The 139023-nt window shown below is 55.1% G+C and overlaps 5 protein-coding genes across 16 annotated transcripts in view; all 5 read right to left on the bottom strand.

The window, feature by feature from the left end:
* Window positions 1-1410, bottom strand: part of CCDC194 (coiled-coil domain containing 194) — an 8098-nt gene extending 6688 nt beyond the window's left edge. For all 4 annotated transcript variants that reach the window (XM_030540521.1, XM_030540522.1, XM_030540524.1 and 1 more), the window contains exon 1: window positions 1-1410. This exon is cut by the window's left edge and continues 1038 nt beyond it. The gene's annotated coding sequence lies outside the window, so the exon portion shown is untranslated.
* An 11029-nt stretch (window positions 1411-12439) lies between these two features.
* LOC115638629 (golgin subfamily A member 1-like) lies at window positions 12440-20136 on the bottom strand. Of its 2 annotated transcripts, XM_030540469.1 has the most exons (4): window positions 17605-20136; window positions 15816-15912; window positions 15528-15609; window positions 12440-15317 (listed from the first exon to the last, which is right to left on the bottom strand). In XM_030540469.1, exons 1-4 carry the CDS (start codon window positions 17923-17925, stop codon window positions 15176-15178), a joined length of 642 nt encoding a protein of 213 aa, XP_030396329.1. In that variant the 5' UTR covers window positions 17926-20136; the 3' UTR covers window positions 12440-15175. The 2 variants fall into 2 exon arrangements, with proteins under 2 accessions (XP_030396329.1, XP_030396330.1); XM_030540470.1 differs by lacking the exon at window positions 15528-15609 and having other exon boundaries at window positions 15231-15317.
* Window positions 20137-54256: 34120 nt separating this feature from the next.
* On the bottom strand, window positions 54257-74637 carry CILP2 (cartilage intermediate layer protein 2). The gene is made up of 9 exons (XM_030540785.1): window positions 74565-74637; window positions 68921-69019; window positions 67351-67620; window positions 65112-65291; window positions 62118-62276; window positions 60162-60476; window positions 59583-59691; window positions 58535-58692; window positions 54257-57812 (listed from the first exon to the last, which is right to left on the bottom strand). The coding sequence occupies exons 1-9, from the start codon at window positions 74635-74637 to the stop codon at window positions 55420-55422; spliced, it is 3756 nt and encodes a 1251-aa protein (XP_030396645.1). The 3' UTR covers window positions 54257-55419.
* A 2403-nt stretch (window positions 74638-77040) lies between these two features.
* YJEFN3 (YjeF N-terminal domain containing 3) lies at window positions 77041-125011 on the bottom strand. Of its 8 annotated transcripts, none has more exons than XM_030540016.1 (9): window positions 124859-125011; window positions 124181-124307; window positions 122971-123191; window positions 120081-120531; window positions 105956-106064; window positions 89799-89909; window positions 86939-87052; window positions 83797-83947; window positions 77041-79684 (listed from the first exon to the last, which is right to left on the bottom strand). In XM_030540016.1, exons 5-9 carry the CDS (start codon window positions 105968-105970, stop codon window positions 79485-79487), a joined length of 591 nt encoding a protein of 196 aa, XP_030395876.1. In that variant the 5' UTR covers window positions 105971-106064; window positions 120081-120531; window positions 122971-123191; window positions 124181-124307; window positions 124859-125011; the 3' UTR covers window positions 77041-79484. The 8 variants fall into 8 exon arrangements, with proteins under 8 accessions (XP_030395876.1, XP_030395874.1, XP_030395868.1 ...); XM_030540014.1 differs by having other exon boundaries at window positions 120202-120531; XM_030540008.1 differs by lacking the exon at window positions 120081-120531.
* A 4944-nt stretch (window positions 125012-129955) lies between these two features.
* Window positions 129956-137207, bottom strand: NDUFA13 (NADH:ubiquinone oxidoreductase subunit A13). The gene is given in 7 exon segments (XM_030540017.1): window positions 129956-130205; window positions 134624-134693; window positions 135938-136009; window positions 136292-136370; window positions 137098-137112; window positions 137115-137159; window positions 137162-137207. Coding segments are annotated over 7 exon segments (432 nt in total). The 5' UTR covers window positions 137193-137207; the 3' UTR covers window positions 129956-130085.
* Between the last annotated feature and the right edge of the window lie 1816 nt (window positions 137208-139023).

Raw genomic sequence — 139023 nt, 5'->3', positions numbered from 1 at the left:
AAAAGCTGAGACCCCAGGCTGAGCCGGTGGGTCAGTCTGTGGTGCTGAGCAGGGCAGGAAGCGGCGGTTGCTCTCCTGTGGGGTGACTGCCTGTACAGTGACTTGTGGCTGAGAACCCCCATCTGTGCACCGCGACCCATCTTCATTCAGTAGTTTCTACAGCAATCCCATGTGCTCCTGAGAGGTGGAGGGGAGGGAGAGTCCAGCCTCAGTTCCTGGGTTCAGACTTTGCAACCCAAAGGATGGGAAAATAAACCACATTTTACACTGATCTCTTCCCTTCTAGGATCCCAACGCACTTCCCAGAGCAAAATTCAGCCACCTCTGGAGTGGAGAGCACCAACCAGTGGAGGCACCAGCTCTCCTGGCAGGCACGCATCACTGTATTGATAGAGAGGGAAACTGAGGTACAGAGCAGGGAACTGATTCACCCAAGGTCACACAATGACAGAGGTGGGAATAGAACCCAGGAGTCCTGTTTCTCCATTCCCTTGCTCTAACAGCTCCCTCCTACAGCCAAGAATAGAAACCCCGAGTACGGCTTCCCAAGCCCGTACGCTAAACACTGGGCGATCCTTCCTCTCCATTAAGGTTTCCTCCCTGCTGGATGTTGCAGGATTTGCAGGGGAGACTCAGCTCTGGTGCCTCCAGCCGGCACTCCCCAAATTCCTGGGTCATGCAGCCACCCAACAGCCAGACCCACTGGAACCAGCGAGCGGGTCAGACTGCCTCCTCCAACTTCGGGCTACTTTCTTTGTCTCTTTTCTGCTGGCCTCAGATGCAGAGCGCTCTGCATGGGGGGATCTTTTGTTACGTGGCAGGGGAAGAGTTTGAGTGTGGCTGGGGAGATGAATTGCAGCCGCTCGGCCCAACCCCTCCTGCCCACGAGCGCCGCCTGATTAAGGGAAACACGGATTTCAGTTGCAGACAAAACCCAGAGCTGCAATCTGGCCTGTTGGCCTCTGCCCTGGAAGGAGGCAGAATCAAGAGAGACTTTTCCTCCATGCGTGAGTCGGCTGGTGCCTCAGGAAGAGATCATTACAGCAGGCGCGAGGCCAGCTGGTTGGTGAAACATCCTCAACACTGCAGATACTAGCTTGGTGCCCTGGTCCAGCTATTCCTGTATCCTGCCTCTGGCACTGGCCCAGGCCTGGTGCTTTGTTTAGAGAAAGGGGGAAGGGTCCTTGGGGTGGTGCATCTTTCCTCCCTCCTGGTCCTTCAGAGTGAGGTGCGCCGCAGACAGTGGCAGATAACGATTTATCTCACTTGCATGCCAAGCAGGCAGAGAGCAGCGTCGCTCAGAGATCTGTGGGGCATCCTAGGGTGCAGAACAAGACTCAGACGGAGGCTGTGGCTCCAGAGGGCTGGTATTTCCCTTTCCACAGAAGGAGCTTCCATCCCTACCAACCTGTAGCTCCAAGACACTGTAGCTCCGAGACAGAGCAGGCCCCATGATGGCAAATCCAAATCAAAACTGACCCCTGTGCAGAATGGGAGTGGGACACATGGTGAATGGCAAAGCCTATTTATTCTGCAAATGTTCTCCCTGCCGAGGGCCAGTTTATTAGTCACTTAAATACCCGCCCCCTCCCCAAAAGCGTGAGAGCAGATGATGCTGTCGCTGGGTCCTAGACTGGGTGTGACTCACATGGAGGCCAGGGGCACCCCAAAACCGGTCACTCCAAATCAGTGGCCACCTCTGAAAAAATGTTGGCAGTCCACTGGTGTTTCCTACCAAGCAGGATGTCACAGGCCCAACTTGCTGCAACAGTCATCTGGAGCTTTGAGTGACATGTCTAAACTGTAGCACAGGATCGTCTCCATCCATGGACCCATCACTGCGTCCCCCTCGTCCGTCACAGCCCCCCTCCCTCAGTAAACAGTCCTCTGGCAGTCCTCCACATGCACGCCCAGGGAAGAGCCAGCTTGGAGTCGCACTGATCACTCAGAACAGATCACATGGAGAAGGCGTGTGTGCCAGCCACAGGATCCAGTGCTGCTTATTCCCTGGGAGATTCCAGCTCTCCCAGCTGGGGGACTCAGTCCTGAAACAGACCAATCAAATAAAGAGGTGTCAGGCTGGGTTCATGTTGCCAGTGAATCCCTGGGGCTCTGGCTATGCTGTCTGGCCCAGATCTACAAAAGTATTTAGGTTCCTGATTCCCACTGATTTCAGTGCCTGAATACTTGGGTGGCTCTGGCCTTTGTTCACACACAGCCTAATTCTCTTCATGGCAGTGTGACTGCACCAGTGTGCTGGCTGGGATCTGACTCCAGTGGAGCTAGGGATCTGGCCCCACTGACTCCAATGGAGGGATACCAGCGTGAATGGAGAATCAGCCTCCTCCGACTTCCAATGAAGCTGAGAACCGGGGCCTGTCTGTGTAAAGACAGCGATTCCTGGGCCCTGGGGTATCAATGCCCTCTGGGTTCCCCCCTCCCCAGGAGAGGCCAGAACCAACCCCAGCAGTTCTGTCAATGCAGGAGGTGCTGGAGCGCCGCTGCAGAGAGGACTCACCCCAGACTGAATGAAGGGCCAGAGAAGAGGCTGGCCAGCCCATAGTCTCAATGGCCCTGGGGTCAGGGCCTGGCTGAGCAGAGGGCACAGGAAGAACGGGTCAAGGATGCCCACAGCTCTGCCATCCTCCGAAAGCAGGCACTGGAATACAGGGCCCCTGAGGGCCTTAAATACCTGGGTGCTGACTCTGCTCCCTGCCTGGCGCCGTTCAGACAAGCAGCGCAGCGAAGGGGACTGTCAGCAGAGGCAGGAGGCTGGGCAGCCTGGCGCTGCCCACACTGGAGCGAAGTTCCTGGTGTCTTTCGAGCTGCTGCTGCAGCCAGCTGACCTCCCTGTGGTACTGATCCCTGCGGGAGGAGGAGGGGAAATGCAGAAGAGTGAAAAATAACCCTTCGATGGTCCTCGTACCCTGCCAGTGCATATCCCCTGCTCTGGGGATTTGGGTCATGGGGGGCAACTACTCATCCACTCCGGGAGCCCCCAGGGAAGGGTGACTCACCCTGACCTTTTGCATCCATTGTGCCATGTTTCCATGCTGGCCCCCTGGAAACGTTCATTCATGTCAAGACCCTCCCTCTCTACAGCATGCTGCCCAGAAGGGCAACAGGGTGAGCACAACCCTGGGAGCCAGGGACTGCAGGCGTTTAACCCCGAGGCCTGGTCCCAGTGGAAGGGCCCCCAAGGGAGAACTGCATTGCAGGGACCGCCCTTACTTTTGCTCCTGGAGATGCTGGGCTGTGTTTTTCCAGGCGCTAATTTCATCTGGAAAACAGGAGTGGGAGGGAAGCTGAGATCAGAACCGCCACAATGCTAGTCCCCCACTCCCCATCATCAGGGCCAGAATTAACCCTCTCCTCTCTCCACCCCTGCCAACCAAACACCAGATGGTGTTGTGCAGGGCTGAGGTGCAGCTCTGACCCCTAGCACTGGGGATGCCTGGGCACCTTGAGCCGCTCCCAATGCGTTGCTGACCCCCCCGCCGCCCACTTTGTTCTGTTGGATGGACTGGCCGCCACTTGCTTACCCTTTACCTGAATCTGCAGCATCAGTCATCAGGGACCTGTCCCTGCTGCCTGTATCACACTGCATCCTCCTCTCCTTTCCCATCAGCCACCCACTCCCCCCTTTATCATTCTCTGTTCCTAGGAGTTCTCCCACTGCCTGTGAAGCCCATCCAGTCTCCAGACCAGGCCCCTGGCCCAGGCGGTTTACCCTGGATGAGGCCTCCCATGAGGTCACCGGACAGGAGAGGGATGCGGTGAGGGACAGAACCAGGGGACTGTTTTTGCAGGGCTGCCCTGGGGGTGCCAGAGCTCAGACCTGTCCAGGTTGTGACCAGCACACAGCAGTGGCAAGTGTGTGCAATCCTTGGAGATGCTGGCACTGGGCGACATCCCAGGGAGGTCTCTGCCTGCCTTATCCCCCCAATGAGGCACCCCCTCCCTCAGGAAGCACTTCCCATGACCCCTCAGGCACCTGCAGAACTAGGAGCAGGCTCTGCCTGTGCAGAGGGGCTGAGAACAGCAGCTGTCTCACCTCGTAACCTGCCTTTTTCCACCTCTTGCTGGGCAATGTCGCTATTTAACCGGGTGACCTCCTGGGTCAGGTTAATGACATTCTTCTGCAGTACTTGCTGAAGGAGGAGAGAGAGAGAAGAAACACCTTAGATGTTCAGAGAGCCCTGCATCCTCAAAGCACTTTCCAAACTGCCTGGGACTCACTCAGCCCAGCACTGAGATGCAGCCACCTCTGGGGTGGGGCATGACATCTGTTCATCATTTGACACTGAACAATTCAGGACAGGAAGGGAAGAGGCACCTGTATCCAAGTGGAACAGGAGACAGGCATGACGTAGTCACCCCGGGTAGGTGTTGGTCAGGATCACGGAGTGAAGAGCAAGGCTCATCTCCATTTGCTCAACAGATACCCAGGACTGAAACAGAGGTGGGGCTGCGGGCCAGGACTGAGGGTGGCAGGGGGCTGGTGACAGGGAGCCTCAGGCTCGACTCGCAGGGGGCCATGCACTGGGATGGGGCGTTGGTGGCAGAACTGCGTGGCTGGGGCAGCTGCCCCACATACCGTGTGGTTCCTGCAAAAGTCCCAGCCCTCCTGCTTTTTCTGCAGTGTCCAGTTGGCCCTGGCCATCTCCTCCCGCAGCCCCGGCATGCCGCTGTGCAGCCACTGCTCCTTAGCCACAAAGTGGCCCAGCCCGGCCACCAGGATGAGGATGATGGCGAGTTCCGCGATGGCCACGGGGAGCCAGACCTTCCTGCTGCTCCAGGCGAGACCCCCAGGGTCACCCATCGGGGTCAGAGGTCCTAGCGGGCGCCACACGCTGCAAAGGAAAGGGGCAGTTTGTCCCTGTAGTGTTTCTGGTAACCTCCTCATTAGCATACCCCTCGTTAACATATGGCTTAATAGCACAGCCCAGATTAGCAGATCACCCGCTAGCAGAATTCATTACCACCAGTAATTAACATATTTAACACGGTGATTAGCAACCCCCTCATTAACATATTCACCGTTGTCGTTGCTTGTTCATCATTAGCATATCCCTCATTAACACGTCACCCCAGCTGGGCCCGAGCCCTCCCCGGCGCGCGCGGGGCTGGGGGCGAATTGGGGCAGTGCAGGGGCCGCAGAGCCGAGGGGATGGGGGCCGGACGCTGCGTCCCGGTCCCGGGCAGCCCAGCCGGGTGCATGGGGGGCTGCGTTAACCCCAGTCGGCCCCGCAGCACCTCCGGGCGTGGGGGGTCTTGGCCCCCCGGTCTCACCTCGGCCCGACGGGACGCGCCAGGCCCGGGAAATCCCAGCTGGTCGGTTTCGGGTCCGCCCCGCCCCCGCTTCGGTTTCATTTCTCTGCAGAAGCTGCTCGGGGAGGGGAGGGAGGCGGGACTGGCCGGTCCCGCTGGGACGTGCAGGCGGCGAACCCCTGGGGCCAGAGGGGGCGCTGCGGAGTTCATGGGGGACCCCCAAACCCTTGGGGACAGCGGGCCGGGCAGCTGGCTTCGGGCTTGCCCCCCCCCCATTGCCCCAGCGGCGCAGTGGCATGGGGCGCCCAGCTACCAGGAGCAGCAGCGAAGCCCCCTCTCCATAGGAGCAGCTGGGGTCCCATCTCTGCAGTGCTGGCAGTGGGTCCCCCCAGTATTCACCTGGGGGGTATCTGTGGGGGGGGGACAGGGGGTTCACTGCACATTTCTCTGGCTAGGTGCAGAATCCTGTGCTGAGCAGTGCAGGGTCCCCCTGTGGGCTGGGGGTTAGCACCCCGTTGACATACAAGGGGCCCTCTCAGAGCCATGGGCTCAGGCTGGCTGCAGACTCAGGCAGCAGCGCTACAGTGGTTACATTCGGGTCACGTTTTTAAACTTTTTTGGCCAACAGGAGGGCTAGAAACTGACCTTTTACATTGATTGATTTTCAAGGAAAACCCTGGCTCTGATGCCATCCCCTGGCTCCTGGGACAGGGCCCTAGGCATGGGCTTACAGGGCTTTCCCCTAAGCGCCCTATGCAGAGCCTGTCAGCCCAGCCCAGGAGCAGGGAGAGGGGTTTGCCCCGTGATCCAAATTTGCAGCAGAGTTACAAGCTGCCCCTTCCCTGCTCTCTGAAGACAGATCAGGTGTGGGACGGCCACGCACATGGCTCTGGGGCTGCTCACTCTGAGCCCTGGGTCTCTGATCGGGCAGGGCGTGGGAGGACAAATGACACCACAAACCTTTGGGGTTGGCAACATTTTATTAGAAAAATAGAAACCCTAAGGGAGCAGCAAATACCCCAGCTGGGGCTTGACCCTGCTCAGGGCAACCGTCGTCTGGAGCAATCTCCGGGTGAACTGGCTCCATCCTCCCTGCGCCCTTCACCCGCTGGATCTTCTTCACCATTTCCCCATCATCCTCCAGTGCTGGGCAGGCGCCAACGAGATCCGACCGCCAGGGCTGGGCTGGGCAAGCTAGTGACTTAGAATAGTTCCCGTGACCGTTTTGGGGTGGGGGCAAGCTGGCCGTGCTATGCAGTGTGGCGTGTTCCCATGGGGATTCTCCACTCTCCTGCAGCCTGGTCAGCCCTGAAACACAAATCCCGAGGGACAGAGAGAGAGTCCTGCATCCCCCCGTCACCGAACCACTGCACTGAGCTACCTAACGGCCGAGGGAGAGAGAAAGGGGAGATGGGGAGCGAGGGGCAGGGGACCGCAGAGAGAGAGCGGCTTTGTGTTTATAGCACGGGCTGCTACTCTGCAGCTCTAGGGTCAAGTCCTGGCTCTGCCCTGTGCTCCTGGGGTGACTCACTCATCTCCTCGGGCCTCCGCCCCCCACCCATCTGTAAAAGCTGGGTAAGGATCCTTCCTGTGCCTGGCTTGGCTGCTCACAGTGTGAGCTGGGCAGGGCTGTCTCTCCGTGCCTGGTACAGCTGGGCCCTGTAAGTGCTGCTGAGCTTGGGGAGGGGCTTGGCCTGGGATGGAGAGGTACAGGGAGGCTGCGCTGCAGGGCAGGAGGAAGCTCTCATGCCCATGGAGGCAGTGGCTGAAGGCAGGAGCTGCCTTGGGTGGAGGTGGAGGTGACAGAATGGGGCCCTGCAGCCTAAGCGCATGGGGGTGAGATAGCAGGAGGATGGGGAATTGAACCGAGTCCACATCCAGGCTCCTCAGTACCTGTACAAACCTGCTTCTCTCACAGGAACAGGATCCCAATGAGGGACAGAGCCAGCAGGCTCAGGTAGCCGGCCACAATGGGGATCTGGAGGCTGCTCCCACCAGAGCTCTGATTCTGCTGGCAATGGAGCTGCTGCTGTTCCAGCCGCCGGATGTCAGCTTGGAGTTTATCACTGGGAGAACAAGTGAAAGGGAAGGAGATGGTAGCAGAGAGCTCTGGGGGAGGGGCCCCCCACAGCGCAGCCCGATGGGGCAAGGATGGGCTGGTCTCACCTGTGCTGCTGAGCCTCCTGGAGCTGTTGTCTGAGCCTGTCTATTTCATCTGGAAAATGACAGACGGGACACAGAGGCAGTACCAGTCAGATAAGGCAGCGTGCTTCTCCCGCAGGGTGTGCCCCTTCCTTCAAACACGTCCCCCTCGACACCCCCACCCCTCCGTCGGTCTTATCGGGGACAGCTGCCTGCACTGTACCTCCTGCCTCTAGTTCTGATGAGCCAGGCCTCTGTGTCAATGGGGCTGAGGGTCTGAGGAGAAGTTTGGGGGCTGAGATAAACACAGGAACGGGCCCTGCCTATTCACCTCCCCTGTCCCTTTATCGGCCAAGAAGATTTTGGCCTTCTGCAGTTTATTATTATAATTTTTGGATTATGTCAGCGCCTGGGACCTATGTCCCCCTTGAACCCGGCCAAGCTTATTGTAACTGTCAGCAAACAGCATCTAGGGCACCCAGCAACCTAGGGGTGCAAGGCTCCATAGCCGATTAGCAACCCCACGAGCCAACCAGTCCCCTGGCCCCCACAAGGAGTGTGGAAGTAGGTCCCAACTCAGGGCAGCAGAAAATCCCCCACCTGGAGTGACCTGGCTCTGAGCAGGCTGGGCCCAGGTTATATTGACTCTCGAGGGTTTGTCCTGGTGCTGCTGCTCCTGGAATGTTACTTAGATCTGGCTGGAAGGAGTGGGCCCAGCACAGGGGGCTTCACACTTCCATGACCCTGGCCCTGGAAGCTCCACTCATGCACCCCAGAATGGCATCCCCTGCCTTAGACAGGACCTCTCCTGGCCATTAGCCAGGAGCTGCTCAGAGCGGTCGTCTCACCTTGTCCCCATCCTTGCTCAGTGTCTTGGCTTCCCAGCTGGGTGATTTCATCCTTCAGGGCAGTGATGTTGTTTTGCAGGACGTGCTGAGTGAGAAAACAAAAGAGAAGAATCAGCATCTCTGACAGCGATGCACACAGGAAAGTGCTTGCCCACTTGTGCTGTGCAGCCACCTCTGAGGCGGAAGGTGGCAGCTGTGCAGCAGCTCAGAAAAACACCACACGGCAGCTTAATGACCGTGGACACATACTCCTTGCCGTTCAGGGGAAGCGGAGTGGAGTTACTGGAGATGGATTCCTGCCCTTAGAGCAGGCCAAGGGGTGCTTGCATCAGACCTGAAAGCTGGCACCTCCAGCAATAACCATAGCCCAGCGCTGGGCACTGCTCTGTGTGGATTCACAAGGAATGGAGCCTCCTACTGCAGCACCAACCCCATGTCCTTCAGGCCTAGGGGAACAGGCCTCTCAGCTATTATCTGACAAGTGCATATTATTTTATCCTAGTTCAAGATTCCCCTTTCCCCAGCTCTCTCCCAGGGGGCTGCTAATGCCCAAATCACCCTTTCGTCCTCTCGTGGAGAACTGAACTCGACTCCAGTGGTGCTGGTGTAGGGGAGTGCACGTTAGAGCAGACGCACTGGACCTGCAGGACCTGTGGTTCTCCCGTTCTGGATCTCCAGGACCGCCTGGACCAATGATAGGAGATGCCCAGCTCCGATGCTCAGGAACGGAGGGTCAGGAACAGGCCATCAAACACGGACTGACTAGACCAGCCAGCTTTACTCTTCTAAAGGGACCCTCATCTTCATGTCTGTCTGTCCCACTCAATCCCATCTCTTCACTTACTCTTGGTTTCCCTCCTTCCCCCAGCTTCTCCCAGTTTAGTCACAGACTCAGTTTCTCTCTGTCTCTTGCAGGCTCCAAGTTCCCTCCCTGCCGCTGTCCCCCACCCCCACCCCTCCAGCTGTCACTTTCCCTTTCTCTGAGGGGAGAGACCATCTCCTCGCCACAGAACAAGACAGTCCATTCCCCAGGCCACCCTGCAAACCGCAGCTCCCCAGACGGTTGAGTCCCTGCACCATGTTTACACAGATATGTGCAGAGAAGAAAATTAATTTGATCAGTAACAAAAAGCCACCAGAGACCCAGCAGCCGCCTCTCACCCCTGCAAATCTTTCATCGGGGAGCAAATGAAATGAACTGCTTGGGACTCATCCCCAGCCCACCCCACAGAGCAGCGGGACAAATTCCTTGCTCAGGGAAGCTCTGGGGTGGACCAATGGGGCGATGCACATGACAGTGTGGGGAACAGCACTAGGGGCTGTGGGGAGGGACCCTGGAAAAAGCTGCTTGTGCTGGGGGATGGGTATTGACAAGCACAGGCACTGCCCCAACAAGACAAATCATTGCAGCATTTTGAAGAGCAGCCTGGAATGGTCCCCTGGCTAGAGCTGCCTGGGGCAGGGCCTGGCACTGGCACCTTTTCACAGCCCCCAGCACTGTGCCACCCTGATCCTGGACAGGGCCTCCTGGGCGCTACCATATACTTATATTAAACAGCAACAACATCCAAAGCACCCACCGTCAGGCTCCTGCAGGAGTCCCAGTGCCCACGCGTCTCCCAGAGGGACTGATTGGTGCCGGCCAGCTCCGACCGCAGCGCCATGACCTCTGCCCTCGCCCCGTCCCACTGCTGTTCCAGGGCCCCCTTCTCCTCCTCCAGATTGGTGAGTTTCCCCGTCAGAGTGGAGGTGTCGTTCTTCAGCTGCTCCTGGCACTGTCTCAGCTGGGTCGGGGCAAAGGAGATGTAGACCACGCAGGCAATCAGGGCGATGAACACTAGGGTGAGGGCAACTGACAGGAAAACGCAGCATTTTTTCCACTTCTTCCCCATGCTCGTGTTCTCCAAAAAGGGAAGGCAGGGAGGGGAAGTTAGCAGCCAGTGCTCATCCCAGGATGTGAATCTAGCTGAGCTGACAGCCCGGCAGCCTCGCCCTGCAGAAAGGAAGACTTTCTTTTGCCCTCTAGTGTTTTCTAGTGGTGCTCCTCATTAGCATATTGGACGTGTTCCCCAGAGTTCCTGTTCTGGGGGGAGATGGACTTCCTCAGGAACAGCCCTTTCCCGGAGATCATGTGGTTCGAGGGAGATGGGGAGTGCTGGGCTCGCACAGATTTTGGCTGTAGCCCCAGTGGTCTGCCCAGCTGCGATGTAACCGGGCTGCCTGGGAGATGCTGCAAGCCACCCTCATGGCTGGTAGTGCTCTGGGCTACCCTGCAGGAGACCTGGATTTGAGTCCCTGTCCCTCCCGTTCCCTGAGCTGCCAGCAGCACTCTGCCCGGCGGGACACCTAGCTCCGAGTCCATCCCCATTGCTCTGCTCTGCTGATGCCAGAGGTGCTGCTGGGTAGAGCTCCGCCACGCAGGGGGCACGGTTCTGATCCCTGGGCCACCACCACCGGCAGAACTCAGGAGTGCTGGCTCCAGGCTGGGTTGTGCCTCCTGTGCAGTGCAAGGCCCCTGGGCTGCTCTCTATACCCCTCCTCCCCAACACAATAAATAACCCCAGGTCATTCCTCTTTCTCTGCTGAGGCAGCGGCCAGCCAGCTCCTTGGGCCCTTCCCCCTCCAAAACTAGCCAGGCCCTTTCTCCAGACTGCGGGGGAAGAGGGGAAGAAGTTGCTCAGATCCACAGGTGGGGGCTGGGCTCCAGCTCGGGGGAGCGGGTGAGGAAGAAATGCTGGGTCCAGACCCGCTAGAACCACCCCTGGTTCTGGAGTGCCTGGTCTGTGGCTGCTGCGTAGCAGAGAACCCCACAGGCCCACTCGCCTGCTGGCCTGGCAGGAGCTGGGGGTGGCCAGGGGCATAGGGTAGATAATGGACTTTGCATTGATGATTATTATCATGTACAGCCCTCAGCGCAGTGGGGTCTTGGCCCATTGCTGGGGCTCTTTTAATAGGTACTGCCATGGGGTGGCTGCCCCTTTAAGGGTAGGGGACTGATCCAGCCTCCTGTGACTGATTGTTCACCCCTCCCCGGGGAGGGGGTGAGTGTTAAACAGCCATGGGAGCTGGACTTAAGAAGGAGTTAATGGGAGCATCTGGGCCCTATCAGACCCTCTCTGTTGCACTTGCGGGGCGGGGGGGTGTCAGGCCGGGTGGAGCTAGAAGGAGGAAGCTATGGGGTGCTGGGACAGACAGTACACTAGTGCTTTCTCTTGCCTGGGGGAAGTGAGACAGTCCCTGTGGCGGGCCCTGGGGAGAGACAGAGGGCTGGCACTGGCTGCAGAAGAGGGGTTCTCTTGTGGGGCTGAGAGAGGAGCAGAGGATGACAGTATAAGCTGGAACAGGCTCTGTCTTTAAACACGCTAGGGCAGCGATACTCAGCCCAAGGCTTGGGAGCCACCAGTGGCTCTTTAATGTGTCTCCTGCGGCTCTTTGTAGCACATGATATTAAACCACCGGGTGATTTAATTATTAACCAATCAGGTGGCTCTTACCATGCTGTTAACCAGGCTCCAGCCCACGAAGGGCCTTTGAAGGTCAGGCTCCTCACCTGAAGTTTGGATAGCACGGAAGTCAGAAGCATGGCTGATCGTCGTTGAGAAAATAATAATAGCTGGTCCGTCATTTTGCTGTGGGAGAATCATATACACGAAATATTTCCCCGTCGCACTGTTCAGATAGGACTAGTGAGCACTATAGGAAATGAAACACTGAATTCCCACCACGGTGGCCCTTTAGGGTAATGGTGTAGGCCAAAAGCCTAAGGGGAAGGTATTGTCTCAAGTCCAATTGTACTCCATGTTGCTTATTTTGCCAGCTTTGAATTAGTGAGAAGAAATCGTTCCTAACAGGGGAGCAGGTTTAGGGCTGTAATTGCTTTATTTGCTGGCTGGTGTGAGTGAAGAATGTCCGGTGATTAACTGAGCCAGGACAGCTGGGCCGGATGGTCCAGATGGGAGTAGAGGAGTCAAGAGGCACCAACTTTATTATCAATCACCCATAAGTCCCAAGGAGGAGATAAGGAGTTGAGCCAGAGGGACAGATAAGAAACAGCTGCGGATCCTCTCAGTAACAACTCAGAATAATGCTAAACAGAGCAACCTTGAACACCTCATGACTGACAGCTCCGCTGTGACACAGCAAGGTCCGTAGGGTTGTATGGGAACTTAGCGCTGTAAAAGAAGAGGATATTGCCATGGGACTTTGGGTTCGTTCTGCATCAGCCTTGGAGCTCAGCTCCACCTCCTTTGTGTGCCGAGCAACACTAAGGACTGGTAACTATGAGATCCAGCTGCAGAACCTTTTGCGGGGTGGGTGGGTGTGGGGGTGTGTGTACACATAAACTCTCAATAAACCCGGCATATTGCCTTATCGCCCTGAGGACTGAGTATAACTGCACTAGCAGATGCCCTTCCCCTTGGTGTCTTTCCTTCAGTTTGTTTTGAGGGAGCGCTGGGGAAGGCACTGGGGGGTTTCCCAGCCTTGGGAAATAGGGACAGAAGACCCAGCTGTGGTACGTTTTGTGTTCAAACCCTGACATTGGATCTCTGGTACCCCGAAGGGAGGAGACTGTGGCCAGCACGTAGCCGGGGGCTGAGGCACTAGGGGAACCAGACCACCACAGGGCTTGAATGCCCCTCAAAGGCCGTTCCTGCAATGCTGGCCAGTGAGATGCTCTTCTACCTAGAAGGCTATTAGCTAGAATAAGCTGTGCATTTTTAACAGTGAGGATAATTAACCACTGGAGCCATGTACCAGGGGTCGGGGTGGATTCCCCCTCACTCGCCATTTTTAAAGATTGGCTGATTTTCTAAAAGATCTTCTCTGGGAATGATCGGGGATAGTTCTCTTCCTCTTCCTCCCACAGCCCCGCTTACCCTTCCCACCTCCCTCCCATCTGTTCCCCTTCTGGACAAAGGGATGGTAGTTGGGCTGTGGTTGTCAAGAAGACTGGATGGTATTGGGGACAGCAGTGGATTTTCCATCTCTCAGTGTCGTCCAATCCAGACCAGCTGCCTTCCGGGAAGTTACATTAGTCAAACACATTATTGGACTCCATTCAGGGGAAGAGGGTGAAATTTAATGTCGGGGCTATGCAAGGGATCAAACTACATGACCTAATGATCCCTTCTGGCCTGAGGCTCTATGAAACTGTGGTCTGTGAATTAAAGCGCTGGGAGCTGGGAGCCAGGACTCCTGGGTTCCATTCCCAGCTTTGCCACTGGGTGCCCTGGGAGCGTCCCTTTCCCTCTGTCTGCTGCGGTTTCCCCACCTGTAGAATGGGGCTAATGGTTCTGATCACCCAGGGTGTGCTGCAAGGTTCGGTTCATCCATGTTGGATGGGTGCTTTGAGCTCATCAGCGGAAGGTGCTGGAGAAGGGCAATAAGTATTTACCTCAGACTCTCAGTAAGTGCAGGCAGGGGTCGCTGCATTGGTCACTGTCTCGTTATGTCCTGTCCATCCAGACCAATTGACTCAGGCTCTCTGCAGACTCAGGCAGTGTCACTGCATTGGTTACACCCGGGTCACCATGTGAGTTGTTCTTGGCATCCTTGAGGATTAAAAACTGACATATATATGGAAGTCCCAGGTCTGATGCCATCGCCTGCTCCCGGGGCAGGGCCCTAGGCCTGGGCCTACAGGGCTTTCCCCTAAGAGCACCCTGTGCAGAGCCCGTCACCCCAGCCCAGGAGCAGGGAGACGAGTTTGCCCCGTGATCCAAACTAGCAGCAAAGTTCGAGCTGCCCCTTCCCTGCTCTCTAAAGGCAGGTCAGGCGTGGGATGGCCACGAATACGGCTCCGGGGCTGCTCACTCTGAGCCCCAGGTCTCTGACCAGCAGGGTGTGGGAGGTTAAATGACACCACAAACCTTTGGGGTTGGCAAAATTGCATTAGAAAAACAGAAACCCTAAGGGAGCAGCAAATACCCCTGCTGCGGCTTGACTCTGCTCAGGGCAATTGTTGTCTGGGATAATCTGAGTCCAAGAAACCCCAGGGGCTCTGGCTCTGAGTGAAGCGGCTCCATCCTCCCTGCGCCCTTCACCGGCTGGATCTTCTTCACTGTTTTCCCATTGTCCTCCAGTGCTGGGCAGGAGCCAACGGGATCCTTCCGCCAGGGCTGGGCTGCGCAGGAACCCGTCTCCCTGCACGACCCAGGGAAGGGCCGAGGTCATAGCAAGCTAGTGGCTTAGACCTGAGGGTGAATTGGAGGGGAGTGAACTGGCTGCGCCGTGCACTGTGTTCCTGGGGGATTCTCCACTCTTCCACTGCCTGGTCAGCCCTGAAACACAAACCCCGAGGGATCGAAAGGGCACTGGGGACAGATGATGGAAATAAGCGGGGAGAGAGAGAGACAGTCCTGTGTCCCCATCCCCTGACCCAATGCATTGAGCTAAAGAACAGCAGAGGGGGGAGAGAAAGGAGATGTAGGCGAGGGAGGACTGGAGAGGAAGTGTGGCCTTAGGGTTACATGCTGGTGCTCAGGAGAGCTGAGTTCAAGTCTCCTGAGCGACGCATTAATGGCCTTGTGCTTCAGTTTCCCATCTATAAAAAGGAGATAATGATCTTTCTTTTTCTCCTGTGCTGCTATTTGGTCTGCGAGCTGTGTCTCTGGCCTGGCACAGCTGGGCCCTGACTTCAGCTGGGACCTGGCAGTGCTGCCATGCGCTGGGAGGAGACTTGGAATGAGACGGACTGTTCAGTGAAGCCAGGCGAGGCAGCAGGAACTGCACAGGAGACAGCTCTCTCGCCTGCTGTGGGGAGAGCATGTGGAGTGGTCAGAGATGAGCAGGCACAGAGAGAGGTGGCTGAGGTGACAGGACGAGACCCCTCTGCCCAAGAATCTGGGGGTCAGACAGCAGGAGGGATCTCTGGTCAAGCCAGGCTCCTCGATACCTGTAAAAAGCTGCTGCTCTTAAAGGAGAAGGGTCCCAAGGAGGGGCAGAGCCAGGCAGAGAGACACACTGTGACCCCTGAGGCTGTCCGTGCTGGAGCGCTGATTCCTCTGGCTTTGGAGCTCCATTTTCAGCCAATGGATGTTAGCTTTGAGCTGATCTCTGGGGGAACAAGCAAAAGAGAAATGCACATGGGCTTTGCTCCAAGCCCAGCCAAACAACTTGACATTCCCCTGGTCCCTGCTGGTGCTCACAGTGGGTTGTTGCAATTGTCTCTCAATAAAGGGTATTTAAACCAAAAAAAAGCCTCAGAGCTCGGTCGGGGGAGGGCCCCACCCCAGCCCCACGGGGTTGGGACTGGCAGGTCTCTACTTTTGCTTCTGGAATTCTTGCTGGGAATCCTGCAGCTGCTGGGACTGGCTGGAGAGCTGCTCTCTGAGCCTGCCATTTTCATCTGGAAAAGGAGATGAAGGGAAAGCAGCCAGGTGTCAGTGTGTTACCCAGCCTGCTTTTCACCCCAACATTCCCCATTCCCTAACACCATGCACCCCTCTCCATCTGCCTTCACCCCTAGATCCCACCCAGTCTGTCTCCATCCCCCTCTGACACTAGGGATCTCTGCCAAGCCATCCAGCCCCTATGGAATGAACAGCATCTCACCTTGTAAACCTTGTTCCTTGGCCTCCCGCTCAGAGTCTCTGGCTTCCAGCTGTGTGATTTTGTCGCTCAGGGCAGTGATGTTGTTCTGCAGCTTATGCTGAGCCGGAAGAGGAGGGAGAGAGAGGAAAAGGGACCATTATCACTCACTGTGCAAGCCACACAGAAAGCCCTTATCCACGTGTGAAACTGATCGTTTCTGGCCACTGTGTCCTTTAAGATTTAAGAACTCATTCCCTCACGTGTCATTTTCCTGCTTTTTCAACTCCCAACTGGTTTCTCAACTTTGAATGAACTATTCATTGAACTGAACTAGGGGCATAAACTGAACAGAAGAAAATATTTTCTCTGCATGTCCAGAAATTACTAGTTCAGCATTTCAACCATCTCTGGCTCCAGGGACTTCCACCAGTTCAGTGGGCAGCTTTCTTTAAAACCTGGCAGAAACCATTAACTGTTTGACTTTGTTTTATTTAGTGTAAAGGATTTTAACAGATTATAGTATGTTTAGGTCTCAAAACAGGATTTTAAATAGATTTATTTTTTAAAAGAAAACAGTGTTCAATTTACATTCTAAAAATATTGGATTTTTAAAAATATATATATCTTTTTAATCACCCATTTTTAGCCCCCTGGCAGCTCAGGGTGGTAGAGGGGAGTTAATGGAGATGCAATAGAGAAGGGGAGCTTCCCTGTGACCTGAGTCACAGCACGTGCAGCCGCACAACACCTGTGGGGTCACTGGCTCGATCTGGAGCTGCCTATGGAATCCCCAACCCCACGTCCACGCAGATACGGAGAATTCAGTGACATGATATTGGTCACATAGGCCGCTGGATGCCCCCAGGGTCCATGCAGCAGTCTTCCATCCCTGCAAGGCGGGGTTCAATTCCCCAGCGGGAGAAAGTGACATGAGCTTCTGGACTGGGGCCCCTGGCCCCAGCCCACCCCACCCCACAGAGCAACAGGACACATTCCTTGATTAGGAAACAGTCATGAACAGGGCCAGTGCAAGGATGTTTCGAGCCCTTGGCAAAACTTCCACTTGGCGCCCTCCTTGTGGCAGCTCCCAACCCCCCACCCTCTGCCCTGAGGCACCCCCCACCCCAGCTCACCCCTGCTCCGTGCACGAGCACCCTGAGCACGCCGTCGCTGCTTCACTTCTCCCACCTCCCAGGCTTGCGGTGCCAATCAGCTTAGGTGCCGCAATCCTGGAGGTGGGAGAAGTGAAGCAGTCACGATGTGCTCGGGGAGAAGGTGGGGCAGGGGTGAGCTGGGGCAGGGAGTTCCCCTGCGTGCAGCCCCCCCCCTTACTTGCTGCAGGCGGCCCTCCCCACACTCCCCTGCCACAGCTCCCTCCACCTAAATGCCGGCCGCCGCAGTTGCTGCCAAAGAAAATGGTGTCCCCCAAATCCCAGTGCCCTAGGCCACCACCTAGGTCGCCTAAATGGTTGCGCTGGCCCTGGTCATGAATGGGCCAATGGGAGGTGATGCCCGTCACTGTGTGGGGAGCCCAGGGCCGGATCAGGTGTCGGGGGGAGTGAGGGGCATAGCACCAGTGTCAGAGCCTGCGAAAGAAACTTCGTGTACTGGGCCCAGTGGGAGTATGGATTAGACAAGCACATTCACTCCCCCAACAGCAGCCTGGAAAGGTCCTTAGGCTGTGAACTTCCCAGGACAGGGCCCGGCACCTTTGTACAGCACCCAGCACTGCGCCCCCTGATCCTGGACTGGGGCTCCTGGGCGCTACCGTATACCAATATTAAACAGCAACAACATCCAAAGCACCCACCGTCAGGCTCCTGCAGAAGTCCCAGCGCCCGCGCGTCTCCCAAAGGGTCTGATTGGTGGCGGCCAGCTCTGACCGCAGCGCCGTGACATCTGCCCTCGCCCCATCCCGCTGCTTTTCCAGGGACCTCTTCTCCTCCTGCAGGTTGGCGAGTTTCTCATCCAGATCTGAGGTCTTCAGCTGCCCCTGGCACTCGACCACACAGCAGGGGAGAGTGATTAATATGGCAGCTAATATGAGGATGAAGGCACCTACCAGGCAGATGCAAAGTTTCTTCCGCTTGTTGCCCATTTGTTCGCTCCCTAAACAGATGGGCTTGGGCATGAACCCCACCAGCTCTCTCACCAGAGACTCAGAAGGGAGGAAGCTGAGCGACAAATGTTCCTCACAGTTTGTTCCTCTCCTGTCACTGTGTCTTTGGATGCAGCTGCTGCCCTTGTACCAACCCCACCGAGCTGCTCCCTGCAGAAGAGTTTCTCTGGCCCCCTAGTGTTCAGCGCTGTGCTCCTTCTTAGCTGGGAGGTACAGCTCCAGATTCCTCGGCTGGGGAGGATGGACTCCCCTTGGAACGGGGCTTTCCAGAAAATCACATGGTTTCCTGTTAAAGGCAGCTAGGGAGCGCTGAGGTCAGCGTTGGTTGGCTGAAGACCCAGTTCCCCATCTGTTGTTCTGATGGCCCTGTAGCCAGATGCTGCAGAAGCCGGTGAGGGCTGTTGGCTAGCGCTGTGATTAGCCCTGGGGGAGACCTGGGTTTGATTCCTGGTCCCACTTCTTTCCCCAGCTGCCAGCAGGTGGGCATGCTGCAGAAGCTGGCCATGGTGGCTAGCGCTCTGGGCTACCCCACAGGGCAGACTGGGGCTGGGCTTTGTGCCCCTGCATGCGGTGAGGCCCCTGGGCTGCTCTATGCTGCTCTATGCTCCAGCTGGATCCTTCCCCTGCATTGGCAGAGGCTGGGAACCCTGCAGCCCAGACAGCCTTGGGGCTTGGCACCGGGTTCCAGGCCCACTGTGCCATCCCCCTAGGCTGGTGCAGAGTAGACACCCTTTGCCCTGCTGTGGTCTGTGCTCCATTCTGTTAGGGGCGGGCAGCAGGGACAGAGAGAGGAGCCTTGCCCGGGGCAGCATGCGGGTATCTGGGACGTGCTGTGTAGGTGAGATGCCCTGGGGTGCTGGGGGGTGGTCTATGAGCTGAGTTCCCCTGGATAAAGGAGATGCTGCTGGAGTGGGGGGTGCAGCCCCCTGCTGAGCCGTGCCAGCCCCCTGGGCTCTGGGTCTTGGACTCCCGGGGCTGTGGGGGTTTCCTTTGAGCTACGTTTTATTCTATGCCCGTCCCCCTGTGTGATGATGAAATAGTGAGGCATTATCAATTAATAACCCGCTGCCCCCTCAAGCTGGTCACCAGCTGGGATAAATTCAACCCCTACCCAGGGAAGGGGCAGGTGAGGATCATCCCTGCTTCACTTGGTGGGGGGGAACTGAGGCACAGAGGGGCTGTGACTACCAGCCCACTGCAAACACGTTTCTTGCCCCAGGATGGGACCGTGGTCCCCCTCCCCACCAGCCCCAAAACCCCCAATCCACCCTCCCTCCCAGAGGCTGCATTCCCCACCCCCCCGTCAGCTTCCATCCGCTGGGGGTGGCCAGGGCTCATCAGTTTCGGTTTCCCCCCTGCTTGCCCCCCCTCGTTAGGTTTAGTTTCTCTGCGGAAGCTGTTTGCCAGAGGGGCTGAGAGGAGAGAGCCCGAGCGATGCGGAGGGACTAGGGGACTTGGAGCACGGAGCTGGTTGGCTCTTTTGTTAGTTACAGAATTTTTTCTTTCTTCCTTTCAATCCTCTCCCCCCAAAGACTCTCCAATATTCCCAGGGTCCCCCACAGCCAAACACAATAACTTCAGGCCATTCCTTCCCCCCCCGCTGAGCCAGCCCCTTCTTTGGACCCCTCCCCCCCAAACCCAAACCAGCCCCCCTGCTCCAGCCTGCTCAGATACACGGGTGGGGGTTGGACTTCAGCGCCGGGGAGCAGGTGAGGAAGAAATGCTAGTCCAGACCCACTAGACCCGCCCCTGTTCTGGAGCCCCCGGCCTTTGGCTGCTGCCTGGCAGAGAACCCCACAGGCCAACCCGCCTGCTGGCCTGGCAAGAGCTGGGGGTGTTTGGTAGATAATGGACTTTGCATTGATGTTTATTATCATGTAGAACCCCTAGCACAGCGGGGTCCTGGCCCATTGCTGGGGCTCTTTGGCTCGACCACTGGACAGCTAATAGCAGTACTGTCACGGGGTGTCTCCCCCTTTCAGGGGAGGGGGCTGATTGTTCACCCCTCTCCGACCCCCTGGGAAGGGACAGGCATGGGAGCTGGACCTAAGAAGGGGTTAATGAGAACACCAGAGCCCTGTCAGACCTACACTGCTGCACCTGGGGAAGGGGGTGTCAGGCAGGGTGGAGCTAGGAGGAGGAAGCTTAGGGGTGCTGGGGTCAGGGCCGGTGCAACCATGTAGGCAAACTAGGCGGGCGCCTAGTGGTTGGGGGCGCCTAAAAGCCCCCTCAGGCGAGGAGGTGGAAGTGAGCTGGGAGGGGGGGCGCGTGGGGAGGGCTGCCCGCAATAACGAGGGGGGGGCACATAGGAGGACTGCTCCCCGCCCCAGCTCATCTCCACTCAGCCTCCTCCGCTGAGCACACAGCCCAGCTCTGTCTCCTCCAATCAGCGCCGCAAGCCTGGGTGGGTTGGAGAATCAGAGCAGTGCCGGTGTGCTCTGGGGGGGCTGCCCAGGCAGGGTTAGCTGCCGTGGCAGCGGGGAAGGGGGGGAGTCTCCCCAGGCAGGGTTAGCTGCCACAGGGGGATGGGAGAGAGAGGGGTTAGCTGTCGCGGTGGGGGGGGGGGTAGCTGCTGTGGGGGGACTCCCCGGGTGGGGGGCTGAGTTAGCTGCCATGGGGGGGTGGGGTTAGCTAGGGGGGTGCAAGGTGGAAGTTTCACTAGGGCGCGAAACTTCTTGCACCGGCCCTGGCTGGGGTAGGGGGTACACTAGGGCTTGCCTCTTGCTCAGCGCAGCTGGCCGGGGCTCCAGGACGCCAGGCAGCCACTGCAGCAGTGTTAGGAGAGACAGACTGGCCCCAGCTGCAGGAGGGGCAGGTCTCTGTCCTGGGTCTTGGAGGAGCAGGGGGTGCAATATGAAGCTGGAGTGAGTTAAATCTTCAACCAACTGGGGGTTCACCGCCACGTGCTGGCAGAGCTGGCTGTGGTACGGTTTGTGTTCAAACCTGGACAGCAGAATCTGGTGCCCCGGAAGGGGTGAAACTGTGGCCAGGACGTGGCGTGGGCCCGAGTGACTAGAAGAACCAGCCCAGTCCTGGGCTGAAGGAGGTGGCTGAGGGGAAGGTCTGGCTCTGCACTTAGTTACAGAAGTGCCCAGCCACGCTGGGGAGTCTCTTTCTGCAAGTACCTACAGGCCTGTTGTATTAATTTAAATGGAATAAGTCCAGAGTGTTCCCCTGAGCGTGTCACTGTCCAGCATGAAGCAGTGTTACCGGCGTTAAGGTCCAGGGTTTGGCACACAGTGTCCCTAGCCCACTTAATACCCTGGCAAACACACTAAACTCCCGCTGAGGCTTGGAGGTTAATTGGTTAGTAGAATCCAGGAGAGCAAAAGAGCTAAAAGGAGTTCTCAAGCACAGCAAACCTGACTGATAGGAAATGAACTTCACCCAAACCTCTCAAAGTCCCTTCAAGAAAACAGGATCTCGGTTAGCAGCCGTTATTTTGCTGGACAGCCTTTCCTGGGGGGAAGGGATGGGACAGTCCTGTTGCTCAGCTTAGCGAAGTGAGCAATAGTCCATTTCCTGCCTTTGACAGGCGGACCCAGGAGAAGCGACAGGACCGTAAAGGCGGGGAAATGCAGCTTTGGTTGATGTTCTCAGGACCCCGGGCGACTGCGGGTGTATGCTCCAGGCTGGCAGGCCGGCCTCAGTCACAGTTGCCCTGGGCTCAGGCTTTTCTCCTGGTCGGGGAAGCCATTGGGCAGGTTTGGTCCTGCTCCTTTACCCGTCTCACTGGCAGGCAGAGCTGGCTGGGTCGTCTCGTCTCAGTGCTCCGCTGCCCTGTGGCTCGGCTGACCTGAGGATCAGATGAAAAGCCGAGAAAAACACGGGAAAGAAGTGAAATCGTGGGGCAGAAAGAAGCCCCCAAGGGAAGGGGAGGGAGAGCAGAATCCCACCTGTCTCCGGCTGGAGTCTCCGCTGGCACGACAGTGATGGCCAGGTGTCCCCGCTGCTGGGCCAAAGTCGGGGCTTCACGATGAGGTGCTAATGGTTGCGATCCATGGGCGAAGGACAGCGTCCCGGGCACAGTGGCCAGACGGCCCCCCACCGGTCCGGGAATCCTCAGTCGGGCTGCCTGTTCCTGCCCCCAACGTCCCTTTGTAAGGGCCCCCAAAAGAGGGGTGGGGGACAGATTAGTCCATCCTCTCTTTGTTTTATTCAGCAGTTAGGGCTAACTTCTGCCATGCCTAGCTTGGTTCATTGACTTCCGGTCCCACGTGTCTCCTCTTCACCAGGCATGATCCTGATGAGGTCCTTGAGTTCCAGCAGGAAGCCTCGTTGCTTAGGCTAATGCAGCTTTTCTGTATGGCCCTTTCCCCATCAGTGCCGGTTGTTCTATTCGCTGAGCCATCGCTTCCTTCCCGTCCCACAGCTGAACTCAGTTAGGGGCCAGTGATCCCGATAGGCCCGAGCCAAGATCAGTGCCCCTCTCGGGCAGGGTGCGGGATAGCCCCAGGGCCAGACGATCCCTGTCCGAAGGAGTCTGCAATGTAAACAAACAAGGTGGCTTCTCCCTTGGTCGAAACTCCGGGTCCCCGCTCCACTGGGCAGATCAGCTGAGTCACTGTGGGACATATGCTGGTGTGCTGCAGCTAGGGACTGTGGCTGGAGAGATCATCCCCACAGTTCATCCTGCTCTCTGCCACTTCCCCTTCCTCCCACCACCCCGCTTGCCCTTCGCTGCTCCCTCACATCTCTTCCCCTTCTGGACAAAGGTCGGTAGCTGAGGGGCAGCCATTAAGGAGACCAGACGGTACTGGGGACAGCGGTGGGTTTTCCATCTCTCAATGTCATCCAGTCCAGACCAGCTGCCTTCCTGGAAGCTGCATTAGTCAAACATGTTATTGGGCTCCATACAGGGGAAGTGGGTGACATTTAATGTCAGGGTCTATGCAGGAGATCGGACAAGATAAGCTCATGGTCCCTTCTGCCCTGAATCTCTATGAAATTGTGGTCTATGCTTTAAAACACTAGGAGCTGGGAGCCAGGACTCCTGGGTTCCATTCCCAGCTTTGCCACTGCGTGCCCTGGGGCACGTCCCTTTCCCTCTGTCTGCTGCGGTTCTCTCCCCCTCCCCTCCCCCCCATAGAATGGGGCTAATGGTTCTGATTACCCAGAGAATGCTGCGAGGTTCGGCTCACCTGTGTTGGATGGGTGCTTTGAGCTCCTCAGCTGGAGGGCGCTGGAGAAGGGAGCGATTGTTCTGCGTGTCCCCTAGTTGCAGGGGCACAGATTCCAGCAGGTCTGGGGATAGCCCCGGGTAGGTGCTGGGAATTGAAACACCAGGGTCCTTCTCTCATCCCTGAGTACCATCTGTTTCCTGTGAGAGGAGAGCAAAGCTGCAGGTGGGCTCGGTTCTGCAAAACAAAACCCCAGGGCTTGTAGCCCTGAGGATTAATCTGTTGGTATATATAAAATGTCTTTTTGAAAAATTTAAGTATGTCATAGGCTTATAGATTTATAGATTTGCAATAGCTGAACTGCAAGTTACCTACAGGTCAGACATCCTGTATGACGCTAAGGCAAACGTTGGGACCCTTACTCAGAAAAGTAATAATCAGACAAAATACCTACGCAGATGTCTTGAGACCTTTAACTGAACCAATAACAGTAAAGGGTGGAAAAAGGGATTTTTGCCCACAAATCTAACAAGTACACCACGAATGTGTACATAACTGTCATTCATACGCACACACGTTAGCCTATGAGGCAGGTGTACCCTAACATTTCCGTGGGGGAAAGATGAAATTTGGGCATAGGAGGAAGGATTTCCGAATAATGCTCTATAAAAGGTGAAACAAATCACCATTAGAGAGGTGATACATCCATCTATCTGTTCCTGTCTACTCTTCATCGCCTCCACCCCCATCTACGTATCGATGCTACCCATCTACGAAGGCTATTAACTATTAATAGGCCGTAGTATTATTTCTTTTCAAAACTGTAAATAAAAAGGAATCTAATTTCCCTTCTGCTTCATTCTTACCCTCTAAAACACCTAGTATATGTAGGGTTAAAACCAAAACGCATACAATAGCTTCCTCTATCAGAGGTGTGAAAAACACCGGAAGTGCTGGTGCACTACACAGAGTGAGCTTATAACAATATTATCATAAATCTCTCTCTTAAAGAACTATGATATTTTGTAACTTTGTAATCTTGAACTGTTTTAATATTTGCTTATTGTTTCATTGATTGTAATAAAAGGTCTTTATGACTATATCTGTCTCAGTGTAAGCTCCTGTCATATACCCCGAAGTTCCTTTTATAAACTCTGTGAAGCCTGATTCAGGATGAACTTTATCTTCTGATCAAATAGATTGGCGAGCCAAACCCATACTAATTAATATCCAATAATTATCATTAATATTGCTAATTAATTAAAATTAATTAAGCAAATAAAATTAAAATACGTGGGTAAATTACACCCACCCTACTAACCCACCCCAAATCAGGCTACAGGCTGGGTCAGGTCTAACACCGGACACCTTCAGGCTTTGGGGCAGAGAGGTGGGTGCCTGGGTTGGCTCCATCTCCACCCCCAGCCAGATGGCTTTGAAGGCAAGGAAAAGTTAGTGCAGAGTCTGGCGTCTGGGCCGTGCAGCGCTGCACGAGGCCACCAGAGGTCCGTGCAGGCCAGCGAGCGGAGTGGAGGGAGCAGGGCAGAGCCCCCAGCCGGGTGCAGAGTGGACGCTCCCCAGGCATTTCTTACCGCACTGGGGCGCGGGGTCATGGTGCCCCAGGAAGAGCTGTGTTCAGCCGCCCCAACAGGGGCTGCATGAGGAGGGAGGCTCAATGTTTGTGGCAACACCAGACCCTGTCCATGCTCCCTCCACCCCAGCTCTGCCTTGTCATGGAGTGTGGGGGAGTCCGGCCCTGCACCCCTCTTCCTGGGACTCACAGTGACTCTCAGCCAGCCAGTAAAACGGAAGGTTTATTGGACAACAGGGACGCAGGCTACAGCACAGCTTGGAGGCACAACCAGGACCCCTCAATCAACTCCTTCTGGGGGTTCAGGAAGCTTAGATCCGAGCTTGGGGCTCCCTGCGCTGCATCACCCAGCCCCAGCTCAAACTAAAAATCCCTCCCGCAGCTCTGGTCCTTCCCCTCTCCTCCTCCCTTTGTTCAGTCTCCCAGGCAGGTGTGAATTCTCCCAATCCCCTCCTGGCTCAGCTTACAGCACCGGTAGATTCCTTCTCATCCCCACTGTAACATTCCCAGGTCAAATCTGCCCTGCTCCCCGCTCCCTCACAACGGTGCTGTTCTGGGACACCCGCCACAGCCCTGCTGATGCCCCTCAATCCTGACCCACAACCCCCTGCTCTCCCAGGTCTGGGATCCCTCCCGCCAGCTCTGCTGATGCATCTGGAGCCTGGTCCGTGCAGCCCAGAGATTTCAAGAGGCAGGAGTAGCTGTACTGGCTCATCGGTGGGATGAATTGGGCCCATTGTTTCCGAGGGTCCCATTAGCTTTGCAGTGACAGGTGGTGACTGGCTGGGCGAGATGCTGGTTTCCCCTGTCCCACCGCCCCCTGACTCTGATCACGCAATAACCCCCCGAATCCTGCACGTTGTCGGTCTCACAGGAGGAGCCTCCAGGCCCTGCCTGAGACTGTCCCAGGCCATTTGCAGATGGAGCCTGCAGTGCTGTGAGGTGAGGAGGCCAGGAGTCCCCAGGGAGCTGCCCGGGTTAGCGAGCAGAGGATTCCCCTCCTCAGTCAATGTCCGGCTGCAATGAGCACGGGGAAGCCCAGATGCACCCTGGCCCTGCTGCTCCCTGCTCTCCCTGGGCAGCAGGCAGCGCACAGGACAGCGCCCCAGTGAGAGACTCCCGCTGAGTCCCCTGGTCTCCCCAGCCTTGTTGTAGTGTGAACCCTGCAAACACCGGCACATCAGTGACACACACGTAGACTCACACACACAGACACACACGCACACCCCTCAGACACACCGGCACAGACGTGCACACCCACGCACACAGTTGCATCAGCCCCCAGCAATCGGAACAGGAGTGTTATTCTCCTCCTGGTTATTTTGGTGGTAACTGGACACCAGGCTGGGCCGGGCCGGTCTGCCAGCCGGCCTGTGTTTGCTTTGGCAGCCCCAGTGGCTCCTGAGGAATCCGCTCGCACAGTGACTGCTGCATTTCAACAATGTGCCATGGTGGGAAAACGATGCGAGGCGAATGCGCAGCCGTCCCTGACCCCAGTGAGGAAGTGTACGTGGCCCCGGGAGAGACTCCCAGCTTTCCCCTCAGAAGCCTATGGAGTAAGGTCCCCGCCATGGCCCCATCCTATGGGATGAACGGGGTTTTCCAGCCCTCTGGAAACTCTAGGCTGATGGCTGCTTTGTAACATGCCTTACTCTCTGCGATGCACCAGCGTGGTGCTAGGGAGCGCTGTGCTGGGGCAGGGAGCTCAGTAGGGGGCGCTCTCCCCTTGCACGCCGGTTGACCCCAGTTCTCCAGGGTGGGGTGCTGTGTTGCAGGGGATCGGGGCAGGCGCTCAGTAGGGGGCGCTCTCCCCTTGCACACCAGTTGACCCCAGTTCTCCAGGGTGGGGTTGGGGCAGGGTGCTCAGCAGGGGGCGCTCTCCCCTTGCACGCCAGTTGACCCCAGTTCTCCAGGGTGGGGTATTGTGTTGCAGGGGATCAGGGCAGGCGCTCAGTAGGGGGCGCTCTCCCCTTGCACATCGGTTGACCCCAGTTCTTCAGGGTGGTGCTGTGTTACGGGTGTTGGGGCAGGGTGCTCAGCAGGGGGCGCTCTCCCCTTGCACGTCGGTTGACCACAGTTCTGCAGGATGGGGTGCTGTGTTGTAGGGGGTCGGGGCAGGCGCTCAGTAGGGGGCGCTCTCCCCTTGCACGCCGGTTGACCCCAGTTCTCCAGGGTGGGGTGCTGTGTTACGGGGGTTGGGGCAGGGTGCTCAGCAGGGGGCGCTCTCCCCTTGCACACCAGTTGACCCCATTTCTCCAGGGTGGGGTACTGTGTTGCAGGGGATCGGGGCAGGCACTCAGTAGGGGGCGCTCTCCTCTTGCACGCCTGTTGACCTCAGTTCTCCAGGGTGGGGTGCTGTGTTACGGGGGTTGGGGCAGGGTTCTCAGTAGGGCGCGCTCTCCCCTTGCACACCGGTTGACCCCAGTACTCCAGGGTGGGGTGCTGTGTTGCAGGGGATCAGGGCAGGCACTCAGTAGGGGGCACTCCCCCCTTGCACGCCGGTTGACCCCAGTTCTCCAGGGTGGGGTGCTGTGTTGCAGGGGGTCAGGGCAGGTGCTCAGCAGGGGGCGCTCTAAACAGATGGAAACAACCTGGTTATTAGAAACCTGAGCAGAATGGGAACTGACTCGCTCCAGCGCCCGTCCCCAGTTCCACTGGCAGCCCGTCCCGCTAGCCAGTTTGCCCCATCTCCCTTCATGGTTCTTGTCCCCACACTGTCTGGGGGGTGGGGGGGGCACGAAGAGGCCGCCCCAGGGTATTAGTTTTCATCATTGATGTATTAAACCTTTCCCTGCCATGTGTTTTTTCCACCATCAATGTTTGTAACACTGAACCAAATGTCAGCGTGTTGCTTGCAAAAATCTACCACTGAACAGCGACTTCACACAGCTTTGAAACTTGATTATGCAGAAGAAAAATGCTGCTTCGAACCATCTTAACTTATATGAAACAAACACAGAAGCAGTTTCCTTCCCTTGCCCAATTTTTTTTTAGACTTTCACTTTAGCTTTTCAGTGGTTGGTGTTTAACACAGCGCTGAGCTGTACAGCATTTGCTTGGTTTTTGTTTCTGCTGCCTGATTGCGCATGTCCAGTTCCAAACGGTTAACCGGTCAGTTCGTAACTCTGGGTTCGTACCTTGAAAGATCAGGAGGGGGGCAGATGCTCCAGGAATGGGGGTCGGAAAGTACCGGAGACAGACAGCTGCCAAAAGAAGGACGAACTGCCCTGCCTCCTGGTTTATATGAATTAGTATTGTTTGTAGCATGGGAGTGACCAGACGCACCCTGATTGTGAGCTCTCCAGGGCAGAGCCTTGTGCAGCGATGGGGGCCTGCTCTCGGCCGGGGGTGGGGGAGTCTCTGCAGCACCTGGCACAGTGTGGCCCTGATTTCAGTTGGGACCTCTAAGCACTACCATAATACAGATAATAACCACAGCCCAGCCACCAGCCCTCCCTGACTTAATCTGATAACAAATATTGACGGACGTGAGGTCAAATTTCCAAAAGCCCTTAAGAGACTGAGGAGCCTAAAATCCCATTTTCAAAAGTATCCTAGGTCTGAAGGGCCATATTGTCAAAGGGATTTAAGCACCTAAAGATGCCCAGCGGCACCTAGTGGGATCTGCAAAAGCAACTGAATCCACATTCCAAATCTGGCCCCTAGGAGCACAAATCACGGGGAGAGTCAATGGAACTTGGGTACCATGGAAAAGGTGATCCTCTGCTCCTCGGTGAAAATGGCCAGCAGCCGGTGAGGCTTGTGCTCTGGTCTCCCGTGGCAGCTGGGGAGAGGGCTGCTCACATGCTCACAGGGCTGCCCTCCAGGAAAAGGGGAGGTGCCACAGAAAGGTGTGCTGGTGATTTTCCCAGGGGCACTCGTCCCTCTGCATCAGTCTCTCATCGCTGTCCATGGGGCCAGGGCTTGGGAGGCCAGAGGGGCCTTTTGTACCAAGTCTCAAGCATTCAGATGTCCCAACGATGGGCTGCCCAGAAACTTGCTGATACCATCGGTGCTGGAACTAGGGGTGCTGGGGGTGCTGCCGTACCCCTTGGCTTGAATTAGATTCCATCATATACAGGATTACAGACAACCTCCATTCCCAAGGTGTTCACCACTCTGAGGTTCTACTGTATAGTGTTTATCCTCTCAGCAGCCCCATGAGGCAGGGCAGATGTTATCCCCATGGGAAACTGAGGCACAGAGTGGCTAAGTGGCTTGGCCAAGACTCCCAAGGAGTCTGTGGCAGGACAGGGAATTGATAAAGTGTCTCTGGCCAGCACCTCATAAATCTTATTAAGATCCCACTACAAGCCATTCGCTGAGAGAAACCCCTTTTTTTGCAAAATGGCCTGTTTCATATAGTCAGCCTCTGTCTTTCAAAAGGAAATTTTAAAAGGGGGCTGTTGGTTGGCAGGACAGGGGCAAAAGGGGGTTTTACCGTGAGGAATGCACTTTGAATCCTTCACGAGCCCATGGGGCTGCCAGAAACCATGTCACTTCGAAGGGTAAAATATCCAACTCTGTCTGAGGTCCAATGAGCCCAGCTGTAAAACAAACGGCTTTTTCTTTAATTGGCTATAAATAGCCAACATTCCTGTTCTCTGCTGGCAAGTGGTGCAGTCCGGAATTTCACTTAATGTTTGGTTCCGTTGTGGTGAAATTTAAACCACTTTTTTTTTCTGGTACGTGTGCTAACGTCCTCTTTTTCTCTTCTTTTAAAAAAAACAAACACATTTTCCTGCAGACAGTTTTTATTGCACAATGTAGCGGGTGGGGTGGGGGAACCCAACCAAAGTCAATAATAATTGTTCCATCCTCCAAAGTATTTCAAAATATTGTGGTTAGATGGGGTGGAGCGCTCTCATTTCGGAGTCACATATATACATTTTTTGAAACGGGGGGACTGGCCGGCATGGTGGGGACCAGGAATGAGAGACGAAGTCTCCTCACCAGTAGGTGGCGGTAGTTACATCTGGTAGGGAATGAAAGTGATCAGGTCTGAGAGTTTTGTCTACAGGCAGAGTTGAATCAGGGGTTTAAACCACTTCAGCTAAACCGCTGCTGAAGGCTGTTTGGATGAGCCTATTTCATTTTAAACCAGGCTCATTTCAGTTTAGTTGGAACTGAAATAAGCTGATTTCAAACTGAAATGAGGGTGCCCGCACAGGGGGGTTAAACCGATTTAACAAAACAAACTGGAGCAAGTTTGTGTGAACGCAAAGCTCGAATGTGCTCCCTGCAATGCATATACATGCATCCAATGAAATAGATTTTAGCCCACAAAAGCTTATGCTCAAATAAATTGGTTAGTCTCTAAGGTGCCACAAGGACTCTTGTTCGTTTTGCTGATACAGATGAACACGACAACCCCTCTGAAACTAATTAAATGGGTTTGATTCGCTATCACATCATGCAGTCATTTAAACCAGCACAGACTGAGTGTGAGACGTGACTGCAAATCTCACTGCATTTATTGGGTTTCTTAAAGCCCCTGCTCCCAGCTTTTATTTTGTGATGCCAGGTCAGCAGTGGAGATCAATCCTGGGACCTGTGGATCTTGAAGCATAAACCCCTGCAGCCTGAGTTGACATACCTACCTCTGACATCTGGGCTTGCTACAGGCTCAGCACCCTCTCCCCATGGCCCAGCCACCGTGGCTGTGGACAGAGCGCCACAGTGAGTGGGTCTGGCTTTCACTTTAACAAAGCAAAGTAAGTTTCTAGCCCCGGTGGTTGCAGAGAGAAGCTTGCAGGCGAGAGCCGCGTGCAACCCCAGGGAGTCAGAAAGAAGGCAGCCAGTCACAAGAGCCCCACGTTGATGATCATTTTTAAAAAATCTCATGAAGTTTGAACACTTGTGGTTGCAATCATGGTCCCATTCTGTTCTGCCAGGAGAGACTCTGCCCCCCTGTTGCTATGACAATAGTAACCATAGAACCAGCTGCCCTTGAGAGCTGCAAGATCTGACAACCAGCTACCGTGGGCAATGGGAACCGGGCAATGGGAACCAGCCAATGAAACAGGGTCGGATGAACCATGAGCTGCCTGCCAGCCTTGCTAGCTCTGATTCTTCAATCAAAATGCAGCGCTCATCTTTGGGTGCTATGGAACAGTCCCTTGATCTCAGCCCAAGTTACTATGCAATCAAATAGGATTGGTAGGGACAGGAGCCGTAATCAGCATTCCAAGCCCAGCTTCTCTAACTGCACTGTGGCTCTGCCATCTTACAACAAGCCTTGCACAAAGGAACAATTAACTTGTGGAACTTACTGCTGCAGGATGCTTTAAAGGAAAAGCTCAGCAAAGGATGAGGCTGAGAGAGTGACAGTAATTTCTACAGGGCCACAGACCACCGTGACTAGTATGAAGACTCCCAGTCTTCACGTTTCAGGTACTTGCAGGGTCAGGAAGAAATATCTCTTTGGTCTTTTGCTATGCAGTGGTCTGAGGGAAGGAAGGATGTTTGTGCATATATAGTGATGGGTTCTGAGCGAGCTGTTACTAAGAGATCTTGGGGGTCGCTCTGGATAGTTCTCTGCACAGCAGTGATCTGAAAAGCTATTAGGAAAGAGATGGAAAATAAGACAAAAAGTATCATAATGCCTCTGTATAAATCCCTGGGGCGCCTACCTTTTGATTATCGTGTCCAGTGCTGGTCGCCTCATCTCAAAAAGGACATAGTGGAACCCATTGGGGTGGTGACAACCTGGACCAGTTATGCTCCATTTCCTGAGCCACACGGGACCACACCCAGGGTCTCTCCTTTAACAAGCGCGGCTGGCAGGAAGGGCTGGAGGTTTCAGACCCGGGACGGGGAGGGGAGCTCCCTGATCCACATTTAGGCACCTAAAGAAGTGGGCTCGTTTGCAGCAGGGCTGAGCAGCCAGCTGCTCCCACCCAAGTCCCTGGCAGCACAGCCCCTTTGGAAACCAAGCTGCTGATTTATTTGCCCCTGTATGGACTTAGAGCATTTGAAACTAATGCAGGGAGATTTTCGGGGGTAGGGGAGGTGCTGGGCACTTCCTGGAAATTGGGCCCCTTTCAGGTGTCTTGATTTGGGCATCTCCCCATCGAGGGCCCCAAAATCACTGGTCTCCTTTGAAAATCTGGGTCCCAATTTTTAAAAAATCTTAGCCTGAGTCTCTGAGCTCCCTCCAAGCATCTCGGGGTGCAGTTATTTCCAGCTATCCTGAGACACGCTGGGACTCAAAGCAGGGTCTGTTTGATTCCTAGAGTCATTGGTTCCTGCATACCAGTTGGGTTTTTAAGCTGGAAAATGGATTTCTTCAGTAGAACATGTCAGCCACTGACTCCTCACTCGCCTCCTCACCCCCCACCACTGCATGCTAACTCACCTCCTCAGCCCCCCATCCCCCCCGGCTCCCCTACTTAGCTCCCGCCATTGCCCACCTGGCCACCACCACTGCCCGCCAGCTCACTTCCTCAGCCCCCCAAGTCCCCGGCTTGCCTCCTCACTCCCTGCCTCTTCAGCCCCCCTCCCTCACCCACCGTTTGCCTGCTCACCTCTCACGGGCCACACAGTGAGCCCACGCAGGCCACGTGTTGTGCAGGCCTAAACTAGACCAACCTCTCTCATAATAATAATTAATAATTAAGAACAGGTTGCATTAAAATGCTGCAGCGGCTTCCTGCCTGCAGTTAGCAATGGCCTGTGGTCTGAATTTCAGCAAGACACCATGTTATCGTGTGAAATGAAACCTTTTCTAAAAGGCCTCTTAAAAATAGCCCTTTCAGTAAACTTTTTATTGTTGTTATGCAATAAAATGAAGTGTGGCTGTGAAACTGAATCCCACCCCCATCCCCCCGCAAAATAATATTTACTGAACGTCTAGTTTTTTGAGTCAGATTTTCAACATCTGGAAATTTAAAAAATCCTCTGGTCAAATGGGTGGCTTGTCATTATAAGGGTGTTTTTTAAAGATTATTATTATTTATTATCTAAATATGGGGGATGATTTAGGATGGAGGGGTCCCAAAAATCAATTGGCAAATGGGAATGGATTTTTTTATAACCCGGCTCACGCAATAATATCCTTTGGGATGCTGCGATATTAAGACATAACTTGGTTTAAATGAATCTGAGGAATATATCTGAAAAGCAACCGGGAGTGGAATGTTCACTGAAAAGTCTTGCACCTAGAATTAGTCTTGATGTTTGGTTGAGTGAAACATTCAGGAAGAGTCTGGTAAACAGAATGATGTTTCATTTAAAGTCCTTCACTTTAAAAAAAAAAGTCATTATTTACCCTTGCTGCTGTGGTTGAGTCTGGTAGCTAAGAGACAGATTTCGAAAAGTCTTTAGGGGCCTAAATAGCTTTAAAAATCTGGCCCTAACCTGCTTGTGGCTGAGTGTTCTCGGTGCTGTACATGAAGTGAATGAATGGATGGAGCTCTGGACTGGGATTCAGGAGATCTAGGTTTTATTCCTGCCACAGACTTGCTGGGTGGCCCCACTCTGTGCCTTGGTTTCCCCACCTGCACGAGGGGGTTAATGATACTGACACCCTTTGTAAAGCACTTGGAGACCTAGGGATGGTAAGAGCGATGTGTGAGTATTGAATGGCTGCTCCAAAGAGTTTACAGTCTTAGTGGGTTGAATCAAATCATTGATGATCATAGTCAGCAACTCCCCAGAGTGATAGTAATGGCTGAGGAAAACCAGGCTCCCAGCTGGATTCTGGGTTGACTCGCTGATTGCCACCCCCCTCCACTTTCCACCTCTTCCAGCCCAACAAGGAGAGTCCATCATGCTCTTGCCTGGGCAGGGGTCATGCTGGGACCGTTCCACCTTCCTTAACCAGAAAAAGTGCTGCCCCTGCCCCGCTCCTCCGAACCAGGGTCTGGGGTCGGCTGGGGACATTGCTGGCCTCTGCAAGGTGCTTCGCACCTTGGGGCTGGCAGCTCACAGGCCCCTGGCTTGTGGGGATGGAGCTTTGAATCTAGTGAGAGGAGGGGGTGGGGCCTGCCCTTGGCTCCGCCCCCATCCAATCTCAAGGAGTGGAGAGAGGATCCAGACTCCACCCTTTTCTATCTTTTTCCATTTGTGGGGGTGGGAGGGGAAGTGTCTCAAAATACTTTTCAAACAGTAGAGAAGCAAGCCTCCCAGCCCTCTGTGGGGCCAGTTTCATTGTCCCTATGTTACATGGGAAACTGAGGCACAGAGAAGGAAAAAATGAACTAAGGTCGCTCAGCGAGAATGTGGCAGAGCTGGAGACAGAAGCCAGGAGTCGAGTGCTTTGCTTTAGCTATAATGGCACCCGCTCCCCTTTCTCCTCCCTGCTCTGGGGAGCTGCAGGTTCCCAGCAGGCCAGGCTGAGGGGCTGCGGGAGGGAACACAGGGTGCCTGAGATCTCAGCAACACAGTCCTTATTCCCGAAGTTACATGCAAACCTCAAAATCCTGTGTGAAATCCAGTCCAGGGACAGTCACGCACAACTCCAAACCACCGACACCAGCCACTGCCCTGCTTGCGTCTTCCCGCCCCCATCCCATGCCCACGCGGCCCATCACTGGTAAATGAGAAGCATCAAATCTGGATGGTATTTCAAGGCTGTTTGAATCCTTCCGGAGTCTGAGGGTAGCGTCAGATGTCACGCCCTCCTCCCAGCACACAGCAGCGCTGCTGGCGAGTCAGAATCTCCCCTGAGCTTTCTCGTTACCCCTCATCATTACCTGCATGGCCCCCATCACTGCAGTATCATAATCTGTAACTTGTTTATCCTCACAATAGCCCTCTGGGGCAGAGCAATGCTATTACCCCCATTGCACAGATGAGGAAACTGAGTCACTGAGAAGGGGTTTCTTCGCCCATAGGGCCAAAGTCATTAAAACCCCCTCCTGATGCTGGCTGAAGCCAAAAGCCACAGAGATTCCAACTCCCTGGCTGCCAGTTTCTGCTCTGGGTGGCCAGTTTCTTATCTCTGGCCTTCTTACCCTAGGGATTGGCCCAGAGGAGGCTTGTGAACTATGCCAGCCTTGTCTTGTGACATAGCCAGCTGGTGGAGGAGGAGAGGGGGGCTAATGCCATAAAACACAGAGCAATGCTAAAAATGAGAGTTCTTTTGTTTTGGCCAAGGAGCGAGAGGATCAGGTTTATGGAGTCGCTGGTCTCTCCGCTTGACAATGTTCTAGGAAGTGTTTGTTTTCCTCCTTAACTGTTTGTCCAGATCGAGCAAGGGGAGCGGGGCCAAGTTCCTTGGCCAGACGGAGTGGAATTTTGCAGCTGGACGCATCCGGGAGATCACTCGTAGCTGCGGGAGAGAATACACCGGATTGGGTGGCAACAGCTCTGAGGAAAAGGTCTCTACCCCTAAGAGTTTACAGTCTACACTTAGCCCAGTTTTCACAAGGCTTCACTCCCCTTTAGCACCTACATGTGCGGCTAGATCCTTACAAAGAGTCCAACACGTTGGGAGCTTAGCACATGGGAAAATCTGAGCTCTTCCTTTACGGGCCTCGCTGGGAGCTGAGCTCTTTTGAAACGTCTGGCCTAAGCACCTTGGAAAGGTGCCCCTGAGCTTTTTGGAAGATCTGGCCCACGACGTACAGCTGGGAGGATGGCATGGGATTCCCTGAAACATGGTGGCAGCATGTTCTTCCTTGCAGGGTAGACTCCGAGGCACCCCGATACAAGGACAGGCAAGGCTGAGGCTCTCGGGGTTCTGCAAGAGGAGTTTGGTGAGCAGTCAGTGCTGGAGGCAGGCAGAAGCAATGGGTGTTGGAGGAAGGGCAGGGAGGCTGACGAGGCCTGGGAGGCAAGAAGGGCTGCAGAAGAAGACCAGAGATGTAGCTCTTGGAAATAAGGCAGCTAAGCAGGGAAGCTGCCTGGCTCTGTCCCCCGCAATATTAGCTGGCAGCAGCACCGACGTGTCCAGCAGATGCAGCAGAAAGTCCAGGCAGGACATTGTGTCACTAAGCGGTGACATTGGTAACAGCCTGGGAATGTCCCTCCATATCTGGCCAGGACTTGGGCGAAGCCAAGCAGAGATCGGCCCCCCCGAGACTATCCCTCCGAGTTCTCTGCCTGCTGGGAAAGGCCATGGCTGGGTGCTGCATGGACGTGCTCCCCGAAGCTGGCTATCTGCTTCTTCCCTAGGCAGTGGTTTGCTGCCTGGTGTGCCCGGGGCCAGGCGCCTTGGCATGACATTGGGCTGGGTGGTCATTGTGATGTCACACACGGTGGCTGTGGTGGTGGTGGTGATGCCCCCTTCCCATGTGTCATAGTCTCACACAATGTGTTTAGGTGGAGATGTGTCGAACGAGGAAGGGTGTAGGGAGGGTGGAGGGCACACAGCTCTGGGCCCTGTCGTGGACTCAGAGACGCTGGCACAAGATGGGCACAGGCTGGAGCAGCGAAAGGAGTGGGGCACTATGGGAATTTAGAAGACACTTCTCCATGCAGAGCGTGGCATGTGAGCTCCCAACAACAGCAAGAGAAGGGGAGAGCGGGGAGCTTTCTGAGATGTCGGGGTGGGAAAACATTGCAGTACACAAACGCGAGACAGGTGGGTGGACAACAGGCAGCCCAGTCAAAAATCCCAACTCATAGAAATTTCATCTAAATTTGTCCATCTCAGCGACTCCAGATAGACCCTGCAAAACCCATCAGCTCGAGCAGTCATTGGCCTGGACGCTCGGCTTTCGTTGGGCATGGAAAGCCGTGGTTCCTTCTAGAGCCTCACCACAGGGCACAGAGCTGGGGATTCTTGGAGGAGAGGGTAGCTCATGGCTGGCAGAGATCTGCCCGTTAATAACAAGATTCATGAGAGGTTGGTAATGACTTTTGATCTGTAGACATTTTACAGAGCACAGCTAATAGTGTGCAGGGCAGGCTTCCTGCTACAGTCGACATCATGGTGATTGGAAACCCGGAGGGTTGTCCTGGGGGTATTTTCAATCAGCCTTAACTAGGCTTCACAATGGGAGCGGCTCTGCTGAGCACCAGGAGTACAAAATCCCCAAGAGGCTTCCTATAGGTCAGGGGGGTTCAGCCTGGGTGAAGTAAGCAGGTGTCAGTGGGTCTGTGCTGTTTGGTGGGAGTCCAGCTACATGGGACAGGGCAGCCTGGTACAGCTATGAGGTGCCCAGATGGAGAAGGTTGACGGCCCCCTGCCGTAGGTGACAGCAGGAGGGCATGGTGTTTTCTGGCAAGGAAATCTGCCTTCTATGGAGGGAGAGAGAGAATATGAATGAATGAATGGATCTTTGGCCTCCATTTGTCCTCACAAGAGGTAGGAGCCTGCTACCTCTTGCTCCTAGATGATACAGTCCTTTAGCTCAAGGGGTAGCTGCTTGTGTTATTAACTTCACAAGACCTGGGTTCAAATCCTACTGGAGAGAGATTGGTTATAGTAGTGCAAAGATGCTGGTGTCTGACCCAAATGGACTCAGGAAGGGCTATAAATTGCCCCAGCAAGTGACTCCCTGAACTGAACCTAAGAACCAGCTTGTGCTAGTGAGGACTCACGTGTGGTGCTGAGCCTGGCGCGAGCCAACCCCACTGCAGCAGGGGCTGCCAAGAAGTGCTGGGTGATTGGAAGCAGATTCTCCAGGGCTGGCACTCGCCCATGGATTCATTAATCTCCAACCAGAAATAAGCACCCTCCTTCCATGATCACAAAGAGGGGCAGATGCTCGGTGTAGCCGAGGAGCTTGTCAGCCCAGCTGGATTCTGCCATGTGGCTTGGCTGGTAGGGTTTTAAGAACAGTGCTGTTTGTTTAAGGCCTGGTGGATGGCTGGAAACGTGGCTCTGTGGTCCGGCTCCTTCCCATTGTTCAGTGGATGAGTTACATGAGGTTTTAGCCCCTAGCAAGAAGGAAAACAGGAGGCCTCACTGCAGAGCTTGGGCTGGAGTCTGCAACTTGAAAACGTCTGGATTTCCATTTCATCTCTTGCCCGGGCATGTTTTCCTTCTGCTCTAACTGCCGTTCGCTCGCCTGTGGTTTGGGCTGATGTTCCTAGTGGGGTCTTTAATTTTATTTAAACTCTGTTTTCCGTTATTAATGTTAAAAAAAAGAGTGGACACCTCCCCCTGCAGAGTTCCAGCTCAGTCATGCCTGCATGCTCTGTGGCCACGGGGGCTTGAACATGGTGCCCAGAGAGAACGGGGCTTTGTTCGGCTCGGCTCACCCAGCTACTTAGCTGGCCCCCAGACCCACAATAGCTGAGCACCTCGTGGGCTGCAGTGTGTTTATCATCCCTGCCCTGGAAGGCTGGGCAGGGCTACTCTCCCCTTTGCACAGATGGGCCTGTCCTGAAGCCAAGCGAGCCCGAGTGACTTACCAAGGTCACACGGGGACTCTGGGGCAGAGTGGGTGGTTGACCCAGGTCTCCCAAGCACCATCCTTGCTCCTGGGCCCAGCATGGGCTCTCCATGAGACACACACCTTCACCCTCCATCTCACTTGGCGGCCCTGGGGAGCACCTCAGCCTGGCTGCCTCTAGGCTGTGGGTACATAGAGCCCCAGGGAGCTCTGTCCCAGAAATCCCAGTGCAGACCCTGCAGAGCCAGGGCACAGGTCCCTCCGTTCAGGTCTCCGTTCGTCTCCGACCAGCACCGTTTCCCTTTTGCTTGTGGGCTCCCCAGTCGATGTGGCCATGAGCCCCGTCTTGCTGCTCCAGGCCAATTGGAAGGAGGAGTGGATGGGGGGTTCGAGGCTGCTGAAAGGAAAGACGAGGAGAAGCAGAGAATGGAGGGGGGGCTCTTTAGCCCACTCATATAAATCTGATGGGTTGGTGACAGGTCTCGTCAGGCTTCTTCTCCTCCTGCACCCCCGGGGACGGCCCTGCCCCCTGTGTCTGGGAGCTGCTGCTCTGACCTTTCGAGGGCTGGGTTCTGCCATGGTTCATGCTAGCTGTGCCCAGAAAGGCACAAGACCTTGGCTGGAAGGACCCTCCCAGCCCTGGGGCATCAGCACAGCTTTGCGCTGGGCCTGGCCATTGCATGTGTGAGCTCAGAGCGTCTCCTGCTTTCCTCCCCAGCCCAGTGCACCCCGGGTGTCACACTCTGGACCCCAGCGCCGACGCACCTGAGCACTGACAGAGCCCTAGCGATGGTGGGAAGGGGTGAGGCCCATCGTGTTCCCTGCATGATGGCAGCTTTTGGCCCTGATCCCAGCCCCCAGCCTAGGGGCTGTGGTCAGAATGCACTCTGCTCTGCTTCCCAGTGCCCATAGGGAGCCATGGGAACAGAGTGTAGTTAGAGCAGCCCTGAGGCTGCTCTAACTCACAGCACGAGCTAGGCAGAATGTGGGGAGCGCAAAGGTAGCTCAAGGCCCCCTTAACACTCCCCCTTCCCCCCTCAAGCACAGGGCTGGCGTAATTGAGGGTTTGTCTACACAGGGAAGTTAGTGGCCAGTAAGGAGGGTGTGACTGTAAAGTGCCCGACAACTTTCCACTAACTCGCTGTGTGGATGCTTGTACTGCACAGGGCACTCTCAGGCGGTTTAGCTTTGTACACTTCCAAATGCTCGGCTAATGCTCACAGAGGCATGCTTAGTGCACCCACACAGGGAGCTGGAACCGAGTAACCTGTGTGCACCAGCTCCATCCTGCTGCCTTTTCCCTGAGCAGACGAGCACTGAGAATTCAGCCTGCGGCAGGAGAGTGTCTCTGAGCTACTGCGGACACAGGGCTAAATGCATCCCCGGCTGGTGTCTGACTTCAGAGGAGTTATGCCAAGGATGAATCTGGCCCCAATGCAGAAGGGGAAGTGGTACCGGTAAAGCCCCCTGCAGGGAGGAGAGGTCTCAGGGGCATTGGCTTGCAGACTGGTGCCAAAACCAGGAATAGAACCCAGGAATCCTGAACCCCTCCCCATGAGTCCTGCAGTCAGGGCTAGCCATTCCCTCACTGCGCTAGAACCCCGGAGCCCTAATGGCCAGTCCCCCACTGGATTGGCACTCCTTCCCAGAGCTAGGAACAGAACCCAGGCCTCTGGACGCCCCGCCCCCAGGTTCCAGTCCCTGCCCCCACCCCCTGCTGTTTGGCAGGGGTGGATGAAGAAGGGTGCATTCGGATGAGGTGCAGGTATTGCAGTCACTCCCTGACAGACAGGACGGATTTCCCCCCCCCGCCCTCGCTCCAGGAAACCAACCGGGGGCTGAGCGTGTGCTCACGGAGATACGGGCTGTGGGGAGAGGCAGGGCTGAGGGGGCAAGTGGCGCTGGGTTCCACTGTCCCTGCCCCTGCCCCATGGAGCTGGCAGCTGCTCCCTGCAGCCAGCCCACACCCAGGGGCTCTGACAGAGGCCAGATCGCGTTAACCGCGTGGTGCCAACAAGGTGGCCTTGGTGGCATTTCAGGATGTGACTGGCGATTCGCGGCGATCATCTTGTTCATGTGCCTTGGGCTCCCACCACGTCTAATTGCCGAGCGGGAGGGCAGGGGAGAGCTGGTTTCTCTCTCTCTCTCTCTTTTTCCCTTTGCCCAATTTATTATTATTCTATTTTGGACTTGTTTGGCCATAACGAGAAGCAGCTGGGCCCACCCGAGCCTGCGTTTCTCATCAAAGTCTCCCTGGAGCAGCCCTGGACCGCGCTGGGTAAACAAAGCCAGGGAATCAGCCTCTCCAGCCAGGTCCGGACCGCCGCCGCAGCACAGCAAGGCCTCGGAAAGGCCGTCCCGGGCGCTGCCCCCGTTGGGCATGTCCCAACCGCGGCGGGTGGGGCCTCCCGCCGGCCTTGGGGAGCCGGGTCATCCTTCATTCCTTGGCCGCTGCGTAAGGCCTTGCCCCAAAGGGCAGCTTGTGGGTGTGATCCTGCCAGCCCTTGCGGGGAGGGATTCGGAGTGACCGCAGCCTGCAGGGGAGCTGTGTGCTGAAGGGTTTGGGCTGAAGGCTGCAGGCAGAGGGGATCTGCCCCAGGCCAACTCATGAGCTGTGCTGAGCCAGTGTCTGCAGAGAGTCTGTTCCCCCTGGGCCGAGCCGGGAGACGCACTGACCTGGAATCAGCTGGGACTCGTCTGTCTTTCTCTGTGTCTCCCCCACACCCTCTGGGACGGGGTTCTGGCTGTGAGCCCTGTATTGCCGATAGCGAGTCTCCCAGCAGACAGACGCTAGGACCCTGGTTCTGGACGCTCCCCCATTCAGCCTTTGCTGCTTAGCAGCACCCTATGGGGCACAACAAGCAGGGCCAGAGACAGGGGTGCAAGTCTGGCCCCCCTAAAGGTGGGGAGAGGCAAGTCACTGGGCTGTCCTTGTGGACTGGCTCCGGGGCAGCACTTCCAGAGGTCGGAGTGCAGAGGCATGGAGGGGTGAGAGTAGAAGACAGGAGGGAGGATGCACAAATCCCCCATGCTCAGACACCTCGACTTGATGCAAAGACACGGGCACCCCCTGGTCCCGGGAAAGCCCCCAACCACTCACAGGAGCAGGACGGGGGGGCGGGTTCCTGCAGCACAGAGGTGTGCTGGCTGCTAGCCAAATGCCTGCCATTGCATGTGCCTGAGGCAGGATCATCTAGTGGTTAGAGCCCTGGGTTCTGTTCCCAGCTCTGCCACAGAGTCCCTGTGTGGCCTTGGGTGAGTCATTTAGCCGCTCCGGAGCTCAGTTCTCCCTCCATAGAATGTGGGGAACACCCTGCCCTATGTTCCTGCAAGGAGAAATACATCCGTGAGTGTGAGGTGCTTTGCTTCTCTGGTAACAGGGCCAGAGATTGCTCCATTCAGCCCTGTGTGCCACGCCCTGCGGGGTCACATCAGACCCTGGGTTTGTCTAGCGCTGTGTCCTGACTGCAGTGGTGGCCAACAGCAGGGCTCCAGAGTGGGGTGGGGCGGGGGGGAAGCTTTTCCTTCCTGAACTGTGCAGCGATCAGCCAGGGCCTGAAGCAGGGGCTGGTTTGCCCTTCTCCCTGCTCATCCACCAGCATTGCTATTGGCCTGGTCATAATCCAGACCCGTCCGGAAACCAAGCTGACAATGACCTTCCACACTGCAGCCCTGGGCTGTTGGATTTCGTGGGAGGCTCATGAGGCCGGTGCAACCCAGAGAAGAGCAGGGCTGAGTGTGAAGAAGGATCCTCTCTGCAGGGACAAGCCCATTCACGTGTGAGACCCCCTGTGTGGGCAAGCAGCCTGTTTGCATCCTGCCAGCCAATAATTGTCTGTGTCCCAACTCTTCTGCCAGCCTAGCTCTGCCTCCACACCCATCTCTGCACCGCCCCAGCCTCCTCTCCCTGTGAAGCAACCAAAGCCGGGCCGATTAGCCATCGCCCAGCCAATATCCTCGGGGGTATCTCCGCTCCCTTCTGTAACGCGCCCATTGGATTTTCTTGAGCATCTGCTGTAGCTTGAGCGTCATCTTCCATCCCACTCTGCCTCAGACCCCTGCCCAGCTACCGCCCCGAGGTCTGGTCCGTGGCCCTCCAGTGCATGCGGAGGGACAATCTCCTTCAGCAGCATCTCTGGGGGCCAAGCAACCAGCCAGCGAGCTCTGAGCCGCCTGCTCGTGGTTTCTGGGAGCAATTACGTGGATTAGAGACAAAGCCGTCCCAGCTACTGGCTTGGAAGGCCAGCGGCGTGATCAGAGCGTGAGGTTTTGCATCTCCCGGAGAGCTGCAGCCACTGGGGCATTTATTTTCGTACTTGACGAGGATTCCTTAGCATGACATCAGTGCTCCAGCTTGCGGGTGGGATGCGTGTCAGGCCGGTTCCAACCAGCGACGGGAGAGCTTGGAGGGGTCTCATGGGCTTGGGGCAGCCGGGAGATCTGGACGCAGTCTCTGGGGTGCTGCTGGGACGCAGGGGGAACCATAAGCAATGCACGAGGGGCCGGACAATGACCCCAGCCCCCTCCTGGGACCCACTGGTCACTACTGCTCTGCCTTGGAACTGCAGGCAGAGCCAAGAGCTTTCTGGGCAAGGAGCTCAGATGTGTTATGTTCCCCCAACACCTCCGCCATAGGGGAGCATCTCCCCCATCCCGGGACATGCGGGGCTCCTGTGAGCCTTCAGGTGCCCTGGGGGGCCCAACGGGCTGGGCTCAGCTTCTCAGAGTTACTTCCGGCCTCACCATCCCCCACTGGCAAACAGCACCCAACCCTAAGGCCTCCGGCTGGACCGCTCAGCTCTGTGATTCACCCCGCAGAAGTTCTTGGGCTTCTCCTCCCTCTCCTCCAGCCACGTCTCTCCTTCTGCCTGCAGCTGCATTGCAGGGTCAGGATGAACGGATTCTTTATGGCCGGCGGGTGCAGCTGTGTTGCAGTCCTGGGGTGTCATGGCAGCTTGTGTAGACGCATCCAAATTAGCTTTAATCTAACTCACTCAGGCACCGCACACACACACACACACAGCAGTGACCCTGCTGGGAGGTGTGGGGAGATGGAGTTGGGGTCTGGTTTCACTGCCAGCACGGGACGCGTGAGGGCTGGGACACCCTTGAAAGGGCAGCAGCCCCTGGAGCTGTCACTCTGGGGGTCAAGCCTCACTCGGGGCATTTCTGCCCTTGCTGGAAGCAGGCCCCATTTCCTGTTGGCTAGCGGGTAGGGCCATGAAAGAGCCATGTGGAGACCTGGGTTTGGTTCCTGACCCTGCTACTTACCTGCTGGGTGACGTCATTTCCCTGCTCCGTGCCTCAGTTTCCCTTTCCCTCTCTTTGTCTGTCTTGTCCTTTAGCACTGTAAGCTCTTTGGGGTAGGAGCTGTCTCTCACAGCGGCTCTATACATGGTGTTATTCAGGGATGACACTGCACGTGGACTCTCTTATTCCAGACCAAGCGGGCCTTGGTCCTATTCAGCTGAACCCCCATTCACAGTGTTTGTGAGGCTGCCGTAACCCTATACCTGCTAGAGACGAGAGGGCGCTGGTGTCCTCAGGAGATGCTCAGCCCTGGATGGCACAGCTAGGAGTTCAGGACTTTGGCTGCTTCTGCCACCCAAATACAAGCCCCGTTCACCCACTCACCACTCCTAGCTGCCTTGCCACAGCCCAGGGAGGACCTAACCTCCCCGCCGAGCCCACATGCCTGCACTGACGCGCAGCAGAGGGAATGCAGGGCCGGGCTAAATAAATAGCTGCTGGCACAAATGATCATTCGCGTGCGGCTCCCCCTTGAAGGTTTGACTTTCCCCACCCCACGCCCCTTTGGGTTTCCGAAAAGCTGTCTGGAGTCAGCGCCTGTCCACTGACTCCCAGCGCTGTCTGAAGTTTGTGCCCTGCTGCCTCTGCCCTCGGCCTGCCACCCTGCTCACCCAAACCTCCCTGCCTGGGGTCCCCTGCCCCCTTCTGGGTGTGGGGCTTTGCTTCTGTCACCTCCCAGTCCCTGGAGCCCAGCCCTGTGCTGAGCCCCTCACAGACTGACTGTCCTTTGCTCCTGGCTCTGAGTTACTGTCCCATGTGGTGTGTTAGCAGGAGCCAGGCGCCCCTCTGGGCCCAGCGAACAAGCCCCAGGAGACTCGAGGCCCACACCAAGTGAGCGAAGGGTGGTGACGGGTGGCTGCCTGCGGGATGTGGGTCCCCCATAGCCTCTGGGTGAAGGGCGGTTTGGCCGAGGGGATGAGGCAGTGACTCAGGAGGTGGCTGGGTTAGGCTGTATGGCGAGTCCTGGCCGTGCAGTTCAGAGTCCGGACTGTTAGTTGGTGTTCGTGTGTCTCCTGGATGGGCCTTACCCCCCGGCACCTTCTGAGAGCCTGAGTTCAGAGCTGGCCCCCGGCACCATAACTGCAAAGAAATCACATTCTTGAAGGAATTTGAACTCCCCCGGCCTGTCGGCCCCCCCGTGCACCCTGTCCTCTCGGGCTGGGCCAGGCAATCAGCTACCTGGTGGGACAAAACGCGTGCGATGTGGCCCATTGGTGGGGCTCACTCCTCTGACACCAGGGGGCTGATTGGGAAACGCAAATGTTTATGGATCAGGAGCTTTGGATCAGGGGCTGGCGCAGCCGGACCAGCCCAGCCGGGAGGAAAAATCTGTGATGGGCAAAGAGACAGCGGAGACTGTGCCTGGGAGATAAATGATCCTAGGGCAGTTGGTGTGTGGGGTTCAGCTACCACTGCCGGAGAGAGAGCAAGACTAGGATTCAATGAGATCTTCCCAAACCCCTATGAAAACTAAACTAAAGCCACAGAGAAGGAGTCACTTCTGCTCTCCCCAGTGATCTGGAGGAGACAGAGGAGCAGAGAGCCAGGGAAAAGAAAAACTCTCTGAAGGTGCCAGCCGGACGCAGCAGGGAGCCGCATCTCTGCATGGCTGATTGCACTGTATGCAATGTATGTGGCAAACCCCAGCTGGCTGGAGGGGAGCGGCATGGGGGTTTCTTTCCCCTTGTTTCCAGCAGCCTGGTTTCCTGCTGGAAGAACGGAGCCCTTTGTCAGCAGAGCTGCTGTGCCTGGGGTGGGTTCCTGGGTGCCAGAGCAGCCGCCCCCACAGTCGAGTGCTGAGCAGGGGCAGCTCACGCTGTGCAGCAAACTATCCCGCTGGGTCTCTCTGGTGAAGGCAGCTCTGGGGCCATCAGGTCACAGCTGTGGGACGACGCATGGGGGCTATGAGCCGTACCTGGGGCAGACAGACGGGGAGGTGAGTGTGTCACCGCTACAGAGCACCTGTCCCCTCTGTGCTCCCTCTGAGTGCACCGGCCCTGGGGCCAGGCCTTGTGCCTTCACCTCTGCTAGGGTGGGATCATGCGTTCCCCCGGGCTGCAGAACTCTGAGTACCCACCGCACTCCCTCAGCAGGGCCAGATGGGTTTAGCACCCCGTCAGGCACCTGTGGGCAGCCTCTGGTGACCAGACAGCCTTCTTACACAGCCATCTTTATCTGAACAGGGAACGGAGCCTCGGAGAGGGAGGATTTTAAAACAACAAGCAGGCTACATGTAGGTCTGCCGTATCTAGACCCTGTTCCTCTAGAATGGTGACCAAAGTAGGCCTAGCCACTGCAGCCACCCCAGCGGGTACCTGTGTCTCCCTCTGGTGCCCCTGAACAATGCCCCCTCTCTTGGGAGGCCCCCCTTTTGAAGCTGCCAGCATTCCTCTGTTTTTCCATGTGCCTGGGCATTGGTCAGGCTTTTGCAAGGGAGGAGAGAAAGTCTTCCCAGCTAACAGCCTGGGCATTGTCTCTTAACAACCCTCAAGTGTTTGTGAAGAACAGCTTGTCTTGGGTCTTTCTTCTTCCTTCCTGCTTGTTTTTCCTCATAGCCTCTGTTAAGACCCAGAGACTCCCTAGGAGCAGGCCAACATACAGCATTCATCCGTCATTGCAGAGCAGACCAGTGCAGTCACAGGACACAGTGGGGCCAGCCAGCCGTTACGCCCTGGGCTCTGCGCCTCAAGCTGTTGGATTTCCACTAGGCTGTGTCCATCCGGATGTGATCACTAGTCTTGGAGTGAGAGATGGGGAGGTGGGAACCAAGCAGGGAGGCAAAGACTGGGTACCCTGTCTGAGCCCAATAGCCTTTGGTTTCTGTCTGGATCAGACTAATTGGAGCAGGGGCCTGGGAGCCAGGACTTCTGGGTGCTGTTTATGGCTCTAGGAGGGGGTGGGGGTCTAGTGGTTAGAGCAGGGAGCATGCGAACCAAGACTGCTGAGTTCTGTCCCTGTCGCTGGCAGGGCAGTGCCATCTAGTGGTTAGAGCACAACACTGGGAGCCAGGACTCCTGAGTGCTGTCTATGGCTTTGAGTGGGGAGCGGGGTCTAGTGATTAGAGCAGGGGAGGATTTGGTGCCAGGACTCCTGGGTTCCTGCTGACCTTTCCATAGTACCACTTTGTTCATAGTAGGTTAAAATAAATAACCCCAAAGCTGTAGTAGCTTTCACGTCCAGCTGCCCCCGCGTTCGTAAGGGCCTTTGACAAAGCCAAACGGGTGATGGAAAACAATCCCGAGTGCTAATCTGTTCAACACCAGCCCTCGCCGTCCCCACGGGTTCTGAGGTCAGTGACACACACTCCAAACTATTCAGCCACCGTTCTTCTGCAAACACCTCCTCCCTCCCATTCGGGACTAGGGCCAGCCCAGGCTGCAGCCCGGCTCCCGCACTGGCAGGACGTGCCTTCGTGTCTGGGCACTCCTCGGAGGAGCATCAGACCCCGTGCATGCAGGGGTGTTCAAGGGACGGTCTCTGCAGGGGTAACAACACTACTAGCATTCTCCACTACATCCCCCAGACCCGCCAGCGAGGGAGACAAGGATGCACAGAGCAGCAAAGTCACCAGCTTGAGGTCACCTAGCAAGTCAGGCAAACTCTGGAGATGTAGGTGTGATGGACTGACAGGACAAGCCTTCCTGTGGTGCCCACATTACCTGAATGAGAAGTCATATTCGCCACTCACCTAAAGGAAAACCACTGGTAGAGCTAAGCCTTTCAGGGCGTTACCACGTGGTGCCTGCAGTTCCTTCTGAGTGTGTGTGGGGGTCTAAGACAAGCATGTGAATTATTCGGCTGACGAGCCAAGGCAGAGCTCTCAGCTCCATTGGCTCAACAGTTTTTTGCAAGAGATTTACAAGAATCTTTCCCCAGGAGAAAACACAAATGCTCGTCACTAGGTCCGCTCACTCCTTGCCACGCGAAGTCAGGGGTCTAGGGCTCCCCAAGGCGCTAGGGATGTCGTTGTGAGCCGTCCTGGAGCAAGCCAGGGCTGACTCCCTGCTCTGCCCTCAGCCGCCTCGGGGACCTTGCAGCAAGACACTTCAGGCTGGATTTCAGTGGGGCGTGGGTGCTTTCCAAATCCCAGGAGGCATCGTGCTGCAGACTTTGGTGCCTAAACCCCTTTGATACTCTGGCCCTTCATCTTTGGTTCCCTGTCTGTATAATGGGGCTCATGACACTTCCCTGCTGCTCCAGGCAGCCATGCGGCTAAACCCCTCGAAGCTTGGGAGGGGCTCGTTTGTTACGCTAGTGGGAGCAACATGATACATGGCTCAATGGCCCAGCTGAGACAGATCCAAAGTCACCTGGTGTCAGCCCCATGCCGGGCGGAGCCGGCTCTGAGCAGAGGAGCCAGGGGTGGGCCTTACAGAGGGATCCTTGCCCAGGTTGTACGCCGCCCCGCTGGAGGGTGCGGGTAACAACTAGATGGGAGCAGGAGCCCTGGCCAAGTCACTTAGGACCAGAGCCTCAAAGGGATTTAGGCACCTCCGTCTCTTGTCCCTGATGCCAATTGTGGGGCAGCTGCACTAACTTCACAGAGCCAGATCTGATTTACACCCACGGAAGTGAGAGGAGAATTGGTCCTCGTCTCTCTATGGGCAATTACGACTTGCCCGTCCCTCAGGAAGCGGGGCTGAGAGGGGTTAAACGCATTATTCTCCACATGGGCGCGAGGGGCAAGCCCCGACCAGGAATTTGAATGAGCTTTTCAAGCAGCAGAGGCACTTTGCTGGCACTGATTTAGCCAGTGAACTCGGGAACAGGCCTCTGGGCTGCCGCATTCACCCTCAATTACACCGCCCCTCAGCTCACTCCGCTGGAGCTTTGTTCCCAGGCACGGTAGAAACAGCCAAGCCCCAAATTTAGAATCCAGGCTCCTGTTCAAATTACACCCCAGTTCAGCCAGGGCCAGGCTCCCGTGTAATTAAATTGAGCACAATTAAGGCACTTTAATTAAATACCCCCACTGTTTTTTGTGACTCTGCCATTAACTCCTTCAGTGCTGGATTGAACCAAGTCCTCCAAAGCTGAAGGGTTCTGGCTGCGTTGGGCGCTTTGGTGATGACCTGCAGGTCCCATGCTTTGGCTAGTGGCACCAGCCTTTGCCAACATGACCTAAGCCAGGTGAGAAGTCTCCACCTCCGCGACAGGTGGAAGAGTAACACATTCAGAGCTGCCAGCGGAGGGCACTGAAGGGAATACAGGCTATTTCCCTGGCAGTCTAATACCAGCCACTGGTACCTGGCATGCCAAGCTTTTGTGGCTGGTCACTGGGCCATTGGCTGTTCAGCCCATTCATGGCACAGCTTCTAGGTCCTTCAGAGAGTGGAAACTTTTAACCAGCACTAGCCAGAGCCATGCCTTAACTCAAGGGCTGGCTGGGCTTGGAGCTTGCTGGCTGGGTGGCGGGGGGTGGGCACGGATTGTTACTCTCATGGGAACCGAGTGTCTGAATGGGTTTGATGGGCTGGGGGAACAAAGCAAAGCTAGTCCCAGGAACAGAGCAGAGAGAGAGAGAGCGAGAGAGAGCAGGGTGTGTAGGGTAGATAGATAGATAGATAGATAGATAGATAGATAGATAGATAGATAGATAGATAGATGGGGTGGTATATGGGGATAGATAGATAGATAGGGTGGTATATGGGAATAGATAGATAGGTAGAGGAGGTGTATGGGGATAGATAGATAGATAGATAGATAGATAGATGGGGTGGTATATGGGGATAGATAGATAGATAGATAGATAGATAGATAGATAGATAGATAGATAGATAGATAGATAGGGTGGTATATGGGAATAGATAGATAGGTAGAGGAGGTGTATGGGGATAGATAGATAGATAGATAGATAGATAGATAGATAGATAGATAGATAGATAGATAGATAGATAGATAGATAGATAGATGGGGTGGTATATGGGGATAGATAGATAGACAGACAGATCGGCCTGGTGATTAGCGAGAGGACTGTTTATGGGGGATGGATGCCTAGGTAGTGGAGTGTATATTGGTGACGCTATAGACTGACAGGTGAGTGAGGGACTATATTTTATTGGGCCAACTTCTGTCCTCACCCACAGTGTCTGTCTAACATCCTGGGACCTACAGGTCTGGGCCGAGCTGCCTGTGCTCCAGCCAGCCAGTAGGCTCTGCTTGGCAGGTGCTGGGTTAGGAAGAAAGGTGTGCAGGGGTCGGCTGGCTGGAGAGGGGCGTGTGTGTTGGCGGGGGCTGTCTGATGGACCGGGGGTGCATGGTGCATGGGGATCGCCCCTCAGGTCTGGCTCTACGTCCTGGGCCAGCAGGCTTGCAGGGCTCTTCGCTCTCCTCCGTTGGCTGGAGGTGCTGCCTGTGTCTGTCTGGTTCTTGCTCCCTCTCAACCCACAGCCCCTGGCCAGGTGGCAGCCAGCCTGTGGAAGCCTTTGCGTGTGAAACTATGCACCCCACCTCCCCAGCACGGGGCCAACCAGCCCGCTCTGCTCGGCAGCTCATAACACAAACCGAGGGGACGTCTGGCCTGAGTTGCCTCACGCTTCACCGAGGGTTAAATTCACCCCCTGCAGTGTGTCCCATGTGGGTAACAAGGGGCCCCATCACTGGGCCAGAGGGTGACTGTGCAAGGGGAGGGGGCTGCTACTGCACCAGCACCAGGGCTACCAGCGGGGCGGGTGAGGGGGAGGGTAAACTGTCTGTCCACCCATCTATCAGCTAGTGAGACAGACAGACACTCGATCATCTGTCCGTGTCATCCTCTGAGAGCCGAGTGCATTGCCAGAGGACCCTGGATATCTGCCTATCCATTCAGCAGCTCCTGCCTGTCTGTCTGGCAACCAGCTGCTGTCTCTCCCTCAGCCAAGTCACTTCCCTACTCCTTGCCTCAGTTTCTCTGTCTGTAAAATAGGGATAATACCCCCCCGAGGGGAATGTTGAGGCATAGTTAAAGCTTACGCTGCTCCCTGAAGAGGCACAGCACAGTGGCTATACTATAACACACTGTGTTTATTACCCTATGCAACCCAAGGTGGGCCCAGGAGCCATGTATTTAAAACATCACAAATGGGCGAAACGCTTCCACGGTTGAAACACGCACCCGACACGAGGGAACATGTTGCTGTCACAGCTGGGAACAGGACACAGTTTTGCCAGCTGTAAAAAACAAGCGTTCGCCAGCAGCTGGTTATTCAAGTGTGCTAAGGAAAGTGTGTGTGTGGGGGGCCTTTAATTTCCCAGCATCCCCCACAGGTGTCAGCCCACATCACGTCCTGGTGCCAAGGCTCTGTACACAAAGGCCCAGCTCCTTAAGGGCTTTAGCCGCTGGCCTCCCGTGGGCCGTCTCTGGTTTTCACTAGGTACATGTCACAACAAGCCCCAGGCCTCAGTGCTTGACATGCACGCCTGAGAGCTGGCCCTGGGGGGGGGGCCCACAAGCCAGCTGCAGGTTATGGGCTGCAGGTTAAGTTGTGTCGGTTAAACCCAGTTGTTAATGCTGGATCCTAGTTCTGAGCCTCGGGGCAATGGGCCAGTGCAAAGGGGACTCAGCAGTTCCAAGGCAGAGCAGTAGTGAAATATGTTGGTGTGAGACTGACGCCCTGTCTCCACAGCCTTGGCCGTGACAGAGTGGGCTACTCCCCCACCCAACAACATGCCTCAGCCCTGGCCTGGAGCTACCACTGCTCGTGGCAGGAAGAGTTCAGAGCCAGCAGACAAGGGTCTGATTACAGGGGTCGGCAACCTTTCCAGAGTGGTGCGCCGAATCTTCATTTATTCACTCTAAGTTAAGGTTTCACATGCCAGTAATACATTAACATTTTAGAAGGTCTTTCTATAAGTCTATAATATATAACTAAACTATTGTTGTATGTAACGTAAATAAGGTTTTTAAAATATTTAAGAGGCTTCATTTAATATTAAATTAAAATGCAGAGCCCCCCCGGACTGGAGACCAGGACCCAGGCAGTGTGAGTGCCACTGAAAATCAGCTCACGTGACCCCTTCGGCACAGGTGCCATAGGTTGCCTATCCCTGGATTAGCTGCTAGTGGAGGATTTTTGTGATCTGGGCCCCAGTGTATGGGCAAGTCTGAGAGCTGCTAAACGTATTCCATGCAGCCCATTGGATGGTCTTGGACACACACATGCACACACACACACACACACGCACGCATGCGCGCGCACACACACACACACACACACACACGCACTCTCTCTCTCTCTCTCTCTCTCTCCAGCTGGACTTAAGTGGAAGGTACCAAATCCCATAATTACCAACTTTCCAGCAGGACGTCAAGGTGCTTCTCTGAAGCAACCCATGTGGTTGATCACAACTGTGCTGTCGCTGGGGTAGAGGGGCCACTGTCTTGTTCCAGCCTGGCTGGGTGGTGGGGTTAGTGAGTGACCAGGTGTGTTCCCGAGCTGGGTGGCTGGGTTGGTGAATGGGGTGACCGGGGGGACGTGAGGGTGGATGAGGCTCGTGAGTGGTGAGTGATCAGATGGTCTGAACAAGCCACAGTGCTGCAGCAGGAGGCATATGGGGACAGCCACACAGGTTGAAATGCCCCAATGCCAGTTTTTGCGGCTACTATCAGCCCCACTTGGGGGAGCCACACACCGCGGCACCGGTGTCCTCCAACCCTTAGAGAAACTCCTGCCACGTTGCAGCATGGTCAGACCCCTGGGAGCTGGCGCAGAGGCTGGGCAACCGCCCGCGGAGGCCTCAGCTCATTGCCAAAAGCTAGCCGTAGTTTGGAAGATGAAACGTGCAGCCCAGCCCGGGAGCTGGCTGCAAACGTGAGTCACAATGTGTTGACAAGTGAGGCCGAGACTGAGGGGCCAGGGGCAGAGATTATCTCTGTGCACAGAGCCCCAGCTAGTGTCGAGGGGCCCAGCTCCAGCGGACACCGCTGGGGGCCGGTCCCCAGCTGTAAATTGGTGCTGTGTGATTGGCATCACCAGGCTGCACCAGTTTACAGCAGCGAAGGAACTGACCCACCCCCTAGCCGCTGGGCTTGAGTCTCCTCTCACATCAGTGTTAACCAGTGTGTCCGCATTGAGGGCATGGGACTTAGGCCTGATTTACACCAGTGTGATGGGGATGCTGGTGCATTGTTTCTGCCCGGGCTAGGGTCCTAAGCGATCAGTGAGATGCAGCCAAACCTGGGTGATGTTGGAGAATGGGGGAAAAGTGGCTGATGATTAGATGCTAGGAGAGCTGGTGAGTGTTGGGCTGGGTGGGCAGAGGAATACGTCAATAGATGAGTGGGGAGATGTGGATGGATGGGTGGGGATGGACCTCTGGCACGGGTGTATGGATGAATGCGGGCGTAGCCATGTGGATGGATGGAGGTGGATATGGATGGGAGGACGAGATGGATGAACAAGCCTAGGTGTGGAAAGATGAGTAGGTGGGCAGGTGGAGTGAAGAAATGGGTGAATGGAGTGCCTGGGTAGGGGCTAGATGACTTCATGAGCAGATGAATGAGTGGGAGCCTGGATTGCTGGTGAATGGGAAGGAAGCTGGATTGCTGGTGAATGGGTGGGAGGTTGGCTTGCTGGTGAATGAGTGGGTGAGCGGGAGGCTGGATTGCTGGTGAATGGGTGGAAGGTTGGCTTGCTGGTGAATGAGTGCGTGAGCAGGAGGTTGGATTGCTGGTGAATGGGTGGAAGGTTGGCTTGCTGGTGAATGAGTGCGTGAGCAGGAGGTTGGATTGCTGGTGAATGGGTGGGAGGTTGGATTGCTGGTGAATAAGTGGGTGAGCAGGAGGTTGGATTGCTGGTGAATGGGCAGGAGGCTGAATGGGTGGTTCTGAGGATCCCAGGGAGATGCACTCTACAGCCCGATCATCCCGCTAAGAGCGGTACCACAGTTGCCTCTCTGGGGCCAGCCTCACCGTATGGCTTACAGCTTTGTGCAATGCAGACACTCAGGTTCCTCCAGTTCCGGCTGGGACCAGCCATGGGTTGGGAAATACCTCGCAAGATGGAGCCAAGGCCCCAGCAGTTTTGCTGAGAGTGAGGGAGCGAGAGAGCACACACTGTGGCCATGGCGGATCCCTGCGTTCCAGCCCTGGCTCCAGCCCACCTTGGGCCGAGACCGCGCAAGACACACCTCCTCCAGACTGATGGAAACACAACCAGATATTTAATAATAAATAATGTACAAATCTGCACCATTTATCAACATGCCTTGGCAACCCAGACCGTCCTGCACGGACCGTTGTCCCTCGCAGAACCCTGCCCCTGTGTTTCACAGACCAGGAGCAGCCTGGCTGGTGGACAGGCCCTTGCATTAATCCAATTGCACTGGAAGTTCCATGGACCAATGCTGGCCTGGATCCAGCCAAGCGGCACTGCCAGCTCTGGTGCGGGCTGGTCCTGGCTGGGCAGGGCGTGGACCTTACACACACAAGGCTGGAGATTTGCAAGTCACTGCGCATTAAGGTTGGCTGGCGCAGTGAGTCAAGTGGGGGCAGGCAGGTGCCATATCCAGTTCTGGTGTGGAAACCTCCTCAGGGTCCGTTTGCCAAGGGGCATTTCCCCCCCTACACACTTTTTCTTAATTTCCCCTTTTCTGGCAGGGAGGAACATTTTCCGGCATGGGGAGGACATATTTTACCTAGCCAACCCATAGGAAATTAGGAAAGAAAATAATTTTGGTTTTAATTTTTGGACACTCACCAGAGAAAAGATTGCTTGAAAAAAACGGGCTGGTACCATCTGCCAGTGCTGCTTTAGAGAAGCCCATATCTAGGAGTCCTGTGGTCTATTCTAGGGGAGAATCAGTTTGCTTTGCTTTATAATTCTGTTGCTTTTTGTACCCTGGCAGGGGTGGAGGGGGGGGCGCTATGAAATGCCAAATTTCTAGTTTTCTTCCTTTCCCTTTAGCACATCCAAAGGGGTTTTGTTTGCGGCCTGTTTTGCACTGACCCAAATAGAAGCACTTCATGCTTGAAGAGGATCTGTCAGGCTTAGTCAGGGTGACCAGATGTCTTGATTGTATAGGGACAGTCCCTCTTTTGGGGCCTTTTTCTTATATAGGCTCCTATTACCCCCCACCTGGTCCCGATTTGTCACATTTGCTGTCTGGTCACCCTAGGCTTAGTGTCTCTGGACTTCCTTAGCTGCGGCGCTAATCACCCTTTAGATCATTAATATTAACACGGGAAGGATGTAAAAATATCTAATTTGCTTCTCCACATTGTTCACTTTCCCAACCTGAAAACGGGGGCTGCTGGTCAGGTTCACCTTTGGCTCTAGTCAGTTTCAGACGTTGCCCTTGCTGCAGGGAGCAGCGGTCGGGGCTTGCCAGCAGGGGTAGGGGATGCTATTTCTGTCAAATTCACCTGTTTCCACTGAAATATCCTGTTTAAAAAATAACTTCAGGGGCTGGTTCTCTCCAGGCAAGGGTCTGTGCGCCTTGCGCTGGCAGCATCCTCTGGAGCATATGATGGCTGGGTCAAAGTAAGTAACAGAAACCATCCTCTGGCTCTTTGCTGCCCCAGCCGGTGCATAGTGCAAGCGGTGGGGAGTATGGGTATAGTTTGGGGGAGGTGAATGGGGGGAACTGCCCCCTCAAACTGAAAGCCTTTGGGCAGGTGCAGAATTGGCCCCCTCCATGCGCAGCCCCATTGGCCAGACTGGGGCTGCTCCCCAAACACAGACTTCAAGCTACGCCTGTGGTGGGGCAGGGGGCAAACCAGATGTGTGGCGCTGAGCTAACAGCATGAAGGCGGCTGGATAACACGGGGTGCCAGCCCTACCCTGCCCGCACTAGCTCAGGGCCATTGAGAGCCTCGCGTGTGGGCTGTTACCACAGGGCCAGTGAGAACGGAGCAGGGAGGAGTCGGTTGGAGAGACCAGCGACCGATGCTGACCCTACTGGGGTCCGATGCTGGACCCTACTCCCAGCCACGAGGTGCTTCCCCCACTTCAGCTGAATTTTCTAGTGATAGAGAACAAGGGTCCCCCCCCACCCCACGCCGACACTTCATGTGACAAAAGTCTGTGGTCTGGCGTCCCCCATGGGCACTAGCAGAGTTTAGCTGGATACCTTAGGGGACAGTGACTTGGGTGGGGAGGGAGGGGGACACTTTGGGAGGGAGGCAAGGTGGTGCTCTGCGTTAGGGACCCCAGGGAATGTTGTGAGAATGGCAGTGTGGGGGGCATGTGTGAGTTGCGGGGGCCAGCAGCGCTGGCACCGCTCACTGCTGAGCCTGGCTCAGGCCCATCCTTCTCCGGCTGCTAGGGGTCCGTCGGGTCTGGGTGGAGAACCCGGTCCTGAGGCCAGCAGGGTAGGCCACCACCTGGGAGGGGGCCTGCAGTTGCTCGTTGCCCCTCATCTCACGGCGGACCTCGGTCAGGGTGTCCACGGGCGAGCTGAGCAGACGTTGGAAGAAGCTCTGCCGGGTGATGGGCTTCTCCTGGCAGTAGAAGGTCAGGGCCGTGCCCACGTCGGACTTCATCTCCCGGGAGAAGCCATCAGATGTGCCGTCGAAGCACCGGCCGATGGCGATCTCCTTGGCCAGCCGGGGGTTCTGGTCGGTGACTGTGTATATGCCGTAGTTGTGGCCCAGTGGATCCACGGGCGCCAGCATGTTGAAGACTGCGGTGTCGTTGTTCTCCACCACTGGCGGGTGGCGGCCCAGGTACTCCCGCAGGAGGCTGTTGACAGAGGTGCGGCGGCAGCTGCCCTGAGGGATGATGGAGACCAAGGTGCGGTCGATCAGGCTCTGGTCAAAGAGCATCCCACTGCATTTGAACTCCACGCAGGCGGCTGAGGTGTTGTAGATCTCCATGTCCTGGACGCTGCGGGTGTCCCGTAGGCCGTACAGCCGGCCACGTGTCCGGGGGTGGCTGCCACCCACGCTCCGGGACCTCACCATGTATTCCTGGGGCCCAATGATTTTCACCTTGATGTAGCAGGCCCTAAACTCCTGGGGATTGGGCCACCAGGACAGGTAATCTCCGGTCCAGGAGGCCAGGTCGCTCTCCTTGAAGGGCACGACGTTGTACTCATACTTGTCCACCTCCACCCTGTAGAAGCGGAAGTGGTTGGTGGAAACAGGTGCCTCCTCACACTCCCTCAGGCTCCGGTAGGCGTAGATGGGCCCGTTGACCTCGTCTATGTTGTTGGGGTTGGGCTTGGCCAGGTTGATCTGGAAGGCTGTCTTCTTGAGGTGGGGGTCGTCGTGGTCCATCCGGCGGTAGCCCAGCTTGTTGAGGTAGGGCTGGGAGACCCCCACGGCATTGGGGTTGAGCTTGGGGCTGGAGGGCACAGCCTCCAGCTCCTCCCCGCCTATGGTGGCGGTGACATAGGCTGTGTAGGCGTCGGCCCGCTGGCCGTCGCAAAAGGCAGGCAGGCAGGCTCCGTTGGGCCCGGTGAGGACGCTGTCGAAGCGCCCCCAGGCCCGGGGGTTGGAGGAGTAGCCAGGCTCGGGCTCCAGGTTGATGAGGGTGACGACCACCCCTTCCAGCTGCTCGCTAGGGATGAACTTCTCGTTGATGTAGGCCCGGACCTTGACGAAGCAGCGGCGGCTCTCGGGCACGTCCAGGTTGAAGAGTCGCCTCTCCCGGATCTCCACGTTGCCGACCAAGAAGGCTCTCTCCTCCCGCTTGCCCCGCCGCTCCTTGGCCCGGCGGAAAGCACCTTCCTCCTCCCACAGGCCTGTCTCGGGGTTCAGGGACCACAGCTTCATCTTCTGCAGGTGCTCAGGCATGCGGACCTGTTCCGCGTCCACTCGCACCTCCACCCGGCCCGTCTGCAGCACCTGGCTGGTCTCGCTGTCCCGGAAGTCCACGGAGAACATGCCGTAGGTTCTCAGCGGGAAGAGATCCCCCTCGGTGTTGACAAAGTTGAGGTCGCTGGAGGCAACGGCCGCCGTGGTGAGGTCCCGGGGGTCCAGGAAGGTCACACTGGCCTTCACGGTGCCATTGTACACCTCCCCATTGTGCCAGAGGAAGGATCCAGCTGGTAAAACCATCTCCCCTACCGGCTCCTGGCCCTCCAGTCCCCCCAGCAGGATGGTATTGGCCTGCGTGGAGTCCAGGTCCACCGGCTCTTTCTTCCGCATCACCTTGATGTCCTGGTAAACGGCGCCGCCCCGGGGGTCGAAGGGCAGGACCTTGACTGTGTCCACAAACTTCTGCAGCCGGTCCACGAACCGGACCACCAGCCGCCGCGTGTCCGGGGGCACGTCGATGGCAAAGGTGCCCTTGTAGCCAGTGAAGCCGATGTTCTCTTTGCCCAGGAAGATCTGGCCAAAGCGCAGTGGCTCCCCATCATCGGCTGCCGTCACCCTGCCATGCACCAGGATCTTGGGCCGGGCGCATCTCTTGCAGCCACACTCAGCCACCACCTTGATGGGCAGGACGGAGCCAGCGCAGCGGATCTCCCGCACCTCCATGCGCCGGACCCTGCAGCAGTGTCCTGCCCCATCCCGGCACTGCAGCTCGTCCTTCAGGCTCCCGGCGCAGCGGATGTCGGGGCAGCGCCCCACGTTGTAGTATGGGGAGCGCCCGGCCTCCTGGAAGCACTCGCTTGGCAACTTGATGAGGTATTCCTCCGGCTCGGCCTTGCAGCTCGGCTCTCCCTGGCCTGGGCCGGGGAGAGAAGAGAAGAGTTACGTCAGGGGCTGTGAGAGGAAATCCCTCCACCGTGCTTGACCGGTACCGAGATGCCAAACGCAGCGGCCTCTCCCCCACCGAGCACCAGCACCCACCCCCCGATCCAGGGCAAGTAGTACCCAGCTCCTTCTACAGCAAGGGGTAAAGCACTGCTCACCCTGAGCCAGGTTGCTAGGGCCTGCCGCTGCCCCCCACATCCCTCTTGGCAGCCAGCCCCCACGCTGCTGAGCGGCTGACCTGGGATCCAGCGGCGGAAGCAACCCAGGAATAATAAACCAGGCGGGGTGGAGGCCCTGGGCTCAAGCTGCTGTGGGGTGTAGGTGCCAGGCCCTCCCCTGTGCCAGCCCCCCAGAGGACAGGAGCACGTCACAGCCCAGCCGGGAGCTGCAGCTTGTCCTGCAGCAGCTCCCAGTTCTGGCTTGGCCGGTGCTGGGTTCACCGCAGCTGCCCTCTGCTACTCAACCGACTTCTTGCCCCCTCAGGGCCTGAGGCTCTACCCTGAGGGCGGCCTGGGCTCTGATCCAGCCCCCACTGGCAAGTCTCTAACCAGAGTCAATGGCCTGTCAATCAATGGGCTTCACGACTGGAGGAGATTCCTTCCCCGGCTCTCCCCAAGAGCGCTAGTGCAGGGCCGACCAGGGTGAACGGGGGTAACAACCCCGGCTCCCGCCCAGCAGCCACCCCAGGACTCACCAGTCACGGTCAGGAAGGCAGGAGAGGATTTGATGGAGCCCACGTCAGTGCTGGCTTTGCAATGATAGAATCCGGCCTGGTGCAGCTCCAGGTCCCGCAGCACCAAACTGCTCTTGTACTTGTGGAGTTTCCGGTCCAGGAGCGTCCCGTTGTGGTACCTGCAGGAGATCGGCAAGCAGAGAGCATCAGCGACTGGGGGTTGGAGCATCGGGTCGCACCTGCTACCCAGACCGTTAGCCAGGACAGGTTTCCCCTGTACGCACAGACCCATCCCTTCTGTGCACTCCTCCCCCCCACACACACATACCCTCAACCCCACCGCCAACACCCACCACCGCTCCAACTCCCCCCCACATACCCTCAACCCCCCCACAACCCCATCCCCACAACACCCACACACAACGCAGCACCCCTCCACCCCCACACAACCCCCACTCCTGACACACACCCCTTTAGCCTTCCCACAACCCCCACCACCGCTCCAAGCCCCACCCCCATGCACACTCTCAAACCCCCCCCCACACACAACCCCCACCATCCCTCCAGCCTCCCCACACAACCCCCAGGCCCGACACACCCAACCCCCATTTAGCCCTCCCACACCCCACCACTGCTACAAGCCCCACCCCCATGCACACCCTCAACCCCCTCCCACAGCCCCCCCACTCCCAAGCACACCCTTAACCCCCCCCCCACAGCCCCCGCTTCCGACACAGCCAACCCCTCTTTAGCCCTCCCACAACCCACCATCACTCCAAGCCCCACCCCATGCACACCGTCAACCCACACACACACAACCCCCACCCCGCCCCTCACCACAATCCCTCCCAGACACTTATGCTGCCCTCTGAACGTTAAAGCTGGATCTTCCCACATACAGCATTGCCCCTCACTCCCGACCTGCAGCCTCTTCCCCCGCTATTCCTGTCCTACAACACTGCCCCGACCTCGGTCTGGGAGGCAAGACTACACCGGGGGCAAACCCAGGTCTCCCCCCAAGGCCGATGGCAGTTGCCAAGGGCCGGCTCGTCCAGTTCCTGCAACTCACCAGTAATATTTTGTGGGCAGGGGGTTGCCGGAGGCTGCACAGCAGAGAGTCACGCCCTGGCCTGCCACCCGCACCTTGGACTCGGGGTGCGTCACTATGTAGGGCTTCTCTGCCGGACAGAGAGGGAGCAGAAGAGGCAACGATGCCCCAGCAATGGCAACAACCACCCCCTCCCCACTACTACGCTCCCCCTCACCCAATCTGCTCCCACCCCAACCTCTGCTCCAGCTCACTCAAGTCAGGCCCTGAGTCCGCCCAGAATCCAGCTCCCGGCTCCCCCCAATGCAGCCTTCCCCCCCCACACCCTTGCTGTCAGTTCCCCAGGAAGGCTCATGGCGCCTTCAGTCATGGGGGTCCTTGTGCTTTAAGGGCTCCCTTTTGTAGCAACCCTCTCGGATGAGTCACCAGTGGGGCTTGAACCCGGGAGCTTTGTCCCTGCAGTGCAGACCTCTACCCACTGGAGCTCAAAGAGCAACTCCGTTAGCTGGCAGCACTAGCAGGCTGTTCTCCTCTGGGTGGAACAGTCCCTAGAGGTGGACATGGGACCCCCACACACACACACCAGGCAGGGCCCCTCACCCAGCCTCTGGAGCGTGACCTGCACCGACGACCTCCTGGAGCCATTGGAGACAATCTGAGCCTCGCCTGGGGCGAACGTCGCCAACTGGACGCTGACATTGGCCCCGCTGCCGGCGCAGACCCCCTGGATGCTGAAGCTGCCCTGGTGGTCGGTCTTGGCGAGCACGGCCTCTGGTTTGGCCTTGAGGGAGACCTGGGCATTGGCAAGGGCGGCCCCCTCGGCGCTCAGGACGGTGCCCACCAGGGTGTGATCCTGGCACGTACAGCTGCTGCAGTTCTTGTTCACCGCACCCAGGGCGCAGCTCATCTGGCAGGCTGGGGGCAGGGGCAGAGGTGAACGCAATGAGAGTGGAACACACTAGGACACCCCCGCTCCGCCAGGACAAACCGGGAAGGGGGACCCTCGGGGCTCTGAGATGGGGTCTATGGGACCCACCACCCTCCCCAAAATGCCCACGTGGCAGCAACTGGGCTCCTGACCCTTCCAATGGAGGATCAGCGCTTCCCAGGCACTTTCACTCAGTGGCCCCTGCTCCGGGGGAACGTGCCAGGAGTGGCTCCTGGTGGCCCAGCCAGCTGGCCATTGTAAGTCACTGGGAACAAGAGGCAGCTCGTGCTCAAAGGAGACCAGGGTGGTGGTGGCTGGCGCCTAAGTGAGCAAGATGGGGGCCTGGGGAGAGGTGGGTCACACGCCCCCCTGTTGGGCCCGTGTTGCTCGGAGCTTGGTTCAGGCCTGTCTCTAAGTCCCAGAGGGGGGAGCGCTGGGCCTCTCCCTCTGCTATCACCCCACCCCCCAGGCATCTCAGCTCCCTAGGGTAGTTCTGCCTTCCTGTAGCGAAGCGACGCCTCGTCAGTGCAGCACCTCCTGCTGGTTATCTGGGAATCAGCTCTTTTCCCGCATATGGAGAGCCCTCTGCAAGCCAGTGTCTGCCCTGCCGCTGGCCCCGTGTCCCTCCCAGAGCCCGGTGCCCTTTGCCTCGAGGTTCCCCCTCGCTCTGGGCCTCCCCTCCCAGGGGAACCCCCAACCCTTTAAACCCACCTCGCCTCAGTGGCTACTGCCAGTCAGACGCAGTCCGCAATGGCCACTCATCGTTGGCAAGGGGTTAGGACCTGCTGCCTCTGCCTATTCCCAGTTGGATCTCTGCAGGCCCTGTACCTCTGTAGCCTTCACCGTGGTCTGCAGCCTGGGGGTTTTACCAGGCTGCAGCTCCCCAGCTCCCCTGCCCTTCCCCAGCACTGCTCCACCTCAGGTCCCTTCCTCCCCAGCAGCCAGGCCCTTCCCACTCCAGGGCTAGAGTGAGACTCCCCCAGTTTCTGGCCTCCAGCCCTCTGAGCAGGGCCAGCTGGGCCCTAGCTGAGCTGGCCACCGCTGTGGCTGCTTCCCCAATGAACCTGGCTTGGCTGCTTTTAACCCCTGTTCTACAGGAGTGAGGCAGCTGCCCCACTACAGTGCCCCACTCCGGGCCGGGGAAGGGAGAGACAGAGGGACAGAGAGGAAACAGGCTGGGGATACGGGGAGAAGAGGTGAGGGGGAGCTCACTTACTGGGTCATAACAGTCCTGCCTTTCTTACAGGCGGGTTTGGACAAGAGCTGAGAAGTGAGAGATTCCAAATACCCCTCAGGGCTGAGGACAAAGAGTCTGGGTGAGTGGCTGGATTGGCTGGCTGGCTAGATGGGATGGATGGATGAATGGGATGGATGGAGTAGGACCTAGTATAACAACAGACAAGGGGCTGAGCTCAGGCCCCAATCATCTCCAGCCAATTCACAAATCCAGGGGATTTGGGGACTGTCCTGAAGAACAACGGTTCCCCGCCCTTCCTGGGCAGCTGCCCTGCCAGATACCCCGAAATGCAGTTCAGGGATGACCTGCCCCCCCAAACCCTGGCCACTCCAGAGGCGGGTCCCTCTTGCTGCGAGTGGCCCAGGGGAGGGAGCCCGAGCATGGCCAGTACCTGGGCAGGGTGTCCGGGCGCATTTCTGCACCTCCGAGGGGCGGCCGACGCAGTGGGAACTCTTGGATTTCTTGCAGCTCCGATGCCGGACTCGCTTCCCGCCACTACCACAGCTCTTGGAGCAGGGGCTCCAGGCACCCCACTCGCTCCACTCAGCATCTGGGGGTGGAGACACCAGCAACCCCATCAGACAGCAGTTCCTCCATGCGCACGGCGCTGCACAGAGAATCCTGGAAATGGGCCCACGGGGAGATCTTCCCCACGCTGCCCTGTGCATGGCCCTGAGAACATGCCTGGTAGGGCAAGGGGGGGGCTCCCCCCCCAGGCTGCTGAATCCTACTTAGGGGGCAGATGTGACTGGATTTGGCACTGAGCTCCATCTCCTTTGTCCTCGTTGGCACCAGTGCAAAGTGAGTGTGAAACACAAGCAGAGTGCAATGGCAGCGGTTCACACCTGCTTTTGCACTGCTGCAAATGGCGACACAAGGTGCCAGGCCACAGACACAGAACGTGCTTTGCCTTGAGTTCCGTTGTGCCCCAAGCCGGGGATGTGACCAAACTTGGTTTCACAAGAACTCCCCCACCACTACCCTGGCACGGCCTGAGGTCCCGGCTCCCCTGCTTTGGAGGATCACTCAAACCAAGCCCAGCATGCCCAGTGCCGGAAGGCTGCATGCCGGGGCGCTGTCCGTTCCCAGCGTCAAGTTCCCAGGCCCAGCCTTCCGCACGCGCCTGCCAAACTATGTTTATGTCCTAGGCCTCTGCTACTTCAATTACTCTGAACGGCTCGCGGAGAACAGATAGCCTGGAAGCTGCCCACAGGGACCCAGCGGCAAAGAGCTGGGTGGAAAGAAAAACTTGCCCTGCATTGAGATAGGAGGGGGGGAGTCAACTTAAAAAATCCCCCCCAGCTATGCAAAGATCTGGGGCCTGTTCCCACTAAGACTGTAGCCAGCGCTCAGAGCTGCCAGCCACCCGCCCTGAACACCGGGCTCCCTGAAAGAGTCCATTAAAAAGAGCCTGCGCCATAAAAAATAAAAAACCAGCCGTTCCAGACCACAGGCCCATGTCTGACATTCCTGTCTCTTGATGTACCGGCTGCACTGAGGGCCTTTATTGTCTAAAATGGGTTTTTTCCCTCCTTAGTCCTGATTTAATGAACTGCTGAGAGAAAAAGTCCTTTACAATAATTCAGCTGGTGGCTTTAAGAAAAACTGAATGTGGCGTTGTGCCCAGATGTGGCATGGTACAGAACAGCACGTGCAGGAGTCTGAAATAACTCAGTGTGTGGGGGGGAAGACACTGATGTTAAATTAGGGTAATTCATATTATTATTGTGTGGTCCTGCAAGCCCCAGGCATAGAATCATAAGACTGGAAGGGATCTCCAGAGGCCATCCAGTCCAGTCCCCTGCACTCACGGCAGGACTGAGTATTATCCAGACCATCCCTGACAGGAGTTTGTCTAACCTGCTCTTAAAAATCCCCAATGACGGAGATTCCACAACCTCCCTGGGCAATTTATTCCAGCGCTTAACCACCCTGACAGTTAAGAAGTTTTTCCTAATGTCCAACCTAAACCACACTTGATGCAATTTAAGCCCATTGCTTCTTGTTTTGTCCTCAGAGATTAAGAAAATTTTTCTCCCTCCTCCTTGTAAGAACCTTTTATGTACTTGAAAACTGTCATGTCCCCTCTCAGCCTTCTCTTCTCCAGACTAAACTAACCCAATTTTTCCAATCTTCCCTCACAGCTCATGTTTTCTAGACCTTTCATCATTTTTGTTGCCCTTCTCTGGACTTTCTCCAGTTTGTCCACATCCTTCCTGAAATGTGGTGCCCAGAACTGGACACAATACTCCAGCTGAGGCCTGGAGTAAAGCAGAATGACTTGTCATGTCTTGCTTACAGCACTCATGCTAATACATCCCATAAGAACGGCCGGACTGGGTCAGACTAAAGGTCCATCCAGCCCAGTATCCTGTCTACCGACAGTGGCCAATGCCAGGTGCCCCAGAGGGAGTGAACCTAACAGGCAATGATCAAGTGATCTCTCTCCTGCCATCCATCGCCACCCTCTGACAGACAGAGGCTAGGGACCCCATTCCTTACCCAATGATGTTTGCTTTTTTTGCAACAGCCTTACACTGTTGACTCATATGTAGCTTGTGATCCACTCTGACCCCAGCTCCCTTTCCACGGTGCTCCTTCCTACGCAGTCATCGCCCCCCTTGTATGTGTGCAGCTGATTGTTCCTTCCTAAGTGGAGCACTTTGCATTTGTCCTTATTCAATTTCATCCTATTTACTTCAGGCCATTTCTCCAGTTTGTTCAGATCATTTTGAATGTTAATCCTGTTCTCCAAAGCACTTGCCACCTCTCCCAGCTTGGTATATCCACAAACTTTAAATGTCCTCTCAATGCCATTATCTAAATCATTGATGAAGATATTGAACAGAACCGATCCCTGCGGGACCCCACTCATTCTTCCCTTCTGGTGTGACTGTGAACCGCTGAGAACTACTCTCTGGGGACGATTTTCCAACCAGTTCTGCACCAAGACCCCAGTGAACCTGGCACTGCACAAACAGAACAAAAAGACAGTCCCTGCCCCCAAAGAGTTTACAGTCTAAGGAGATTAATTGGGGTGAGGGGGAACTGTGTGTGTGGGTGTGTGTACACTGCCCCTTGCTGGCTGAGACTGTGCACGCACGCATGTGGGTCCCCTGCCCTCCCTGGGATGGAATCACAGCTCCTCTGCAGAGCACCACAGACCCCACAGCATGAAACCTTTGTCAGTCGCTTTTTGGTGGAGGGCTGACGACTCTGCGGGAGCCTCACTGTACATCCAGCGTGTGTCTCTCGCTGTGAACCACCAGTGCCCCCAGGCCTCACCCCGTGGCCAGCCAGTGAACGGGAGAGCTGAGCTCGGATCTCGGGACCAGGCCCCATGCGCAAGCCCCCCAGGTCACCCAGCGTCACTGCGGCCCATTACCTGTGCAGGGCCCGCTGCTGCACGCCCTTCTCTGCGTGGCTTTCCCTGCACACTTGGGCTGCAGCAGCGACAGGGGCTGGCTGTAGAGGCAGCTGCGCTGTCGGGTCTGGAGCCCGCTGCCCCCGCAGGTGGGTCTGGAACAGGCACTCCAGGCTGACCAGTGCGACCAGTCATCGTGCTCTGGGGGAGCGGGGCAGGGAGACAAGAAGGGTTACTGGGGGGGAAGTGCCCAGGGCAGAGAAACCCAGAGGGGAGAGTTACCGAAACCTGCCCGCTCTCGGAGCTGGGCCCAGGGACTCTGGTACCCTCCAAGGCCCTGGAGTCAAGCATCTCCCTCATAATACTTTCCCGGCACTGGCCCAATAAGGGGGCATGTTTGTAACCCCACCACCACAAGCAGCAGAAGCATGGGGTGTGGGGGTCCAGCTGCCCCAGACACCTTGGGGCCTTCCATTATGAGCAATTTTCCCAGCAGATGGGCGATGCTTTGGATGGGCTGTGTCATAACTAGAAAGGGAAGGGTAACAACCCTCCTGTGTACAATACTATAAACTCTCTCCTGGCCAGAGGGACCAAAATCCTTTTACCTGTAAAGGGTTAAGAAGCTCAGGTAACCTGGCTGACACCTGACCCAAAGGACCAATAATTGGAAAAGATACTTCCAAATCTTGGCGGGGGGAGTTTTGTTTGTGCTCTTTGTTTTTGGGGGTGTTCGCTCTTGGGACTAAGAGGGACCGACATTAACCCATGTTCTCCAAATCTTTCTGAACAAGTCTCAAGTCTCTCATACTTGTAAGTAACAGCCAAGCAAGGTGTGTTAGTTTCCTTTGCTAGAGGGTTTATCCCTGTTCTGTTGTAACTTTGAACCTAAGGCTAGAGGGGGTTCCTCTGGGCTCTTTGAATCTGATTACCCTGTAAAGTTATTTCCCATCCTGATTTTACAGAGATGATTTTTACCTTTTCTTTTTAATAAAATCCTTCTTTTAAGAACCTGATTTTCCCATTGTCCAAAGACCCAGGGGTTGGGTCTTTGATCACTTTGTAACCAATTGGTTAGGATATTATCCTCAAGCCTCCCCAGGAAAGGGGGTGTAAGGGCTTGGGGAATATTTTGGGGGAAGAGGAACTCCAAATGGTCCTTTCCCTGTTTTTTGTTAAATCACTTGGTGGTGGCAGCGTACCAGGTTTTAACCTAAGCTGGTAGAAATAAGCTTAGGGGGCTTTCCTGCGGGTCCCCACATCTGTACCCCAGAGTTCAGAGTGGAGAAGGAACCCTGACAGGCTGGCAGGCAAATGATTAACCCCGCTTTCCCCGGAGGTCTGGTATGGAGGTGGGGAGACATTGACTCTGGTGCTGTGGGGGACTCACGATGGAAGAGACCAGCTGGATTTAACGAACCCTCCCCCAGCAAGGGGGCAATGCAGGAGCTAGGCAGGAGGGGCCGGGGGCTGTTCAGTCCCTAAGAGGTGCCCTGGGGGGATGTCTGTGAATCGTCCCCTCCCCAGGAGACGAGTGGATGGGGGGTGGGTGCAACAGGTGGCTGGAAGGGACCTGGTGGGGCTGAAGCCAAAGGCCGTGGTCCAGATGAGCAACAAGATCCACTCAGTGGCAGGGGATGGGAGCAGTGGGGGAGGGACGGGAGCCATCCCTGCCTGTTGTGAGGTCCAGATCCATCATCTGTGGCCATTAGCCAGCTGGGTGCTTTAGCCCCTTCTCGGGGTATGACAGCAGCGTCTCCATGGCACTGCACGGGACTCCACAACAGGGCCACCCTCCAACCCCGCTTTCTCCCACCCCCGGCCAGTCTAATGTCCCACCCTCTGGAGTGTTTCCTGGCACTTGGTTGATGGGGGTGGGAAATGGAGGGACGATGCCCCATACACCCCACACACACACACACATGGCTGCAGCATGCCCAGCGCCCTGGGGTGCTCCCAGAGGGGTAATTTCATGGTCAGTAATGGTTCTCTCAAGACACCAGGCTGGCAGAAGGGTCCTCAGCCTTCAGGGCACAGGGGTCAGTAGGGAGGGCAGGGCAGCCTGGGCCTCGGGCATCGCTGGGGTGAGGGGGAAGCACCAGGGATTGGCAATGAATAGAGGAAGGACCCGGCACCCGTGGGCCCATCTGGGCTGACACAAACAGGCAGGGTCAGTGGGGCCCGACACCCAGGAGGCCGCAGATCTGGAGATGGCACTGCCTGGTGACCCTCAGCCCCAGCACCCCCCTGCGGCACTCACCCATGGGGCACAGGAAGCGGACATGGTAGTTGGAGCAGGTTCTTCCCCCCGGCTGCTCCCGGTTGATGCACCAGAATCCCTTCTCGGGGCTGTAGTGCACGAGCTCGCCCACATCCTCGGGCAGCTCCCACTCGGTGGTGCGGGCTTGGATGGAGACTGGCCGGGCACACACCCGCTCCCGGTAGTAGAAGCGGATGGCCTCCAGGCTCTCGTAATCACCCTCCCCGCCAGGGTGGTCCACATTGAACCAGGAGGTCCACTCGGTGGTGCCTAGAGGGCAGGGAAAGGAACCCGCGGTTATCCCGTGCCGAGCTTGTGGGCAAGGGTGATTGATTGTCATGCTTCAGGGCAGATTCCCCACTTGGGTCAGGAAGGAATTTCACACACACGCACACACACACACACACACACCATCCAGGCAGCGCCAGGGTGCCAGGTAGATGGGCCACTGGCTTGTTCCAGCTTGGCTGGTTTCTTGGCCTTTTGCAGAAACAATATGACCTGAAGGGGTTGCACCATGGAACAGGTGCAGGCTCCCCTAGGCAGCTGGGAGGCCTTGGAGCCCACTGTGCCTCGGACCAAGGCTGTTTATTTGTCCTGGCTCTAGGCCAAAGCCCATTTGTTTGCTGGCGCTCTCCCCAGCCTGGCAGCAACTGGGCTCCCCACAGCAGCTGCCACCGCCCCGTGCATGGGCTCCGCCCCTCTGGGTATCAGCGCCCAATGCCCTGTCAGTTCCCACCCTCCAGGATGGATGCTCCAGCCGTGGCTTCTTCCACGGTTTGGATTATAGCAGCAAATTGCCTCTCAGCTCATTGGTGTGGGGCCTGGCTTTGTGTGTGTACAGTGCCTAGTGCCGGGGTCCTGCGCAGAGGTGGCACCGCCATATTGCGCATTGGACACTTGACAAAATTACTGGCCTTAGTGACGGACTTGGGGCGGGGGGAGTTCTGCCATTTGGTCACTCCACTGGTTTGAAAAATGACCACGGACCTCAAGTATTTTTCCACGGACACATGTGTCTGTGTCCAGACACTTTGGTGAGCCCTGGCTCCCACGCCAGCCCCACAGCTCCGACGTGCCAGGGGGACACAGAATCTATGGCCTTCATGGCTAAGGCACATGGTGCCACCCACAGGCCAGCTGCACCCAACGCATCTTGCCATGCCAGCCTTTAAGCTGCAGTTATTTTTTAAATTATTGTACGAACTGAAAGGGAGGGGATGTTGCTGCTATGCTGGTGCCCTGCAATCCCGACCCACAGCCCTCTGCTGTACCAACCCTGGGATCCCCCCACAGCTCTGTCAGTGCCCCTCACTCCCAACCCACAGCCCCCTTCTGCACCAATCCTGGGCTCTCCACCCCTACACCCAACAACTCTGCAGGTGCCCCTCACTCCCAACCCACAGCCCCCTGCTGCACCAACTCCGGGCTTCCAACTGGGGTCCCCTCTCCCCGAATCCCGACCTGCAGTTTTGTACTATGTCGTCTCCCCGACCATGGTGCTTGGTTACTTCATAACAAGGCAGGCAATGAACGGGGCAAACAGGGCCAGCAGCAAACAGCACCACACCTGCTGTATCCATGTGGAGAGGCTTTCCATCAGGCTTCTTTTTCCGGTGTTTCCCCAGCACATTGGTGTTGGCAGGTCGGGAATTTTCCTGCCGGGGGTCTGTGGAAAGAATCACATTATGGAAATGTTTGCATTCCCCCCCCGGCACCCGCCGCCCCATGCCAGTCCCCTCCTCCGCTGGCCCAGAGTCCCACTACAAGCCCAGAGCCCTTCTGAATTGCTGGCTTTCGCCACAGAGAACAAACAAAAGGTTGGTTTCATAGCAACAGTTGTTTGTGCAGCACCGGGCACAAGGCGGCCCTCGTACGGCCGCAGCTCCCCGGTCTAATGCAGCGTGCACAGTCAGAAAACATCGCCACGTGTATTCGGCTCCTTTATTAGACGCGCAGTTGCAAGGGTTTGTCATGTTCCCCAGGGAGCCCTCCGCTCCCCATTGTACTGTTTGCAGAAGGAACGAAGGTTGCTCATTGGAGCTGGGCAGGAAACTGCACAGAAGTGGATCCAACAAACAATATTAATTGCCTCACTCACCTTGTTTCTCTTCCTGGGAACATTTTCAAGCTATTGAAAAAACATTTCCCCGTCCTGAATCAAGACCAAAAAGCTGAAACCTCAAAATGTTGTGAGCCAGAAATAAGAATAAAAAACAAGCCAGACAGTTTGTTTCAATCATTTCAAAACATTTTATTATAATTTTGACTTTTTTTTCCCATAATGAGCTGAAGCCTTGACACTTCACACTGGATGTTCGGTCATTTTGGAAATGGTTTTCACAATTTCAAAACTTTTAACAAAATAAGAAATTGTAAGCTGAAAAATGTGTTTGATCCTTTCCCGGGAGAAGTGTGGGCTTCAACCAATCGGGATTTGCCAGTGAAAAAAACTTTGTCAAAAGATTTTGACTTCATCCCATCCCTGCACTCTGGCACTTGCTATTAAATCTCTGCGAGCGGGAGGCACAGGAAGTCCTGTTCCAAAGGGCCTTTGTATTTCGTAAAAACTCCACAACCTATACAGCTGGAGAAGAGGCTCCTCAGCGATTTAACCATAAAAAGACACAACGTGTTTCCACCCCAGGGACACGTCTGTCTAGATGGGTGTTTCTCAGCTGGTGCCCTCCCAACCCTGACCCACAGTCCCCTGCTGCACCAACCCCGGGGCTGTCAATACTCCCGGCTGGGAGTCAGGAGGCATGAAACGTTTATTTCAATCTAAAGCAAAATAATATTTCACTCCCACCCCACACGCTGCAAGCCTACCCCGCCAAGGCCCAGCATTCTCTGCCAACTGCCCCCAATAGGCATACACATTAATTGTATGGGCTAATCATCCCTGTCAATACCTTTTTACAATAATGACAAGGAGATCGGGAAAGAATCCTGTGGCACCTTATAGACTAACAGACATTTTGGAGCATGAGCTTTCCTGGGTGAATACCCACTTTGTCAGATGCATGTAGTTGATATTTCCAGGGGCAGGTATATATATGCAAGCAAGCTAGAGATAATGAGGTTAGTTCAATCAGGGAGGATGAGGCCCTCTTCTAGCAGTTGAGGTGTGAAAACCAAGGGAGAAGAAACTGCTTTTGTAGTTGGCTAGCCATTCACAGTCTCTGTTTAATCCTGAGCTGATGGTGTCAAATTTGCAGATGAACTGAAGCTCAGCAGTTTCTCTTTGAAGTCTGGTCCTGAAGTGTTTTTGCTGCAGGATGGCCACCTTAAGGTCTGCTATAGTGTGGCCAGGGAGGTTGAAGTGTTCTCCTACAGGTTTTTGTAGGATATTAGGAATGGCAATATACAAAAACCTGTAGGAGAACACTTCAACCTCCCTGGCCACACTATAGCAGACCTTAAGGGGCCACACTGCAGCAAAAACACTTCAGGACCAGACTTCAGAGAGAAACTGCTGAGCTTCAGTTCATCTGCAAATTTGACACCATCAGCTCAGGATTAAACAGAGACTGTGAATGGCTTGCCAACTACAAAACCAGTTTCTCCTCTCTTGGTTTTCACACCTCAACTGCTAGAACAGGGCCTCATCCTCCCTGATTGAACTAACCTCATTATCTCTAGCTTGCTTGCATATAAATACCTGCCCCTGGAAATTTCCACTACATGCATCTGACGAAGTGGGTATTCACCCACGAAAGCTCATGCTCCAATATGTCTGTTAGTCTATAAGGTGCCACAGGACTCTTTGCTGCTTTTACACATCCAGACTAACACAGCTACCCTCTGATAAAGGAGATCGGGAAGATTTTTTATTTTGAAAATGTGCTCGAGAATCAAGGACGCACTCCGCCGACTTACTGCGCTTAGTGTGGACACATACGCAATCGACTGTATAAAATCGATTTCAAAAAATTGACTTCTATCATAGCGACCTAATTTTGTCATGGACTTCAAAGCCCAACAGGCTTGTGCGATAAGACAAGTCAAGGATGGTGATGCGAAAATAACCCTCCAAGGGTAGGATTCTCTCTCCTGAGCCCCCTTGGCTGCTCCTTAATTTTATCTTGGAGGAATCTCCCTGCCAATACATTGTTTGGCTCTTAATTCATTGGGATGGGAGGGGGAGGGACGGGTCTATTTCTGCCTCCCAGTGGTGTTTATAAGTGATACTGTGCTCATGTGTGTCACCCCCACACACACACTGAGCTGGGCTGCATCCCCCCTTCCCACGGGGGTAGGGGGAGTCTGGTGGGCACAACTGCAGCAGCAGATGGCATCTGAAAGGCACAATGAAGGTCCCTACTGCAGGTGGCATGCACCATACAATCCACCCCTCCTCCCCTGGCAGGAGAGGACAGAAAAGACCTCCCCCAGGGGAGCAAAGGGGGCTATGAGGTGTGAGTGACCAATGGATCCTTATTACACATCACAAGCCCCAGGCGGGATTCACTAACGGTTCTGCCCTGTATCTCTGCTGCAGGAAGCCTCCAACCACCGATTTCTCTGGGGTGTGCCCAGCAGGAACCAGCGAGGTTTGAAACACGACCGATCCGGCTCTGGGCCAGGAGGAAGGTAACCCAGAGAATGAGGATGCCTTGCAAAGGGACGGTTAGGGAAGTGTCTTCATGCAAGGTGTGAAAAGAGTGCAGAGAGACAGAGGCTCGTGTGTGCACTATCAGAGGGGGAGCCGTGTTAGTCTGTAGCCACAAAATACAAGGAGGATCCAGTCGCACCTTAAAGACTAAGGGATTTATTTGGGCATAAGCTTTCCTGGGTAAAAAACCCACTTCTTCAGCTGCATGTGTGTGTGTGTGTGTGTGTGTCAGTCGGTCGGTCTTGGTTAGGGTGACCAGACGGAACATTTGGGTGGTTGTCCCGCACCCCGACCGATCTTTGGTTGGGACACAATTTGTCCCGATATTTCTCTCTGCCGGTAGCACTGGTTGGTTTTTTCGCTCCACCGGCAGCACTCAGCCTTCAGCGGAACCCCCCACCCCATGTGTCCCAATATTTTCTTCATCTCATCTGGTCCCCCTAGTCTCAGTCTGTCTGTCTAACTGGCCCCAGTCTGAATCTCTGTCTAAACTGGAGTTCCAAAATGAGCCCCAGTCTCCAATGGGGTGTGATAGTGTCTTCGGCACCAGCAAGCCCTGACCCTAGGAGCTCCCTGGTCCCCGCACTCATGGCAGCAGAGTGCCAGGATCAGTGCTAAATAGCAGAGGAAAAGCCAATTTCCCCAGGCTTGGCCGGACACCAGGCATATTTCCATTCCCAACACTTTGGTGACCAAACGTCTGGTTTCAGCTGGGACAGTCTCTTTTTTTAAGCCCTGTCCCGGCTTTCCCAACCCCAACACTGCCCCCGCCCAAAGGAGGCATTTGTCCCTGCTCTGGCCAACTTGATCAGCTGACAAGAGCAAACGGGACAGGTGCCAACTGCTGCCAAAAAAGTTGGGTGCTATGCGCAGGGCTGGCTCTAGCCATTTCGCTGCCCCAAGCACGGCAGCCCGCAGCGGGGGGCGCTCTGCCACTCGCCGGTCCCGCAGCTCTGGTGGACCTCCCACAGGCATCTGCGGATGCTCCACTGGAGCCGCGGGACCAGCGGACCCTCCGCAGGGACGCCTGCGGGAGGTCCACCGGAGCCACCTGCTGCCCTCCCGGCAACCGGCAGAGCGCCCCCCGCAGCGTGCCACCCCAAACACGCGCTTGGCACGCTGGGGCCTGGAGCTGGCCCTGGCTGTGTGAAGGAACATGCTGGGGGTGGGGGGTGAACGGAGATGCCATCCTTTCGGGGGGGGGGCAGGACTCCAGTGATGGGCAAAGGCCTCCAGAGAGGTGGGGAGGCCTCAGGCAAGCGGCTGGGGTGTCCTGTTTTCTCTTTGGGAAAGACGGTCTCCCTGCCACACACTGCGGGAAGGTGCTGTACTGGGGACCCCTCCAGCTACGCTCCCAGGAGCTCTCCGGGCACACACACATCCACACTACAGTGTCCCTCCCACCGCCGCAACTCGCCCGCTATGCCGACCTCGCAAGAGGAATCGGGCTTAGGACCACATCGTTTGGCCGACCTGGACATGAAAACCCACAGGAATGACTGTGGTGGCTGCAGATCGACCTGACCTGGGCAGCCCGCAGGTGCCCTGGAAATGGGGCTGGAGGCTCCCGTGCCAGGCCTGCGCTCCACGGGAGCCCCCTGACCCTAGCTCTTCCCCAGCATACTGAGGGGCTGGGGGAAGCACTGCGTGGAGCATCCTCCTGGGTGGTGAAAGCCTCAGCCTGGGAGGCAGGTGCTTGGGGGTAGCAGCAGCTGTGGGGCACAGGGCCTCAGTAACGCATCCAGGGCTCAGGCTGTGCCCAGCATCTCCACTGTGGCCACACCAAGCTGGGGCGAGGAGCAGGAACTGGGGGTCACTGGAAGCTGTGGAGCGGCTCATTCCCCACCGGGGCCTGTCATGTCAGGAGAACTCCCCAAGGCCCAGTGAGCCAGAGGCCATCAGTCACAGGGTCCCCCCACCCCCAGCCAGCCACGGTACCTCCATGCACCCAGCACTTGCCCCCCAGCCAATCTGCAGGGACAGTGAGGCTGAGAGCCAGGCACAGGGGGGGTTACAGAGATGGGGGGCCAATATTGCCCCTGCGGGTGTTGGGGTGAAGGGAGTGACCCCGTCCATGGCTGGGTCTAAGCCGATGTACCCCCAGCTGGCGAGGGGAGCCCCGTGGTGATGCGAGGGGGGATTTTGTGTTTCTAACCGAGCTCAGCCCACCCCGGGCGCTCCCTGGCTCGGGAGCAGCGAGACCCCCGAGGAGCCGGGCAGTGGCGAGGGATCCCCCGCAGGTCACGTCACCCACGCAGCAAGTCAGCGACAGAACCAGCCAGGGAACCCAGGCGTCCCGGGGTCGGCCCCCATCTCTGGGCAGCGCCGCCGGCTGGGGGGCACCGGGCAGCCCGGTGAATGGGGGGTCGGGGGAGCAGGGGTCTCCCCGACTCTGCCCCCCTCCCAGTCCAGCCAGGGTCGGCGGCTCCCCCAGCCCCGAAGCGCTCAGCTCCCGGGCGCGCTGCGAGACAGGCAGCCCAGGGCGCAGGGGAGCGCAGCGGCCAGGCGGGGGCTTCTCCCCGGATCCCTGGGGCTGCCCCGGCGGCGCAGGGACCTGCGGGCACCAGCGGCAGCTCATTCCTCCAGGTACCAGCCTTACCTCGGGCCAGGGCCAGAGCCAGGGCCAGGCTGGCGGCGGCGAGGAGCAGCAGGGCCGGCGTGAGTCGCACCATCTCTGCGCGGGGCGCTGCGCTCCTGGAACCGGCTCGGGCGCACTGGGAGCGCAGCGCTGGCTCCGGGCTATATAGGGGGCCTTTCCCCCGCTCCCTCCGCCATTGGTTTGCGCTGGGCTCCGGCTCTGACAGGAGAAACCAGACCCTGGCCGCCGGCGGGGCTGGAAAGGTGTCAAGGGGGCGGGAGGGAAAAGCCCCGCTGGGGAGGGCTGGCCACGCGCGGGTTGCGGGCCCTGGGGAGGAGAAGGGGGCCTGGCTTTGCAAAGTCTTTAAAACTGGATGAGTTTGTGGCTGGGAACCGACAGCAGCCCAGGACGCGCCAACTCAACCCAGCCCCTGCCAGGGCGATAGATGCAAAAGCTGCAGAGGTCTGATCCCCACCCCCCCAGCACACACACAGCACCCCCACCCATGGAGATCCACACCCCGCCTGGCACAGCATGGAGTGCACCTCGTCCAGCACACTGGGTGAAACCAGACAATCCCAATGCCCCCCAGGAACCCACCCAGGCAAAGGATAACAGACAAATACACTGTCACTCGTGGGCCACGGCGTCTGTCAAAGCCATCGCTTTGTGTGGGCCCAGGCAGGCAAAGGAAACCTGCACAAGACCTTCAAAAGAGGAGTTGGGGCTTAAATGCACAAACTTTGCTAGATACTAATGATCATGGACTCCACTACACACACACACACACACACACACACACACACACACACAGAGGCCACTTCTCCGGCAATGGTCCCTTGGGAGACATTCCATGCCCAGGCAGCGCCAACCTGGCAGGACTAGTGACACTGTCATTCATGAGTGGCACAATTAGCTGCCTGCTTTGGCCAGATGGTGCTTCCCACGCAAGGGCCCAGGGCGAAGAGGAAGCCCAGGGGAAGGAACTGGCATTAGCAGGCTTGTGGAAAACGTGACCCTTGGCACAGTGGGGTACCCCCAGGGGCCGGCAGTCTGCAAGTGGGTGGCCATCACTGTGACTCACATCAGAAGGTTTATTCTCCATTCGCACTGGGGGTAAGATGTGCCTTTTTAACATGGAGGGAAATTAAACTGGCTTCGCTGTCCCTTGGCATCTTCAAACCAGCTCAGGTCGTTTCCTGGAAAGCGACAGTCCCTCGGTTGGGCAGGATGCAGGAATCCCTGGGTACAATTTGTTGGCCTGGGCGAAGTAGATGAGGGACTAGGTGAGTGTAACAGCCCCTGCTGGCCTTAAGGGCTGTGAATCTCTGATGCCTCCAGGAGCCTGTCGTCAGGTTCCTGAGAGCAAACTGCACTTTAAACCTCCCTCCTCCCCACCCCCGGCCACTGGGGAATCGCTCCTGTTCTGCAAAGCTCCAAGAAATCCAATCCAATGAGCACCAGGCATGGAACAGGGCATAGCAGTACTCCTGCCAGCCCAGGAGACAGACCTTTCTCCTCCAGCAGGAAACCAACCTGCAAGGCCTCAGCACCTGCTACCACTTAGCAGGGGGCAACAAGATGGATTAGCCCCCTTCTGCAGATGCACAAGCTCAGGAGATGTCTGGAGATGACTCATTTCACAGAGGTAGGACTGACTAGCTAACAACCCTCTCCATGATCACTCGGCCTTCTGGCGATGCCAGGGACCAGGTCTAAGTTCCACTTGGCACCTGACCCACAAGGTTAGAGCAGCCTTGGGGTTGCTCTGACGTACACCTCTGACTGATGGTCCTTGCGAGTGGAGGACTGGCCCAGCAGAGGCAAACTCTGCACCCTACTCCTGACACCCCGCATCCCATGCAATGCAAAGGGGCTGGATTGCTTTTGAGGCTCTGGCCTTGCAGGATATGTCATTTCCTGGAGAGCCACCTCCTGGGAGGTGTATCTTCAGATCACACCCATCACAGTATTTCCATGGGGAGCCTCAGCATTCCCCCTCCAGTACTGATAGTGCCCATGAGGTGATCAGTACAGGTGATGTCTTTGGGCAGCATCCAGCACCCTGGGAACCCATCTCAGTCAGGATCTGTGCAGTATTTAGCATAGCGGGTGCCCCAGGCTCTGTGTTCAGGGGTACCCAGAAACTGCTGACACCTAAGCTCCCCTCCCACAGGCACAGCTGCCAATCGCTAGGCAGCTGGAGACATTTAACTGGCGTCCAGGGGCGAGCTTTCCTTCCCGCACAGCCCCCTCTGTGCCCGTCTCCGGCATTTCCAAATGTACTGCAGATTGTTCTCCTCACATGCAAACCCTGGTGCACCTCAGTGTACAGGAGCCAGGGCTGAGCAGAGGCTTTGACTCTGGCAGGGTTTCAAGTGGCAGCCCACGTCCTTGTACAGCCTGAGTGGAACTGACAGCCCTGCTCTGTCTTACGGGCCCCAGCAGCTCTTAACACCCAGCTGACACGCTGAATGAAAAGCCCAGGCACCTTGGGTCAGTTCCAAGCCCATCTTTATTAGCGGCGCTCCCCCCTGAAGCTCCAGGAGCCCACTGACAGACGCAGGCCCCAATCCCAAGGGACCAACCTGTCCTGCTGTGCTCTGCCCTGAGTCTCTAGTCCGTTCAGGTCCCCCTGCTGTCACACACACACACACACACACACACACACACGCACACACACACACACGGACAGCATGACAGGGCCTCGATCAGAAAAACGCGAGTCCACGGGGGGGAGAGGCCAAAGCATCCTGGGCTGGGGGAAGAAGGGGCATAACCAGGCCAGAGCTGTGGCCTGGTGGTGCCACTGAAGCAAGTCGCTTGCCTCGTGTGCCTGGGGAGAACGAAGCTGTAGGGAGGCTCTGGGCTTGATTTTGCTTCCATTGAGGTCAAGGACAAAACTCGCCTTAGCTGCCCTAGTGCAGAATCAGGCCATGTGTCACTCACCCCAGGCCCCACCTTAAATGCTATGGGGGCAGGTCCTGCTGCTGCTATCTGCTGGCACAAGGAAGCGTCAGGCTGGATTTGGGGACGCTGTGCAGCCCCCTGGACCGTGCAGTAAGCTGTGGGGGTGCCCCACTGCCGAGCTGGGTACTCACTCAGCAACAACGCCCATTAGCCGGGCGACAGCGTCGTCCACAATCCAGCCCCCGCCAAAGAAACGTACGAACATCAGCACAACAAGCTGAGCTGGGATGCAGCGTTCGCTGTGCAAACAGCAGCAGGTCCTCCTCTCTCGCTGGGTCTCGCTAACTGCACCGGGAGGGCGGCAGGGCTGCGCACAGGTACTCAGCACTGGTAATAAAATCGGGTTCACCCACCTCTACTCTGCTTCCTACTTCAGAGAACACACTCGCCAGGCCAGTGCCCGGGGCAGTCTGCACAGGGAAGGGGAACCTTGCCACCTAAGTGCCGCTTTTTCATCTAGCTGTCCCTGGAAACCGGGAGCTGCTGCAAACAGAGAGGCTACAAAGAGCTTTTTCTCAGAACAAGTGGACGATGATGTGGGGAGGGTGGGGGGGGACTGGCATATGGCCCCTGGAGATTTCACTGATCTGCAGAAAAATGCAGGTTTCTTCCCGCATGGCAAAGCATCCAGGCTAGGAACAGGGTTCACTGAGGAGCCACCCAAATCAGTGTTGTCTGCGGTAGTTAGCCGGGTGGCCATGGTCCTAGCCTAGGTCCTTGTTCCCTCTGGAGGAATCTTCTGCTGGTGACATGTGCTGGACCGCCCACCACTGCACTCAGCCAGTGCTGGAGGACACCTGCCAAGCAGGGCAGAGCTGAGCACCCCGTGAACCCACGGCCTCAGCTCCGCTTTCCTCAGTGGTGACCCCTTGGGTGATGGCTGCCCCAACCATTCCACTGGCTCCAAGGCCTCGCGGGTGGGCGGCTCAGTAACCCCGAGCTCTTGGCAGTGTGGGGAGAGCAGCACAGAAATCTTCTAGGCCCCCTGTCCACAACACAGCAGCCAGCGACCCAAGGAGAGCCCTGTTCTCTGGCTGAGGGGCCGCTGGGCAGTTACAGCCAGGGAACAGCAAGTGCAGAGGGAGGTCATTTCCTTCCCTGTCCACATGCAGACAGATCCTGCCGTGCTCCTCAACCGCCACAAGGGCCAGCCACCGAGGCCCGCAGGGCAAGAGCCGGACTAACTGCTGCTGGAGGAAATCGCTCCCTGATCCTTCCTCCTGTGCCAGGGGCTTTGCCTCTCTCTGCTCTTTCCACGGCCGGTGGCAGCAGTGACCTGCCAACTGGCTGGCTGCAGAGTAGGCTCCTGTTTACAAAGGATTCCTGTGAAAAGGGCATTGATAAATCCCAACGCGTGGATCATGGCAGGGAGTGATGGAAACGGCCGGTGAGGTCAGATGGGCCCGTCCTGCCAGGGGCCGAGCGTACGTTTCCTCCTGCCATACGTCCTCCACCTGCCTTTGGGGAGCAATTCGCCTTGGAGGGGCCTATCCAGCAAGGTGCTTACATGGGTGCCCATGTATCTGAGCTCCTTGCAGCCCAGGAACAAGCCACCCCTCTTCCTCACCCTGCCACAAAATGACACAGTGGCCTCTATGACTTCACAATTCAACCCTGCGCCCTGGGCTGAGCCAGCGGGGGCATGGGACCCACGGGAGGGGAGGGGTTCGGTTCAGCGCTGCCTTTGATCCCCTAGGCCCGCCTCGAGTTTAAATGATCAACATGAAGGCTTGGTCACGGTGGCCTGAGATGCCCAAGGACCTCCTGCCAGCAGATGCCCTCCCTGGGAGCTGCATGGCCTCTGGCTGGGAAGCCAGGCCCTGCTGCCAGGATGCAGCATCCCAGCAAGGAGTCACCTGGCTGGTCAAAAAAATACAAAACGCTTTGAAGCCTTTTTATTATGGTGGAGCTGGATGGCTTTTCCTCTCCTCCCCCTCCAACTCCCCTCTCCATCCCCACCACTCCAGAGCCTTAAAGCGAAACCACACACTCTGTGCCTGGGTATTCGGGCAGGTTGAGCTCAAATTTCTTCTGCACGTCATAGGGCAGGAAGCGGCCAGCGAGGAAATGATGCCTGCCCAGGAAGCGGGTGGCGCACTGCTTGGGCGCAGCCAAGGAGACGAGGACATCGGGGCTGATTCCCTCGCTGTTTCCCATCTCCACGTCCCACCCTGCCGTGGCAAAGGAGAGGAAGGAAAGGTGAAAGGCAAGCCGGGCGGGCAGGAGCAAGGTGTGTCTGAGCAGCATTGACAGGGAGGGAGGAGTTAGGTGGGGAAAGGGGATGCCCCACAACCCAGTTGCATGCAAGGGGAGGTCTGGAGTGTGGGGGGGTCAGAGTTCCCAGGGAGCTGAGCTGTTAATCTGTCCCTGCAGGCTCTTGCACGTTGGTGAGGAGCAGATTTTCACACTCATTCCTACATCTGCCTTTCCCCCGTGTCACTAACAGGAGTGTCCAGATCACACGCACCCGCCCAGCACCATGGGCACCAATCCTTGTGTGACAGTGCACGTCATCTGCTTCATAAAAATATGTTTAGAAGTGTGATATGAATATGCTTCATGCAAAAGGTCTCTTGTAAGGTATCATTACAGAGCTTATAATCTACTGAGTGTGGTGATCCTCTTTGTATGAATGTATCGTTCTTGTATCTGAAACTATGAATCTGAAGCATAACTCTGAGGTCCTACTGTAATTATGCAAAGTGTGGGCCATTAATGATGGGTTAGAATCTTGTTGGCTCCCATTAAGCAGGACAATTGATCGTAACTGGTTTATTTACCTGCAAGCCTTCCTGTCTAGGTGCAGGCCAGCCCTGGCAGAATGGAGGGGGTCTCACAGGACAGGTGACCATGTCACCTGATACTGGAATCCATCTTTAACCTGGTGCTTTTCCATTTAGGAAGGGGGTGGGAACCCAGAGAGACAAAAGATTCCAGCCTTGTGCCAAAGATATAAAGGGGTGAACAGAACAAAGGGGATCCCAGTCATGAGAAAGCCCCTGCTTTTCACCTAAGACGCCTGCTGAAACTAACAGGGACTGTACCAGGGGAAAGCATTGGGCCCAGACTAGGGAAGAAATCTAGTCTGTGAAAGAAGCTTATTGGAACATCTCTGAGGGGGAGATTTACCTGTAGGACCGCCCCGAGGATTCAGGGGGCCTGGGGCAAAGTGGGGGAGCTGCGGTGCTTGTACTCACCCAGCGGCGGTCTGAGTCTTCGGCGGCATTTCGGCAGCGGGGGGCCCTTCAGTCGCTCCACGTCTTCAGCAGCACTGAAGGGCCCCTGCCGCTAAAATGCCGCCAAAGACCCAGACCGCCACCAGGCCAGGGCTCGCGGGGCATTTCGGCAGCGGGGGCCCTTCAGTCGCTCCACGTCTTCAGCAGCACTGAAGGGCCCTCCACTGCCGAAATGCTGCCAAAGACCCGGACCGCCGCCAGGCCAGGGCTTGTGGGGGCCCCTGTGGGGCCCAGGGCAAACTGCCCCATTTCCCCCACCTCTGGGTGGCCCTGTTTACCTGTAATCAGTTTCTTAATGCATTAGGCTTAGACTTGCATGTTTTGTTTTTATTTTGCTTGGTAACTTGTAATCACTTAAATCCTACTTTTTATAATTAATAAAATCATTTTTGGTTATTAATAAACCCAGAGTAAGTGATTAATACCTGGGGGAGCAAACAGCTGTGCATCTCTCTCTATCAGTGTTATAGAGGGCGGACAATTATGAGCTTTATACAGAGTAAAACAGATTTATCTGGGGTTTGTACCCACTGGGAACTGGATGTCTGGGCGCTGGAGATAGGCGACCTGCTGAGCAGTTTTTGGTTGAAGTCTGCAGCTCTGGGAGCATGGACCAGACCTGGGTCTGTGTCTGCAGCAGGCTGGCATGTCTGGCTCAACAAGGCAAGGTTCTGAAGGCCCAAGCTGGCAGGGAAAACAGGCTCAGAGGTAAATTCAGCACATCACATAACACTCCCAAGGGGGCTTCTGTGACCGAACCCGTCACACCTTGGCTGGGTGAAGAGCCCCTTCGTGCCCCTCAGGAGCGATCAGGGGACACTGTGTGCTCTGGCTAGTCTCTAATGCCTGACAATGCAGCCACTTCTAGTGTGGAACTCAGCAGCTGTGCATCTGGCCCACAGCAACGCTGCGGGAGAGGAAGCAAAGAAGGAAGCCGGATCCAGTTCTTGCCACTCAGGGAATTTAGAGAGAGGCAGAATGCCTCTTCCTAGGCTGGAATTCAGCTAGGATCAGTGAGCTGCGATACCCCGTCAACCTCGCCCAGGGCTATACAAATAAATAACCAGACGCAGAATGCCAAGCAGCAAGGTGGCTGGTTTCCATCCCACCTGGTAGATTAATGAACTCACTGGCTCCTCTGCCCACACCAGCTGGTCTCGCACCCATGACCCACCGGACAGAGTGGAAAGCAGCACTAGCAGACCTCTGCAGCGCCGTGCCAACTCAGCTGAGGAGTGAGGCGTGTGTCCGGCCAGCCTAGGGGATGCAGGGCCGGGCAGAGCCAGAACAGCTTCTCCCACGCAGGCCCTGGCATTAGGTGGGAATTTGCACATTAAATCTCCAGGGCTCCTGTTTGTTCCTCCCTTGGCTGGGCCGGGCAGGGGTTTTCACTGCAGTTGATGGCAATACCAGGCCCGGCCCCCAGACACGACTGTGTTTTGAAATTACATCATGTCTCACTTTGGGGAGCATAGTATTTATTACAAATGCCTTGAATGCATCGCGAGGCAGCTGCCTTTCAGCTGGGAGCCAGGGCAGCTGGCACGTGAAGGACACCCAGGAATAGGGGAAGCTGGCACACAGGAGACAGGGTTCAAATGCTCCCCAGGGTCAGAGCTCCAGAGGAGAAGCTAGGTCACTTTTGGAGGGAGGAGAAAGGCTGTCTCGGTGCCACGCCGGAAGCTAAGCATCAGCACAGCATCTAGCTGCTCGGCCGGATCCCAGTAATGCACCGCGCCCTCCTTCGCGTCACACTGTGGCAGGGAAAGCACGCGCCCATGGAAGCTGGGCATCCGATAGCATAAGCTCCAGCGTATTACTGTGCGAGACGCCCGCTCCAAGCTCTGACAACACCCCCTCCCCATCCTGATCAGTGGCATCCCCAAAAGACGCTGCAGGTTGGTTTTGTAATGTAAGTGGATCTCCCCGTGGCTGGATCCCACTGTGGACTCGCTTCTCAGTAGCTGCCTGAGGCAGGATTTGAACCCAGGCCTACAGGCAGCATTTGCACTCCTAAGGCCACTCACTCAGCCGCTCCTACAAACCCCATTGAATGTCTCTTGTCAGCCCAGCAGAGACCAGGCAGTGCTGTCTGCCGGCTTCGCTCTCGCTAATCTGCCTCTCCCCTCAGCACTCCAGTTCACTGCTGCATGGGAGAGGCCCCAGCGAGGTCCCAGAATGGAACAGGCTGAGAACCACTATCCTAGTTCACCAGTGTCTTTCAGTCCGCAAGTCAAGGCCCTTTACAAACTTAGCCTCGGGAGGCTCATACCATGTTCCCTAATCTACACAGGGAAGGAAACTGAGGCAGTAACCCACTAACCCTCACTTCCCTCCCAGACCTGAGAACAGAACCCAGGTGTCCTGACTCCCACCTCCCCTATGCTATCCCACTAACCCTCACTTCCCTCCCAGACCTGAGACCAGAACCCAGGTGTCCTGACTCCCACCTCCCCTATGCTATCCCACCAATCCTCACTTCCCTCCCAGACCTGAGACCAGAACCCAAGACAGTCCTATCCGTCCTCCGCTCTTATGCACACGATGATATAACTGATCTGGCCTGGGGATTTGCTATCCTTGAAGCTGTTCTTAGCACGTAACCAGTAACCCCAGGGGTCCCTGGCTGCAGAGGGGCTTGAGAGAGATGCAGGAGGTGGGGGGGGGTCCTTACTGGGTTCGCTGGTGATCAGCCCTTCCTACTGTTGGAGCTGTGGCTGTGCCCAGAATTTTGCCACCCAGGACAAAGGCCCTCGATGGGTCAGGGCTACCTGGTGGATCGGATCCTGCCGGCTACTCCAAGGGCAGGAAAGGACAAGCAGGAAGGGAATGGGACCACAGAGGGGGGTGGGAGGAGCAGAAGGGGAGGGCGAAGTAAGATCATGTGGCTGGTGCGGGTGAGACCCTGCAGCCACTTGGACCTGAGGTGGTGAAAGGCGGGTAACCAGGGCTGAGGATTCTTGGGTGCAGGATGGGGAGAGCAAGTGCCAATAGGAGAGGGTAAGGCGAGAGGCGGGGGTCCCCCGGGGAGGCTTTGGGATCCCCACCTGAGGGCACATCCAGGCTGACGATGGGGATCTGGATCTGTTTCAGGGTGGCTAAGATGCTGGTATACGGCTCCTTCACCTCCCCGGGCTCGGCGTCGACTCCCAGGATGGCATCGATCACCACGTTGTAGGCGTCGTTGATCAGCTGGACCTGGAGGGAGCGGGACCCAGTCAGAAACCCCCATCTGCCAGCCTGACCTCACGGCACCCAGCAGGGGGGCTTCATCCAGCCCACAAGCCCTCTGTGGACTCCCGCGCACACAGGCCAAGGTGACCGAGTGCACCCGCTCCAGTGCACTGGGCTGCTGACTCGCGGTCCTGGCTGCGCCACCCCATGTTACACCTGGATGGACCCTCATGTTGGAGCACGGCCCCATCCCCTCTGTCTGTCGAGCTCTCCGTGGCCACTGCCCCTCTCCTCGTCACTCCAACGGAGACGGAATAGATGTCAGCATGCTGGCTCCGTGAGAGCTGCAAGGCCCCAAAGGACTGACAGGACCATTCAATGAGAAAGAGAAGCATCTCCCAGAGCCTTCTCCCACCATCCAAGTGTCCCTCTACAACATGCCCTGGGTGCAGAGAAAAGGACTAGATGCCATCCAAATTAGCTGGGAACTTTTGCCCAGCCCAGCACTGAAGATCAACCTCTAGGAAGAGTCTGGCCAGCTCGGCTGCTGGAGAGAGAACAGCTGGGGGCAGTTTATATCTATCGCAGGGGGCTCAGGAGGTGGCTTGGCAGGAGAAGTAAGCACATGTGGGTTGTACCAAGCACCATTCAGCGCTGGGGGGCGCGCTCTAGGCACAGGCTGGGGGGGGGCTGTCTGTAGGTGGCGGCTGCAGCTACTGGGTTCGGTTAGAAGCTGTAACCATGAGCCATTGGCCTCGGTTGGTGTGACAGCAGACTGGGTGGCATCCAACAGGCATGATGAAAGACCATCCGGCTCCAGCTGTCTAACTACACGTAGCAACATGGCTTGTGCAGTTTAGGCCAGGAAGTGAAGATAATCCCATGCACAATGCAAACGGCAGGAGGCTATAGGGAAGCAAGCTGGAAATTGCCACACCTGGGGTTTGGGCAGCATACACCGGCTCTTACAAAAATTGCCAGAGGATCTTTAATGATCACAAGTGGCTGGGGCCCTCAATAGAAGAGGAACAGTCCCCTGGGGACGTCTCCAAAGATGAAGACAGAGCAAGAGAGAGCGCTCAGACTTCTGAGTGCAGCAAGAAAACCCAGCTTGATTCATTTGTGTCATTTTCTATCGTTCTCCTGTGGAGGTTTCTCTTTAAGGCCTGACCACAGGCACTGGAGTGACAGGTGGCTTCCCAGAACGAAGAAATCACAAGATTAAAGTTACCAGGCCTGGCTTCCTGGAGGTTTAGTAAAAGCTGCTAACATCCAGGACGCCAGAGTGAAAACCTGCTGGGCTGGCCAGAAGCAAGGTCTTTAAAAAAAATTAATGTACAGGGTTATTTTTTTTGTCTTGATGCTGAACTTCTATGGCACAGCTTAAAAAAACACTGCCCCCCAAAAGGAGCCAGGTTGTAATAGGTTTTTAATTGAACATATTTGATCTTATTGTTGCTGTAATGAGAAACTTCTCCTACTGTGCATTTCCAGAGCCTGCGGCAGAATCGGGGACCAAAACCCCAAAGGGTTTGAAAGCAGTTGTGCTCTTGCCCACGCAATGGAATGGAGCCACGTGGGACAGTAATTTGAGGTCACATTCCTCCAGCCGAGCCCAATGTTTGAAAAAGAAAACAGCCAGCAGTGTTTGTTTGGGCCGGGAAGAAATAAGACTCAGTAATTCCTTTTCCAGCCGTGAGCAGATTACACTCGCCATTTGGAGGTTTTGGAACCCTGAGGCTCGGATCAGACGCCTGAACAAGAGGCCAAAACCATCCCTGCACGGAATACACCTCGAATCTAGTCTGGTCTCTGCTTTTCCCACTAATCTCAGCCTTTGGGTTCCACACACACTAGTATTAGACCTCGGGGGGTTTAACCCAGGAGACCCTGCTCCTTCCTTCTTACCAGGATTGAAAGAACTGCATGTAATTAGAGTTTTTAATTATTTGTATTACCATGGCACTAGGAGCCCCAGCCATGGCCCAGGAGCCCATTGTGCTAGGGGCTGTACAAACATAGGGTGAAAAGACAGTCCCTGCCCCGAGGAGAGTTAGAGCTGAAAGGCTCTGCTCAGATGCATGTGACTGGCACAGCCAAACCCCTCCCTCCAAATCCCCACCACCCCACCCACACTCTGCAGCTGGAGTCAGAGCACAGGCTGTAGCCACAGCACTAGGGGCCGCTCTTTCAAAAGAGCTAGAAACCTGATGTTCTTCAAGCCCTTGGACAGACCCAGGGGCGGCTCTAGGCATTTTGCTGCCCCAAGCACGGCAGGCAGGCTGCCTTCGGCTGCTTGCCTGCAGAGGGTTCGCTGGTCCCACCTGCGGGAGAGGTCCGCCGAAGCCACGGGACTAGTGGACCCTCCACAGGCAAGCCGCCAAAGGCAGCCTACCTGCCGCCCTCGCGGCGACCAGCAGAGCGCCCCCCGCGGCTTGCCGCCCCAAGCATGTGCTTGGCGTGCTGGGGCCTGGAGCCGCCCCTGGACACACCTGACGCCCTGCAGCACCAGTGTGCACAGCAGCCTGACAAAGCCCCATGGGGGCTGATCAGGGAATCCCCTGGCCCATCTCCCTCGTGAAAGGGGAGCTCGGCACGGTACAATTGAAATTATCTGAAGCCACTTCCCTTAGGCACAATGGCAGCTTGGTGAATCCTGCACAGGAGATGTCCCCTCACCCCCCGCATAGAAGACTCCCTCCCCACTGGCCATTTAAAAGTCTCCCAAGGTCCCCAATGCCTATAAAGCCCCTGCTGTGCCAGGCTGCAGAAATCTGCCCCCACCCCACCACCCAACACTAGCGTAAGCCAGGCTTTGACGACTCTGAACCCCAGAAGAACTTTGGCTGCTGAGTTTGGGTTTCTGATGGGGTGCTCGTGTCTCCAACATGGCTGGAGAGCGTATGCTCTGGATCTGAATGGGGGCCGGCTCGGCGGGCAGAGTAAAGGGGAGAGGAACCGCATGTGCGCACACACCCATGCCCACACGCTCCGTGCCACCGGGGCATCACTCACCTCCGTTGGCAGGTACGAGAGGAAGGGGATGTCCATCTTTTCGCACTGGGTGGTGAAATCCCGATAGAGGGAATTTGGGGACCGCTTGGGGTAAAAGATGGTCGGCTCGTATTCCTGAGGGAGGGCAGGGAGCAGAGAACGTATTAACCCGCACTCAACACACCTCTTCCCACCCCAGCCCCTTCCTTCCTCTGCCCCACCTTGACTGGCAGCTGCATGCAACCCAGAAACCTTGGTCCTCTGCCTCCCCGACCCCCGCAGTATCTTAAAGGGCCACAGGCAGAAAGGAAATCTCCTGGGGCCCAGTATCGGGGGTAGCCATGTTAGTCTGCATCCACAAAAACAACAGGGATTCCAGAGGCACCTTAAAGACTAACACATTTATTTGGGCATAAGCTTTTGTGGGTAAAAAACTCCACTTCTTCCTAGAAAGACTTGCCCTGAGCCCAGTGGGCATTGGATCGGGAATCGCCATGGCACTAAGCAAATGGCTGCAGGGGGGTTATTCAGCTGGATGGCCCACTCGGAAAGACTGGCACAGCCGATGGCTACCAGAGGGATGGGAAGGGTGGTCTTGTGGCTATGTACAAGGGACTCGGGACTCCTGGGTTCCACTGGAAGATGCAATTCCCTGAGTAACTTCGGGCAAGTCGGTTCTCTTGGTCATCCTACTAGAAGAGCAGGGAGAATCCTGCACCGCCCCAGGGGAGTGGGGTTTTAATCACTCTTTGCAAAGCATTTGAAGGGGGGGCATGATGCAGTGCTAGCATCTTTGCGATGGGTTTTCTAACCAGACTGGCTCCTGATCATATCCAGTGTTGGTCCTGGACTTTCCTCTGGGGCGTGGAAATTGGCCACTGGGAACATTTCCAGACACACGCGGGCATCCCTCTGGGTCTAGTTTGCAGCAGGCAAGTGGATGAGCTTTGTATTGAAAGCAGGAGCTGGGTCTAACCCACTGGCAGACCCCCAGGGACTTGTCTGGGTGGGCTCCTGGGGGCTTCCCACAGCCCCTCAGGGATCGGGGGAGGAATGGCAGGATGACGCTCATGGTTACAGGGCCCAGCTGGTTCCTTCCTGGGAGCCTGGCATGATCTAGCCTGTGTTAGCCAGGAGTAATGGAGAAGGATCTGCTCTTGCCGCTGACTGCTGGGATACAGGGAGCACTGAACGAAGGCGGTTGGGTGGCGTTAGCAGGCGTCCAGGGAGATGTTGCATTTGCTCCCATTCAGTGTTTGCCGCTGGGCCTGCCCGGCTTTGGACCACGTTGGGACCTCTGCGACTGACGGCGCTTACAGAGACTGCAGCACCACACGGGACAGATCCCCCCACTCTTCCCAGGCTCTGAGAGAGCCAGGAAAGACAAGCCACCCCCGAGTTTACCAGGAGAGCGAACTCTCTGCCCTGCTGGGAGCACCCCAGTGCCCCCCTCACTCACACCCCCCCCTGCTGCTGTGACATCTGGCAGGGAAACACCAGCCTCATGTGTCTATCGCAGCAGCTCTCCCTACTGAATCCTGCAGCGTATTGACCCTGTAACCGCAGTCCCATGGCCCCCCGAGGAGACAAGCCCCGGTCAGACAGATCTCGCTGCCGGGGCGTGGGGCTCCGGAGAAGCAGCTTGCTCTTTTCTTAGCTTTCTCTGCTCCATCCCCTCCCACCCTGCCTGACCCTTTCCCAAGGGATTTTCACTGGGAGTTGCTGTTTTTAGCTTGTCTGATCTTTGTGTGTCAGTCAGCTCTGGCAGTGTTTAGCGGCTCCTGAATTTTCTGCAGTTTCATGACTGGACCTGGCGGACTCTGGATGCAACCATACAGACAAGGGATATTCACCTCCCTAGAGCATGCTGTGATGCCTCTGCACATTGGACATGAAGGCTCTGCACCAGCCCTGTGCCCAGTAGTCCCTGGCACTGGGGATAGCACTCTGACTAGGGTTATCCTCCCATTTCTAGGGGCCAACGGGAGCAGAGCATAAATTAGAGCAGCCCTGGGGCTGCTCTCATTTGCTCTGGGGGCATGGGGGTGCTCAGAACACGGTAAGCACAATGGTGGCTATAGCTCCTCAACCACCCCAAAGTCCCACCTCCCCCAGCGTGTCCCAGGGTGCGAATGGAGCAGCTGAGAATCGGGCCCATTGAATGCACAGGCTGCTGTCTGCCCTCTAGCTGATGGGATATCAGACCTGCTTAGGTCACGCAGCCCCCAAACTGCATTTGCTTCCACACTCTGGATCTCATTGCAAGATCAGGTTAGCTGCCCCAGGACTCCAGTAACAAGGGAAGGTTGTTACAGGGGTTTTAGTACTGGTGAAAGGCGCCTCTGTCCCTAGAACAGGTGGCTCATAGACAGTGAAAGGCCACCCCCATCCCTCAGCTCTGAACGGGTAGATAAGGGGAGGGGTCTAGTCTGTGTGACCCACTCAGTCCTGGGTCTCTCTGCGAGGGCAGCCCACAGAGGTGCCAGGTCCTGCCAGGGGTACCGATTGAGTTTGCCCTATGGAGATTCGTCCCCCAGGAAACAGTCTAAGAGTTTCCTGGGCCCCCAAACAGCCCCTGGGTGTCAACCTGGGCCCTGCAGATCTGAGTCTGGTGCCAATTGGTGATGCAGAACGGGGATCCATACCAGGTCCCCGTCCTTGCATCTCCTACTGCAGGTGAAGAATCTCTGATGAATGAATTAACAGGGGCACTACCCTGAGGAACCAAAGAGCTGCCTCTGTCACGGCCGCTGGCATGGACCGAGAGGCCATGGGATCAAGTCTCCTCTCGCCTTCTGAGATCGCAGCCTTGGGCCACTCACCCTAGCAGCACAAGGATGGTGGCAGAGAAGGAAGTGGGTGATTTGTTAAGGATACTTACAAACACCCGCAAATGCCGTGCGCACACCAAGCCGATGGCACCGTTCTGATGGGGCCCACACACCACAAGCACCGTGGGCTGCTTCCTTGGGAGGGACGGCAGAGGGAACACCTGCAGAGCAGAGAAAAACAATGGGATCAAAACCCTGCAGCGTCACTGAATCTGATCTCCATCCCCATTCATATCAGCTTGGTCCCCATGGTAGGAATAACCTCCCATGTCTCTTTCTGGCCTTTCATCCCAAAGGTGCCTAAATCCATAAGCAGAGACAGGAAAAACTGCATCCATTGCTGAAATGCAGCCACCTCTGGGTTGGAACACAGCAGCTGTTTAACAGGGCAAAACAACGCTACACCAGTGGTTCAGAATAGGAAGTGGACACGTGTGCTGTATCCAGATGAAACTGCAACAGAGTGGGGAAAACAGAATGGCGTTACACCGACTGGAATTTAGCCAGGCCACTGGGATTCACACCTCAATGGTTGCACAATGTGATCACAGAGGGGCCAGACTTATCTGAAAGACGGTGACCCCAGGAGCATGGGACTCATTAGCCCCCACACTGGGACACATAAGCCAGGCTGGAAGCACCCCGCGAGACATGATGTAATCCCAGCCCCTGCAGCCATCTAGCAAGCATGTCGTGTGTGGAGCCCGTGAACAAAGCTGCTTTCTTGTCGCAGCGAGCTAAGAAGCTGATGCACAGCACCAGGGAGCAGGGCAGCTTGGCAGGCTCCTAACTGTCTCACTAGCCGCAGCCCTGTTGGACGGAGCAAAAACAGTTTGAAAATTACCAGGCTGCACAGACTCTGCAGGGAGAACCTGCTATTTATCCACTGGCTGATTTTTCCTGCTCTTGGAGTCTGGCCTCTAGTTCCATCCAAACACCGGACACAACCAAACAGCACAAACTCTTTACGGTCCCTGACATCCTGAACAAGTTTTTCAGTACCTGCGCCCTGGCCGGCTCCGCTGTCCATTGGCTGGGACTCTAGACTTTGGGCAGTGCCATGTTTCCGGAGTCTCATGGCTCCAGGAGCGAGGGAACGTCACCATTGCTGGGAAGGAAGGACAGAGACAGAGAAGTCGCTGCTCCACGAACCCCCTGCCTGGGACTTGAGACCGCACCTTTCAGCCATGAGGCTGTTCCCGCCAAGCGCTGAGTTTGGGATTAGAGCTCGGTGATCGACCGATTTTTCAGTTCACTGGCAAGTCTGAATTGTTTTAAAAAATTGTTTTGGGTCAATCTGAAAACATAATTTTTGGCAAATCAAAAAGTTGGGGGGAAAATCAATTTCACGTCGAACACTGAACGCTTCTTTTCTGTTTACATTTTCTAAAAATAAAATGAAAGGAAATTTTGAAATAAAAAGCTGTTTCAAATCGAAAAAATATCTGAACATTTCGATTTTTTCGGTTTGCTTTTAGGAGTTAGCTAAAGACTTAGCTGAAATTGATACAAATTCACAAAATGTTTCAGGGTCACCAAATCTGAATTTTTTTGCCAGAAAACTTCTGGGTCAATAAACTTTGCACAGTCCATTCAGGATGTGCCCAGCGGCTTGGCAGGAAGATGGAGATTGAACCCAGCGCTCACAGTGATTGCTCACTGGTTCTCAAGGAACACGATAGCATTAATGAAGACAATGCTACCCCCATTTCACACCTAGGTAAACTGAGGCAGCACAGCAACTAAGGGCCTGGCGTCCAGAGGGTGCTGAGGATTGCTTTGCTCCACTAGATGTTGATGGTGACTGAGAATCAGGCCCTCATTGCTTTGAGAGGAAGACTAACCTTGAGGGTAAGACACTGGGCTGGGACTCAGGAGCTCTGGGTTTAACCCGGGGTCTGCCACAGTTGCACTGGGTGACCTTGGGCAAGTCACTTTCCCACTCTGGGCTTCAGCTCCCCCTCGGTCCGAGAGGGACAATGACGTTTCCTTTCTCCCATGGGTTGGCTAGTTAGACTGTGAGCCCTTTGGGACAGGGACTGCGTCTCACAGTACAGCCCCTGACACAGCAGGGCTGGAAGCTCAGCTGGGGCTTCTAGTTGCTCCTGTATTACCAATAACAACAACCGCCCAAGGTCACATGATGGCAACAAAGGGGCCCAATTTTCACCGGGCCGGCGCACTCTTTCCTCCAGCTCAATCACGGCAGCTGCTGAGCTTCAGCTTCCTGATGCCCAGGAGTGCCCCTCCAACCCGCCCTCCTTCTAGGCAAACCAGGAACTTCCCCCACCGCCTGCCACCCTCCCTGGCTGCAAAACAATTCCTCGGCCAGGCTACAGAAATAAAAAGCAGCACCATCTAGGGCATGCGGCTCTCCAGAGGAGAACGCTCGGGCACGCCCAGCCAGCGTTGTGCAGCGAGGGCCACAGAGGATCAAGGAGCTCAACTCCCAAATGTTCCTCGTCCCAAAACAAATTGTGTGCCCTTAAATGGGGGGGCCATAAGCTGGCACAGAGGCTTAGAATGGAAAAGCTGAGCCAGCCCTAAATACAGTAGCGCTACTGAGCCTTCACCCTCATAAGACACAAAGCTATCTTTGATCCATAAATCTTCTCTCTCTATTTATGAAGGCCAAGCTGTAAAAACACATGGGAACCTATTTTCTCCTGGAAATGGGGCGAGAATGACCTTCAGATCTCTGTCCTGTCCTGCACCACGTAAAAGGCGAGACTGAATCGCGTCTATCCCCCGAGCTTTAGCCAGGAGAGAAACTCAGATGAGGATCTTGCCCTGTCCAAAGGTGTCAATGCGGTGAGCCAGGGCTCCGGGATTCTGGAAGCCACGAGACTGAAAGGGGTGTCAAGCAGCAGCTGAGGAAGCAATTATCCCATGCCTGGACGCACGGAGGGGACTTGTGGCTGGGAGGAAGTTTCTGCTACAATCTGTTCATTTTTATTTCCCCTCATTAACACAGCTAAGGCCTCATCTCCAGCAGAGAGGTCAACCTCTAATTGGGCACCCTGAGATGCAGCATGGCCTAGTGGCTAGAACATCAGACTAGGGGAACCCAGTCAATCCCTGGCTCTGTCAGTAGCCTTAGGCTAGTCCCACTGGGGTGCCTCTGTTTCCCATCCTACCATTTGTCTTGTCTGTTTAGATTGTTAGCTCCTTGGGGCAGGGGCTGCCTAGGTGTACATACAGTCCCTAACACAAAGTGACCCCAGTCTCTAGGTGCTGCTGTCGTACAAATAAATACTAATCTGAAGTGGCAGACAAGGGACAGAAACAACTTTCCACAGCCTGTCCATCCAGTGATTCCAGCCGAGGTAAAGCCTTACTTGGGGACACAGCGAGATTTACTCAGCCTGAGGCAGGGACTGTCTTTTTGTTTTAGGTTTGTGCAGCAGCCAGCACAATGTGGCCTGGGCCATCTCTGGGCTCCTAGCCCTCCCGCTGCTTTCCCATGAGGCACCTCCCACTGCAAAGGTGGCCTGTCTGGTTACCTGTCTGCACTCTGCTGTCCAGGGGACAGCTTGGCCGGAAGCCCCCTGTGCTGTCCCCGGAGCCCTGGCACGGAGCATCGTCAGGGCGCCCGGCGCAGTCCCTGCAGCTGCTGGCAGGTGGGAGCAGCGCTGGGGCAGGCAGACGATTCTGCATCGGGAGGCAGGGAGTGGGAAGTGAGCGGCTGAAGCCGATAAACTCTTGAACCCAAGAGTTTTATTTAAATGTGGAGCAAGGTCTCAGGGGAAGGGAGGGTGAGACAAATCGTGGGCAGGACAGTGACGATCAGCTTCTAACTATAACCTCACTGGCAGCCCGGGCAGGCTCCTCTGGGGAGGTTCCCCAGGGACTGGCTGAGCAGAAGCAGCAGGTGCTTCGAGGGGTTTTAAGCGACAGCTGAAAATAGAAGGGGCCAGTTTTATAAATCCCAGCAGCTGGCGGGTTGGCTCCTGAACAGACAGCCCATTGCCAGGGCCAGATTAATCCTGCAGCTCAAAGAGAGCAGCGGAAGGTGATTAAAACAAGCCGGGCTGGAGGGGAAGGAATATCTGTCTAATACTCCTATTAACCACTGTCCGCTAGTGACGCTCCTCCCACGGAAATTCGCCTTCTTTAAATTTTCCCTCATTAATGTAACTGGATTTTAACAAAGCTTTGCACACGTGGAGCTGGAAACAGACACTTTCAGGCCCTGGGGGAAAGGCCCTGGCCACGCGGGCCTCCCCCAAATGCAAATCTACTCTCTCCTCCCCCATCCTGCCGTATTCCTTGCCAGATGGCAAGTGAGATATGCAGCTAGTCCATGGAGCCGTGCATCCCTTAGCTGGTACCCTCGCCCCTCTGGCGTGTGCTACATGCCTCTGGCAGGTCCTGTCTTTAATTAGACTGTAAGATCACTGGGCAGGGACCAGGCCTTTCTCTTTATCTGTGCAGCTTCCAGCCCATTCCTGACTGGGGGCTCTGGGATCTGCCACAGGAGAAGTCAGGAAGACTGCTAAGCTTCACCAGCTTTTGCTACAAAGACGGGTCAGGTTTAAACAGTCGCCCCAAAATAGAGCCAAATCCCACACATGCCCCGATCTACCCTCCAGTGACAGTAGAATCATAGAAGATCGGGATTGGAAGAGACCTCAGGAGGTCATCTAATCCAACCCCCTGCTCAAAGCAGGACCAACCCCAAATAAATCATCCCAGCCAGGGCTTTGTCAAGCCGGGCCTTTAAAACCTTTAAGGATGGAGATTCCACCACCTCCCTAGGGAACCCATTCCAGTGCTTCATCACCCTCCTAGTGAAAGTGTTTCCTAATATCCAACCTAGACCTCCCCCACTGCAACTTGAGACCTTTACTCCTTGTTCTGTCATCTGCCACCACTGAGAACAGCCAAGTTCCATCCTCTTTGGAACCCCCTTCAGGCAGTTGAAGGCTGCTGTCAAATCCCCCATCATTCTTCTCTTCTGCAGACTAAACAAGCCCAGTTCCCTCAGCCTCTCATCGTAAGTCATGTGCTCCAGCCCCCTGATAATTTTTGTTGCCCTCCGCTGGACTCTCTCCAATTTGTCCACATCCTTTCTGTAGTGGGGGGCCCAAAACTGGATGCTATACTCCAGGTGTGGCCTCACCAGTGCCAAACAGAGGGGAATAATCACTTCCCTCGATCTGCTGGCAATGCTCCTAATAATGCAGCCCAATATGCCATTAGCCTTCTTGGCAACGAGGGCACACTGCTGACTCACATCCAGCTTCTTGTCCACTGTAATCCCCAGGTCCTTTTCTGCAGAACTGCCACTTAGCCAGTCAGTCCCCAGCCTGTAGCGGTGCATGGGATTCTTCCTTCCTAAGTCCAGGACTCTGCTCTTGTCCTTGTTGAACCTCATCAGATTTATTTTTGCCCAATCTTCTAATTTGTCTAGATCACTCTGGACACTTATCCCTACCCTCCAGCGTATCTACCTCTCCTCCCAGCTTAGTGTCATCTGCAAACTTGTTGAGGGTGCAATCCATCCCATCATCCAGATCATTAATAAAGATGTTGAACAAAACTGGCCCCAGGACCAACGCCTGGGGCACTCTGCTTGATACCGACTGCCAACTAGACATCAAGCCATTGATCACTACCCATTGAGCCTGACAATCTAGCCAGTTTTCTGTCCACCTTATAGTCCATTCATCCAGTCCATATTTCTTTAACTTGCTGGCAAGAATACTGGGGGCGACTGTATCAAAAGCTTTGCTAAAGTCAAAATATATCAGGCCCAGTGCTTTCTCCATATCCACAGAGTCAGTTATCTCATCACAGGGCCAACTTGGTACAAGACCAGGTGCAACTCGGCACTTTGCTTTAACCCAAGCACGTAGCTGATATTTTCGGTTTGTTCCAACCAGAAATTCAAGAGGCTGCAAACTCAGGTGGGTCAGAACCAAAAGAACTGGACCTTGGCTTTTTCACGCTGTTCTAAGGGAGAACTGTGACACGAAGCACTCCTGTAATCACACCCTACACACCATTGTAATAATCCCTGTACAAAATACACCTGGTGTAACTTGCAGATCATTGACATTCTTGGGACAAGTGTACACGGGGAGGAGTCGGCGCCGTGGATATATACTGGAATGATGATGGAGGTGTGTTTGACCCAGGTCTGGTGTGGGAGTTGGTAACCAGGCCTTTCCAAAGGAACGTGTCTTTAAACTGAACTGTTTGGTAACTACGGGTAATGTAGCAAACTGTTGATTATTGATTCCTGAAAAGGACAATGAACCTTAACATCTGATTGTCCCAAGGCAGGGCTGGACATTTCAGAGCACACCTTTCTGGGACAAGTGGGGGTGGGCAGAGAGTGGAGTCACCACACCAGGTGTTACCCAAGGCTGGGGGAAGCCTGGGAGAATCTGTCGCATTGCAGGTAGGTTCCAGGATCCAAAGCTGGCGCAGGGCTGCCTAGCACAGAGACAGAGTGCACGCTTGATGCTGACTGTGGGTGTCCCAGGCAGAGCGCCACAGTGGTCAGGCAGTGGGAGGCACTCGGGGTAACAGGGTAAGAGGTGCCAGCCCCTCACCTGTCTGGGTTGCACCCCAGAACGTGACAGGAATGACTGCAGCAAATGAGTCAAACACTCTCACCCCTTGATTCCAAACACGTTTCAGCCACCAGAACAAATCCCTGCCCCACACGGCCCATACAGCAGAACAGGGCCACTAGGCGCGAGGATGACGACGAGCCAGAGCAGCCTGGGGTGGGCGGGTGGGCTCCCCCTGGCCCAGATCCTGCAACAGCCTCTCTGCATGGGGCCAGGACTCTGCATGTCCAGAGCAGCTGTGGCCAGGTGGGTCAGATTTGACATGGCGTGGAACTTCCCCTTCTCCCACCAATGTGGTGGGTTTGGGGCAGGGGCCAATGGAGGAGACAGGCAGCCCAGGGAGTGAAGCAGATGCCCCCATCCTCCATGGGGGTCCCACAAAGCCCACAGATCTTCTGGCATCTGTGGGGTGGAAGGTCCCAGGTGTAACGAAAATCAGGCTCACGTTTCCACTGCCCTGGCATCATTTCCCAAGGGCCTCCAGCGTCCCGGGAGGGAACAAAGCTCCCCGAGGTAATGGCCTCCTTCCCTAGGAGAGCAGCCAGTTCTGGCTCATTCTAATGCTGGATGCTCTGAGACAGGGATCGGCAAGACATGGGCATTGTCTGCTGGGGGGGTGACGCTTTGGGAAGTCTGCCACTGGCATCAGCAGATGGCACATGGTGCTCTCCATGTGGCTCCTGCTGTGAAATTCATCCTCCTAATAAACACAGCTGGGTTTTGGAATTCATGGCTGAATTCTTGTTAACGATGACCCCCTCCAAGCAACAAGCGGGGGCCAGGTGGGAATGAGGTGCCAAGCTGTCTTCCCCTTGGATTCTGCTGATAGATGGGGAGGGAACTGGGCCATGCGTTCCTCCTGCTCCAGGGTCCCTGCAGGAGGAGACCTGGTTTGCATGGATACATTGGATCCTCATGCAAGCAGCCGTCTCCCAAGGGCACTGGGTACTGGGGTAACCGGCCGCTGCAGCTGATTCCAGTGCTTGGAACGCTGAATGGCTCACAATAAACTTTGCATCCAGCAGACACGGGTCCTCCTGCCCCCCTCCCCCCCCCGAGCATGGCCCGGGTCTCTGGGAACGTGAGAGCATTTTTCCCTGGAGTTGATAACCTCAGATCACATTTATTTAATGAAAATAAGAAGCTGAGCTCCTGTGCAAGCAGTTTAACCCAGATGAAATGATTGTAGGTGCCCAAGGAATCCAAAAACAACATGAGGAGGAAGAAGGAGCTGGAGAATGGAAAGCTTTGGTTCCATTGCCATCTGCTTAACGTCCCAGCAACAGCCAGCAGCTGACAGAAACTGCCACGAATCTCTGCAGCAAGACTGATTGCAGCACGCAGCTCAGGAGCTCAGGGCGGGCAGCCAGGGGCAACCAGGTGCCAATCCCAACTTTGATTTATGGGACCCCTTTCAGTGCCTCAGTTTCCCCATCTGTACGGGGAGGATGCTGCTGCTGAGCTCACTGCAGAGGGGTTGCTGTTGAAGGTTAATCAGGACACTGCGTGGACTGTATCAGTGTGCGTAGGACTGGGAGCTCATGGGCAGGGGCCATCTTCCCGGGGTGGGGTCGCTAGGGCTCTGAAGGCCACATGTAACCTGGATTGCGCTGAGGATGAACCAGGGAATTCTGCTCTGCATTTCAAATGCCACAAAGTCAGTTTGCGGCTCAGCCCCACCCAATCCCACAGCTGCCCTTCGAGCCGCTGGAGGGTCACTGACAACCACACACCTCCATATCATGGCTCTCTGAGGAAAGCAGAGCAGACCAGACCCCTGGGCTCTGAGCCTCCAGAACCAGAAAACCAGACCCATAGCAGCCAGGCCCAATCCCTCAACAGAAAACCAAACTCCACCTCCCAAAGGCTTGGGAACATCAGCGCCGGGCCTGGACGTGGAGCCGAACTCTGCAGCTGGGGCCCAGCGGCAAGGCTGATCTGGCCCCAAACATCCCTGAAGCTCTCGGGAATATTGGACGCTGATCAGGACCTGGGTCCCAACCTTGTGACTCAGGCCTCTCTCCATTTGGTTTCCAAACCCTTCTCCGCAGAAGAATGGAGGCAGGAGAAATTGTTCAGGTGCTCATGTGTCCAGTCGAAAGGCCGCATGCAGTGGGGGCGTCTGGTTTGAAGGGGCTGCACTGGGCTCTCTTAATGCCGTGGATGGCTGCAGAGGAGCGTGCGGGATCGAATCCCCGTTTGCGCAGCACGCCAGACGAGCAAAGTCTTCATTTTTCCTTCAAAGAAGGCAAAGTCTTGGCAGGTTTGCCTTCTTTGAAGGCAGCGCTGACAGGATATCGCCCCCTCGGCTGTTTCAGGGCTTGGCTCCTGGAGGAACGTATCAGTGCTGCCACTCTGTATGACACTAACTGTGCTCTGCCTCCCCAGGCATCCATCACCCTTGCAATGAATTTGTGGGGTCTGAGACTCTGAGTCCAAGACCGGGGGAATCACGGCCATGACATGATACTCAGGCCGTGCTGAGTGCTGCTCCTGCTCGTTATTTCAGTAGCAGAGGGAGGCCCACCTGAGCTGAGAACCCCACCATGCCAGGCACTGCATAGACATGGGGGGAAGAGACAGACCCAAAGAGCTCACTGTTTAAATAGACAAGACAGCCACAGGAAGGATCATTACCCCATGGGGGCTGAGGCCCAAAGAGATGCAGTGACTTGCCCAAGGTCAGCCAGGGAGTCTAGCAGAATCGAGAATCGAACCCACATCTCCTGAGTCCTTAGCCATGAAGCCAGGGTTTTCTGAGCTGAGAGGGGGCAAAGGGAGGAAGGCTCCTCCCCATGCTCTGATCAGCCCTTTCGCCTTTGCTGGAATCACCTTTCAAACAGCTTGGTTCTGAGAGAGAAAAATGCCAAAAAAAAAACAACCCTGGGGTTTATTTCTTGTTTTAGAACTTTCCAAGTTCAGGTTCTTTGGTCTAAAAGGATTATTTAAGTCTGATCACACCCAGCTCTACCCTCCGCCAGACCCCCAGAGGGGTGATCTCATCAGATCTCCTGTATGGAAGAACCCTGCGGAAAACCCAGGTGCTATGAGACGACGGGTTGGCGAGTCCATCGGAAGGGTTCTTTCCTCTGACCTATAACGCCCCATTGCGGCATCTTTGGTGTGAAGTATAAACTCAAGATCCTGTTCTTGCAAAAGCACGTGGGGGCCTGGGTCGAACTCAGGTAACCTCCAGCTCACTGGAGAGCTTCCCCTGCTGCTTCAATTGGGTACAGAATTCTAATCCGCTTCCTGCTCTAAATGTCACTGTGCACGTGTCCCACCCCAGAGGTGACTAAAGTGATCAATCCTCTTGCCTGTCTCATCAGGGCATTAACTGAGCAAAGCCAGGAAACCAGAAATGACAGCAACAGATATTGCTGTCTGTCTGCAACAGCTAGCCCAACACCTCCTTGCTCTCTTCTCTGTTTTATAAGCTGCAAATCAGATCTCTGTCTAAACCCATTAGGCATGGATTTCTTAATCCCAAAGCAGGGATAAACCTTTGAACTGGTCTCTCCCAGAAATTTACCCAACGAAAGGTCAGAGGTGGATGCTCCAGTCTGACACTCTGACACTTATATCCATTTTCTAAAGGATGTTGCTTGTTGCATCTTTAAAAGTGTTACAACGCAGGATTTATTTGTAAGAGATTTCAGGCCTGAGGCAGTTCTCTGGGCCTTCCAGTCTAGTGTGACGGCACAGTTCTGGGTCCACAATTCCAGTTGGTAGTTCTGGTACAGTTATAAAACTAACCACGGACCATTAACAGTGTGCAGGCAAACTGAATTTTCAGACCCTTGCGCAGAACAGACAATAACCTCCCCTGCATCTCTGAACGTGTTTGACATTTTACCACGTAAGTCTGCCGAATCTGGAGCTGCTTGTTAGAACAGCCTGATTCCAGGTCAATATTTACTTACTGGGTTCTAGTTAATAAGCAAGGTGTTTGCCGGAGATCTAAAGGTTGGAGGAAATCTTGGGCTAGCAGATGTACATCCCAGCTACACATGCAGCAGGGAGCCCTCCTCCCGAGAACTTTGATGCACCACCCAAGTAAGAATGGTCCATGCTTGGTCTTGTATGGGATAATCCCTCCTAGTGACAGACAAAAGCCTGATGAGGTTGAGTTCAGAAAAGCCACCCAAAAGTTTGGACACTTCTTCCAGCTAGAGGTGGACCAAAAATGCAAAGTTTGGCTCTAGTTCCAAACTTCCCCCAAACCTCAGGGTCTCTGTATCCAGAGTTTGGGATCGTCTCATTAATGTATTTATTAGCCCTGTAGTGACTGGAGACTGGGGCTCAGAGAAGAACTGATTTTTCAGTTTGATGGCCAAACTGAAAAGAAATTCAGTCTCTTTCGAACCCAAACTGAACCTTTTCCATGTTTCGCCTAAAACTGTCAAACGAAGCATTGATTCTGATTGATGTTTTCCAAAGGAAACAGTTTGTCTCTAGATGAAAAGTCAAAACCGTTCGTTAAAAAAATGTCAAAATGAGCCATTCGGACTTTAAAAAATGAGGAATTTTATTTTATTCAGCTGAAACTATTCACCAGATTTTTACCCAAATTTGCAAGCATTTCAGTTGCCCCAAATCTGCTTTTTTTCTGACAAATTTACTAATTGGTGAAAATTTTTTGCCCAGCTTTACTAGAGACCCCAAATAAAGTCACACCCCTGTGTGCCCAGTGCTAGACACTGACCCTGAGTAAGAAAATTCATGTCTCTGTCGAGACCTGAGTTTTGATTTGAATCCCCTGATCCAGCTATTGACCTACACTACACAGCAGTTTGAGACAGGAAGTGAAGAAGAATCCTATCACTCAAAATGGGAGGAGAATTCTGCAGAGTCTGTCCATCTGCCTACCTACTCCGCCTGTTGGCGTATTCTGACTGCAGCAAAGGGATGCTACCTTCAAAGAGATGTGGGGTGGAATCTGGTGGCACCTAAGAGCAGTTCCCAAAGAGGCTGCCTGGGCATAATACCTGAGTTGAGCCAATTACAAAGATATGGGCTGCTGGATCTCACAGCAACAGGACGGGAAGTGTCATCTCCCAGGTAAGTCAAGATGGGAGGATCACACTTGAAGAGAACAGCAGCTAAGCGGACAGATGGACCAAACTCCAGGCATGACTTGGAAATGACATTGACTACTACAGCTCCAAGATCTTACCCAGCAGCTCGGCAAAGGATAAAACTGGCCCCTTGGTAAATACAGTTTCCCTCCTTGTGGGAGTTAAAGCACATGTTTTAAAGCTGATGGGTTACCGGCTGAGAACTGGACCGCATCGGCCTCTGAGCTTTGCAAACTGAAGGGAAAGGTGATGTTAATTTAAACAGCAAGGCAGCTCCTAGCTACTTCCCCCAGTTTCCATGTAAATCAGCTATTCTGCAGCTCAGTATGGAAAGTGAGCGCCAGGCAGGCTGGGGGCAGCTAGCTCTGGTCAGCTATAGTTCTCCGGTTATTCTCAGCTGCTTTTTTCCCGGGCCTTCCCAGGGAATGGCCGTGGCCACTGGCCTGCTATGTTCTTGACTCAGCCAGTGGTGGCCAGCATTAGCCAAGCCCTGGTCCTGCTGGAAAGCACCTGGAGTTTGTTGTGAAAGGGTTGTAATTTACAGCTGTATTGGCTTTTCTAGGCAGTAAACTCAGCATCTCCTAGTGCTGCAATGCAGCTCCAGAGAGGGAGGTGTTCAGGAAAGGATCTGGCCTTATCCCAGAGGTGCAGAGAGGAGGGGAGGAGATTTTACACTGAGTAGGTTGATCCAGTTCCCCTCTGACTCCACAAATGATCTCCTCTTTCCTCTCGGGGGGTGCCTGGGCCTTCTGCTTCTCTCTAGAAGCCTGGTGGTGATCTCCTCCATGCACCATGGTTTCTGTCCTGCAGGTTCATTGCCAGATGGGACTCCCCACCAGCACTCTCCTGAACTAAGCAAAGGAGGCACAGGGCCACCCGAGGGGTCGGTGATGCTGCTGCTGCAAGATGGAAGCCACCAGCAGGGTCAAGCTGGTTCTTCCACAGGGCGATGCAAAGTGCTAGCACTGCCCAGCACCCCGGCCCTTTAAATGCCAACTCGATTCCACTTAGTCCTGCCCATCTGCAGTCTGACTCACCACTGATTTGCTGCAGCCCGGGTCATCATGTCCACCCAGCAGCGCGCACACGTCAGGGATGCCCTGCCAGTATCTCACCTCGCTTGGGGGGACAGAGCTGGGAATTGCAGCCGGGCTGGCACAAGCCCATTCCTCGTCAGAAGCTGCCAGTGGAGTGAAGAGGGGTTAGCAGCGTAGTTCACATTGTCTCTGACTGACCCTCTGTCCTGCCAGCACATCCCTAAGATGGCTCACGCGGCACTGACCTGGCATTTGGGGGCGGGGGGGTTGGAAAATGGGTCTAGGGTACACACTGCATAGGACTGACTGGAAGGTACAGGGTCCAGTGAGGACAGGATTGCTCTGCATTGCACTCGGGGAGAGTGAGGGGGCTGCTTTCCCAAGCTCCTGCACTCCCAACTGCACACACCCATCGCATGCACGATGGGTGCTCATTACCCCACTTTACCATGCTCAGCTGGTTTCTGATCAGCTTACACTTACACAGAACTTTCCCCACTGCTTACATCACCATCCAATCTGGCCCCATCTTTGTTAAGGAAATAGGAACCTTCTTCTATTTCCACTAAGACCCCTTGCACCACATTGGCAGTGCAAAGGGCCTGGGCGTGAATGAGAATCAGGCTCCCTTCTTGTTACCTTCTCACGCCAAACTCTGTCTCAGCCCCTGCTGAGCAAATTTGCTGTGGAAATATCTTGAGCTAAATATTTATGAGCTGACATTTAGCTTCTGCATTAAAATCTGTTCCAGCAAAGGCCAGCCTGCACCCGGACTCGAGTTTTGCTATGTTCAGGTGAAAGCATGAACCAAAGACTGAACTGATGCTGACGTGGGGGCTTGTGACAGTTTGGCTGACGATCCAAAGTGAAAAGCAACAGCGTCTCACGGAACAGAAGTTTCTGCTGCAGTAGTTAGGAGTGGAGCTGACTCACCCACCCACACACATACCTTTCGGTAGCTTTGCACTTCGCATCCCTTAGGGAAGCCGGGAACCAGCAGCAAAACAGCTGTCTGCAGACTGGGTTTATTCTACTAACCAACTGTTAGCTGCTAGACATCTGTTGACTAATAGACTCTAGGACTGGAAGGAACCTCAAGAGGTCATCGAGTCCAGTCCCCTGCCCTCACGGCAGGACCAAATACTGTCTAGACCATCCCTAATAGACATTTATCTAACCTACTCTTAAATATCTCCAAAGATGGAGATTCCACAACTTCCCTAGGCAATCTATTCCAGTGTTTAACTACCCTGACAGGAACTTCTTCCTAATGTCCAACCTAAATCTCCCTTGCTGCAGTTTAAGCCCATTGCTTCTTGTCCTATCACTGGAGGCTAAGGTGAACAAGTTTTCTCCCTCCTCCTGATGACACCCTTTTAGATACCTGAAAACTGCTATCATGTCCCCTCTCAGTCTTCTCTTTTCCAAACTAAACAAACCCAATTGTTTCAGCCTTCCTTCATAGGTCATGTTCTCAAGACGTTTAATCATTCTTGTTGCTCTTCTCTGGACCCTCTCTAATTTCTCCACATCTTTCTTGAAATGCGGTGCCCAGAACTGGACACAATACTCCAGTTGAGGCCTAACCAGCGCAGAGTAAAGCGGAAGAATGACTTCTCGTGTCTTGTTTACAACACACCTGTTAATGCATCCCAGAATCATGTTTGCTTTTTTTGCAACAATATCAAACTGTTGACTCATATTAAGCTTGTGGTCCACTATGACCCCTAGATCTCTTTCTGCCATACTCCTTCCTAGACAGTCTCTTCCCATTCTGTATGTGTGAAACTGATTGTTCCTTCCTAAGTGGAGCACTTTGCATTTATCTTTATTGAACTTCATCCTGTTTACCTCAGACCATTTCTCCAATTTGTCCAGATCATTTTGAATTTTGACCCTGTCCTCCAAAGCAGTTGCAATCCCTCCCAGTTTGGTATCATCTGCAAACTTAATAAGCGTACTTTCTATGCCAACATCTAAATCCTTGATGAAGATATTGAACAGAGCCGGTCCCAAAACAGATCCCTGTGGAACCCCACTTGTTATACCTTTCCAGCAGGATTGGGAGCCATTAATAACTTCTCTCTGAGCCATTAATAACTACTCAAAACCTTTCAGGTGCGCTAGGGCTAGGGGCATCACACTCTGTGTCCTGGTAGAGTTTCAGTTTGGATCATTGCATTCTGTCTCCTTAACTCCCACGCCTCCCTGCCCAGCCCACTCTTTAAATGGGAAGATGGTAGTCTCCTTCCTTCCAGCCAGATGCCCAGTTGGTGTAAATCAATCTAGCTCCATTGGCATCAGTGGAGTGACAGATGAGGAACTGGCCCTTCAGATGCTATGTGGATACTAAACAGCTGCCATGCCCCACCCCAGAGGCGGGTGCATTTCAGTGCCTGGCAAAGCAATGCCTGTATATACATTTGTAATGCATTCTGGTGTCCTTCAGGATGAATGGCGCAATATAGCTATAAGTCCTTTACGCACAATAATCATTCTTAAGCACTCCAGGGCAAGACTACCTGCTGCAGATGCATGTGACGATGCTAGATGCTACGGTATATTGACAGATGTTACACTCCATCAACAGTGATGTGCTCTATAAATCTTCTACATCGTGTCTCTGCAAAGCCCATAATGCCTTGACAAGTGCCAAACCGCAGGATGTATCACACGCTATTGAATGACTTCGTCCAGGCAGGTTTGACCCACTTGTTAGTTTTGTCCTGTTGCTCACTAGGTAGCAGGTGTGTATAGGAGAGGAGATCTCCAATATACGGTACTGGCCCATCATTTCTCACAGTCCTGGGTCAGGATGCCCTGCTCACCTTAGAAGCCGTAGGATAAAGAAGTGCAAAGAAAAAGCCACCATTGGACTAGGTTGCTGTGTAGTTACCCAGAATCCAGTCCCCCAAAGTGCTCAGTGACTTCCCCAAAACCTCTTGGAAAGAGCGAGAAGGCTTTCTCCAGCCAGTAAGTACATCTCCAATAGGCCGTAAAACCTTCAGACAGTGCCTCCTGCCCTGCTCGCTCCACACTAACTCAGCAGGGCGAAGAGGCTGGACTATTATAGGGCCTCTGACTCCTCCCATTCCCAGCATGCTTTGCTGGAAGAAAATCACTAGCAAGTTCTCCCTGGCAGTGGGAGAAGGCTGTGCCACACCAGGCCTGTCGAGACTTGTGCTCTCAGCTCTGGAGGTCCCTGGTGCAATCTGTGCTTTGTTGGCCAAACTGGTGGCTGTCTTCCAGATGTTTCTCTGCCTCCAACAAACTGCACTTGGCGTTTGGTCCGGAATGGGGAAGCTAACAGAAAACCCAGGCTGGAAGAGGGAAAGAGACCACAGGAAAAGGAAGCACATTCGATAACATCCCGGGGAGCACACTCGCATGCCAGCCAAGCCCCTGGCTGTGCACCCGGGGCCCCTCCGAATAACAATCCCCAGAGCTCCGAGGGGAGAGCACCCTTCTCTAAATCCTGGCGTGCCCCCTCTTGGCACAGCGCTGCTCTTACCTTGGTCACAGCCATGGCGCTGGCGTGTCCCCAGATCTCAATCAGCTGCTGCCGACCAAATTTGTAATCTTCCAACAGCTCCTTCTCGATGGCTTCTGCCTCCAAGCGGCTGCAAGGCAAGAGGCAGAGGGGCTGTGAGGATGTTGGTGGTATCCCCCACACTGCACATGCATGCTCAGGCCGAGCCTTTCCAAAGCGACTACCCACAGCCAGGCTCCTGGGTCTATGCTTAGGCTCCGCCCCACGTGAGCGGCTTTTGGGACATGCCAATCAGCCAGGAACTCCCACTGGAATCTGAACCAGCAACTGGTCGCCTGCCACTTCGAATTCGAGGCCTGTGTTGTGACAAGGGACCCTCCAAGCACCAGCCTCCGCAAAAACGCTCCTGCTAGTGAGTTGGCTCAAAGGAACCCCTCTTGCAACCAATCTCCAGCCCCGCTGTCTTTCCCGTGTGATGGGTAACATCCCAGCCCGCCTCCCCGCCGCCCCAACAGGGCAGTATTTGGTGGAGGAAGGGAATAATTATTAAGTGGCTACATATCCCAGACCTCAGTCTTGCCCCCCATTGCCCCCTTCCTGCCCTCCCACCTGGCTGTGGCTAGTTCAGAAGTCAGACCTTCCGCTGGATCCTTCTGGGCGAGCTCTCCTCGCTCATTTGCCAAATCCACGTTTGGAGCGACTTGAGCTCCCACAAGGACCTGGCAGGGTTAACCTGGGCTCAGCAGTATCGAAAGGCAGAGCTGTGCACACCTGGCCTTTCTCTGCACCCGGCCCCGGCCACCTGCGTGTGGTACAGTCGCTGGAGAACACGCTAAGAGAAACCGCGCGCCGAGGAATCTGTATGTTACAAAAAGCTAAACAATGCATCACTTTTTCATTCACTAGTGATCCCAAAATGCTGGCTTTGGAAGTGGACAATGATTGTTCCCATCTGTTGGGTCACTTGACTGAAGGAAGAGAAAATCATGTGCTGTCTTCAGGACAATGCCATTTCATTTGTTATCAAAGGTGAATGGGAAATGCAATTTGCTGTGATGGCCACAAGACTGGGTTCTTTGGGGACAAGGCATCGGGACCCTGGGGTCACTGTCAAAGTGAGATTTGGGGCAATCTGAGAAGTGGGTGGAGTTGTATCCATTTACACTGAGGATCCAGTTCTTCACTACCATGCACGCTGCATGTCACTGTCCCAGCACAGAGTGAGTGTGGGAACTGTTACCATTCTGAGCTGGTAGTATTTCATGCTCACTTTGCACGGGGGTCAATGGCACACAGTGTGCAAAGCAACAGGGAATCATGAAGCCATCCAGGAGTTTTAAAATATATGTATCTATTTCTGTTAAACAGCTGCCGCCACCCACTCCCAGAGGTGGCTGCCTCACTGTGGTGGGTGATCTGTGTATATCAGCCACCATTCACATACATTGCTAATACTCAGCACCTTCCACTTGCAAAGCATTTTACGAGCCATACAACTCCCCTGTGAAATAGCCAGGTATGATCCCTGCTTTATCAATGGGGAAACAGAGACAGAAAAGGCATCTTAAAGCCACAGATGTTGTTAGTAGCAGAAAGGGCACCCCAGAACTTTTTCACTGCAGCAGTGGCTTCGCTCTGGTCCACCAGGAGGGCTCCCCGCTCTGTGTGTTCCAACACCACCCAGCAGCCCCTCCATCAAGGAGCCATCGGCCCAAACCTGAGCAGAGCTGTGACCCCTCAACGCCAGTTATGCCGCTCAGTTTGGGGACCCATTCAAACAAGGCAGCTGGGGCAAACTGCTCTGGGCAGCCCTCTCCCCCACATCAGCAGCATCCATACTGTGCGTAATGTGCGTATGGCAGCAGGCACCACTGAGCAGAAGAACCAAGATTCGAACCCCTCGCCATCCTAGCACTCAGCCTCCTGCTCAAACCACGAGCCCAAAATTGTCTCCCAATTAAAATCACAAACTCAGTTTATTAGGCAACTGGAAAAACAGGCACAAGGGACGCAGCTTCAGTGTGAAATGTCCTTGCTTTCAGTCAGCTTCCAGACCTGTTATTTAAATATAGCCCATAGCACTTAATGTACATCCAAGGCCACCCCAGACAGCCCAGAATTCTATATTCTGCATGTCCTGCATTGTGTGTTACCGGTGGTGCCAGGCCACCGGACACCAAGGCCCAGCAGATTCTGCTGGGTTAGAAACTGAAATAGGCCCAACCTCACTGCTGGAAAGTGCCCGGGGGTCTCTGAGCTCCAGCTCCAGCAGGTTGGGTTTATGGTGATGATTCACAGGACAGTAGCCCCTAGAGGTGCGGTCTGAGATCAGAGGCCCATTGCAACAGCCCCTGCCCCAAAGAGTTTGCAACCTAGCCCAGGCTGACCAAGGAAGGGTCGTTATCCGAACTGAGCAACTGATCCAAGATCCCGCACGAAGCCAGTGGCACAACTGGGAATTGCACCCAGGGCTCTAGTGTCCCAAGCAGGTGCCTTATTGCCCAAGAGCTGCCGTCCCTGAAGCTGATGACACCGTCCCAGCTCCCTGGCGTGGGGAGGGTCCGTGCTCAGAACGGCCAAACAGCTGAGGCCAGGGCAGCATCTCACCCACGCCCAGGTGAACTGAGGGTATGCATTTCTGTTCATGCAGATCCCGGGCCTTTCCCCCAGCTGCCTGGCTTAAACTCTGTTCTGAGGGTCACCAAACCTGGGCTCAGACAACAGGGAGGTGGGGAATTTCACAGGCCCTGGGTTTCATCCCAGCATGCCTGGGGCAGGAACCCGACCACTCCTTCAGGATCGATTGCAAGAGCTCTCCAGCTTATTCCACGGGCCGTGACGGTGCCTAGGAGAAGAGCTCTGTGATGCAGCCATCTGCCAGCCCTCCTAGACCAGGATCTCGCCTGCCCCTGCTGCGCAGAGAAAGCCGGCAAAGCACAGGGCGGTAATGTGCTCTCGGTGGCCAGACTCACTTGGAAAATGGGCAGCATCATGGAGCCGCAAACACGGGGGCCTTTGGAAGCTTCCCAAGCTATTTTCTCGGATGCTTGGGAATTTGGCGGGTTTGGAGCTGGAGGATTTGTTCTGACCAGGTTTTAGTTTCTACCCTGGCCCAAAAGTTTCTTGTGGCCCAAACCCCTGTTGAAAGCAGCGTCTAATGTACCCTGGGCTCACACCCTGTGGCTCTGCCCCCTCTAAAGCCTAGGCAATGGGCAGCAGATTTTGAGCCTGCTGATGCTCGTTGCCAGGGCTGGCTCTACAGTTTTCGCCACCCCAAGCAGTGAGCCGAATTGCCACCGTGGACGGCGGGGGCAATCCGTGTGCCCTTAGGGCGGCACGTGTGTTTCCACGGTGATGGCAGCGTCTATGTTTAGCTGTCCACAGAGGCTTCAGCTAAACATAGAAGCTGCGGCCGAATTGCTGCCGGTGCGGAAATGTGCATGCCGCCTTAAGGGCACACGGACTGCCCCTGCCGTCCGTGAGGGCAATTTGGCGCGCTGCTTGGGGGCAAAACAGCAGGGACTGCCGCCCCTTGCAGATTGTCGCCCCAAGCACCAGCTTGGACTGCTGGTGCCTGGAGCCGGCCCTGCTCGTTGCAGAGCTAAGGAGGTGCATACTCCCTGATCTGGAGGTACGAGCCCCGCCGTCGCCCCTTCCCCTAGCATCAGTGGTTTTCTAGATCATTAAGTTCACTGTAAGTTTTGTTATTTGACAAAATGTCTGCAAGGCTGAGCTGATCCCAGTCCTTTGAAATAGGTTTTGTCCCCATGTGCCTCCGCTGCGAGCTGCTGCTGTCGAGTAGAAAGGGCCCGGTCGTGACATTTCCACCATCTGTTTAATCAGCACTAAAATAGCCAGCTGCAGCCTCTGCACACGCACCGAACCAAGCCAGGAGCCCGGCACATGGACCCTCGCTGCCAGCACGGCCGGCTAAACCACACAGCGGATCTTCAGCGACCGCAAACACCTGGCTGTTTTGGCCTGGCTCCACCTGTGCTCTGGAGCCACTGAATGATGGCGGTCGAGATCGGAGGCTGCCCCCATTCTCCTGAGGCAGCTGCTCGGGGATTGATTAGGGCTGCGTGCGTCTTTCAGATTTGGACAGGAATCCGTCCTGTTCTCAAATACAGCGACCAAGCATGGCCGCAGCAACGCCCTGGTCATGGCCACCACCAGAGCCGGGGCAAAACGGCGCTGCAGTGGCTGGTGATCAGAGTGCGCCAGCAGCCTGAGAAGCCATAAAGGGGTCAGCGCCATGGTCTCCCTCCCTGGAGCTAAACTGAAATAGGCAAATCGCTGTATTTCGCCCTCCACCTGGACCCTCCCCCCTCGTGGCAACAAGTGGTACCGCACCCTGTAATACATCAGCCATGGGGCACAGGTTTTTGTTACTTATGATTTGTAGCAGCCCCTAACGTAAGTTGACTCCGTTTTAGAACAAAATCCATCTGCAGGTTCTCAAATGTTCCGATACCAGGCAGGGATTTATGCATCCAGATGGCTGAGTCCAAATCCTCTGTTCTCTTTGAGACTCACCCATCCAAGTCAGCGTAAAGGCCTTTTTTTTAAGTTTAAAAATTATCTAAATCTACGTCACCCCGTTACTTGTGTTCAGAGGGGTGTGTCCAAAACTCTATCACAGCAGGTTACAGCAGGCAACAAAACTCGCCATCCGCCCATTGCCAATTTTCTGGCAGAGCACAAAGTGAACTGCAGCCCTGAGCTAGGGTCAACTCTGAATAGCCTCTGAAGGTCCAGAGTCTCTCCCTCTTCTCCAGCCACTTTGTGGCACTCAGGCATAGAGGCATCAAGTGGTGTAGTTGGTTCCTTGGCCAGCTGCCCCCTCACTTGGTGTAGGGAGCTGGAAGCGTGGGGTGGCGTGCCCCTGAATGACTCGAATTCACAGCTGATGTAAGGTCCCTTGGAGACCACGGCCAGCCAGTGATGGGCTGGAACTTCCACAGATGCACCATGAGAAGCAGGGCTGACCTGCGCTGAGCATATCTTAGGGCACAAGAAGAGAGCATCTGGGTCAAAGAACTTTGTCGACAATCCTAACCACACACAGACAGACAGACACACACACACTCCCCCATGTCTGAAGCTGGAACCTTATTGCAAAGGTCGGCGCACTTTGAATTATTGGGCCAGCTGGCTGAGAAGTGAATGATGGTCACAAAATCGTGTTTGAAACCAAGAGAAAGCTGGAAGTTGCCACGAGCGTGATCAGAGCTCCAGTGACCATGTCCCCTAACAAAATGTTAGTGATGACGTAGGATGAGCTAATTATCGCACACAAGAGACTAATTGACATGCTGCACTCCTCATTGAGTTTGTGCATAAAATTAGTGGCTTTCACTGCAGCTCATCCCTGGATACAGATTTGCTTGATGAATTTGGGACAGCCAAGTTGAAATGAGTTTCTTAAATCCCTTCCCTACGCGTGTTGATGTGATTTCCTATAGTGTGGTCTAATAAACAAGCATCTACTGGGCCAGTCCCTCAGCTGGCATGAACTGGTGCAGCTCCATTGATTTCAGCTGGTTTCCTGGAGCTCAGGCCTCAATGGCAAAGGTTGAATCACAATTAAAGAATGAAAGATACAGGCAGCAATTCAGATGCACTTTGCTGTTCCACCACCGTATTCTACTGACACGACTCATTGCTCAAAACCTAATTCCGGAATTAAGTCCCCATTGTGCAGAGCACTGAGAGGCCCCGGTAATTGCTGCAGAAAGATACCATGAGTAACGGCAATTCTTGTTGTTAGACTAGATGGTACCCAGGGGTAACAGTAATAACACAGCTTCATGGGCAAAGTGGAAGTGCTCTTTCAGCATTAATTTGCTGCTAACAACCTGATGCTCAAAGTCAATTCAGGCATTTCTCAGATCCAAACTCATAGCTTCTTGGAATTTAATTATAAGCCAAAACAACAGATGGGCAAGAGGGTTTCCTCCAGCAGCTGGTGTTCGAGCACAATTCCCCAAATTCTTCTGGAACAGGAAACTGCAGAAATTCCCCATCACGTAACAGAAAAGCAGGCGATGCCCAATGTGGGTGTCATTCAGAAGTAACTCCGCTGAACATAATGGTATCAGATCAGTGTGCATGAGAGCAGAAGATTATCATCGCCAAATGCATGTTACAGTAGCATCCAGAGATCCCCATTGATCAGGGTCCGGTTACGGGAGATTCCACATCAACCCATAGTCAGACAGTCCCTGTCCTGAAGAAACACAGCGTGGGAGGGGAAACAGCATCATGGAGAGAGGCAGTGACTTGCCCAGGGTCACCCCAGGAACAGCACCAAGCTCCTGGACGTGCTGCCTAAGCATCACAGCGTCATAATCCTCAGCGCTCAGCTAGTGCTTTTCATCCATAGATTGCTCCCATTTTGCAGATGGAAAACTAAGGTGTGGAGAGACAATGTGACTAGCCCAGTGCCAATAGCCCAGTGGCAGAGCCAGGACCAGACGCCGGTTCAGCCGAGGCCCAGTCCAGAGCACTCCCTAGGAGGCTTTATCAGGCCTGCCTTGTTCTACCCAGCCTCTTCTCCCATCTCTCTTCCTTCAGAGGCTCATCCGATTCCTGCTGCTGCATGGCTCAACAAATAAAGAGCATTTTCCTAGTCCTTGGGTGCCCCCTAGTGAATTCCAGCCCAGGGCCCAGCCCCTGCTAGAGACCTTGGCCCCGTAGTGGCATTCATCTAAATCCCAGGTTCGGGGCGCACACACACAGAAGGATATTGAAGGTTTGTATCAGGTGCGAAAGCTTTGTCCTGGCAAAGTGCTCCACAGCCCTGCCACAAAAAGCAGCTGCATGGAACCCTTCTTCTGCAGGTTCCCTCCACTCCCAGCCACTCAAAGCCTGGCTTGAAAAGACGCCGTTATCCACAAGCCTCCCTAAGCCCAGCCTCAGTGCCCAGCTCATCACATCCCAAAGTTCAGTGCAGCCGGGAGTGTTTTAAAGCTGAGCAGATGAGATGGGGCATCATTCAGCTCTGGCGATGCCTCACTCTGTTACCCTGGGTTTTATTTTACAGCCATTTGTCCCTCCTTTTCGGTTCCAAACACTTGTGCTGCAAAACTCATTGGTGCCCGGAGAAGCAGCTTGGCATCTCGGAGCCACGCAGCAGTTCTACCAGCGGGAAGGATGATTGGGGGTTTACAGCTGACGAGCCAGATGGAAACTCAGGGGCCCCTGGTTTAACTTCCAGCCCTGCCACTGACTCCCTTGGGTGACCTTGGACAGTCACTTGGGCCAGAGTGGTCCAAATAGCTCCGCCTGGTGGCGATGGAGCCCTCTGGAGAATCGGAGCCCTTGAAAATCATTTGAAGATTTGGGCTTCAGCTCCCCACCTGTAAAACGGGGATACTGATCCTGGCTTTCTCCCACTCCTGTGTCTGTCTTGTCTTTTCTCTTACATGTATGTACAGCACCTAGCACAATGGGCTCCAAACACAGCTGAGGCGTCTAGATGATACTGTCATACAAATTATAACAACAACCTCGTTAACCCGGGGCAAGTCACTTAGTCTCTGTGCCTGAGTTTCCCCACCCACAAAAGTGGGATCACCGAGGGTTGACTCTAAAGAGCTTCGAGATCATTTAGACAAAAGACATTCCGAAAGCCCAATGCATTCGATTTTTGTGAAACGAGGAAAAATGAGCAAGGCTAAAAATAGATTGGTAGATTAGATAGAAGCTATTATCTCTCGCTCCTCCTTACCAGACTCTTAAATACATTTTCCCATTTCCTCTCCCAGCATTGGGCTCTCTAGAGAGATTAATCTCATTCCATTTAATTCGCACAGGGAATTCAAGAATGGCAGAACACAGAGGTACCTATCAGCCAGGAGATGAGTGAATGTTTAATGGGATGTTTTTGGGATGCTGCACATCAGGAGCTGGATGGGAGGCAGATACACATATGTAACATTGAATTAATACAGTCAATGCTAAAAGCAATTTTCAATTAGTGTCAGAGCAGCATGGGGAGGTGGGGTGGGAGGGGACATCTGTACTAAAAGAGCTGCACAAAGCATTTGCTTGCCAAAGGTTGATCGGATTCTTTCCCCCCCTTCTTCAAAGGCAGTCGGATAAAAGCAATTATTTTGGTCATTAATGCACAGTGTCCCTGTCATTATGGGTATTGTTAGCGCTGCGTTTGTACTCACACTTAACAAAAGCCCCTTATTACAGTCCTGTGTGTCTTTAAAAAAGATTTTCTGCCTCTAAACCAGGGGAACCATCTCCTTTAACTCCTGCTGGAGGGGTCAGGCTGGGAAAAAAACCCGGTGGTATTCTCCCACACCTCCAGGTCTACCCACTTGAGGCACCACAATGAGATGCCACTCCCAGCGTAGCATGGAGCCCTTCATAACATATTCAACCCTCTAGTGTTTTGTGTGCATTGGCAAGCGTGAAAGAGTTAAGTGTTGACATGTAACTGCCAGCATTAGGTTTCAGGGAGGCAAATGACCGGTAAAGGGATTTTGCTTAATGGACATTTTCCCCCACTCCTTTCAATGACACTTATTTAACTCCAAGGCCTAATTAACCATGGGAAGAAAAGATGGTTGTGAAAAAAAAAATCAACATATTTCTACCCTTTCCATTCCAGGTGCAAGAGCTCACCCCAAATATCTTGTGACAGCTCCAAAAAACGCTGTGCAGTATGGTTGGCTGTAACACACACCAGCCAAGGAGAGCCGCCGGCAGGGTTTGTGGCACTGGGGGCTGAGTGCCCCAGACAGTGAGTCTGGACAGGACGCTGTGACGCTCCTGTTCTACACAGCCAGTTGAAACTGGACACAGCTCTGCTCTTGCAAGGACCTGACTGATCCCTGAGCACCACAAGCTGCAGGCCTAGCCCCGAGCGTTAGCCCAAAGGAAATGGCTCTCGCACCCTGCCAGCCGCTGGAATGTGCCCCGTGCCCACAGAAGGGGCTGGATTTGAAGGGAAATTGCCCCAGGGTAGAGTCTGTTCAGCAGGCAGCTATTGGCCTGGCCCTGTTTTCATCAAGCTATTTTCACACCCGTCTCTCCAGCACTCAGCAGCGTGGCCAGGTGACAAGGGCGCAGCCCTAGGACCCAGGACCATGGGATAGGCACATCCCCTGGCCCTGCCTCACCTGTCTGATCTATTTAGAGTCTGAGCAATTAGAGGCAGAGACTGGCCCTGTATCTGTGCGTCACACCAGGAGTCAATGGCAGGGCTGGGACTTAAAGCCACAAGTCCTAGCCTTGTATCTTCTCCACAAGTCCCACCATCAGGTGGGATTTAGTGCCCTGGTGGGGCAGCATCTGAGCTGTGCAGCCCAGCTAGACACTCTCATTCCCCCAAGCGAGCATCCACTGACCAGGATTCTGCTGAGCTCCCGCCTCCCAAAATCCCTTTGCAGGGCAGGGCCGAGTAGCTCAGGGCCCAAGGTTTTAATGTCCTGCCCATCAGCAGAGCAGCGATTTTAGATTCAGCTTGGACAGCTAATCCCCCATGGATGGGCCTTGCTTTGCGTGCATGAATCTAATAGCAACAGGGATGTAAAATGGAACAAACTGGAAATTCAAGTCCCCTCCCAGAGGCCCCATTCCCCGTAAGTTTGGATTCTTCAAACCCCTTTAGCATCCTCCTCACTGCTGTTAGGAGAAGAGATGGAGAAACTAGTTAGAGGTGCAGGCGCAAACGCGGCTAATGTCATTGCATTGGGTTTTTTGTGTGTTTTTTTTTTTTTAAGGCTGTCAATTTAAGAACACCCACTAATAGTTGCTGTGGTAACTGACACAAAGGATATGTTAATGGTGGAACTGCACTTTCAGGTCACTCTTTGTAGCAAGGGGGTGTGTGAGCGAGAGGGAGAGAAAGACTTCTGGGGAAATTCATTAGCACAAGGGGAAAAAACGCTCACTTAATAATTGATACCCCTCCATTTACTCCCTGTTGGTCACTGTTGTTCTTTGAGTGTAAGTAACTTCTCCCAGCAAAAGGAAACACACGGCTGGGAGAAAGTGTGTGTGATGGATTCCAAATGCCAAACTGCAGTCCAGTTCAAGGAGGGCTGACAAGAGGTCTAAACCGCCACCGTTTTCACTGGAGAAGGTTTCCAGACACTTAGAGACAACAGAATTTTTTTTTTTAAAGTCAATGACGGGTTTTCAGAGTTGCTGGTTCACGTGGCTGTATCTTCACACTGTTGCTGTTTTTCTTAACCTCAGGTGAACACACCAGATTCTGAGCTTTCAGTTCAAAACGGTCAGTTTCTGGCCAGCCTGGTTACAAAGAAAAGCTTGAAAACATGGCCTCTAAAGGCTGAAAGGCCAGAAGGCAAATAAACAGAACCCAACATGTGTTATTTTAAAAATCTCACAATCCTTAAGCCAATCTCACAAACTCATGATTGTTGCCTAGATTCAAACATCCCCTAAACACCAGGGAGGCATGGTTTTGGAAATGCAGAGCAGCCACAGCTCCAGCCGACACCAATGGAAACGGAAAGGAGCAGGGGGGAATCACCTAGCCTGTGTTGTGCCAACTCTGGAGAAGCAGGGGTGAAGATGGGATTATACTGGCCCAGCTAAAAGGCTCCAGAAAAGCAAACCAAGACAGTCCTTCATTTGTGCCAGGGATGAGCCCCAGCACCTCCAGGTTTGCAGCATCAATTACAGAAGTAAAAAAAATTTGCTGGAGCCCCAGCACCTCTTTCATTACAAACTAAGCACTGAACCAAAGTGCATTTTGCCCTGGGATGGCAGCCAGCAAAGCTGCAGGAGTGCAAAGCCTTAGGGTCAACACGCCTGATGCTAGTGGAGCTTGATGGGCACAGGCACAGCTCACTCTGGGTTCAAACCACTTTGCCAGCCTAGATCCTCTGAGCTGAAAGTGCACCAGGGCCAGGCTCAGCGAGGTGCTGTCCATCAGCTAGGCTGCTTTGCATGTGCAGAGGCAGCTGCCAGTCCAGCAGCAACCGTCTTACACAGACATGGAGACTGGCTCGTCCTCTGGAAGCAGAGCACAGGCCTAAGGGCTGAGCTGCCACCAGGGGCATATTAATGATTAATCAGCTCCCAGAACAGGCTTTCCAAGGGCAATGGAAATGGAGACTCCCGAGGGACCAAAAGCAGTTTAACCCTGGATGAACCGCATGCAAGCAGAGCAGCCAGCCAGGCAGCCCCTCCCCGCTGCCCTATCCTCTCAGGGGGACAGGGGGATGTCTGGATGCGACCCCAGGGAGGACTGGGCCTGAGAGCCCAGCAGGAACCTGTTGTAATGCCAGAAACGCAGATGCTGGGAGGCCTTTGGGGGAGGGGGAGATGGACGCAGCACAAATGTAAAGGGCACAAGCAGGGCCCCTCTCCCATCGCTGCCTCCACAGAGCGGATTCAGGCGCAGCCCGGGGAACTGGGGGGGATCGGAGCTGCAATTCTATACCCAGGGTTTGTAAGATATCAGTTTAAAAACAACCCTATTTTAGCCTTCAGCCCCTGGCGACAGGGGATCTGCATCATGGCATTGCCCGGCCAGGCCCTGCCCCCCATGGCGTTCCCATCTGCCTCACCCCTGTCCCCTATGACCTGCTGTGTCTGCCCTGTGCCCCACAGTGCTCCCCATCACAAACCAAGCTCCCCCACCCGACACACACTGACCCCATTGCTGGGCGGGGAGATGTGGGAGCAGCCTGGGCACTGTCAAGGTAAGAGCTGGGGGGGTTCTTGGTTCATCCCCTCACAGCTCATCCCCCAGAACCCTGCCCCACTAGCCAGCCCATCTCTGTTGCCTCATTGACAATGAAGGAGCTGGGTGGGCGCCCACCAGCAAACAAGCTGGCTGAATCCATGGATACCCGGGAAGCAGTCTCCGTAGCAACGGCAGCTGCTCTAGCTCTGAGCCTCTCCTCCACCCACAGGAGGCTGAGGGAGGTCAGGGCTGACTAGCCATGCTGTGGGCACCAGGCCTTGCGCTGGCATTAGCCCCAGGGCACTGGGAAGCTCCGTGATTTTTCCTGAGGCTACGGGTTGGGGAAGGCGGAGGATCGGGGCCAAAGCAAAGGCAGGAGCGCAGGGATTTCTGGCCTCTAAAGGGCCCTTTTGCCTGGCTAAATTCACTCTCCCTACACATCAGAGCATCTGCCAGTGGGGCAGTCTCCACCAGGGTAGACTAAAATATCCGGTGCAACATCCCATAGGGCTGGGGAGGGGGATGGTGGGAAATCAGCCCCAGGAAAATCCTTGGTGCGAGGGACAAAATCTGCAGCCCCTGCCCACTGTGCAGACACGCCAGAGGCCAGCGCTATCCATTTTCCCAGTTTCCAGACGAGTGAGCCCAGCGGCGACGGGGACATAACAAGGCAGAACTGGCCACGCCAAGCATCAATTGATCCTGGCCGGCAGCATTTAGGGCTATGCCTGGGAGCAGCCAGAGGGATGATCAAAGCCATCAAGATTTTAAGCAGCTCCATAGCCGGCACCCGAAGGAGGCTCAAGAGCTGACAAATGACTCTGTCGAGGATACCCCCACCTGCTTCCAGTTCATCTGTAGGGATGGCTCTGGCAGCCACACCCCAGCTGGCTCAGCAGTCGTCCCCCCGGCCCCAAATCCATTCCCACTTCTGCCCCACCCGACTGGCGGCTCACTGCCGCAGAGCACTGACCAGAACGGAAGTGACACCACGCAGAGCACCGGCAGCAGGCGCCAGGATTCAGGGCGAGGCAGATGACCCTCAATCCTGAGCCGCAGCCCCCCAGCTATCCCAGCCCTAGGCCCCCGAACGCCTCAGCTCTCAGCAGTAGGCACAGGCAGGTCTCTCTTTCAGCTAAGCCCAGGCTCCCTTTCACAGCGAACTCCCTTTCACATCCATCCATCTTCCCTCAATCGCTTTTTAATTTTGTAATTACAGCTAAACACATTACAATTATCTGGGAAGCTGCATTGCCTCCGGCGCAGCAGCGCCAAGCTGCCGAGAAGCTCCCACATGGAGTCAACCTTGTCCCTGACTCCTGGCACAGATAGAGGCTAGGGGCTGCCCTGGCTGCTTCCCAGCCTGTGCTCAGCTCAGAGGTCCAGCACGGTCCCCAGGCATTGGCTCAGGCAGGGGGAGCTGTGCGGACTCTGGCCCAGCCCTCTGGTTCAGTGAGCAATCACAGATTCAGTCTCCAGCCAGAACCTTCTGCATCCACTTCCCCCATGGTCACTCCTGGCTGGAGCTCCCGGCTCAGCAGCCGGCATCTCTGCAAAGCCCTTAGGGGTCCAGGCCCAGGCCCCCAAACCAGTCAGCCTCCTAACCAACCAACACTAGACAGTTTGGTGGGGTAGCATGGTTGGTTAGGGGGCTGACTGGTGACATTCCTAACCTGGCAAGAGCCCCAGTGAGCCTGACCCAGAAGTACTTTTACAAGGACAGCTTATTTTGCTCAGGGAATGGGTACAAAAGCCCCCACTTTTTTTTTTGCCAGTATAAGTATCATTTACACCAAGTGAATGGGCAGGTACAGCTATGCTGAAATAACTGCTCCAGCCAATCTTCCCTAGTACTGACCTGGCCTAAGCCTCTCACACCACTAACAGCATTAAATAGCTTTTCGATCCTGACCCACAGTCCCCGCTACTCCCACTCTGGGGACCCCATTCCCCACCTAGAGCTCCCTACTTTTGCACTCACAGGAGGCTGGCAAAGAGCTTTGTTTATAATGCAGAAACATTTCAACTAGGCACAGAGCAGAGAGGGAGCCCAAGAACACATGGTAATTATGATCTGGTCCTGTTGATTAGATCCAGCCTGATTAATCGCACAGCTCTACCCTGCCAATGTCCTGGTGCCAGGGGCCTCAGGAGAACAGAGCTGCAAGGAGCGGGAGCGACTGCTGAAGATGCTCATTGTATCATCACCCCAGGCTGGGTCGCCATGTGCTCACGCCTGGAGAAGCCCTGATGTGTGGGGAGAGACTTTCCGGGCACTGCACCTGCCAGGAGCCTGCTCAGCCCCAATGTGCCTCAGCCAGGAGCCCAGTACCACTGGAGGAGTGGGGCCCAACCTGGCACTAAAGGGACCTTTGCACTCGATCACACCTATAGCAGGAGCAGAGCATCTGCAAATGGCTGCTGAGTGGCTCTGCATCCGCCCTAGCTCCCCCACAACTTCCTCTGTACCTTGGACAGTTCCCGGAGCTGTTCAATCTACTAGCAAGGCCAGCCCAGGCCCATCAGTCAAGGAAGAAGAGAAGTCCTGGGGTCCCAGAGGAGAGAAGGTGCCACCAGTACTCAGTGCTACCTGGAATCCATGTGAGGCAGCTAACAGCTGGTGAGGGGATGTGCGGTGAAGTTCGTACCATCGCTGGCCGCATGTCTGTGCAGGCTGAGATGCAGCATTATGGGTGGAAGCTGCATTCTTCGGAAACACCAGTTAGCAGCTGATGGAGCAGACTGATGACAATACTGATGGAGCAGGTGGTTGGAGACTGCCGGGAAGCCCCTATGTGCCATCAGCCTAGGCTGCTATCTAGTATTTGTATTACAGTCTCCCCAGCTGAGATCAGGGCCCTGCTGTGCCAGGCGCTGCACAGACAGTGAGCAGCAGTCTCCGTCCTAGAGAGCTCACCGTCTGAAAAGACAGAGTGGGAGGGGAAACTGAGGCACCAGGAGAGGCAGGAACATGCTCAGGGTCACCCAACAGGTCACTAACAAAACTGGTAATAGAACCCCTGGCCAGCAGCCCTAACCACTAGGACACACTGCCTCCACCCTTTCCACATCTCCTCTGACTTGTTCTGTGCTGCTAGCACCATGGAAACTTCCCCCCCCCACATTCCTAGGGTGCCACTTGCCCCCGCTGGCTGAGGAGTCTGAAGAGGCAGCTGCGGGTCCAGAGTTTTCCTAAGGGCTGAGCCCACCCTGACAAGGGTTCCCAGGTCCTCGTCCCTGCAGCCCCACACGCAAGGGCTTGGCCAATTCAACCCTCCCTGTGCAGCCATGTCTGGAGAGGACAAAGCCAGTGCTCCCCCAACCCCGCCTGCTGCAGGGATACTGGATTCTTCTTCCCAAGCCGCAGCCTCTGTAGGGGGAAGTTACCCTCCTCCTGAGCATCTGGCCCCAGGCCAGGCAGGAGCCACTGGCCTGGGTGGATGGAGTAGCGTTCAGGGCCCCTCTCAGGAGAAAGCGGCCCCACCCTAGCAGACAGACAGGCCAGTTTAGAGCCAGGACAGCGTTGTCTCTCCGCCCCACTACATGAGCCCTGATGGGGAATGACCCCCAGCACACAGCAGGTCCCCCAACCTGCCCCTGGCCAGCCTGCAGGAGTCACCCAGCAGGTGTGCAGCGGGTATCTAAGCAGGGCCCTGGCCCAGCTGGAGATATTCCAGCTCCAGGACAACTCGGCTCCCAGGAGCTGGGAGTGGAAGAGGGCAGGCTCAGGGTCCAATTTCCAGGAGTGCTTGGCCCGTGGGTCCTCCACAGGGCAGGGTGATGCCAGCTGGCCCATCCTGGTAATCCTGGCTTTGAGATGATGCTCTGGGGTGTGCCTCATTCCCGATCAGCCTGTGGGAGGCCCATGGGGAACAGCTCTCATCAGCTTGTCCTGTCAGCATGAAGGCTGAGGTGCATCTTTGTGTCCCTGATACAAATGCCACGCGGTTTCTCTCACCTTCCCAGGAGAGGCATCCCCAGAAGGCCTGAGTAGCTGATAGTCCCTCTGTATGTGGGGGCAGGGCTTGGGTGACACCCAGAGGCTGTGGGCCGTACCTCATGCCTCCTCCATGACGCCCCTCTGCTCGAATGTGGAGGGGCCTGGCCAATCCTCCCGCCAGGGACTGAGAATGGAAGTCTCTTCTCTCCTTGGCCCCGGTATCCCCCTCTGGGCTCCCCAATGAGATCACCGCGACTGCACTAATCCAGACCATCCCAGTGCTCTGGATACCTCCCGCAGCCCTGCTGAGCCACCACACCTCCTGTGCGCCAGAGACAAGGGACAAAAACCACTGCCAAAGGTGGCAGCTGGATGGCCCTGGATGTCCCAGTGGGTGCAGCTGATTAAGATTCCGTGCCAGCCCCGGGACCTGTCAGCTGTGGGAATTGTTCGTTCCAGCTACCGAAGTACCCACGGGGCTCACTGAACAAGAGACAGCCCTAACGCTCGGAACTGGTGCCGTCTGCCCTCAGCTCAGCGCAGAGCTAGCACCCGAGAATAGCACAGCTCACACGCCGCCAGCACCCGCTGACCAGCTCGATGACAACAGGGAAAGGGTGTGCTCAGAAACAGCAGCCAGCGTCAGCCGTCAAGCCTCAGGGCCAGGACAGGCACACTGTCATGGACTGACGCTGCCCTGCCTCACTTGGGGAACCCGAAATAGCTCAGCACACTCACGCTCGTGACACTCTGCTTCCTGAGTGCCTGGGGTGAAGGGCAGGGACACAGCAGGTGGCTCAGAGGAGAGTGCTGCCAGCACTTTTGAATGGAAGACGCTGTAGGAAAAGACCCAACACCGGCTTGCACCTCACACCAGTGCCTGGGGGCATGGCAGTGGGGGCTCTAGTGGGCAGGGTGGCAGGGCTGCGGCAAGCCCATTCCCTGCCCATGCCTGAGAAGGATGGCACTTTCTCTTTTCTGTCCAGGAACAAACCCTCCAACATCCCTAGGGCTCCAACACCTCTTTGGGTCAGCAACTCTGCTGTGCCCTGCCCGCTCCCTTGCAAGCTAGCCCAGGCTGCACTCGCTCTGCCCACATCCAGCCTCCTGTGCCCTGCAGAACCAGACGGGGAATTCAGCTTCCTAAACCAAGCTCAGCGGTAGCAAGAAAGGGGTGCGGGCAGCCAACCAGCAGCATGGGCACCTGCTCCAGCCACCCCTGCTCATGCAGAAACTTTCCCTGCCCATCCTAATCCACTCTGCATCAGCGATGGAGCTGCAGGCTCCCAGCTGCCAGGGGCTCCTGTCCCCTCCCATGGGCTCCCACTGGAGCACCCTCTGGTCCCATAGTGCCCAGAGCACTAGCACGAGACTCTTCCCCTGTAGCCAAGCTGCTCTCCCACCTGCAGGTCCACTCACCTGAGGTATCTGAGTGGCTCGATCTGCTCCCCGCTCTGGGTGGACGGGCAGCTCATTTTCCCTGGCTCAGCGTGGGGCAGGGGGTACAGCTGCCCCCTCTCTGCCTCGGCTCCCAGCAGCTGGAGCTCCCTGCACTGCTGCTGCTTCTCTGCCCCTCTTCTTTATGGCTTCAGAGCAGAGCCACCTTCCAGGAGACAGAGCCAGTCATGAGACAGCAGCTGCTGCAGGGAAAGGGGACGATTGGTTGGAGGAACAAGCGAAATCCCCTTCGCCCAATGGGGAGCGGGGAATTGGTTAACCCCTTCCAGCCCACATGGCCATCAAGCAGCTTCAACAAGTCCCCCGCCTGGGTTTGCTCCTTGGATAGCGAGTGCCCCAGGTTGAGTCACGCTCACCCGAGGGAACTGGGGTGACACTCTGGGGTGGAACGAGCTGGCAGGTCTCAGGGCTGTCCTGCCATCACAAGTGGAACCGACTGGGACTGGGCAGAGGGGCTGAGGGCCAGCCAAGCCGCTAGAACTGGGCTTCCCCTATCCACAGAAACAGGCACGAAGTGGCACCTGGAGGGAAGCCTGCATCACTGCACACCGTTCCCCACTGGCCACAGAGGTGAGGAGAGCCGGAGCACTCAGCCCGGCGTTGGCTTCACCCCCATGAGCACTAAGGTGGGAGCTCGGCAAATTCCAAACTGCCCTGCACAGAGCAGTTCCCAGGGACAAGGGAGACCGGCCCTGCTCGTCCTTACACCAGCATCACCCCTTTGGCCGTAGTGGAGTCTCTCCTGATTGACACACCAGCGTGAGGGACAGCAGCCGGCCCCAGGCCACAGGGGTGGCTGTGCTCTGGGATAGGTCCAGTACAGCCATGGCTGGCGGTAAGGTCAGGAGAGATCAGCGGGGTCAGTTCTACCCCTAAAGGTGCCTACATCCCCCACCATTCAGACCCACTCTTGAGGTTTGGGCACGGTTTGCTGGGAAGAGATCAATGGCCATTTCCTCAGCTGAGTTCTAGCCTCCAAGGCACCTGCATAGCCAGAGGGAAGACGCCTGAAAGGGCCCTTGATCAGCTGGTGAAGGTAGCCATCTTGTTGCCACCACCCACAATGCACCCAGCCTGGTGCAACCCTCCATATCCCTTCCTGAGCCAGCACAGCCACCCTGAAGCACGATGTTCCCCACAATCCAGCCGGGCAGCTGGCAGGGCCACTCACTGAGCTCCTTGTAAAAACGCAGCTCCCAGCTGTCTTCTTCCCTCTGCAGCTGCTCCCAAACGGCCTCTGGGGGCCTGCAGCCCTGCTTGCAGGAGGGAGCAGCAGTGGACAGGATGGGCTTCTGGCTCTTGCAGAGAAGACCACTCTTTCCCCAAGCAGATCCTTGGAGTGGGGGGGGGGCTTCCCAGGTCCCCTCCCCCAGAGGCAATGGCCCCGGGACAGCTCACTGATTGTTCCAGTGCCCCTGGGGCCTAGCGAGATCTCTTCCACCTGGAATAAGCCTCCTCCAAAGCATGGGGTGGTCATTTAGAATTAGGCAAAGCTCCAGCTACTAGAGCTAAGGAATCAGGCTGCTCCCTGGAGAAGGGCGTAGATGGGGATTTGCTCCTGTCAAGGAAGGGGACGACCAATTGCCACAACACAGGCACGTCACTAAGAAAAGTCTCTCCCATACGGATGGGAGGTGAATTAACAAAGAAGCTGCTGCCTGGACAGCTGAGATCTGACAACCTCCCTGTGGCTGTGAACAGTTCCTGGAGCCTGGCCTGTGCGCTGGCACTTTGCACAGGGTGAGAGCTTCACCCAGCTCAGTCCAGTGCATGTGTGCTTTGCCGTCAGACAGGCCAAGGCTATTGTTCCCATGCTTAAAGTTCAGGACGTTAACCCATCCTCTCTGACCTTGAACAAGGCTCTTCCTGCGGTCCCCGCCCTGGCTCCGAGAGAAGCAGCAGGCTGTAGCCACAGCATTTGGAGCACTCAGAATCAGCACAGCCGTCAGCAACCCCATCAGCGAGGCTATGGGCCGAACACGGTCAGAGATCTCCACTCTCAGTGCCTAAAGCGTGGAGGGTGAAATTAAGCATGTGCATAAGTGTCTGTAGGATCCAGGCTTTACTACGCACTCAAAGGGCAAGCTTCATTTACCACAGCGGAAAGGCAGCCTAGCATCAGCAGGGGACAGCACCTCCAGCTGGAAAGGGTCAGTAAAACAGCAGCTCCCACTAGGAAAGGAGCCCAGGACAATAGAGTTACTGAAAGAGCAACAAGAGGGGGGTCTTAAACTAAATTTAAAATTGCCTGTTTTTCAAAATTCATTTTAACAAATCCCTATAATATTCTGAGGGGGCAGGGGTGACTGCAGGTAGCTGCTAAGGTATTGGTTAAGCACTGGGGTTCTGCAGGCAGTGCTAACATGCATTTCTAAGGGGGTTAAGCTTTGAATGGCTCCTTCCACGGTTTGCATAAAACAAGCCCCCATTGTTAGCCCCCTCGCAGCCCTCTAATAATCCAACAATGGCCTGCACTACAATTCTTAGAAGCTAAAAGGCCACACAAGCCTAGTTATTTCCCTCCATGCCATTCTGCCTGCTGTTAAGGAGAAGCGTAAATCCAGTCTGCCAGCTTGACTTTCTCCTGCACTCTCGTTAGATTCTGGCCGTGTCGTTTCAAAGCGAGGCTTTAATCAGGCCGGTGGAGAGACGTGTGCATTTCACGGACCGAGCTCAGTTACATGTTAAAAATACTAGAGCGAGGTCTGCGGAGTTTGAAGTGGGGTTTGTTTTAATCTTTTCCTTTTTCAGAAGGATGGAGCTTTCCTCCTTCACAGGTTCCCCCTCCCCGCTTCTTTCAGTTTAACTAATTGCCAACTTGTTCCCTTTGGTTCTGCAGATGGAGGGGAAAAAATCCCAGGCTTGCACTGGGGAGGGGAGGGGAAACCCATCTTTTACATCCACACGCACATCAATGGTACAAGGCAGGCTGCTCCCACAGTTAGCACCCTAGTCTGCAATTCAGGAAAGCTGAATTTCTAGTTCTGAATTTCAGACTTTTCAGGTGACTTTGGCTTACGTCGTTCAAATCTCTCTGGCCCACACCCACAGAAGGTTTTTAGGCACACAAGTCCCATGCCTTTGAGAATCCGGGTCTCTGGACCTAGGCAAAATGAGAACAGCCCTTCTCCCCCAGCCCAACTCAGCATTTCTTTCTTGGATGTTTAAACTGCAAAGGGCAGGAACTGTGTCTAACTCAGTGCTTCACCTCTGGGGTCTTGATCTCAGCTGGCACCTCTAGCCACCACTATAACACATACAATACTAATACTAGGCACTTGCAGGTAATAGCCAATTAGCCAGCGAAAAGACTCAAAGTAGCAGCCTTCCACACCTGCCTCCCATTGCTAGCCCGATTTTGCAGAGGAAAGACTGGACATACTTAGAGGGCTGTGCCAGAAAGCTCCTCGCACCCACAAAGAATTTCAAGTTGACATTTCAGGCAGGTTAGGCTCAGTTGAAAGGAGCAAACACTGAAAGAAGCAGAGGGTTATTGGCCCGGATCTGTATAGGAACGGGTGGGATTTTTTTTCCTGAGCGTCAACTAAAAGTGACAAGGTGGAGGAGGGAATATCTTTTATTAGATCAGCTTCTGCTGGTGAAAGAGACAAGTTTTCAAGCTTACAGCAAGCGCCCAGATCCGAAGACCTCTGTGGAGCTCGAAAGCTTGTCTCTTTCCCCAACAGAAGTTGGCCCTGTAAAATAGATCACCTTCCCCAGCTTGTCCCTCTCATAGCCTGCGACCAACACGGCAAACTACTAAGGAAGTGAGTTTAGATGAAGGATTTGCCCTGTAGCATTTACAGCCCAAGCACCAGAACAGGTGCTAGAGCAGGAGAGCCTGAAAGGGAAACCGACTAGTCAATAGACAAGAACCAACATATTCAGAAGCGACTTGGGCACTCAGATTTAAGTCTCATTGAAGTCACTGTTTTGAGTGTGCCTACACTGCAGCCCGGCATGTGATTGGCAGCTCATGTACATGTACTCCCGCTAGCCACGCTCCAGCTAGCTTGCTCACTATAAATAGCAGTACGGAAAAGGCAGCAGAGGCTGCACAAACAAGAAGGGGGGGGGTCACGTGGGATTGTGCAGCCCACTGAAGCCCTGCACCGTTGTGTCCTCACCGCTATTTTTAGTGAACTAGATCGATTAAAGCTAGCACAGGGCACGTCTCCCCACACTGCTAATCACACCGCCAGCTCCAGTGCAGACGTACCCTTACTGGCATAGCTATATGGGTTAGGGTTGGGGGGGAAAAATCACCCCCCGTAACCATAGTTGTCCCAGCCAAAGCCCTTGTGTAGCTGCAGTTATGCTGGCAAGGAACTCCTAGTGCCAGTATGACGTACTCCATTTGGGGAACTGGTTTAAGGAAAAAGAACTCTTTGGTCTGGTAAGAGCAGCTCCCCCATGAGGAAGGTGTCCTGGGATAGCTTAAAGCAATTTGGCTCTCTTGGCAAATGCTTTTCAGCATAGGCAAAGACTGACACATTTGAAAATAGGATCTGGACACCTAGTTTTATCTCCCAAGTTTCAAAGTTTTACTCCCTACGCAGAATTGTTAACAGGTAAAATACGACTGGAAAATCCTCCTGGCACCACAATTGCAAGTGCTGGTGGTAACATAGCTAAGGAGATTTAAAATACCTCTGTGGTTTTTAATGCCACCTCCTCTTTAACACCCCAGGGGAGGGGCTTTAATCAGTTTCTCAGGGTTGTGAAGAACACCGACAGGTGTAACAGAGCAGATACCAGCCCCCCCTTCCCCCATCACCCTGGGTATGTGAGAGGGGCCTGTCAGATTCTGTTTAACAAGTCCCTCCACTTCCACTTGGTGCTACACTGGCCTTTTCCCATTTTTAAAATGCCAGTTCATGTCTCCCCTTTGCTCCTATTTTTTTTCTTCAGACAGTAGCTCACAGCATCTTAGCAGCCAGCCTGTATTGCTTAGCAACCACACAGCTGTGAAGGGGTGTGTGTGTGGGGAGGGGCAGGCAACCACTTCTTAGACAGAAGCTTTACAGTTCTTTGCCAAGTGGACCTTGGCCAAATCAAGGCACAAGCCGACTTTCCAGCTGATGAAAGCATCTGACGTTTAAGTAACCAACACTGCTCCTGTGATGCACCCCTCCACCCAGGGCTTAAATTCAGCCAGAGCTGGCCGGAGCAGAGCTCCAGTTGATATTTTCAAACCCCATGGAGTTTTTATAGCATGTTGGAGGAGCATGGGGGGCTCCGGGAAATGCTCTCTAAGAATTAAAGCCCTGCCTGTGCCAGCGTGCTGCTCCAGCTAGAGCCCTAGCGATTCTCTGAGCACACCTGCCAAGTTTCTGCTCTGCAGACCACATCTGGCCCTGCTGCACAGGGAAGGCTGGCCCTGCTCATCTCCCTCTGGTGGCGCAAGGCTGGAAGTGAACGCTCAGGGGACAAGCCTGCAAACACAATTCCTTGCCTCCTGTTTGCACAATGCACCCTGGGGAGCAACAGCCATCTCCTCCTCCTCCAGCTCTGGAAAGCAGGAATGGCTGCCTGCAGTCCTGGTGCAAAGATCCCCTCCCCATTTCCTGTCTCAGACTCTTGGGTAATGCTGCTCTGCCCTGTTCCACATGGTAGAAGCAATGCCTGGCTGTGTATCGCTAAATGTAGGAATTTCCAGTGCAAGGTTCATCCTGCCCCACATCCAGCAGCACCAGCAGCTTCAGAGGAAAGCACTAGGAACTCTGCAGAGGTAATCTACCCCCAAGGAAAAGCTCTTCCTGCCCCCCATTAGCGATTGGGGCTCATGTCCCACAGTAGGAGGGTTTCCAGATCTTCCAAAGCTGTAGCTATTGGGATAAAAAGATCCCAAGTTCATGTCCAATCAACGCTAATCTCTTGGCTTCTGGCTTGTAGCAGTGAGTTGCACAGGCTAGCACCAGTGCATGACAATCTTCCCGTACCCGCATTTTAAAGTTGCTTTCAAAAAGCTTCTGAAGCCCCTTAAGAGAAGGTGCCACAGGCCAATACAAGAATGGCTTAATTCAAAGAAATACAGTCAATTCAGTATCAGCTGAGCCAGCTTCTTTCCAACCTGCCAGCAGGATCCAGACCCATCACACAAGCTACACCCCAGCCCCTAGACAAGGATTCTTGGCATCAGCTACAAAAAGAATTGCTCATTTTGGGGCCTGCACTGATGGCTGTTGAGATTCGTTCAGCTAAATAAAATCGCCCCTTATGCTGGCAGATAGAGATTTGCAGTAGCACAGCAATTTTCATTTCCCCCCCCTCCAGTGAAGTGGCTAAGATTGGCCATACTGAGCCTTAGAACAAAAGTACTGGGTTTTTAAAGCATATGGAAGAAATGAACATAACTTGGGATTTGACTGATCTTTTCTGACACTGGAAATGTGACCTTCTCCCCTGTAGGAGCTGGGAAGACTGAGCTATTGAAAACAAGCCCTGGGATCCCCATGGGCAGGGACAGGTGTCTGTGTGTGTCAATAGTTCTCACATTATCTCTCACTAAGCAGGATCATGAGGCCCTGATTGTGTGGGGATGGGAGCCCAATATACTGAACACTACCAAGACCCTTAGAGAGAGAATGGCCTCAAAGAGACTGCACTTTAAATAGGCCAACCAAGAAAAGGAAGAATTATCTTCCTCCCCATCCACACTTTACAGACAGGGAACATAATTAGGGGGCAGATTCAGGGGCTAGCCACAAGGTCACTGGGGAAATTAATCCAGCTTTTCTGAGTCCCAGCCCAGTGGCTTAAACACATACCCATCATCCTTCCTCCAGATCTCCTGTCCAAGAGATACCTAATTGAAGGCAAAGGTAGCTAATGGGGCTGGACAGAGCTAGGACTGCAGCACCAGAACAGCCTGTTACAGCAGGAGGCTTTGTGCCAGGGATGAAGAGCCCAGGAAGAAGCTGTTTAGAAAATAAACGCACACACACATTTCCACCAGACTGTTTAATGTCACACACTTGGAACATATGGCCTTTGAGCATTGCATCTGACAGAGATAATGCTACCAGTGCAAGAACTGGAGGAACCAGTGGGCTGGGGAGAGTCCTGGCCAAGCTTCAGACATACCACTGCAAGCCAAACTTCTCGTTGTGCAGCTCACTCACAGGCCTGAGGTAATACAGCTCATCTGATGTTGGCGGAACCCAGCGGTCAGTGTGGAATACAGACTCCCCCACCTAGAGAGAAAGAGCTAGTTACTGCAGATCCCTACAAGTACGCCACTGCAGGCTCCCTGCACTCGTGCCCTCACCCAGACAATGCAGAGCAATGTCCAGGGGTCCGTGTCTGTGCAGTGGCACCTCGTGCTGCCAAATGAGGGCACAAGAAGAGGTGTGGACTTGCTGCCACTCAGTTCTATCTTGAGCACAAAGCAGAGCCTCCACCGCAGAGGGGAAGGGGGCCAGGAGGTGCAGCACCCATAAAACACCTCTAAGAACTCAAGTTACCACAAGGAGGTAAATTCTCCATCTTGGAGTACATGTCCCGCTGGGGGATCCACCAGAGGAGACTCCCAAGCAGCAACTCAGTGAGGAGGCAAATCCAAGCCGCTTCAGAGGACTGCATCATTCCCGGAAGCTGGTGAGATGGCATAATGCTTGGCAAAAGGTACAGAGGGAAGACCAAGGTACAGCCCTACAGGTTTCTGTTACGAGAATGCCTTTCAGTAGAGCTACAGCTGTGGACTGAGCTCTACTGGGATGTGCTGTCACTCCAGGAAGGGACTGCGTGCACCCGAGCAGATTTGTAAGTTAAAATGCCACCCAGAGCCCATTTTGACAGTCTTTTGACTGTCTTTGGGTAGAAATAGGTTTCCCTTCATCCTCTCTGAAAATGATACAAACAGCCTAGGAGAAAGCCAGAAAGTCTTAGTCCTGTCAAGATAGAAGGCAAGGACCCTTCTGGCATCTAGTGCACATAGGCTAGTCTCCTGTCTGGAGGCATGAGACTTTGGGTAGGCGGACCTCTTCATTAATGTGGCTTTCCAAAGAGATCTTCAGAAAGAGGAGAGGATGGAAACACAGTGTAGCCATATCTCTACAGAAGGAAGTAAATGGCAGGTCTGCCTTCAGTGCACCAAGCTCTCCCATTCATCTAGCTGACATAATGACTAGGAGGAAGCAAGTCGTGGGGGTGGGGGGGGAAAAGAATCCTCTGGGTCCTGAGAACCAAATGAAGGTCCCAGTGGGGAGCCAGGTTCCCTACAAGGAGAAACAAGTTGTCTAAGCTCTTGAGGAATCTAGTCATAGAGAGGTGGGGAAAAAAGGAGGAGCCCTCAGCAGGTGAGTGGAAGGCTGTCACAGCACTACGAGTCAGTTCAGTGAAAGACCCAGTCTCTTTACATCCAACAGGTAGCCTAGGATCTTGGAGAATGGAACCTCTGGAGGTATGAGAAGAGTGAAGAGAAGACCAGAAATTAAAGTGTTTTCATTTCTGAAGGTACGTTTTCGGGGGGTACTAGATTTCCTGCTAGGCAGGAGAACCAACTGGACCTTATTCACACAGGTTAGCGCTATGCTTGAGAACCATCGAGGAACTACGTTCTCGGGGTTCAGGGAGGAGTCGGGAGGGATCAGGGTCGCAGAATTCTGTGATCCTTCCCGATGGGAAGTCAGAAAGGCATTGCTAGAGTGGAGGAGGAGGCTCAAGTATCACAAATTGCCTTGGCCAGGATGGCGCTACAAGGATAACTCTAGCTCGGATGTGGTTTGATGAGGGTTTTGAGACTAGAGGTGGACAAGCATACAAGCAGGTACAGGGTCATGATGTTATTAGGGCAGCTCCCAATGAGTTGTCGCTGTAGCCTCCCTTGGAGCAGAAAAGATGACGTTGCATTGTCAGGGCAGGCAGAGGTCTGCTTCTGGAATACCCTATGTCTGGCAGATGCTACGAATGACAGAATCATTGAGCTCCCATTTGTGATCCTTATGGAAGTTTCTGCTCAGGGAGTCTTCCAGGCTTCTGGAATACTGCTGCAGACAAAAATCTCATCGGTCTAATGGGAAATGTACCAGTTCCACAGCTTTAGCGACTCCGTGCACAAGGACTGTGATCTTGCTCTACTCAGTCAGTTGTTTTATTACCCTGACTGAGTGGCCCTGTGTGGTGCAAGGAAGTTTTGACAAGCATATTGAACTCCTGTTGGCTCCAGAACGCTGATGTGGAGCGTGACCTCTTGTGCAGACTACTTGTCCAGGGCTGGATCCCCTTGGAGGTGAACCCCGCATCCCCAAAGAGAAGTGTCTGTTGTGAGGATCTTTGAGAGCGGGAGGGACGTGAGAATGGGGTTTCCACACAGAACCTCAGTGGGTTCTTCCACCAAGTGAGAGAGTCCAGAATTTTCTGAGGTACCGTGATGCACTGGGGAGCAAACGTAGACCGTAACCTCATCTGAAGGCATCTGAGGTCCAGTTTCACATGAGGCATCACGAAGATGGAGGCCAACATATGGCCCAAGAATTGTACTCAGTTTCTTGAGTTATTTGCAGGCTGTGTTATATCATCAAGATTAGACAGTACAGAGTGGAGAATCATTTCCAGGAGACAGTAAGCTTAGCATGGCTCTGATTAAGACTATTCTTTGAACTGGGCTCAATACAGACTTCTGATTGATAAGAAGGCCCAGACACTGAAATAGGGCTAGTGCCAAATGGACTCTAGAACTGATTGACCCCCGAGGAGACAGGGTGTGTGTGTGTGGGTGGGAGAGATACTGCCTTGTCTGGGGCTGAAGAGGACCTTGCTGTTGGAGATGAGTTTTCTTCCATCTATGGGTCCTCCTGTTCTTGATTGCTTCCCAGTGCTGAAGGAGTATAAGATACTGTAGGGGGACAGGGAAGTTTCCTACAGTGCTTGTGAGTGATGTGCTACTTGTGGGTACTGGGGTCTTTCTGGTTGGTACATCAGACATAGGTGCCAGTACTGAAGACTGGAGGTCTGACTGCGGTTCAGTCCGGGAGGATTGCAGTTACAGGAGTCTGAGCTGTATCAGGGAATACCAATGCTGAGGTGGTGAGCCTGGTAATGGAGACAGCTTGTTGATGAACTTCTTTGACCTCAGAGTTCAGGTGCAGGGAAAATAATGGTACCGGAGCATGAATAAGAGCCCTGTGCGCATCTTGATGCCAAGAGGTGTCAGGTGGTACAAGGTAGGTGTCAGTCGGTACAAGGTAGATCCCTGTGCTGTCTATTCTCCACAGGCTGCTTCCTGTGCAATACTGGCAGCTTGGAACTAGCACCAGATAGAGCCTCAGCTGTACCCCTCAAGGAATGTGAGGTATCCTTAGAGTGGGATTTATAGGGTGACCTACCCCTCTTCCTAGTAAAAAGGTTTCTTCTTCTTAAAAGTCCTGCTGAAGCTGCCAACAGCCACAGGAGCAGCCTGGAATACTGAAGCCAATGTACAGGCTGGTGAAGCAGCTCTCACTGGAGCTAGCGAGCACTTACTTAGGAGCTTCAGTCTAGCCTCTATCCTTCCAAGACATGCCTTTAAATCCCACACAGACCTTACACTTTGATGGGACGTCTCTGAGGCGGTGAAGGCAGCTCAAATGCCCATCACTTTGGTGAAAAGCCGCCTGGCAGAGCTTAAAACCCGGGGTCTTCCACATAGCCCAGAGAGGTCCTAGACCAAAAACGGGCTGTGTTAAGACTAAAAAGAAATAAAACAACAAAGCAAAGGATAAACTAAGAGACTAGCTAGGTTAAGAAATGTGGGAAGCTGAGAATGAGCAGACATGCAATGGCTCTGTCTCAAGCTGCAGGCAGTTGCGGGGGAACTGAGTGGCAGCAGGCCTGCGCCTTCTTATATACCGCTGTTTGGAGGCATGAGGTGCTGCTCTGCGCAGGTGCAGCCCAAAGACACTGCTCTGCATTCTCTGGTGGAGAGCACGAGTGCACGCGCATCCTACCGTGGAGCACTCATAGGGACATACATTTGAAGAAAAATTCACTGCTGCTGGCTGCACTGTAGCTGCTCCAGGGATAAATAGGACTTTAGTTTGAGCTCCCCAGATAAAAATTTAGCAGGTGTCTCAAGCAGCAGTGACCATCGCAAGGCTGAGACCCGGCATGTCCTGCAAACATCTCCTCAGGCCATTAACATAGTGCAATCGAGAAGCCCTCAATTTCCCCTGTAGGCTCACAGAACATGCTAGTCTTTCCCTACACAGAACGCCACTTTTCCTCTAATCACATTCACTCCTGTCCTATGAACCAGGACTCCAATGCAACCCAGTATAACTAGGATCAAGTGTTGATCCCACCCTGCTCGGTATCAGCTGTGCATGTCTCATTCATACCCTCCCCTTAGAAGGCCACCTGGCATTAATGCCTTCCTTCATAAACACATTATCTGAGCCTGCTGGGAAAACCAAAAGTTAGATTGAACCAGCCTCTTGAATGATTAATTTATATCACTGGTTATAAGTGGCCTTTGGGATATTCATTACAAGTCATGTCCTGCTGCACTATTGCCAGAAACACTAATGATCTGGTGTCAGTAACATCCACCAGCTTTTCTCCCACCCCATCCTCCATCCCCAGACTGTATGTTACTCCCCCTTGCCCTCTGCTACTAGCATTGCAAGGTACAAACCTTCCACCCAGGAACATCTTTCATGATTTTGGCCTCCTCCTCAAGATTCTCCCGTAAGAGCCGCAGGGTCCTTAAACAGAAAGAAAAGCCTGTGTCTGGATCAGAAGTCACTGGGTGGCAGTTTCTTCCCTGCACCATGCAGGAGCCAGACTAGACGATCTTTACTGACCCTGTTAGCCCTAAAGATTGTTTCAGAAGCCATTGGGTTGTCATGGGCCATGTTTTAAAGAGGCACAGTATACTATTCTGTTTGAAGTATCCACAAACACCCAGTGAAGTTAGCACTGGCAACTTGGGGAGCCTTAACCAACATCTCTACAGATTACAATAATCAGGTTCACCTTTCATAGGGCACAGAAGCCTGGCACAGCGGCCTCAAGCTACAAAGAGATCCTGTTTTTGCAGTCAAAGATTTTGCTCGTGAAGCGGTTTCCACATGCAGTCTGAAGCACTCTCAGGCCTTGCAAAGCAATGGACTCGTCAACACCCTTTGGAGAGACGAAGCGGTGCCTTGTCTCAGTTAACAGTGATTCCTTCAACGGAGGAAGGAACCTTGCAGGGCTACAAAGGATTCACATGCAGGGACCCCCCCAGGCCGGCACAGGTCTTCCGTCAGCATCCAGAGTGCTAGGGACCTTACACAGACTGGGCTCTGCCCTAAAGGGCTTCCAGTATAAGAGACAAAACAGAATATTGGGGGTGTGGGGGAACAGATACAACACAGAAGCAAAATTAATGAACTCATGTTATGCACCAGCTTTGGTATTTCTAGTCAGCTCTGGCCAGGTTGCTCACTAGCTGCTACCCCAGTCCTCTCAAACACATGCCAATTACAGCCAATAGTTAGGGCCAGGTGATGGAAGGGGCACAAGAAGCTAGGTCACCCCCTTAGGTTCATCTGTTGAGTCCTCTGGGACAGAAGCTTCCCTCACAGCTCATCAAATCAGCAGCTCCAATCCCATTATGCAGAGTGAGACAGTACCAGTCCTGCATGGTTCTCTGGGTGCAAAAAAAGGACAGCACTGCCCTATGCATGGGGGTGGAGCCTGCAGCTCTTACAAATACTGGGACAGCAGCAGCAGCACAGCAAACAGCTGTTCAGGATATTGAGGTATCCCTGGGTCTTTATACAATAGTTAGTAGGGACATGACAGTGGCCCAGCAACTGCAAGATCTTACCCTCCTTGACAAGACTGCTAGTCCCACCAAGGCCCTCCCCAAAGCAAAGGGTGAGCAAGGCAGGTAAACGTGGTGGCACTTGGAGACACGTACCCTGAATCCAAACAATCAGCCTCAGGGTGGGGATGAACTTACCTTCGATCTGACTCTGCTTGCAGAAGGGGAAACAAAGCAATACGGGTTTCCATCTCCTCAATCTGCAGTCGCCTGGTACCAAAGATAAGGTTTGAAGAGTGGATTTCTTATCTGAGAATCCAAAGGACCATTTCTGTATCTTCATTTCAAAAATGCCTGTACTAAGAGCGCTAGATTACTACACAGCTCAGTTGTCACAAGTTCATCAGCAAGAATTCCCAACCTTCTGCAATACATCATCATACTATCCAAATAGAGGAGAACCACTCTGTCAGCCTGCGAACGCTAGCTCCTTCCTCCCCGCTTTGTACAGCACACCGGGGAAGAACACACAGGTGCCAAACAGACATTTACCTCCTCTCTCTGTTCCACTTGATCAGGTTGTAGTAACCCACGAGCAGGCTGCCAATGCCAATGGCAAACAGGCTATAACCTACCAGAAGAAAGAGGGAGATTAACTGGGCTGTCCTGGGTCAGAGCTTCCCTTTAGCCTCTCAGGGTCTCCTTGAACGGCAGCGCCCCATAAAAAGCTGTGATAACTGCCCCGAAGTGGGGGGCAAGGATGGGGGCAGGGCAGTAACAGCCTGGGGGGTGGGGATCAGGAGTGTGTGTGCAGAGGAGCAAGCGAGTAAGAGCCTGGAAGTGGAGGAAGACTTGGGGGAGGGCAGAGGCGTGGAGGGGGCGATGACACCCCGGGGAGGCGGAGAATGGGGGGGGCAGTGACAGCCCCGGGGGGGCGGGGGAGGAGGGATGGTGACAGCTCGGGGGGGCGGTGACAGCCCCGGAGGGGCGGGGGAGGAGGGGTGGTGACAGCTCGGGGGGGGCGGGGGATAGGGAGGGGGAGGAGGGGTGGTGACAGCTCGGGGGGGGGATGAGGAATGGGGGAGGGCACTGACAGCCCGGGGGGGGGCGGGGGGGAGGGGTGTGACAGCCCGGGGGGGGGGGGTGGATAGGGGGGGGAGGAGGGGTGGTGACAGCTCGGGGGGGGAATGAGGAATGGGGGAGGGGCAGTGACAGCCCCGGGGGGGCGGGGGATAGGGAGGGGAGGTGACAGCCGGGGGGACGGGGAGGAGGGATGATGACAGCTCGGGGGGGGGGGGAATGAGGAATGGGGGAGGGGCAGTGACAGCCCGGGGGGGCGGGGCTCCCCCCGCACTGACCCGAGAGCCCCCGGCGGGCAGGTGCCGCTTGTAGTCGATGGGCCCGTAGCCCCCCGGGGGGGCATGTCCTGCTTCACCTTCACCACCGCCGCCATCCTCCCCCCCCCGCGCAGGCACGTCACAGCCGGCTCGTCACCACGCTCACCCGGAAGTGACGAAGCGACGCTGCGCTGCCGCCATATGGGGACGTGCCGTCCCGTCACGTGACCAGGGGCGGCCTCCTCCGCTTCAAAGGGGCTGGGGCGCTGGCCGCCTCGGACCGCTCCGCCCGCGCGCCTCGAGCCCCGCCTTCCCGGCCGGCCGCTGCCTCGGACCCCTCCCCCCTCTGACCGCCGGCCCCCTGCCCTCCCAGAGCCGGGGAAGAACCCAGGAGTCCGGGCTCCCCGCCCCCCCTGCTCTAACCCACCACCCCCACTCCCCTCCCAGCCGGGAGAGAACCCAGGAGTCCGGGCTCCCAGCCCCCCCCCCCAACCGCCGGCCCCCACTCCCCTCCCAGAGCCGGGAGAGAACCCAGGAGTCCTGGCTCCCAGCCCCCCCTGCTCTAACCCACCAGCGCCCGCTCCCCTCCCGAGCCGGGAGAGAACCAGGAGTCCAGCCCCTCCCCCCCTAACCGAGCCGGGAGAGGAACCCTCCCAGGAGCTCCCAGCCGCCCCCCTCCCCGCCCAGACCGCCCACCGGCTCCCACCCCCCTGCTCTGACTCCCTTCCCAGAGCCGGGGAGAGAACCCAGGATCCAGCTCCTCTCCTCTCTAACCACTAGTCCCCACTCCCCTCCCAGAGCTGACATGCAAGGAGCCCAGCCCTTTCCACCTTCAGAACGAAGTCCCCAGCTCCAGCTTTTGTCCTGCTTTCCACGCTAACAGTGATCAGCGCAAGGCCAGGAACATGTCCATTGGTTGGACAGGATAATTAATAGGGCTCACAACCCTTAGTGGAAAAGCCCTAGAGAATGGAATAGAAAATTACACCTACCTTTGTTTTTAATCCGTCATAAAACGTAATTGAGGATTAAAACCCTGCAGTGGGATGGCCTGTAAGTAGAAGTTACCACCTTTCTCTGTTTTACTAGGCTGGTTTAACAGAATGCTATTGGGTGGTTACGTCTCGCTCTGGCCAGATGGGCGCTCTCCATTGACCACTGAGTCAGTTTTGATACAACTCTAGGCAGTTCTTTGGTTCCACACAGTACTTGTCTATAAGCCCAAAATGCCAGTTTGAGCATCAGCTGCATGGTGGCCTGAACGGGGCCCAACTCTGTACCTAGGCCTGAGCTACGGTGCATAGAACTGTCTGCAACAATGGTCCCCAACTGGTTTTCGTCTGGCGCTGAGTATCCACCGAATTTCCTGACAAACGGCAATGTCAATAGGCGTCGCTGCCGAAATATCAGCATTTTGGCGGCGACGCCTCTGGATGATGCAGCTTGTCGGCGGCATTTTGGCAGATGCTCGTCCGGCGGCCAGTATGTGGGCGCACTTAGATGCCCGGCGGGTGCCATGGCACCCAGGGCACCATGTTGGGGACCCCTGGTCTGCAAGAAATAACAAAAGGAAGCTGAACTCACTCAGGTGCTTTCCAGTGGTTCTCAACCAGGGTCTGGAGACCCCTGGGCGGCTGTGGGAAGGTTTCAGGGCAGCTGTCAACAGCACCAGTGTTAGACTCTCGCCAGGGCCCAGGGCAGAGGGCTGAAGCCTGGAGCCCTGTCACCTGGGGCTGAAGCAGAAGCTTCTTGGTGCCCCCTGGGTTTGGGGCCCCGGGCAATTGCCCTGCCTGCTACCCCTTAATGACAGCTGTGGCTTTTATATGCAGAAACCCAGATGTTGTGCCACAGGTGGCCATGGAGTCTTATGCATGTCGGGGGGCTCAGAAAGACAAAGCTGGAGAACCCCTAGGCTGGCCGAGCTGTGAAGGGTTACAGCGATCTGTG

This window comes from Gopherus evgoodei, chromosome 22 (assembly GCF_007399415.2).
Source record: "Gopherus evgoodei ecotype Sinaloan lineage chromosome 22, rGopEvg1_v1.p, whole genome shotgun sequence".
In the NCBI taxonomy this organism is placed as follows: domain Eukaryota; kingdom Metazoa; phylum Chordata; order Testudines; family Testudinidae; genus Gopherus; species Gopherus evgoodei.
Note: the sequence above shows the minus strand (reverse complement) of the source record. Positions and strands in the feature narration are given on the sequence as shown.

What these genes read in the sequence shown, in the direction of transcription:
- LOC115638629 (XM_030540469.1), bottom strand. Translation starts at nt 17,925, where the DNA reads ATGCCCAAGCCCATCTGTTTAGGGAGCGAACAAATGGGCAACAAGCGG. An exon ending in ACTTCTGCAGGAGCCTGACG is followed by an intron (nt 15,913 to 17,604) that starts GTGGGTGCTTTG and finishes CTTCCGGCTCAG; the next exon opens with CATAAGCTGCAGAACAACAT. An exon ending in CAAGAATTCCAGAAGCAAAA is followed by an intron (nt 15,318 to 15,527) that starts GTAGAGACCTGC and finishes TTGTTCCCCCAG; the next exon opens with AGATCAGCTCAAAGCTAACA.
- CILP2 (XM_030540785.1), bottom strand. Translation starts at nt 74,637, where the DNA reads ATGGTGCGACTCACGCCGGCCCTGCTGCTCCTCGCCGCCGCCAGCCTG. An exon ending in TCTCCACATGGATACAGCAG is followed by an intron (nt 67,621 to 68,920) that starts GTGTGGTGCTGT and finishes CCTGCCCTCTAG; the next exon opens with GCACCACCGAGTGGACCTCC. An exon ending in CGCCCGGACACCCTGCCCAG is followed by an intron (nt 60,477 to 62,117) that starts GTACTGGCCATG and finishes CCCTGCCCCCAG; the next exon opens with CCTGCCAGATGAGCTGCGCC.
- YJEFN3 (XM_030540008.1), bottom strand. Translation starts at nt 123,026, where the DNA reads ATGAGCTGCCCGTCCACCCAGAGCGGGGAGCAGATCGAGCCACTCAGA. An exon ending in TCTCGTACCTGCCAACGGAG is followed by an intron (nt 83,948 to 86,938) that starts GTGAGTGATGCC and finishes CGCTCCCTCCAG; the next exon opens with GTCCAGCTGATCAACGACGC. An exon ending in CAGCCTGGATGTGCCCTCAG is followed by an intron (nt 79,685 to 83,796) that starts GTGGGGATCCCA and finishes TTGCCACGGCAG; the next exon opens with GGTGGGACGTGGAGATGGGA.